Here is a 144,179-nt window from a genome sequence, read left to right on the forward strand (position 1 = left end):
CATAATATTTATAACGTACATACACCACCATTTTATTAAATTTACTATATTTAATACATATTACTTCATAACATACATTTATAAAATACATACACCACCAATCTTATTACCGATATTAATTCATAACATGTTAGACATGTATAAGGGACATACACTACCATTTTATCAAATTTATTAGGTTCATACATATTAATTCATAACAGGACATTTATAAGATACATACACCACCATCTTAATACATTTATAATGTGAATATACCTTCCATTCTCCCCCATCTTACTTATTCCACCTGTTAGTTCCACTTGTTAATTGGAATTCCTTTTCATGTCACTCCTTTGACCCTTTTATGATTATTATAATAATTTCTAATAATATAATTTTTGAATTAAATTTTAATTTAAAAAATCAGAAAACATATGATAAAATATTATTTATCTTTACTAAAAAATTTTATAAAAAAATTACACATGTCACTCCTTTGACCCTTTTATGATTATTATAATAATTTCTAATAATATGATTTTTGAATTAAATTTTAATTTAAAAAATCAGAAAACATATGATAAAATATTATTTATCTTTACTAAAAAATTTTATAAAAAAATTACATACACAAATAATTATGTAAGTACACATTATTCTTATTTGACTTATCCTTCATTTATACAAATTATATATATATATATATATGTGGGGGGCGGTATATCTTAGAAGATATATTATTTATATATTATAATTATAAAAGAGATTAATTTATATAAATTAAGATGTATATTTATAATTGTTTATAAAATTAATTTATTCTATTTTTTGTGTATATTAATTCACAATTTAGAATAAAATTTAAGACATGTAAGAAGAAATAACATATATTTTTTATTTTGGAAAACAATCTGCTAAAAACTCCTTGCATTAATCAAATGAATAGAGATGTATTACAATTGATTTATTCAACTAAGCAAACCCTGCAAGTGCATAATCTATCTCTCTGCTCACTGGAGCTTGTGACCCAGACTTAGTCAAAGTCTTGTGACCCAAACTTAGTCAAATTTTTCCTCTGCTTAGCTCATATTTCCTTGTGTTGTTCCTTGAGGAATTATGCCCATATTATTTAGGAAATTCCTCAAATTGAATTGTGCAATTCCTTAGGTTGATAACTCATTTATTTGGGTTGTTCCTTGAGGAATTATGCCCATATTATTTAGGAAATTCCTTAGGTTGATCATCTGAATGCATGCAACACCTATACACTCATGACTAGTCTACAATTGATGTTACATTACCTTGGAATCTCCATGTCAACTGGGTAACTCGAATTCTTTGCATGCACTAGCTATTTTGGGCTCATTGATCAGTTAACTGGATGATCACTGAGTTTGACTGAAGTTCCACTGCTGACCTTCCACTAGTTCGAACTAGTTTAATTGAAAACAACCTGACTGGATGATCACTGAGTTTGACTGAAGTTCCACTGCTGACCTTCCACTAGTTCGAACTTTCCACTAGTTCGAACTAGTTTAATTGAAAACAACCTGACTGGATGATCACTGAGTTTGACTGAAGTTCCACTGCTGACCTTCCACTAGTTCGAACTAGTTTAATTGAAAACAACCTGAGATAACTGACCTTGATTGTTACAAATTAACAATCAAACATGATGAATTGAACGCTAACTCCTCCAACTATAATTTACTCACTAGTTCGAACTAGTTTAATTGAAAGCAACGTTAACAATCACACATGATGAATTGAACTATAACTCTTCCAATTATAATTTACTAACTAGTTCAAACTAGTTTTAATTGAAAACAACTTGAGATAACTAACCTTGATTGTTACAAATTGACAATCACACATGATGAATTGAACTCTAACTCCTCCAACTATAATTTACTGAGTAAAGTGGGTGAGACAAGCCATGTCACATAAGTTAACATCAAATTGTTTGTTGATGTGGAAATTCATATTTTCTCAATTTAATCAAAGTAAAATCAAATTGAAAATTTATTGTTAATATATATATATATATATATATATTATATTAAATAATTACATATCATAAACTATATAAATTGTTCTCTATGTTAAAAGAAAATAGGTAATATATAGAGGGAGGTCATGGGTCAAATCTCTTTGACACCTTTGGGGTTAAGCCTTGTTTTTTTGGTCAAGAGATAGATCCCTTCGAGTTGATTGGCTGAATTTTCCCGTAGATATAGCGAGCACCCAATATCTGTGAGCCACCTTAAAAAATTAGATAATAAATACTAAATACTTGAAATAAATCAATAAACCATATTTTTAATATATTATTTTATTTAAAAATAATTCATATCAATCAAAAAAATATTAAAAAATTAATATACACTTCATTATAATTTTCTCACAATTTAAATTAACAAAAAAATATATTTAATAATTTTCTTTTATTTAAAAATAACTCATAATAATTACAAATAATTTAAAAAATAATATCACTTTATCACAATTTTCTCATAATTTATAATTTTTAAATTAATAATATAATTTTTGTAATTTTTTTTAAATATTTAAAATTCCCAACTTTTTAAATGAAAAAATTTCTAATTATAATTATAATTTAATAACTTTTTTATAATTTATAACCTAAAAAAATAATGTTATTTTATGTTATTTTTATATTTCTTTAAAATATTTAATTCACAACTTTGTCAATAGCACTTTTTCAAATCAAAAAATTATAATTTCACAAACTTTAAATAATCTTACCATTCTTACTAATCCTTTTATACTAATAACGTTGTAAATTACACTCTTCAATTTAATTTAAAAAAGAATACAAAAATAAAAAATATCTAATTATTATCTTATATAATTTAAAATATATATATATGTTTTTAATTAATAAATATTATTTTTATTTGATTAAAAATATAAATGTAAATGGAATTCTCATTTTTAAAATACTTATATGAATATTCACAATTCCATCACTTTATCATTTTCTGGTTTTAAATTTATATCTTCTAATTACAAAGTTTTAAATTTATATAGCTACTCAAATAATAACATAACAATTTAATAATATTGTTACCGTCATTTTATCATACAATCTAATAATATTGTCACGGTCATTTTATCATATTTTGCGTAAAGGTTTTAGAAAGAAAATATTTTAACGTATAAATGATATCATTTTTCTGGTTAATTTTAATCAAAATTTAACACATTTTAAAAAAATTAAATTTAAATTTTTTAATCTGTAAAATTGAAGTGTTTTAAGAAATTTTTCTACGGTACTAAATTTATCTACATATTCAAACACGTATTTTAAATAACTACGAACCACAATCTTACTTAAAATTATATCAACTGATATTTATAAAAAAATCTATTTAAAAATTATTTCAGTAACTACATATAACTAAATTACTTAAACTACACCTCACTGAATTACTGACCATCTAATTATTATCTCAATAATGCATGTGTCTGTCCTTCACGTTGATGTTTATATGCAAATAATCCTTCATTCAAACAAGGCAGGTAGATTTCAGTGTCAATCAAGAATATTAAAAAAAATAAACATAAAATTAAGGGTTTTTTTAACACATGGATCTGTGCCACTCTCTCGCCACTTAGTTGTCTGGATGCCACAAAACAGAGTCTGCATGTGAATTCTATAATAGGAAAATGAAACAAAACAGAGCCACTGTTGCACGTTAATTATTTAATTAGGAATTTGAGACCGAACATACTCACAGACTTGCATGAGAGTTATTATAATCTAAAACAGAGCCACTGTTGCATGTTAATTATTTAATTAGGAATTTGAGACCGAACGTACTCACACACTGGCATGAGAGTTATTATAATCCAAGGACCACACTCACATTTGCATGAGGGTTTTTGTAATTAAAGGACCATAGTTTTGTCTTGCCTATTAATGTCAGCCTATTAATAGTACATATAATTGTCTCAAACATTGGCCATTTCAATATTCAATTTATTTTATTTCTTAAATAGTCACAAATAATGGCAGAACTGCAAGTATTGCAGTAGTCTAAGTATTGGTTATTTAGTTGATTCCACTTTTCTTACTGTTATGGCTGGCTGTTTCGTTGATTCCAATTTTCGTTACAGTCAGTTTATTGCATGTCACTTTCATAATCGTCTGGCAATCGCTGAGCTGGTTATTAATCAGACACTGAATCTGAGTGAGTGAGATCTTCATAGCCAATACTAAACTAGATTTTCCTCGGATACTTTTGTGTTTACAGTGCTAAAAAATAAGCTGTTGTCATCCTTGTTTGAATGGTTTATAATGGAGAAACTGTGGGTATATCATTCTATAAATACATTTGGCCAAGCGGTCGGTCTGATATGCATTCTCTTTGACTGGCAGGTATGTCCTCCAGAAATTTCTATAAAAGTTTCCCACTCAATAGTCTTGAGTCCCTGAGTTTGCTGCAGAAATGTTGAGAAGAAACCAACTGGGCTAAGCAGCAGCTGCAGGGGGACTAGTAAAATGGCAGCCTGTGTTCAGAAAATGGAGAAATTCAAACCCCATCTTGCACAGGTTGCAGTTCAGATAGCATATGCAGGCATGAATGTAATCACTAAATTGGCTCTCGCCGATGGAATGAACCACTTTGTTTTTGTGACATACAGACAAATTATTGCTACATTGGCCATTGCTCCTCTGGCTTATGTTCTTGAACGGTATGTACCATTCAAATGCCCAAAACACAGCATTCAAATGTTCAAGCCTAAATGCTATTATACTTTTATAATCTGCAATCAGTAATTTTTTCATGTTGTAGAGTAGGCTTGTTTGTTAAACTGTTTGATTTTTTAGAGTAGGCTTGTTTGTTCAACTGTTTGTTTTCTTGTTCTACCTTTTCCTTCTCCTTTTTGGTTCTTCTTCTCCTTTTGGGTTGTTTTTTGTCTGGCTCTTTTAGATGAAATCAAGCACCATCTTACATATTACAAGTTTGCATTTTAGAATTTGTACTCTTTGTGCCATTTGCATAAATGGTTTAGAATTTGCACTCTTTGTGCCATTTACATAAATGGTTGTTGGTTTAATTCTGCTGTTTACAGAAATGGTGGTTGGATAGCTGTTTAGTGAAAATGTTTTTCTTTCTTTGGAGAAAAGAACAGTAGAATGATGCATTTGAAATAAATTGAGTGAGTTTAATGGTTAAAAGTATGTTTTTTTTTTTTTTAAATTATAGGTTCAGTTTCAAATCTAGAAAGATAGAGTATATTTACTTTTTTAAACTTTAATGGTCAAATCTATAACATTTTTTTGTCTCTGAAAAATGAACAAACTGTAAAATGATGCATCTAAAACAATTTAAATAAATTTTATGATTAGTAATATATGTCTTTTAATAAACTATAGAATGATGTATTGAAACAATTTGAATAAATTTAATAGTTAAAAATATATTCCTCTTTGCCAGAAATTACAGGTTAGAATCATATATAGTCAAATTAATGCCCCAAAGCAAATTGCTTGTTCTCACACACAAAAGAGATACCTACCCTAATTAGGTGTCTGGTGATATTTCATAACCTTAAACTAAATTACTATTATTATCATGATCTTATAATATATTATTGGACAAAAATATACCTATCTTATACATGGAATAGTGCTCTCCCCTCTCCTGAAGTTACATCGATTAATATGCTGCATATTGTTGTTGCAGAAAACAGAGGCCACCTATGACATTGTCCATTTTTTTCCAGATCTTCTTGCTCGCATTCGGCGGGTAAGTACAGATTTTAATCAGATTATTATTGTTATTAGTTTAGCGCTTTGCTTTTAGATTTACAGATCAAGAACGGTGCTGAACTCTTCCGATTTTTTTCCTTTTTTCCTGCCCTGCAGAATTGCAATAAATCAGAACTTTTACTTCGCGGGATTGAACTATACCAATTCCACTTTCGCTGCTGCAACAACAAATTTAATCCCAGTAGTCACGTTTGTGATGGCCACTGTTCTGAGGTGGAAGTCTGATCTCAAAAAAAGTCTGCTGAACAAAAATTCCTGCAGGAAAAACTAAGTTGGGTCTAATAATTTCCATCAGATCTGTAATCCCACGCTCATGCAGCTTGTTTAATTGTGGTTTTTTCAGATATGAAAACGTCAACATTAGGAGCCTGAGAGGGCTAGCAAAGGTTGTGGGCACTATTGTTTGTGTAGGTGGTGCAATGGTGATGACCTTATACAAGGGTTCTGTAATTAAAATGCTAAATGCGTACAATTCCACAGCTAGCAACAACATATTGGGCTCCATTCTGCTTTTTGCCAGCGTTTTTGCTTGGTCGTCCTGGATTATATTTCAGGTGATCATCATGACTTTTTATCATTTCATTTCTCTGTTTTTTTAAGAATTGAATTTAGATCAGGAAGATAACAATTATTGTAGCTAACTTCAATTGACATCTTGATCTGTTTTCTTACTGTAGTTTAATAAGATTGTTTTTTTCTTATGACAATTTTGGCGAGATGTTAATAAAATCTGGCAGGGATTTTTGTAAATATAGGTTATAGCTGTCAAACTTCAAGATTTTGTGTGTCTCAAAGATTTTTAATGATACTGAATCTATTTCCATCCTCAAAAACATAATTCAAACACTGCTACGAAATTTCTTGAATTATTTTTCCCAGATTCCATCTATTTTTAACCTTCAAAGCGACTCCTCGGCCAGCCACTTTTAACTCTCAAGGCAATTCCTCATGCTCCTTAAACTACGCCCATTCAAATTCAAATTGAAATTTAGGATCTGCACTGTGTTTAATATTGCAGGCTCCAGTTGTGAAGAAGTATCCAGCTCAATTGTCATTGACTGCAATGATGTGTATGTTCGGAGCATTGCAGTCCGGTGTAATTGCTTTGATTTTTGAGCATAACACATCAAGTGTCTGGACCATTGGCTGGAATCTTGAGCTTCTCAGCTACGTTTATACGGTGATTATCTGAGAGCAACACGTCAATACACTGATTTTTCTGATCTTTATATACATAGGCAGTACAGCGATGGTTGAATATTCATCTGTTTTTTTGTTTTTTTTTTTAAAGGGATTGATCTGTTCAGCATTCGCTTTCTTTGTGCAAACGTGGTGTGTACACTTGAAAGGACCAGTATTTGCAGCAGTTTTCAATCCACTGAATACCATAGTAGTGGCAATTTTGGAATGTTTCATTCTTCATGCAAATCTTCACGTTGGAAGGTTAGTATATTTCAACCATAATTTCTTCACATATTATGGTTTTTAACCATTTTTTTTTTTCATATAATGATTGGTTTATCTTCATTTTGAGAGCAAACCATGGAAAGTGATTTCAAGAAACACTTTCAAAGCTTATTAATTGACATTAATTGCCATATTTTTGTGTGCGCAGTGTGGTGGGAGCGGTTTTGATCGTGGGGGGCCTGTATTCTGTGCTGTGGGGCAAAGCAAAAGACCATAAGATTAATAATCAAGGCAATTCAACTGAAGTAAATCCTTCCAAAAATAATAATATGGCTGAAGATGCAGAAAACCAAGAAACTGCAATAGCCATTAGGCAACCACTATTACTGAATGGATCTAATTATTAAATTTATGTTATTTATAATTCAATTCAAATGGGACGATATTTAGCTACTTTTCTGTAGCTAAGAAATCAAATAAATGTGGAATTTTTTTTATTAAAAAAAAAGTTTTTGATGTTGGATTACCATGTATTGTTAAAATTCAATTATTATCTTAAAATTAGAATATAGCGTAATAATTTTATGAGTTAAATAAAAACATAAAATTAATATTATTATGAAAAAAGTTATTTTAATAAAAAATTTTAATAGCAGTGTGATCAAAGTTATTTTAGTTAAAATTTTGATTAAAAGAGGATTGAAATGATTGCATTTAGGATTAAAATCATGTTAATAATTGAAGTTATGTTATTTTAAATTAAAATCAGGTTAATAACTGCAGTTATAATATTTAAAATTAAAATCAAGCTAATATTTAAAATTAAAATCAAGCTAATAAAATTAGTATTAGTGTGATTAAAATTATTTTAGGCAATTATTGTTTCTCCTTTATGATTCTATTTCAAATATATAGTGTAATCACTTATTTATGACTCATTGGTAATCACTTATTCACATAACTCAATATTAAATTTCAAATAATAGGATTGGTGGTTGTTTTTCAAATTTCAAGTCATAGGATTGGTGGTTGTTTTTTTTGTTTTTTTAATGATTAAATTCAAATATCTATAAAAGTACCTACTTTGTCAAGGTTAAGATTTAGATTTGTTTTTATTATTTTTTATTAGATTTAATTAGAGTAAATGTGATAAGTATTTCAATTAAAGTATTAATTAATATAAAATTAAGTGATGTTATTAAGATTATTATTATTGATAATAATAATAAGATTAATATTATTATTATTGATAATGATAATAATATTAATATTATTATTATATGGATAATGATAATAAGATTAATATTATTATTATCTAAATTCTCTATTTAGAAAAAGTTAGTGTGTTTTTTAATGATTTTTTTTGTAAATCGAGGTTCTATTTATTCATAAAAAAAAGTACATAGATATCAAAATGCAAGTAGTCGCACCTCGACCAGGTTTGTTGACTAATGCTATCACCATATGACAAAGAAACAATAGCAAAACTAAAGGAACAGTCTAAAGCTTGACAGGCCAAAAGCACCAAAAGGCAAACAAAACCAGAAGAACACCTATGACCATGCTCAATCATCAGAAGTAATTGACGTTGGGTTGTCTGGCCCAGTCTCTGGAGGGGGAGGGGGACGATATGTACATTGAACATGTTGCTCGAAGTGAGCCATCCATGTTTCTAGCTTATCAACCTTTTCAGCTAGCAAATTTTGTCCGCGCCAAACCACTACAATCCTTTCTCTAACATGGCATTGAAAGTAATGCAACTGATTTAGTGTAGCGATGACAACCTCATGTTCTTCCTTTTTGGCCATATCATAAACTTCCAGGCGATCCAAAATAGTCTGGAGCAAGTCACAACAGGCATCAGGGTGAATTTGTCGGCCAACAACTCCTGCACATCACCGCCAACGATTATGACCCCGCACACCTGCTCCACCCCCACGCGGCACACTACCTTTCTTACCACCACCAATTGCACATCGAACCCACACTTCGCTCACACCACCTCTGCCACCACGAGCTCTCAGCGTCGCTTTGGTCACACCTCCAACAACATGACCACCTCGCTTTGGATGCTCAATAGCCCGACCCTCCAACGCCGCCTTCGACTCGTTGCTGCATACTCCCTGACTAGCTGAAGCTCCCCTCCGCTTGGGTTGGGAGCAAGAATTACACAACACAAGTCGCATGGTGAGTGCCGCAGGAGACATCTCCAAGACAGGACCAAGAATGATTTGTTGCACCTCCTAACAAACCTTGAACCATAGTGGGCCAAAAGCCAGCCCCAAATTATCCAGTAGACTCCTATTCCACAGAACTGGAAACCACCACATGCCAGCAAGGAGGGTTGCAAGAAAACCCACAAATAAGAAACGCACCAGCCAGACTGAGACCACTTCTTCTCCTTTGCCAGGGGAAGCAACTGGGAACAGAGACATAGACAGAAGGACTTGACACTAGAGCACAAACATGCAAGAAATGAACCCAAGCCACTTACCAGTCACAACAATCGCCTCCAGATCGTCCTTCCACCACTGAGCCCAATTGTTGCTCACCTGGTGGCGTGTTTTAGGATTCCAGGGTAAGACCACGAAAAGAGGAAGACCCAAACAATATCCAACAGACAATAGATTGAGACACCCTCCCAAACTTAGAGAGCACTCAGGGAGAAAGCTAGCACACAACGCAGGAATGGACACTATGGCCGACCAAATTACCATGAAAAATTCCCTTAAACCATGGATAAAAGCAAGGAACTAGGCAATGGGAGAAGAAATTAATGCTTTTTTTGATGATTCATGGTGGAGGAGGCAACACTGGCATTTTCTCCACCACTCCCATAGTACCTAAGGGCTAAAGAAACTGGGCAGACTAAAATTGCTCAGACCACAAGCTTTCAGACACCATACTACCAAAGAAATATAACATCCCAGAGCTCTGACGATCACAAAAGACCCGCTTACCTTACCCGCACACATTCCAGAGGAGAATGGATGAGGCTTCGCATGCAACACCATTAAACTCACCTTGCACGATACGTAATGGGAGGACATGCTATTTGTCCTCCTTCCCATCTGTCATATGTACCTATTCATTGGTCTCAATGTTCGTCACCCCATCAAAAATTAATGATTTAATTTAAATCTATAAAAGTATTTATTTTTTTAAAGGTGAGTAGTCACATAATTTTGTTAGAAATTTGTGTATTAAAAAAATTATATATCAAAAAAATTAATATGTGAATGTGATGTTTAATTAGAATATACTATTATAATTAAATAATCATATTTTTTTTATATATTTTTTCCAAATTGTCTGTGATACTTGAGACTTGATTTGTGGCTTGAGGAGCCCTTAACACAGGGTACAGCCACCCCGTGAGATTTGATCCAGAGTCACACTATGTTAATGAGACTTGACATTAAACAATCATATTAAAATCAAATTATTATTACCATTATAATAATAATTATATAAAATAAATTATAAAAAAGACATAAAATTATTATTATTGTAATGAAAATTATTTCAATTAAAATTTTGATTAACATGTTACTCAAGTCAATTTATTTAAAATTGAAATTATATTAATAAGATTAGTGTTATTTTCATGCAAGTTATTTTAACTAAAAGTTTGATTAACATGAAATTAAATTTATGATGGTGAAGATAAAAATTTTAAATTTAAAAATTAAAAAAATTTATATAATTTTTTATAATCAATTGATTAAAATATAATATTAAAATTAAATTATATATTATTATTAATATTATTTAAACTAAATTGAAAAAACAATTTATAAGATTGTTAGGGAGGTTATTTCAATTAAGATTTTAATTAACATTAGATTGAAGTCATGTTACTCAACATTAGAGTCATACTACTAAAAGTAGTGTTACTGGGATTGAAGTTATTTCAAATAATATTTTGATTAATATAAGACTAAAGTCTAATTACCATAAAATTAAAATCATATTACTTAATATTAAAATCATACTAATAAAAATAGTGTTATTGTGATTGAAGTTATTTTAATTGATATAAGATTAAAGTCTAATTAACCTATAAGATTGAAGCCTAACATTAAAGTTATACTAATAAAAAGTGTTACTATGATTAAAGTTATTTCAAGTAATATTATAATTAAGTTATGTAACTCAATATTAAAAGCATACTCGCATGGAAGTTATTTCAAATAATATTTTGATTAACATAACATTAAAATTTAATTAACATAAAATTGAAATGACATTATTCAAAATTAAAATCATATTAATAAAAGTAACATTATTGTAATAAAAATTATTTCAAGTAATATCTTAATTAATATGAGACTAAAATCTAACTGACATAAGATTAAAATCATTTTACTAACATTAAATTCATATTAATAAAAGTAACATTAAGTAGTGGGATAATATGAGACTAAAATCTAACTAACATAAGATTAAAATCATTTTACTAACATTAAATTCATATTAATAAAAGTAACATTAAGTAGTGTTGTTGTGATGGAAGTTATTTCAAATAATTTTTTTTATTAATATAAAACTAAAACCATATGAATAAAAATAATATTACTCTAATTAATATAAAACTAATACCACCCCATTAAAAATATTAATATAGTTAATATAATAAAAAATTTCATAAATATAACTTAAAAGAAATTAATACCGCTCTCTATAATATGAAATCTGTCTTCCAGACAGTCAAAACTAATGCCGCTCCATATCATAAGAAATTGGTCTGCGACCCAAAGGGAATTGATGTTGACATGTGCGAATTATATTGTTAAACAAATTAGATTCATGTGTATGTATTATATCATAAGAAATTGGTCTGCGACCCAATGGGAATTGATGTTGATATGTGCGAATTATTTTGCTAAACAAATTAGATTCATGTGTATGTATTATAGCTGCGAGGGGAATTGATGTTGATATGTGCGAGTTATATTGTTAAAAAAATTAGATTCATGTGCGTGGCTTTTAGCTGCTGGACCAGCAAAGTCCAAGGATAAGGAATCTTATGAAATGTCCATCTACCTTACATGTTGTTATTTTAATTTAAAATGTTTTCATTTTATTTTAAAATATCTGAATTATTAAATATATTATTATTATTATTTAATTTTAAGGTCATAGTCAAGTCAGACACTAATTTGGTGTATGAGACTTGTTTGTGGAATAAAAGATCCATTTTAGCCTAGCGATTGATTGCTAAGTTTATGAAGACATATATATTTTATCCCTCCAGTTTTGTAAGAGGAAACACATGCTCTTAACCATTAGACTCATTCAAGCTATACTTTGAAGCATCTTAACTATTAAATAAAATATTGAAAGAAAGCATACATGCTCTACCTCTCCAATATTATAAGAAGAAACATATGCTCTTAACCATTAAACTCATTTAAATTGTACTTTAAAATATCTTAACTATTAAATAAAATATTATTAAAAGCAATTTCTCCATTATAAAATACCTAATATACATATATATTTTACTTTTCATTTAGTTTATGAAAATGAATTTCATAACAAAATATAAATGTGTTTGTTTGATTTTTTTAATAAACATGATGAATAACAAAAACATTTTAAATTGAAATTGGGTGACAAAATAACAAATTATTTCTTAACCCTTCAAAATTAAATTGATATTTTTTTTGATATATATATTTTTAAACCATAGCTAATCATAACTCAACAATTCTAATTACTAAATACATCGCAGTTTTGAAAGCATCTTAATTATACATGTGATACCATTTTAATTTTCATGGAATACAATGTTGAAAAGTTTTGAAAACATCTTAATTATATATGGGATATCATTTTACTTTTCATTAAATATAGCATCGAAAGCAATTTTTTCACTATAAAATACATAGCATGCATAAATATTTTATAAAATGTTTTTTATATATAAATAAATTATGAGATTGGAAGCTTACTCTAAACATATTTTCTAAAATTTGAAACTAGATAAAAGAAATAACATTCCATTGTAATAGAATATTAAAACTTCATTACTATAATATAAGTGATTAATACTTATATTTGTAAGTGATTAAAACTTACAATAATACTATGACTTGTATTTCTATTAGAATAATACCTAACCTTACTCAATATGATGATTTGCCAGCGATTATATTAAACTAGAGTTTTTTTTCTTGTTAACAACAATATATGACTTGATTTGCGTTCAATTATATTAAACTAGAGCTTTTTTTCTTGTTAACAACCATATTTGTTGTATCTCTATTACAATAGTACCTAACCTTAGTCAATATGATTTGACTAACCTTAATATGATAATTTGCCAACAATTATATTAAACTAGAGTTTTTTTCTTGTTAGCAACCGTATATGATTTGATTTGCCGGCCATTATATTAAACTAGAGGTTTTTTTCTTGTTAACAACCATATTTGTTGTATTTCTATTAGAATAGTACCTCAACTTAGTCAATATGATTTGACTAACCTTAACATGATAATTTGCCAACAATTATATTAAACTAGAGTATTTTTTTCTTGTTAGCAACCGTATATGATTTGATTTGCCGGCCATTATATTAAACTAGAGTTTTTTTTCTTGTTAACAACCATATTTGTTGTATTTCTATTAAATAGTACCTCACCTTAGTCAATATGATTTGCCAGAGATTATATTAAACTAGAGTTTTGTTTCTGGTTGACAACAATGTTTGTATGTTCGGTTAACCATTTTTTATAGCTGAGAAGGAAGAATATATTGTATTAAAGCAGCTGCATTTTATATTTTATATGTTGTTAATGTTCGGTTAACCATTTTTTAAAACTGAGAAGGAAGAAGATATTTTATTAAAGCAGTTGTATTTTATATTTTTTTCCTCGTTAATCACAATATTTGTATTTTGTTAATCAAATGAAAAAATTTAAAAAAAATAATAAATAGAAATATTTTTTATTATTTTTTATATGAAAAATAAATATGGATGTGAGGTTTGAGGTTGTAATATATTTGGAGATTTATAGAAGAAGATATAGCTGATCCAAAAGAAATTTATATCCTACGGCCTCAATATCAAAGGAAATACTCTTTATCTTAATTGTTGATTGAAGCTAGCCTTCCCCACATTGAAAACATGACTATGTTTAGGTATCTGACGTACAAGAAGAAGCTTTACAACATGGAAGCCAAGATGTTCCCCAAAATTGCTTCCAACTCTAGCCAAAACCCCCATATCCTGCTTAAACGAGGCTGGCATATGGACGCCCAGTCTTGGCTTAACCATTGGGGGATAAATGAGGAGATCGTCTTAGAAAATAAAGATAATATTAAAAATATTATTATGGGGTGATAAGGAGCTAGAGGGAAAAATGAAGTTAAGGTATTAATTATAAGGAGGTGATCAACCCCACTCTTGCTAACTGGAATTATCTTTTTACCTTGACTAGTGCTAAGAAGAAATGAACATTGCAAAGATAAGAACTAATTCTCATGAGCTTCTAAGTGAAACTAGGGGTTTACATATTCTAAAATACCTTGGGACTAAAGAATGTGTCACCTTTGAGATACTAAGAGGGTTGAAGATGAAAAACACTTTCTCTTAAATTGTCTGACTTTTAATCACATCCGTTCACATTTCCAAAACATTTGCCCACTACCAACCTTGTTGACTTGTTAAGTCAAAAAAACTATAGTGATCTAGGAACATTTATGTCCCTTGGTTTTTATCATAAAGATAACATATTAAAGAGTCATAATTAATCTTTAACTGAGTGATCTAGGAACACTTCTTTCCCTTCTTTTTTATCATATAAATAATCTTTAACTTTCTTAAGGTCTAATAGACCACTTTATTCTTAGTGGAAATTAATCATCATCATCATAAAATATATTTGTATTTTTTACAATTTGTAAAAAATAAAAATATATTATATCATAAATTTATTAAATTAATTATAATATTTTTTTCTAAAATACTCAAATTTATAATATATATTAAATATTTAGATGATGTATGTTATATAATTGATTATGTTCTTAATAACATGGATAATAAGAAATAAGTGGAAATTAAATTCATATTTTAAGGTAGAAAAATAAAAAAATTGAAATTGGAGGCATAGTGTATATAATACACAAAAAAATATTTGTATATTATACTTCTGAAATCAAAATACATCACCAATATATAGTGCATATCAGATCTAAAGATTCTAAGAAAATATTGTTGAGAAAAACTGACTCCAACAACCAATAAACTAAATATGTCAATATACTATTGTAAGCATTAATCCCAAGTCCTTCCCTTAATGCTTATATTACAAGGATTAATATTACAAATATTAATACAAAAATCACAAATATAAGTCACATTTGTGTGAAATGGTCTTTATTGACACTTATGCTCCTTCTCCACCACAATCTTCGAGCTTCCTACTTGACTCCACAATCTTCGAGCTTCCCACTTGACTCTTTGATAAACTTGTAAGATCAACAATATTGGCACACTCGGCTTGTGGGGGCTTCCACCATAAAAGTTTTCAAGTAATGAACCACTCTATGGACCTACCACCATCTATTGGATATTTCGCTTTCGGCTATTGTAAGTTGCTAGGATGATGGTCTTGATATTGATGATCAAACAACTTGACTTGCGTAACTCACAAGGATCTCATCCTATAACTAGTAGCCATTGTTTAGGGGTTTCTAAGCATCAAGAACAACATACCGTGATAGTATGTAAACACAATTAAACCAATAATATGTTGGGTTTCCTAACACCAAAAATCATCAATTTAGATTATGTTATATTGTACAATGATTAGGGTTGCAACTTCATTTTACAAACCAAAATAATATAATTTTAATTTGAAAACCACCCATGGGGAAACCAATTTTTTTTCTTATTGAGTCGAGAGGCTCATTCTACAACCGAGTATGATGTGTAAGCCTGTCCATCTGTCATCAAAGTTGAAATTTTGCTCATGTCAGCCAAAATATTTATTTTTTAAAATTTTAAAAAATAAATAAATACTATACAAAACATTTAAATAATGTATGTTCATAAAAAAAAATTGAGAATGAAGAAATTGGATCCCTCTCGGCTCATGTTAGATCTATATTTAAAATAGATCTATGCTAGTTAAAGTAATATAACCACACTAACATACCCATCCTCTCACAAACCCAAAAGGAAAAATAATCTAATAATTGTGACACTCACTACGGTTTAGAATTTCTAACCATTTAACTTAAACATGCAGTCAAATAGGTCAGATATCCACTATTGGTTGGCATTTCAGCTAGAAAGCTAGAGATTTCAAGAAGAGCTTCTGAGATGTTGAGTCCACCATCATATTGACATTGTATCCCATATCACGAAAGTGATAGAAAATCTCATCAACTGAGCTTGCTTATTTCATTACTAAACATAGTTATTTATACATGCATAAACATGAGAATTAATAATGATCTCCACGGACTGAAAATGTTGTCTTACTAACTCATGTCGATTCACATTAAACTCTCCGATTGAAACTGATGGCGAACCTTATTTCCCCGACTATTGCTCCATTAATGCCCTGACAGTACCGATCCATTAATACCCTTACATAGCCTAGGCAAGTAATATTTCCCCGACTATTGCTCCCCGAGGCTATGTAAGGGTATTAATGGATTGGCATTGTAAGGGTATTAATGGAGCAATAGTCGGGGAAATATTGCTCGCCGAAATTAATATCTTACCAATTCCTGCCGACTCACATTAAACTCGCCAAAGAGGGAACAGTGGTCGCTGCGGTCGGCGCCGTCCTGATTAATGTTCTAATAGAAAGTACTCCGCTAAAGTAATACATGTATAACTAGATGCCTCTCTGGCTACCACTCATATGTTTTAGGTATCTACCACAAAAGTCGTACATTTCATAAAAAAAATTCATAGCAAAATGCACCAAGTATGGCATATGTTCCTTTGTGTAAAGAGGAAAATGGAGCACAAAAAACACACAGCTGAAAATAAATAACTTATTAATGAACATTAAATGAAAGAAGTTATATATGTCCATCATTAAATTTTGGCGGACTACTTATCCAACAGTGAACATATACAATCCCTTTCATTTAATGGCCATTAGCAAGCTATATATTTATTGCCTAAACACACTGTAATGTGAGCCGCAAGCTTGTACAGGCATCTGTGTAAACATTTAAAATTTATAATAAATAAGTTTCAATTAAAATTAATGTTGAGAAATTATTAATTTTTAAAACTTTAATTTTAATTGAGTTTGGAAGCTTGTTGGTGATTAAATAAAAGGGATTGTGATATGGTAGTAGTATTTTTTTCGACATGCAATATGGGCCATGCCGCGAATTTTACGTAGCATGCTGACTGCAGCGAATTTGTGATAGGGCTTCACTTTCTTGGTGATTTTTGTGTTTTCGAATCTGAGGATTGCAGGTTCTGGATTTCTTCTAACCCAACAACTAATTACATCAATGGTGGCTCAAAGTCACTGAAAATGATAGATGGCTGGAAAATAAAATATTTGGGTAACATTAATTATCAATGTATTGTAATTTCACAATTAATTTTACTTAATAAATCCAAATAAACTTATATAATTTATTTAATAAATCGAAATTAACTTATATAACTTAAATATTTTAATTTATTTAATAAAAAATATAAAAAATATTATAAAATCTTTAATTTAACCCCGATTAACTTCAATAATGAGTATTTGCTTTGTAATATTGAACAAGATCTTAGACAATGTATAACATTTTTTTCTTTAGCATGGATGGGATAGTAGGTTATACTCTGCAGCTAATATTGTTGAGTCGTTGTTGGATCTTAGACAATGTATAACATTTTTTTCTTTAGCATGGATGGGATAGTAGGTTATACTCTGCAGCTAATATTGTTGAGTCGTTGTTGGATGCTACATATGTACGGTATATTCTTATGTAATATTGTACCATGATGTATATATATCGCTTCTTTCGTAGGATATTCTTTTCTGAAGAAAAAACAAAAAACAATATACATTTTTTTTTCCTGGAAAAATTAAAAGTCTTTGTAATGTAAATATTGTGACTAGCTAAGAGGTACAGAAAATGGAGTTGTCTATAATGCGATTTTTTGGAGATTCCAGTGACGGAATCCGGCGGAAGAAATTCAGGTTAAATCTTGATTTGTTGCAGTTAAAATGGTTTTTTAACTGCATATTTGGATTCAGCACCCTGGAAAACCCTGGGACGCTTTCATTGTGCAGAAACTAACTATCAAACTTGCGATTCCAATAAATTCTTGCCGGATTTCGACCGAAAAAACCCGCTTGAAAAGCTTTCAAAAAATCGCATTATAAACAACTGCACAGAAAATTGACAAAATCCAATATGTTCAAAATAAATTATTACAAAATTTATATATATTTTCACAGAACTCAATGATCTTTGTTAGGGCATATCGAAGCATATCGGATTTTAAATTAAAAACAGAAACCCAAATCCATTTAAAATTTATATTTAAAAAAAATTATTTGTAATTTCACCGAACTCAGGTGTCTTTTATTATGGGCATCTCAGAGCATATAATTGTTTGGCATCCGTCTTTTATTATTGCATATCAGTGTATATAATTGTTTGGCATCATTTATTGAGGGGAAGAATTAAGATAGTTAAAAGTAATCAGAATTAGGACAATTTTTTTTTAATTTTGTGTTAATAATATTTAAATTATATTTTTTTATAATGAAATAAATTCAATATCATTAAACATCTAAAGTTTTATAATTTGATAACTATAATTTTGATTCACAAAAATCTATATCTAATTTTATCAAAATATCATCAAATTTGAATAAAAATCTATATCTAATTTTATCAAAATATCATCAAATTTTCATAATTTTCAAACCAAAAGCACTGTCGTGAGACTACCACTGCGGCTAATTGTTTTATTAAAAGAACAGAAACAAGCACGCATTTCATAATTAAAAATAAACTCCATATCATAAGAAATCTCTCCTCAGTCCAAAATTAAAGCGTATTATTACTTTCTGAAAACCAGTTGGCAGCAGGCACAGATTTCCCACAATAAATTTGTCTGCGACAGAAAGCCAAAACTAATGCCATGGGAATTGGTGCACAAATACTGCAATGGGAATCGATGTTGATTTGTGCCAATCATTCTGTTAAACAAATTAGATTCATGTGTATGTATTATAGCTGCCAGGGGAGGGGAATTGATGTTGGTATGTGCGAATTGTATTGTTAAAAAAATTAGATTCATGTGCGTGGCTTTTAGCTGAGCTGCTGGGGCTCATTTGATTATTAGCCATCACCATAGTCACCTAAAAGTCAAAGGATAGCGAATCTTATGAAATGTCCATCTACTTCACACGTTTTCATGTTATCAACTTAACGATTTTGATTTCATTAATAAATAAGGAGTTGTTTCATTGTAATGCCCCACTTGAATTTTATTTTGTAAATTTTATTAATGTTTACATTATTTGAAAGTATTTGTAAATTTTATTAATGTTTATATTATTTGAAAGTATTGAGAAATATTCATCTAATATAAAATTCATGATTTCTATTATTCAAATTCCTAACTTGTTTTTCAAATTGAATCTTAAGTAGGATATGGTCTTTTTTCATTATTTCAAATAATATATATATTTTCATTTCACATTCTTCAATGTACTCTCACATTTACTTGGGAGAAAACATGGTCTTCATCTCACATTTCCAAATGTACTCTCTCTTACATTCCCCAAGGTACTCTCACATTTACTTGGGAGAAGACATGGTCCTCTCCAACTAATTATCAATATGTATATTCATTTCATATTTTGCATTGTACTTTCACATCTACTTCGTCCTCATCTCACATTCCCATGTACTCTTCCATTAATTACCTAATTTTATATTCATATCACATTTCCAAATATATTCTCAGAGTTACTTGGGAGGAGAAAAGTCAACTGTAAGGATGAAGGGGAAATTAATGACATTAATGAGAGGTGGTTGAGGTGGAGAAGAGAGAAAGGGCATAAAAGGGGAAGGAGGAAGGTAGAAAAGGGGATGTTGGGTCTTGCTTATGATTTTGGGTTGGCTGTGGTTTTAGGATTTGTTGTGATTGTTGGAGACCTTAGGAACCTGTGGAGGTTTTTTGGGTTGTTGAGAGGAAGGAAATATTGTTCATCTTGGTCTGGATCATTCATCTGGGACACACACACTACATCTAGTTGAAGTTGGGCTCGGAGGGCTAGGGAACTCGTGGAAGTTTCCTGGGCTAGGGATTTATTTCCTAGTTGGCTAGGAGGTAAATCCAGTTGGGTCAGTCAAGAGGAGTGTTCAGTAGGAGCAGCGGATCAAAGACATCTCCACCAACCACCGGTACAGGTATTCCTCTATAGATTACTCATGTAAATTTATTAAAATGAAATGTTCACCATAAGTTATAAGAATTAGAATGTAAATGGTAAAATTTTATTTGTTTAAAAGTCTTGTAAGTAAGTAAATTATTGCCTCTTATTGCATTTAAATTCATCAGAAATAGATCTGTTAGCAGACTCTAGGATAGGGCTTTTACACATGGTATCAGAGCTTTGCTTCAAAATCTGGACCCAAAGCCCACTACACCCCAAATACTAATAGAAGGACTTTAACTTCCGACCTTGTGGTTGTTAAGCTATTGTGGTTATGTTCTACTGATGGAGCTATCATACACATGCGCTCTGCACCCATTGTCAATCGCAATGCATTCTGTTCTGGACGAAAGAGCACGATCCGTCCATCAGCTCTCTTATAGGCTTTTAAAGCCTTCAAATAAACTTGAAAGGTACTAGTGTCTACTTCTGGTTGCATAGGTAATGCTCCAAAAATTACACCATATTTCCTTCCAGACTTTAGCATTTGGGCCCTGAGATTGGCCCCTGCAAACTTAGACCTCAAAGGCTTGTTGGCACTTGTTGGCTCCATGAAGTACTTGATAAAATCCCTTTTTCCACCAAAAAGCAAGAAGATTTATGAACACCCACGCTACCAGTAGAACATGATTGTAAGTGAATGCTCATACTCTCCATCGCCCAACAAGCCAAAGCCCTTTAAACTCGTGGTTGTCGTGGGGCTAGGGTTGTTGTAAAAAGAAGCCTCGACTAATTTCATTCCAGTAGGAGTTCCTCATCATTCGTGGGTACGTGTTTAGGCCGAATTCGGTGGAATTGGCCAGGTTGGTTAGAGCGTGTGGTTGTTAACCAAAAACGGTGTTGGCCAATAAGTGCTGGATACCACCCCTTGGCAAAGGCTCTCTTTATATATGCTTGCTACTTCTTGGTAGTGGAGTTGTTATAGGACTTGCTCCAGCTCCAGAGGTTACTTTTCTTATATATGTTTCCCCTGTTGGAAACTATTTCAAGGAAGGGATGGCACCAATTCAGTTGCAGGTCGAAATGAAATACTATCATGCCACTCCAAGTGGCACTGGAAATGTCAAAAATGCATTCAAACCAGTCACCGGTGAGCATCGGACTCGACACCTTAATTCAAACAAACTGGTGCACTACCAATTGCACAATCCAATGCCATCCCTTTTGATATTGTTGTTTTTATTGATTATCATAGGTTCAGATTTTCAATAGTCACAATGGTTATTCATGCTTGAGATTTGTCCAAAATTTTCTGATACCTACAACAGAGACCCAGTCACACCACTCATGGTATATGATCAATGACCATGAATCAATCAATGCATTTGGTTTTTTTTCATGCACAAAGGAAAATTTCCACTCTGATAGTTGACAGCGAATTATTCTTACCGGTAAACAAGCAAGGATTTCATATACACAAACGGATAACAACTAACTCTCTTTAGTGGTGGAGGTTGCAAATTCTTGGAGACATACTTATATCAATAATCATTTTCAAAAGATGGCATTCCATAGGTGGTGTCGAAGTCTGGTAGACGGCCGCAGAGTTCTGGATCAAATTTCTGAACGTAACATTATGTCATGGACTGTGATAATTGTAGCTTATAGCAGGCATGATCATAATGAGGAGGTTTTTGATCTGTGTTATCAAATGAAACAGGTAGGTACCAAACCAAATGAGTTTACCTTTGTAGTACTTCAGTTGTCTCCTGTGACCATAATACTTTCAATATTCATCAATTTCAAAATGTACACCACCTCCTTTTCCTATGGCCTAACTGAATTTGATATTGTGATAATTGCAACCAACTCTCTGTCAATAGACACCAAAACCATCGTTCAAGCCATCCCTTCAGCCTCATTCAAAATGTCATAGGCATCTTCAAAAATAGAGATGTTGGAATCTGACATCAGCCTAATGTTGCCCACAAGAATATTCTTGTTGTGAATTTTAGCCCTAACACCATGGCCAGTTACCCACACAAAATCCTGCACTTCAGGCAGCCTTGTTGTTTCTGAATTTCCTTTGCCCAGTGTTTTGGCATACTCAACCAAAGCCTTGGCCACATGATGCTCACTCCTTGCCTCTGCTGCAGCAACAATTTTGTAGAAGTCACGAGGGACCTTGTTCTGTAGAAATTTAGTGCCAACAACAATAGGTTTTCCAACCGTGAGTGTCCCTGTCTTATCAATTATAATGCAGTTCACTTTATGTGCTCTCTCTAGTGCCTTGCCCCCTTTCATTGCACCTACTCTCAGTAGCCACCAAGACTGCTACAAACCATTCTAGCTAGGTAGAAAAGGAAAGCACAATAACATTGGGACTAAGAAATTTGCAATTTTGTCTGTAAACTTCTGCACCGGTGGGTTAACCATTTGGATTGTTTGAAGAGGCCGAACTTGTCTAGCTCTTATATGAAGTACTCCATTTTCATTTACTGTTCCACCAATGACTTGATCACCTATTCACTTAGTAACAGGCCTAGCTTTACCTCTTATCATACTTTCATTGACATGACTTCGTCCCCAAACAACCAAACCATCTACAGGGACTTTCTCACCTAGTAAAATCTTAATAATATCATTGCGTTGGATAAGCTGACTGCTAATTGTGCGTTCAGATAAAACATTCCCATGGTTGTCAAGAGTCAATAAAGTAGTCGTAGCTGGTGACAAATTCATCAACTTAGCAATAGCTTTAGAGGTTTTTTCCTTTGGCCCAAACTTCCAATTATTTTACTAGAAGAATAAAGGAGATACGAATGGAACTAGTCCCAAAATAATCAGTGCCCTTGAAGGTGTTATTAGTTGCAGCCCTGAGGACTGTGTAGACTGAATAAAAATAAGCTACATTTGTTCCCAAGGAAATTAAAACATCTGTGTTGATTGAGCCATGGCGTAAAGAATTATATTCATCGGTATAAAAGTGTTGTCCAATGATAAATTGCACAGGAGTTGACAAGATGAGCCTTAGAAGTTCTCCCACTGTTAACATATTCACCAACTTAAATTTCCTGGCTGCCGGAGTAAAGATAAAAATCATGTTCAGGAAGAATACTAGTATAGTGAAAGCCAAAATCCATAGAAAAGACTTATAGTACTGCTTAATATCTTCACTTATTTCAGGTCCTGCTAGTCCTCCAGGCCGATATAAAGTTGCCTTGCAATGTAGAGGGCATGTGCCCTCAATCACATCGATGAATCTTCTGGGTCCAGTCAAATCTGGATTAAATGACACAGTTATTTTTCTAGTTGTGCATCTACTTCTGCATCTTCTACTCCTGAAAATACTTGGAGTGAATCCTAAATCACTCTAATTTCCCCCTCAGAAGGGATTCTCTCCAGTTTGAGATGAACCTTATTCTTATCTTCGCTGGTACTAATCAACATAGCTTCATAACCAATGTCATCAACTGCATTAATCAATTTCTTGTAACTAATTCGGTTAGGATCAAATCTGATTTCTGCTTCTTCAGTGGCGGAAGATGGTGGGCTCCAGTATTGTAGCAATAATGCTACAACTCCTGGGGCTCCCTATCTCTAATTTTATCAACCCGGTGGTTCGTACAAACTTGGAAGCAACGGTGCTATATGCACAAGTACTAGCTCTTGTCGCAGCTGTCACTTGGTCAGCTGGCACAAGTCCGCTAGGGCTCAAGCCAACTTCTATAGGCTCTCAGAAGAAGCTTTCTAAATGATGGACGAAGGCTATCTCAAGGGAAATTGATCTACTTTGCAACAATGAACTGAAAGCCAACCAAAACATGGAAACCCTAGTAAACCCTAATCTGACTAGTTTAACCTCTATGATGCAATGGTGAAAGTGCAAATGTCTAAAAAGGATGCCATTACTTCTAGTGATGTGAAATGCATGAACTCAAACTACTTCCATTGAAAAGAACATTGTTTTTGTATTTTTGCTTAAGTGGATGGAGTGATTATGAATTTGTCTCTTATTAGGGTTTGGCTGTGCAGAGGTGGTGCGAAGGGAGAGAAAGCTTGGGAAAGGTCAGGATGGCTAGGAGAGGTCCCAGAGGGTCCCTAGCATTAGTCCACAGAGGTCTACAACATTCGGATGCTCGGCAACCAAGTTTGCAGGTTTCTACAGGATGTCTGCAGGGGATCCTACAGGAAACTAAGGAATTCTACAGGAAGTCTGCTAACTTCTACAGGATGTGCTGTAAGTGGAAGTTTTGGGTGATGGTGAAGGGATGGAATGGTTTGGGTGGATAGGTAAGGTGGAGATGGAACTTGTGATGACTCAGGGGCAGAGAAATAAGATGGAGAGAGAGTGTATGGAGTTGATTGGGGGATAGAAAGATGGCAGCAACGAAAGGTCAAGAAGATGAAGCTACGTGGAAATGGATGAGTTGGAGGGTAAACGAGCTGGACAGAGGCCGAGTAGGTGGCTTGAGGAGAGGTCAAGAAGAAGAAGAAGGAAGTGGAATGATATGGAGCAGTGTAAATGAAACAAATGACTTATGTCTTGCACCAAAAACGAGAATTCATTAACCTATGATACCTGTGCCATTAAACCTATGAACAACAATGTAAAACCGAGAAAAGAAGCCATGCATGGAATGAAAAATGTAGAAGTATGGTTCAATATCAAAAGTGCATGGATGGATCTTCAACGAAAATGACTATGTTGCAGCTTGCATGGAAGTAAAAGACTGCGTTTCTTTTTGGTGGTTGATATGGACTGCACCCCAATCCCTAAACAGAGATGGCAGTGATCTCTAACAACCTTTTTCTTGGAGCTCCCGTGTATTACAAACCTCCGATCGAATCTAAGCAGCTGAAAGCAAAGTAACCATAAGTTAATCCTACTCAATCACATAAAAACTAAATCAGCAGACTGTAAATTCGAATTGCATGTCAAAGTAAAGAAACAAAGTGCTGGAACGAAAGGCAAATAACACTACAAAACAGAGGAGGTCTATTGCTCTCAGGTTGGGCCCTAACCTGAGAGCTATAGCTCCCTTAAAAACTCAGAATTAGATCCAAATTTGCTTGCCTTTATTCATAATCAAAAGTCTAATGTCATGCCAAAACTGGTTTACAAAATAACAAAAACCGAGCTGTAACTCGTGCTCAGAGATTACAATAGTAATTCCAAAAGTCAAAAAGCTTCTAACAAAGGCTACGGCCTCCATATTTATACAAAATGAGGATCAAGCTGGCTGCCTTCATTCGTGGAGGTTGGCTGTCTAACTGAAAGTCAAACTGCTGTAAAACTGCTGATCCTGTAGAATGTGTTGGCTGCCTTTGAGCTCGGTGGGGAGAGCTGTTAGAGCTCGGAGTTAAGGTGAAAAGCACGAGGGAAGTCATTTAAAGCTGTAGACAACCTCCCTATAAACATGCAATGCCACCTTTGCTGTCTCCTTGTCTCCTTTTGCGTGGTCTTTTGCTCTCTTTAATGCCAAGAACCTGAAATCATCATGTATTAGTCACATAGATATAATGCCTGCCCTTCTTCCTACAAACAACACAAATATACTAAGAAATGAATGCATAAGTGGTAAAAGATGAATGGTTGAACAAGGTAAGTAGGCCAATATGAGCCCAAATTGTACCAAAAATTGGGGCTCATCATCACCCCCCAGCTAAACTATTTGCTCATCCTTGAGCAACTTAGTCCAAATCTTCATCCTTCATTGCTTTCACTGCTTCCCTTGCATCCCAAGGCTCTGTGGTAGTGTCCTCTTTGTGGATATGAAACCCTGCTTTCCTGTTCACCTCTTCCCATTGTTGACTGTCATCCTCCTCTGTATTGCCTTCAGTCAACCCTAGCAGTAGTGGTGGGCTGAGTTTAAGGCCAATCCAGCTGGCCTGGAGGCTTTGCATGGATTTCTTGTAAAGGTCAACTCTTGCCAAAGCTTCCCTCATCCGAATGGGGGTATGGTACTCTCGGATTTTCAAGCTGTGTGCCAAGGTATTCCATCTGCGTGTACATGCTTGGGCAGCACTTTCTCTTAACAACCTTTCCATGTCTTCAAAGTGAGCTATGGCTTGGGCCTGTTGGTCCATAAATCTCAAGGAAGCTGTGGGATCCGTAGCCAACTGTTGGTGGGCTGAGATGAGTGCCACCAGATCCTCTAGTTCTGCTCGAATGAATAGTGGCTCGCTCACTTCTCGGTTCATGACCGATTTTGCTTCAGCTGCTCTTTGGTCCTCATGGTTTAACCATGAGGCGAATGCCATCAATTGCATATCACCCAAGGCAATATTGGGATCCCAGGAGACTTCATTAGGCAAATCCAAATTGTGGAGGTAAAACTCTGCTAATTTGGCTTTGTCTTCTGACGAACTAGTACTGCACAATTCAGAAAATTGTTGTGGGTTTTGGATATGTGAAATACCTCTTTGTGCCAAGGTGTTTATTTGGAACTGCAGCCATTGATCTTTTAAGAACAATCCATAGGATTTTGCAGGTTGTCTGCACTGAATTGCCTCCATGGCCCAACTGGCCATGCAAGCCAATTGTGCTTCCTTTTGTTGCAGCTGTTCTTTTAGGGCTTGCACTTCAATTTTTGTTTGCTGTTCTGCTTCCTGTAGAAGTGTCGTTGGCTCTTCAAGACCGGTGGTCAGCTCCTTTTTGCTTTGTTGTTCTTTTGTGATGTCTTTGGAGGATGTTCCTGCCCCTGCCCTTAGTTCCTGTAGCTGCAATCTCAGCTTCTGATTTTCTTCCTGTAGAAGCACACGTTGGCAATTAGCCACATGTTTAGCCATGGTGAATTCACTCCTGACCTCCTTGAGTTGCTCTTGCAAAGGGCCTATGTCCGCCACACCCTTTGATTTGGCGATCTGCATCCATGTGTGGGAACGGACTCTTTCTTCCTCTAGTGCAAAAAATAGAGGCACGGTAAATTTCTGCGGTATGATTTTTCCCGCCTCTAAAAAGGTGTAGTATGAACTTAGATTAGGCGAAGGGCTAGGTTCTGGTATATGTTCTCTTTCTATCTCTTCAGGTGGTTCTACCTCACCCTCCCTTGGTGGTGATGAGGGTCCTTCTCCTTCCCTCTTTTCTGTTTCCTGTAGCCGGGCCAGAGTGTCCTGTAGAACATTTTCAGCTTCCTGTAGCCGAGTTTTTTCAATCAACAGGTCTAACCTTTCTTGCCACGTATTTTTCTTTGGACTCCCCTTCTCGTAGGTGACTGTGATCCTGGAGGGTGACTTTTCCTTGGGAGAAGCAGGTGTATCTTTGATGACAATCGGGCTGCTGGACTGAGGCTGTGGCTTGCCCGTCTTTATCCTAACACTTCTTCGAGCTTTAAAGTATAGAGGGGTCTCCCTCTTCCTCTTTTCTTTTGGCTTAGGTGGCGTGCTGAGGCCAGCTAATACAGCTGCTGCCTCCCATGCCAGAATATCCACCTTCTTCTCTTTGGGTTTCACCTTTTCGGGGCTTCCTGTAGAAGCCCCTGTTTTGGTAATTTTCGGGCTTCCTGTAGAAGACCCTTTCTCTGTCTTCGGGCTTCCTGTAGAAGCCTGTTTCTGCTTTCCTGTAGACACGGGTGTCACCACCTTTTCTTGCTTAACCGTATGGGTTTTGCTTTTTGCTTTGGTTGCAGGTGCTGATGAGGTACTTGGGCTGACGTGGACCACCTCAGCTTTGTCCATTCTGCTCTTCAACCTCTTTTCTCTTGCTGACAAGATGGGTGTGCCACCTTTTTCTTTGTCATCCTTTTCTTCATGCCTCTTCTTTTGTTCCTTCTTCTGCACTGTGGTCGGGGTCTTCTGGCCTTTTTCTCTCTTTCCCTCGGCCACTGCTTCTTGTTCCTCACTGCTGGAGGAACCCGTTTCTTCAATCAACATTTTAATGTCTCCATCTCTTGTCAAATTCCGGAAGGATTCCCATGAGAGGGGAACCTTATATGAATGCAGCGCATCCTTCACAAGAAGCTTGATCAACCCATGGTGGGCTATCTGATCTGGTATGCCCTCTTTTAGCTTTGTGGCACACTCAATTAGAGACTGCAACAGGAAATAAGGGATGCTCAGTTTTTGTTCTACAGGAAGATCAATCCGGTGCCTCAATTCAGTGAGCAACCGAAAGTGATATGCATACACGATGCTAAAACGGCCTTCACAAGTTATATATTTCATGATTTGCAAACTGACTTCATTCCATGGTGGCAACAGACTCGTTCTTCGCACCCCATTTTTGTCCTCCGAGAATTCCTCCTCAGGTGGAAAGAATTCTTTCTTGGCCTGCTGGCTCAACTTCTGTTCTTCCTTATCCCACGGCAGACCCATTGGAAGTTCAGTGATTTGACTAATATATTGCGGGGTGAGGTTGAGGCTTAGGCCCCTGAAATTCACTGTGGCCAGTGTCTTGGATTTCGGCCTCAGAGCCTGCAAGAATTCTTCGGCCACTTCATCATCGTAACCCTGCAGCTTATCACAAAAAGACATCCATTGTGCTCGTGTGAAGAGCTCTACCACTTCCTGGTTTTCCCTTAATTTGGCTGAATCAGTGGGTTCTCGTCTAATAAACCCACCTGGCATGATAACACAGTTTTGTTAACCAGAGGTGGTGATTGTGGAAGAGGTTTTGGTTTACTGAGACAGAGCGTAGGATATCATGCACATAACCCACAAACTTATCCCTGAGGAACTTTGACACAATTTAATTACTCGACATCCTGTAGAATGACAGTATAGGCACAGCAGACAACAATTTCACCGTTTTTCTATGACCCGACTGTGGACGACAATCTTGCCATCTTTAATAACCAGTTGCATGAAGAGTTCAGGGTTACCTCTTTAATTGGCCACCTTTTTACGTGAGGCACCCGCTTTCCTGTAGAAGACTGCGTTCCTGTAGGATGACAGCGTTCCTGTAGAATGCAGCGTTCCTATAGAATGACAGCGTTCCTGTAGAATGCAGCGCGCGGATTTCGGGAGAGATTGCAGTCGGTCTGCGCCTTGGGCGTGCTTCTCAATCGCTCTGATAGCCAAAGGCTCGGCGTATCACACTGCAGAAGGATCAGGATAGCCGCTCGAGTTCAAACCGGTGGGTGATAAATGCATGAATGCGATCGAGCCGATTAGATTTCAAATTCAGCGGAATCCGTGGCGCGGGGGGTGAGCTGTCCCCGCCGGACCGTTGGGTGACGTCACCCCATCATTCAACTGTGCGTTCACTTGCTGCCGCATCAATTCCCGCGGATCTGCCGCTGCCTCTCCTGTTGAACTCGTTTCCTCGACGGGATCGTTCTCACGTGCATGCTGCCCATTCTCTTTGTCATGGCCGCCACCCACACATCCAACTAGACCATTAACTGGCCGACGTGGCCGGCCAAATGGCCACACAGTCGCTCAACCAATTCACCTTTACACTTAGCAATCAATCAAAGTAACATTCATGCAGTCTGATGGAAGGAAGGGTCGAGACACTTACCTGCGTGGATGTACACGTTGTTTCGGCTCTTTGGACGCTGATGAGTCGATTTACCTGCTGCTGGCGAACTTACACAGGCCCAGAGGTCTATGTTCACGAGCTGCCGTCGATGGATGGGATGCTTCAGTTGCATGCGCCCACGTTTCCCTTCAGATGGCTTGCACGGTGAATGGTATCCACTCTAGCAGGTTTAACTGTTACAGGACTCCCGTGGGATGTCTTGGAACAGTTCTTCCTCCTTGGGTGCATGCTGCACGACTATGGATGGCCTCACGATCATGCTCTCGGAACCTCGGGCTGACTGTGATGAATATGGTGTGAGGTCTCTAGCGCTTTTTCCATTTACAGGTTGCTTTTTTTTTCTCGAGACTCATCGATCTGTTTTGCTGGTGCAGGTACTTGGTTGCATGTCGACAAGGATGGTGGAGCAAGATAACAACAGTGTGCATGGTTGACAACCGTGGCATGCATGCGTCCAAACCGATCCTTAGTCATTAGATCGCCTCATGAAATGAATTCTGGCCCGTTCTGAGCTTCTACAGGAAGCTTCCTGTAGAAATACAACGTTTCCTGTAGAAAGGATGCGTTCCTGTAGAAGATCTGCATCTTCCTGTAGAAACTCTGCATTTTCCTGTAGAAAATCTGCGTCTTCCTGTAGAAGACTCAAGCTGGAATAAAATTGCACATACCTTGGAGAAAATGAGGATTCTTGGAGGAGGTGCTGGTAAGGTGTCCTTGCTGCATGATGAGGACCCTTGGCTTTGAGTTGAGAGGCTTCCTCTCCTCCATAGAACACCTGCATGCAATTTTACATAATGAATCTGCTGACTTTGTTTTTCTTTTGTTTTTTTTCTTTTTTCTCTTTTTTTTTTGAAAGATAACAGGGGCGCCTCATTGAGGTTTTCACCCTTGCCATCTGCCTTGAGCGCCTCAAAGAGGTTTTCACTCAAAGATCTTTTTCCAATCTCCTCTTTTTTTTTTTTTTTTTTGAAAAGACAATAGGGGCGCCTCAATGAGGTTTTCACCCCTATTACCTGCCTTGGGCGCCTCAGAAAGGTTTTCACCCAAGGATCTTTATTATTATTATTTTTTTTTTTTTTTTTTAGATTCTTTAGGGTATGCCCAAAGCAGAGGCAGAACCCTTCTCTATGACCAACACTGCCTTCTCCATAGTTTTGATGAACTCTTGTCTTGAGGGAGGCTTCCTGTAGATCTTCAATCGATGCCCATTGACAAGCATGGGGATGGCTTCCTCATCAATGGTCCTAATAAGCACAGATCCATTGTCATGACATTTTTCCACTGAATATGGCCCTAGCCATCTGGTTCTCAGCTTCCCTTTGAAATCTTTGTATCTGGAGTCATACAACAAAGCCCAATCTCCCGGCTGAAATTGCTTGTCATGGAGATGTTGGTCATGCCACACCTTTCTCTGAAGTTGAACCACTTCTGAGTGAAGGAGGGCCTGCATTCGGTGCTCATCCAGGCCATTCAGCTGCAATAGCCTTTCTTGTTGTGCATGGCTGAGATCTAGGTCCAGCTGAGCTGCCATCCTCAAAGTGTTGTATTCAAACTCAATGGACAACAAAGCTTTCTTCCCATAGACCAGTTCATAAGGTGTGAAGCCAGTGGTGGTCTTCCAAGTGGTGTTGTAAGCCCATGTGGCTTCAACCAGGCGATCTGCCCAGTCCTTTCTGCTGCTGCTCACCACCTTAGTCAAGATCCCTTCTAATGCTATATTGGTGACTTCCACCTGCCCATTTGCTTGAGGGTGATAGGGGGTGGAAGTCATATGCTTGATCTTGTGATGAGCTAGTAGATCTTCAACCAGGTTGGATGTGAACTGGCTCCCTTGATCGGTGACCAGCTCTCTTGGATAGCCAAACTTATAGAAGATGTTTTCTCTTAGGAACTCGGCCACCTTTTCTTCTGTTGCTGCTTTGATTGCTTTCGTCTCTGCCCACTTTGTCAAATAGTCAGTACACACAATGATGTAAGACCTTTGCCTCGAAGAAGGGTTGATTGGGCCCACAAAGTCCATGCCCCACTTCTCAAATGGCTCAAGAGTCACTTGAGGTTGGAGAGGCATCTCATCCCTTTGGGTCGGTTTCCCCATTCTTTGGCATTGGTCGCACTGGCTGACATATCTTCTGACATCTTGATGAAGTGTGGGCCAATAGTAGCCTGCCTGCAGGATTTTGAAGGCAGTTCTCTTTGCTGCAAAATGTCCTCCACAAGGCCCATCATGACAAGTGAGGAGGATATCAAAGACTTCCTCCTCCCTTACACAACGCCTTAAGATCTGATCGGGGCCAAGCTTGAATAGATTGCCCCCGATCCAAGTAAATGAGGCACTTTTTCTGATGATTCTGCTCTTCTCTCTGGAAGATAGGTGCGGAGGGAACTGTGCTGAAACAAGGTAGTTTGCTATATCAACAAACCATGGAGAGAGTACTGAAATAGCAAACAGATGTTCATCGGGCATCTGGTCATCCACTGTTCCATCCTCATCTGCAGACAAATCCAATCTAGATAAAAAGTCAGCAACAACATTTTCTCTACCTGGTTTGTCAACAATGGTCAAATCAAACTGCTGCAATAAAAGTAACCATCTAATAATACGAGCATTCACATCTGGTTTATTCATTAAATATCTAATTGCAGCATGGTCTGTATGTACAAAGGTCTGGTAACCAGTAATATAATGTCGGAACTTGTTCAGTGCATGGACCACAGCCAAGAATTCTTTCTCGGTTACAGTGTAATTCAGCTCAGCTTTGGACAAGTTTTTGCTAACAAAGTAAATGGCATATGGAAGTTTTTGCTCAACCTGTCCTAAAGCTGCACCTATGGCTTTGTTCGAGGCATCAGTGTGGATGTGGAAAGGTAGGGCCCAGTTTGGACCTCTCAGGATTGGGACTGACACCAACTTGTCCTTCAATTCATTTAAAGCCCTCTGACAATCGTCAGTCCATTTAAACTCCACATCTTTTGCCAACAGGCCAAACAATGGCGAGGCTAGCTTGCTGAAATCTTTAATGAATCTCCGGTAATATCCTGCTAATCCCAAGAAACTCCGGACATCCCTTACCTTTTGAGGAGGTGGAACCTTCTTGATGAGAGCAATTTTGTTAGGATCCACTTGTAACCCTTGGCAAGAAATGGTATGGCCTAGCACGGTCCCTTCAGTCATTAGGAATTCACATTTTTCAGGACTAAGGGACAAGTTCATCTCGATGCATTTGGTTAGGACTTTTCCCAGATTAGACAATGCTTCCTGGAAGTTGGCCCCATAAGGAGTAAAGTCATCCATATAGATTTCCACTGCATCATGGACCAGCTCCGAGAAGATGCTCAAGACAGCTCTCTCGAAGGTAGCAGGAGCATTGCATAGCCCAAAGGGAAGAACTCGGTAGGCAAAGGTACCCCAAGGACAAGTGAAGGTGGTCTTATCTTGGTCTTCCGGGTTGATTTGGATTTGGTTGTACCCGCTAAACCCATCCAGGAAAGATAAGAACTTCTTTCCTGCCAGTCCATCCAACACTTGATCTATGAAAGGTAGAGGGAAATGGTCTTTCTTGGTAGCTTTGTTCAGTTCTCGGTAGTCCACACAGATTCTCCATTTCCCATTTTTCTTGGGAACCAACACCAGAGGGGACACCCATTCGATATCTGAGATGGGGTAGATGAATCCTGCATCCAACAGTTTTTGCAATTCTTCCTTGACAATGTCCTTAAGAGCTGGACTCATTCTCCTCTGGGGTTGCCTAACCGGTTTACAATCCTCTTTGATGTATATATGATGGGTACAGACCGAAGGATGGACTCCTTTCATTTCCTTATAGCTCCAAGCAAAAGCATCTAGGTGGTTGGCCAACAGACTACACAGCTCCTTTTCCTGGGAAGGAGATAGGGAGGAGCTGATCTTCAATGCTTTCTCAGGGCCAAACTCCACATTCTTGATTCTGGAAGTAACAGGGTTGGTTGTACAAAGATCCACTAAGGTGCTAGCTTGGGCATCCTCCACCAATTTCTCTAAGGGTAGTGCACTGGAAGGTGGATTCTGGATCAAGGTCTCGATCAAGTCATCCTCGGTTGGGGGGTCTCTTCTAGTGGTATCTACGGTGCACAGAGGTGTTGAGTACACCTCGTCTTCCTCTCCTTCTTCCAACCAGAGTGGTAAGTCATGCTCTAAGGAGGGTTGGGCAGGAGGGTATAGGACTAGCTGCTTGGACATGGGACCATTTTTGATGGTCATGTTTCCTGCACGACAACTTATGTAAGCATCTGCAGTAGCTAACCAAGGCCTTCCCAAAATGAGAGGATATCCAGTAAGCTTTGCCTTTGGTTGCAGAACCAGGAAGTCTGCAGGGTATTCCCAAGAGTCAATAGAGACCAAGACATCCTCCACAATCCCTTCGGGAGTCACGGTGGAGCGATCTGCTAATTGCAGTACTGTCGAGGTCTTCCTCAAGGAACCCTGAAGATTGAGTTTGAGCATGGTATCCCTGGTCATCACATTAATGGCAGCCCCTAGATCAATCAAGGTGTGAGGTATGATGGTGCCATTGATGTGGACATCTACTACAGGACTTCCAGGATCTAGGTACTTTGGGCAGATGACTTGTCCTAGCATCAGGTCAGACAGTTGTCCTATGACATTAATGGTTGAAGCATCTTTCTTCTGCCTGCCTGGGTGTTTGAAGCACTTTTCCTTAACCAGTTTGTTGTATATTGGCACATCCTTGATGGCTTGGAGAAGTGGTATTTTTACACACAACTGCTTGAGCTCACCCAGAAGCTCATCCTCCTCTGGGTTGGGTTGTGTGGTGGCTGTTAGTCTCTCAGGAAAGGGTGGAATAGCCTTTGGTTCGCTTTCCTGTTTATCTTCCTCATCCTCTGGGGGAGGAGGTTGGCGATCTGGTAGAGTCTTTCCAGATCGAAGATTGATCTCCTGGATCTCCACAGCATAGGTAGGGCATGAGGTTTCCCCAGTGTATACCTGCTGGGCCTGTCTATTGTTGGGGTTCGGGTTCGGTTGAGCAGGCATTTGAGGTTGCCTTGGAGGAGCAGGAGGTAGTGGCTGAGGTTGAACTGGTGGTGGAGGAAAGATGGCAGGAGGAGTGTTGTATTGGGGCCTCCACCCCGAATGAGGTGCATTCCATTGAGGCTGTGGCTGGGCATGTGAATGATATGAATGAGAAGTAGGTTGAGTGGGGTATTGAGGTGGATAAGACCATGGAGGAGGCATGGACCATGAAGGATGAGCAGGGGGACCCCAGGAAGGCATAGGAGTCGATTGGTTGGGGCTGTAATAAGCTTGAGGTGCCCCTTGCATCCCCTGCTGATAAGGTCTAGATCCTTGTGGCCTCCTTTGGTTGAGGTAATAGAGAGGTTCAGTGGGAGCTTCTGTCCCTTGGTACATGGCTTTAAACCCAGGTAAGGTTGGACACTGATTTGTGGGATGGTCCTCCTCACAAACGAAACATACTTCAACCGAATGCAATGGGCATTCGTTCTTAGGGTGTCTCCTTGTGCACCTAGGGCAGAAGACAGCCAAGGCTCTCTCAGCTTCTTCTTTCTTCTGCTGGATTCTGAATGTGTCCAGCTGCATGGCAATGGTCTATCTCACCTCACTCTTGAGATCTTCTAATTCATTTGCAAGCTCATGTTTGGAGAAAGGGACACTAGTTGAGAGGAGGTTTCCCCTACTTCGTTTCCTAGCTGCCCTGGAGTGGTTTCTAAACACAGTCTTGATGTCCTCATAAGGCAGTTGGTAAATGTCCCCCCCAGCTAACATGTGAAGGGTATCTAAGAGGTCTTCAGGGACTCCTCGGAGCAGGACCAACTTGAGGGATTCAGGGTCAAGTGTGCACCTGGCCCGCTTATAGCTTAGTTGGAACCTCTCCTCATAATCCTCTAAGGACTCATCATTTCCCATGGTCATCCTAAAGATTTCTCCCTTGGTTTCCTTAGACCTACAATAATCCCTGTACTTGGTATTGAAAGCTTGCTGCATCTGAGCCCAAGTGGTGATACTATTCCCAGGTAAGCCCATGAACCAGCGCAATGCTGCATCTTTAAGAGTTGAAGGGAAGAGTTTCAGCTTTTGCTCATCTTCAGTTTAGTCATAGGTTCTACAAAGGACAACAAACTCAAACAGGAAGGTATCAGGATCTTCAGTAGTCAGTCCATGGAAGTGAGGTAAGGCGGAGGGGCTAATGTTCTTCATTTTCATTTCTCCATTGGTCTCTCGGATGGGGAAGGCACCTTCTATTCTCTCATCTTCTCTTCTATTGTCAACCATAGCTTCAGATGGAGTGGTCTCTAACTCTTCTTCTACTATAGGATCTTTGTATATCTCTGGATGTTCACCTATAGGTTCTTCTGGGTCACTGTCACCAAAGAAGAGAGAAGGGTGACTCAGTGATGTGGTGGGGGTGTTTGGTAGGAATTTGCCTGATCTATCTCGGTTCCTACGAGGCATGAAAGGGAAAAGACTTTCTTTTTGATTGTTTTTGCTTTTTCTTTTGTACCTGCAAAACTGAAACAGATTGATCTACAGCTAACTATAAAGATGCAGAATTAAACTGAAAGCAGGAAAGAACTAATCTACTCTGCTCAAATGAAATTGTAGAAATGAAACACTAGTCTACGCTTGCAGAAATGAAAGGCTAATCTATGAAAGCAGGAAATGCTAATCTATGAAAGCAGGAAATGCTAATCTATGAAAGCAGGAAATGTCTATGCTACTTTTGCAGAATGGAAATGAAATAAACTACTTAGCAGAAGGCAAGAGTAAGAAAATAGAAGAAAAGCAACAATTACTAATACTCTGACGCTTCCCCGGCAACGGCGCCAAAAAGATGGTGGGCTCCAGTATTGTAGCAATAATGCTACAACTCCTGGGGCTCCCTATCTCTAATTTTATCAACCCGGTAGTTCGTACAAACTTGGAAGCGACGGTGCTGTATGCACAAGTACTAGCTCTTGTCGCAGCTGTCACTTGGTCAGCTAGCACAAGTCCGCTAGGGCTCAAGCCAACTTCTATATGCTCTCAGAAGAAGCTTTGTAGATGATGGACGAAGGCTATCTCAAGGGAAATTGATCTACTTTGCAACAATGAACTGAAAGCCAACCAAAACATGGAAACCCTAGTAAACCCTAATCTGACTAGTTTAACCTCTATGATGCAATGGTGAAAGTGCAAATGTCTAAAAAGGATGCCATTAATTCTAGTGATGTGAAATGCATGAACTCAAACTACTTCCATTGAAAAGAACATTGTTTTTGTATTTTTGCTTAAGTGGATGGAGTGATTATGAATTTGTCTCTTATTAGGGTTTGGCTGTGCAGAGGTGGTGCGAAGGGAGAGAAAGCTTGGGAAAGGTCAGGATGGCTAGGAGAGGTCCCAGAGGGTCCCTAGCATTAGTCCACAGAGGTCTACAACATTCAGATGCTCGGCAACCAAGTTTGCAGGTTTCTACAGGATGTCTGCAGGGGATCCTACAGGAAACTAAGGAATTCTACAGGAAGTCTGCTAACTTCTACAGGATGTGCTGTAAGTGGAAGTTTTGGGTGATGGTGAAGGGATGGAATGGTTTGGGTGGATAGGTAAGGTGGAGATGGAACTTGTGATGACTCAGGGGCAGAGAAATAAGATGGAGAGAGAGTGTATGGAGTTGATTGGGGGATAGAAGGATGGCAGCAACGAAAGGTCAAGAAGATGAAGCTACGTGGCAATGGATGAGTTGGAGGGTAAACGAGCTGGACAGAGGCCGAGTAGGTGGCTTGAGGAGAGGTCAAGAAGAAGAAGAAGGAAGTGGAATGATATGGAGCAGTGTAAATGAAACAAATGACTTATGTCTTGCACCAAAAACGAGAATTCATTAACCTATGATACCTGTGCCATTAAACCTATGAACAACAATGTAAAACCGAGAAAAGAAGCCGTGCATGGAATGAAAAATGTAGAAGTATGGTTCAATATCAAAAGTGCATGGATGGATCTTCAACGAAAATGACTATGTTGTAGCTTGCATGGAAGTAAAAGACTGCGTTTCTTTTTGGTGGTTGATATGGACTGCACCCCAATCCCTAAACAGAGATGGAAGTGATCTCTAACAACCTTTTTCTTGGAGCTCCCGTGTATTACAAACCTCCGATCGAATCTAAGCAGCTGAAAGCAAAGTAACCATAAGTTAATCCTACTCAATCACATAAAAACTAAATCAGCAGACTGTAAATTCGAATTGCATGTCAAAGTAAAGAAACAAAGTGCTGGAACGAAAGGCAAATAACACTACAAAACAGAGGAGGTCTATTGCTCTCAGGTTGGGCCCTAACCTGAGAGCTATAGCTCCCTTAAAAACTCAAAATTAGATCCAAATCTGCTTGCCTTTATTCATAATCAAAAGTCTAATGTCATGCCAAAACTGGCTTATAAAATAACAAAAACCGAGCTGTAACTCGTGCTCAGAGATTACAATAGTAATTCCAAAAGTCAAAAAGCTTCTAACAAAGGCTACGGCCTCCATATTTATACAAAATGAGGATCAAGCTGGCTGCCTTCATTCGTGTAGCTTGGCTGTCTAACTGAAAGTCAAACTGCTATAAAACTGCTGATCCTGTAGAACGTGTTGGCTGCCTTTGAGCTCGGTGGGGAGAGCTGTTAGAGCTCGGAGTTAAGGTGAAAAGCACGAGGGAAGTCATTTAAAGCTGTAGACAACCTCCCTATAAACATGCAATGCCACCTTTGCTGTCTCCTTGTCTCCTTTTGCGTGGTCTTTTGCTCTCTTTAATGCCAAGAACTTGAAATCATCATGTATTAGTCACATAGATATAATGCCTGCCCTTCTTCCTACAAACAACACGAATATACTAAGAAATGAATGCATAAGTGGTAAAAGATGAATGGTTGAACAAGGTAAGTAGGCCAATATGAGCCCAAATTGTACCAAAAATTGGGGCTCATCAGAAGAGACTGAAGTTTTATTAACTCCTTGAACCCTTTTTCAAGGCAGATTCCACTATGGTAGAGCAAGAATTACATGCCATTCCTTTTATGTGAATCCGACATACAATTCTTGCAGATGTACCATCCACATCTTCTTCCGTTACTGCATATTTACCATCCACATCTTCTTCTGTTATTGCAGATGTACCATCCACATCTTTTTTCGTTATGATGGCTTCTGAATCAGCAAAGTTTAAAACCTCATTGTAGATGGTTTGGACATTATTTTGACTAGCTTCAGGCTAAAAACAATCCATTTCTAATTTTCCACTTCCATGCATTTTTACAAATGATTAATATTAGAAATTTCACTATGGGTTTCATTTTCTTCTGACAAATTTCAGTTTACAATCCTTTTTCATATGGGACTTTGCTGCATGCAAGTAAATATATCTAAAATTGTTTATGGAAATAAATATATGTTAAGCTTTTCATATGGGCCAAAATAGAGTTTTTCCATTCTTCCGAATCAACTGAGTTGCAATCATAAAAGAATCATATGATGAAGTTGTCACTGGGAAGTTTTGGCCTTCCAAATATTGACGGTATTTAGTGTCTTGGATAATGTTGCCATGGTTCTTACCATGCTAAGAGATATTCTTCCAAAGTGTTGGGAATTGCCTTAATCTCTTGGTTGATGCACGTTCGAAGTGTTCTTCAGCCATCTTCACTAAACAAAATTGACATATATTTTATTCTCAAAGCATTACTTTCATATTGATCAAAATACAGTCTTGTATTGTTCCCAGTCAATAAGCTACAATCATGTATGAACCTTAAGATGAAATTGTTGAAGTCTAGAAAATATCTAAAATTATTTAGTGGACTTGCAAGCCATAGATGAATAATTACTGTTGTAGATTGATCAGCTGTATGTTCAGGGAGAAATTTAGTTATAGTAGTTTGCATAGCAAACACTAGCCCAGCAAACAAAAATGAGGTGTTGGTAGGCAGGTAAAAATGCACACAACACTTAAACAGAGCACCAAAAATGCTTTTAACCATTGATATAGCCTATGATAACATGTTCTAAAGTTTAAATTTGTGGCTAAGAAGTAACTGGGCATAACTTGAATTTGATCTATTGCTTGGGTCCTCTTTGGACTATCTAGAGTGTGGTAGAAAATGTTAGGAATAGTGCTAATAAGTCTTAGATATCATGGAGATTTTGAACAAATCAAAATGGTGAGGAGGAAGAAACCAAAGGCCTGGAGAGTCTTCATAAGGACCTCTTTCAAATAACCCATTACCTTCACTAGAATTGACTCTCATCCTGCGTTCCCCGAAAGTAATTAATGAAACCTTAAGAGGGCGCCAAACAAATGAAATGGAAGGGGAACACCCTCCATCAAGGTTAAGGAACCCCGAGGGATCTAAAGGCTATGATAGAAAACCTCCAGTTGAGGACATTACTATGGAGCTCCAGAAGATTAAGCTCCTAGAGTTTGCAGGGGGTCGTGCCAAAGAGCGCACAGAAGCTTAGTTAGAAGGGATGGAAAGTGTTTTGCACTAAGGGATTACAATTCCAATTCCAAAGCCAAAATAGCAATATTCCAACTTAGAGATAGCGCTTTGAATTGGTGGGGTAACTTGGAGCGTCAACTACACCTCACTCCAGACACAGTCACTTGGGAATTATTTGAGGAGAGGTTTAGGAAGAAGTACCTACCAATGTATTATGAAGAACAGGAGGTAGGAGCCTTCCATGCCCTGATACAGGGAGGTCGTACTATAGAATAATATGAAATTTGACTTATGGAATTGGTCAAGTATGTCTCGTACATGGATACTGACCAGCGCTAAGTGGATCGTTTTATGTATGGATTGAGACCTAAGATTAGGGCAATGTTGTTGATGTGGAAACCATCCTTAGTTGCAGAAGCTGTAGAACAGGCTCATTATGTCGAAGAACACTTAGACTTAAAGGGTGAAGGTAGGGACATCTTTCCACGTCAAATAGGGTTTATGGGGAAGGCCCCTTGTACCTTCCAAAGGGGAGGAAGTCTGAGGTCACCACCATATGGAAACAGCCTGGTTATGCCCTAGAACATCGATAGTAGGGATTTCAATGGTTTCTTGTGTAGCTTCACTGACAACTTCAAGGGCGCGTACAAATGAAAGGCATACGCAAAGAGCAGCAAGTGGGGGAAGGGGTTCTAGGGGAAGAAACTCTTTCCAAAAAAATCCACAACATTCGATTCAAGGTCCACCACGCATCACGTGTTGGGGATGCAGAGGACCTCATTACCAGTGGGACTGCCCTGAGTTTAAAACCGATAACAACAGAAGAGAGGGAAAAGAACCGATGGGGAGAGCAGGTAGCCACCACTGAATCTATGCAACAGTTGACAATCAGCGAGTTGAACACTAGTCCGTTGTGGTAGAAACCTCCGGCATGATAAACAAAGTAAAAGTTAAAATTTTGTTTGATTCTGGTGCTACGAATAGTTTAGTTTCACCAATTACATTAGAAAAATGTGGGTTGGTAGCCTATGAGCACAATGACTTTAAACAAGTTGAGATGGCTTCTGGAATAAAACAAGAAGTAGGGCCTAGTGTTGACCAATGTCAGGTAAACCTCGGGGTGTGTATGACTAAGTTGAAGGCATACGTCACAACATTGGGGACGTATGATGTAATTATTGGAATGGACTGGCTAGAAGCTCATTGAGCTTTGGTAGACTATTTCAAGAAGAAGGTGATCTGTTTAGATGATGAAGGTAGGCCAATTGAGATTTTTGGAATCAAGAGGGGAGTGTCCCTACGATTAATATCCATGATGAAGGTAAAACATTGTCTCAGAAAAGGTTGCAAACTATATTTGGTCGAGACTGTAAGTGACCAGAAATGACCTTCCCTAGATCAACATCTAGTTTTGTCACAATTCAAGGATGTTTTTCCAAAGGGATTTCCTGAATTACCTCCTGTAAGAGAGATTGATTTCACAATCGACCTAAAACCAAATGCAGAACCCATATCTAAGACACCCTATAGGATGAAAACTCCAGAACTTTATGAGTTGCAGATGCAATTAAAGGAGCTCTTAGACTTGGGATTTATCAGACCTAGTATTTCACCTTGGGGTGCACCAATGATTTTTGTCAAGAAGAAGGATGGTTCCTTGCGGCTATGCATAGATTATAGAGACTTAATCATAGCCACGATAAATAATAGGTACCCAATACCTTGAATAGATGACTTATTTGATCAAATGAAGGGAGCAACGGTATTCTCAAAAATCAATCTACGATCTGGGTACCACCAATTGAGGATAAAGGCAAAGGACATCTCAAAAGCTGCATTTTGAACTTGTTTTGGGCACTATGAGTTCGTAGTTTTTCCATTTGTTTTAACCAATGCACCAGCAGTATTCATGAGCCTCATGAATGGTGTGTTCAGGAAGTATTTGGACCAATTCGTGCAAGTCTTCCTTGATGACATTCTTATATATTCCAAGAATGAAAAGGAGCATGAAAATCACCTAAGGGTGGTATTGACTTGTTTAAGGGAAAATCAATTGTATGGGAAATTGTCAAAATGTTCCTTCTTTCAGAAGAAAGTCCATTACCTTGGGCACATCATTTCAGGAGAAGGGATTTTAGTTTACTCGGAAAAGGTGAAGGACATAATGGATTGAGAGTACCAAAAAATGCCCATGAGGTATGTAGTTTTATGGGGCTAGCTGGGTATTATCGCAGGTTTATGGAAGGGTTTTCAAAGATTGCAAAACCCATCACCACATTACAGTGAAAGGGGGTTAGGTATGAATGGAAAAATGAATGTGAAACTGCATTCACAGAGCTGAAGATGTTACTAACTAGTACACCGATCCTTCAAGTACCAGACATGAGAAAAGATTTCACTATCTACACCGATGCTTCGGCACAAGGATTGGGTGCGATATTGATGAAAGAAGGCAGAGTAATAGCTTACACTCCTAGAAAATTGAAGAAGCATGAAGAGTTATATGCTACCCATGACTTAGAATTGGCAACAGTGATGTCAGCCTTGAAGCTGTGGAGACATTGCCTCATTGGGAGAAGATTTGAGTTAAGAACGGATCATCAAAGCCTGAAGCATCTCTTTACTCAAAGAGATTTGAACGCCAGACAAAGGCAGTGGAGCAAATTCGTGAGTGAGTATGATTTTGAAATCTCATACATCAAGGGAAAGGAGAATGTAGTGGCAGACACACTAAGCAGGAGGCCACAAACCTTCTCCCTAGTAGCCTTAAAGGTAAATTTAAGGGAGTTGATATTGGAGAAAATCTTTGAAGATATTTGGTATCTAAAAGTCATCTCATCCATCCAGAATGGGAACCAGATAGAACCAAAGTTTTAGGGATATGTCCTTGAACCAGATGGGTTATTGAGATTCCAAGGGAGAATGTACGTACCTAAGGAACGAGGTATTAGAGAAACCATCCTCAGGGAGTCTTATAAAGCACTCTATTGTGCACATCCTGGGGTAAAGAAGATGTATGTAGACACAAGGAAACTCTTCTTTTGGGCAGGCATGAAGCATGACATAGTCCAGTTTGTCACCAAATATCTTGAATGTCAGTGAGTGAAGGCTGATCATCGCCATCCAACAGGACTCCTACAACCTCATGACATCCCTACATCTAAATGGGAAGTAATTTCCATGGATTTTTTGGTGGGTTTGCCACTCACTTCGTAGAGGCACAATGCTATATTGTTTATAGTTGATAAATTGACCAAAAATGCCCATTTCATCCCAGTAAGGGACACTTACGATGTTACGGATGTGGCACGATTGTTTGTAAATGAAGTTATTCGACTACATGGATTTCCCACAAAGATCATTTCTGATAGAGACTCCCAATTTACATCTAGGTTTTGGACAAGTTTGCAGTCCGCACTAGGGACTCAGTTGAACCTGAGCATTGCATATCATCCAGAAACAGATGGGCAGACTGAAAGAGTAAATCAGGTTTTGGAGGACATGCTTAGGACGTACGTCATGGATAATTAGACTCAGTGGGCAAGGTACTTACCATTGGTAGAGTTTGCCTATAATAACAGTTATCACAGTTCAACCAAGATGCCTCCTTATCAAGCTCTATATGGAAGGCCTTGCAGGATGTCGTTGAGTTGGGAAAAGTTGGAGGACCGAGTGATAGTTGGCCCAGAATTAGTTCAAGAAATGTAGGAACAGGTAAAGTAGGTTCGACAAAGGTTAAAGGAAGCACATGATAGATATAAGAGTTATGTTAATTCACATAGGATTGATCGCAATTATGAAGTAGGGGACCAAGTTTTTATTCGTATCCGGCCCAACAAAAGCACCATTCGGTTTGGGAAGGGGATGAAATTGTCACCTCGGTTCGTAGGACCTTTTAGGATCAAAGAGAAGATTGGACCAATTTCCTATCGTCTTGTACTTCACCCCATTTGCATAAAACTCATGATGTTTTTCATGTATCTATTTTATGGCATTATGTTTCTGATGAATCTCACAAACTGGATTGGCGGGACTTGCAGGTCTCGGACATGGGAACTATAATTGTAGAACCATTACACATATTGGACCGTAGGGTTTGACAGCTTAGACGTCGCACGATGTACCAAGTTAAGGTCCAGTGGGACAAGTATAGCCCATGATATGCTACCTGGGAGGATGAAAAGACTATGTGTCATGACTACCCCTCACTTTTTGAGCATTTGTGATGCCCATTTTGACTAGATAGCTACCTATGTTAAGGTTCTATTTTGCAGTTCCATGTTATTTATTTATGAACATTATGTAATATTGATGCATTTGGTTTGACACATAAAACTACTTATATGAATCAATTGATAGATTTGATATTGATGATAGAAATGGTTGATGTATGGCCTACATGTATGGCTCACTTAGTGATGGATTATCTAGTGTGTAACTTACTTGAATTATTTTGGTTCATATATAGCTCAAGTGGATATGATTTATTTAAATGAATGACTTAGTGAATTTATGATTTACTTCTAGTGAGAATTCCCGGATTGACACATGGACACTAGACTTAATAATGTGATGATTATATGTCTTGTTGTTATATAAATGCATGAATGAGAGCTAACCCGCAGGGGGAAAAGAACTATATGATAGTTGAGATCTACTCTTCCATTGAGGGAAGGACGAGACATCTCATGAGGAAGGTATAATTTACATTATTCTACTACATTTGATATCTACTTGATATGCACTCTTATGACACAAGTAAAATGCAAATGACAGGTGGCAAGACGACCTGACTGGATTATTCGATGACAAGTCCAACCAGCTCTATAGTGTGGTTTGTATTAGGGTGTTGACCCTAGTTCTGAAGGAGGGGTGGAGGCATTTCCCACTGTGTATCCTTCGAAACCTGGAATCGTCGGAGGGCAGTAGTGGACATGCTCCCTTAGACGTGTGATGACGATTCCCAGTTGCTTTCTATGGAAGTTAGGTCGACATAGTCGACGCTTCCACCATGTTAGTTTTATCAGTGGTTAGTATGGTCATTGCCACTGATAAAGCAGTAGAGGATGGATAGGGTGGGAATGGAAGTAGGTCATGATGGATAGGGGGATACAGATCAATTGGAGACTCTTGATGGGAAGTAATGACTTATCAAATTTTACTGCTATAACTCTCTCTAGTTTGCTATGCTTGCAAACTCCTTGTATCTTTTCATTCTAACTTCGGGATGAAGTTTTCTGAAGGAGGGGTGTATGTAATGCCCCACTTAAATCTTATCCTGCAAATTTTATTAATGTTTACATTATCTTACAATATTGAAAAATATTGGTCTAATATAAAATTCATGATTGCTATTATTCAAATTCCAAACTTGCCTTCTCAAATTGAATCTTAGGTAGGATATGGTCTCCTTCCATTATTTCAAATAATAAATATATTCATCTCACATTCCCCAATGTACTCTCACATTTACTTGGGAGAAGACATGGTCCTCTACAACTAATTATAAATATATATATATATATATATATATATATATATATATATATATATATATATATATATATATATATATATATATATATATATCTCACATTCCCCAATGTACTTGTTAGAGTCGGTCTGGTTATCCCTCCGTCAGAGATCAAAACTCTTTTTTACATTTCATATTTAGGTGTCTCATCAGTTTCGATCAGTTGCATTTCGTTAGAAGCATGCCATAAATCTGACGGAGAGGTTTGTGTCACTCATTCCCCTCGTGCTTGGCACTGCTGGCTCAGGTCTATTCTTAAAAATCAAGTCTTGAAAATTCATTTGCAGTCCTGTTTCAGTCTCTAGGTCATAATAGTTTTTTCGGTTATTAGGTCTAGGGTTAGATTGTTAAAGCCAGCAGGCCAGAGGGAGGTCCTTGTTAGATTGTTATCTCAGAGATTTTTATCATTATACGGATAGATTATGACTTCTCTTCAAAACTCTGTTTTGAAGATAAGTCGACATTTCATTTTTGTAATAAATTTTCAAAAATTTCAGTTCTTGAAATGTCCAGGCGCAGCCCTGGTCTCCTTTGCCAGATCATATCATAGCTATCCCTACAAAAAATTGTCAAAGAAAATCATTATTTCAACCAAATTTAAGGAGGAAACAAAAAGGTCAAAATTCTATTAATCCTGAAAAAGTGTCAATTGCAAAACATAACAAAGTGGGTTATGGAAGAGGCAAAAATCAAATTGGTGTCTATATAAAGGTTTTTCAATGAAGTTTCAAGTCATTGTGCATGCCAAAGGTGGAGAAAATCATTGCAAGTCGTGTTTGTGCGTTTTGGAGAGGATTGGTCCCCATTTCACCTGCGCGGCGCATATAACAGTCTGCGCGGCGCATATAACTTGCGCGGCGCACACAGGACTTCAGGCCAGTGCAAAATATAACCAGCGCGGCGCACTGGGTAAGGAGCACGACGCTTATAGTTTGGAGCCCGTAACTTGTTTGAAAACTCATCAAATCGCCTCCTCTTCACATCAATTTGTTAGGTAGGCTCACCTCCATTGCCTTTGCTTTGTTTTTAATGGTGAATGTGATGGGTTCATGGATGATTTCCATTGAGACCAGATTTTGAAAGCCTCCCTTTGTCAATATAAAAAGTGTTGTAGGGTTTGAAAACAGTTTTGTTACCAAGGTTGTGTCTTTTCCCCATTTCCCTTTGTTCCTCATTCCCAAATTCACTCATCAAACTTCCTCATTAATTCCTTCATTAATCCTACACTACAATCCCTGAAATCATAATGCACCACCTCTATAAAAAACTCCTTAATCCTATTTAATATCCCCCATATTTACATTTCCCCACCTATCCCTAATTACATTTTATTTCAAAATTCCCTAATTCCCTGATATTTTCCCTTTCCTAATATTCCCTTGTACATTGTTTCCCCTTGGTCACAACATTGTTTAGATCAAAAGAACAGTCCATATTCAGTTGCACACAGTAGTTTCACTTATCAGCATTCATTTGAGGCAGTTTGTATATCAGCAGTGATGTCATCTGGTCACTCATCGGAATATGAGGCAGAAACCCAAAGTGATTCTCCCATGGGTGAACAGGAACCCTGGAGGCCTCGTAAAAGTGGCAAACATGTCAGGGAAGAACCAATCAACCTTAGAGAATTGCATGCTTGTCCTCTTGCTATGCAGTGCTTTGAGCATCAGTCATGCTATGAGTTTTGTCAAAAGGTAGCTGAGGTCCAGTTTCATTATGAGTTGGCTCGTCTTTTTGTCTTGCATTTGCACGGAGACCAAGCTACCTTGGCTGGGGTCACCTTTACACTTACACCAGAAACTGTTTCGCTAGCAACAGGTATACCAAATATTGGTGAACTATGGCATAAAAAACAACAGATTGATAAGCAGCATTATGAGCCATATATCAAACCCAATTTCTTGAGGCAGCTCAAAAGAGTGTTCCCGTTCAGGTACCTGAAAGATGAGTATGATCCACTCATGAGATTTATCATGAAATATTTCAGCTGTGAGGGATGATTCTCTCGTCTTTATGCTTATCACATCAGGTTACTTATGCATTTCACCAGGGTGCGGATGATGAACATTCCATATTTCATCTGTCGGAATATAGAGAGGATGACAACCTTTATACAGCATAGAACCCCTCAGCAGCAACTCAACAGTGTATATCATTTTGTGCTTATAAAGATTTTGGTGGTTCATCAGCTTGGTTCGCAGGGCATCACTTGGGATGACTTTATCTCACATGATTTCTTCAGAGCTTCACGAGAAGTATCAGAGGTGAAACACGAGGGTGAACCTTCTCAGCAGTATGAGCGTCATGAGACCAGGCCTATTTTCATTACATATCAGAGAGGCTATCCGAAAGGTACCAGACCTTTGTTTGCAGTAGCAAAGCAAGTGTTATCTCCACTCGGCGTGGAAGGGGCCTCGCTTCCGACATCAACACCATAGGCACAGGTACAGGAAAAGGGAAAGAAACCCATGCATGAGAAAGGGTGTTCAGGTGAGCCATCAGGTTTCGTTATCATTCCTGATGTTGGGACAACTACGGATTTAGAGAAGTCTACATATAGAATGATGATTGAGGAGAAAGAAACAAACATTCAAGCCTTGGAAATCCAGTTGGAGATGGCCAAATGGAACATCAAGTATCTAGAATAGAGAAATAAGCAGCTTGAAGGTCAGCATGCGATCATGGAGCTACAGAACATCCTTGAGAATCGCCAAGCTGCCCGACATAGGAGGATTCAGTTCACTTCTCTAGAGCGACAGGTCAATGAGGATTGAGAGTCAAATCTCGAAAGGGTCAACATTTACTTGGAGAAGCGGCTGAGCAAGGCCAATAGAGATAATGAATTTTTGAGACATATGGCTGTTCACTACAGGGCATGAAACCAAGTTTGCAAGGCTCGGATAAGAAATCTAAAGGCAAAATTGAAGAAGGCAATCCGCAAGCAAAAGAAACAAAGGGAGCTCGATCGTCTTCAGATTTTGGCCGAGGCCTCTTTAGCTCATCATCACACTTGATAAGGGAACTCCAGCCCAAATTTCAAGAGATTTGGGGCATTTTTGGTCATTTTGAAATTTTTGCACTTAAAAAACAAGTTTTTTCCCTATATGCGCCGCGCACCTTGCGCGACGCATAGGATTGGGAGCTCCAAATCACAAATGGCTTGCAGTTTTGGATTTTTCATGGAAAATCATGAATTTTGGTACTTGGACAAGAAATTTGGGAAAGTTTTGGGTCCCCAAAAGGTCAAAAAACATGCAAAAAATGACCTCACTGCCCCTATTTTGACACACAGGAAGCAGTCTTGGGAGAATTCACTTTTGGAGCGGCAAATGGACACCAATTTTAGAAATTCCACTTGGGTTGGATAGTAGACAGGCAGGGATTTCCAACAAGCCAACCTGAGCTCAATTTGGACTCCTGTAGGTACCTCAAAAATAGAAGCAAAGTAGCACGGTGCATATAGAAATCAACGCGGCGCATATAGATTTTTTGCCCTATTTTTCATCTTTCAGCTCAGAAACTCGGCTAGTTTGACCAGTTTTGATTTGTGATCTAATTTTTGACTTTTTCTTGATGTAATTGATTGAAACATGACGTAATTTGACACTTAGTTACTTGGTCTAGAAGATTCATTCACCAAAGAGTGAAAATTTAATGAATGAATCAGTTTCCTACCTTATAGAGGCAAGTTGTTTTGACTGCCTAGATTGTAGTGCTTTGTTTAGAATTGGTTGAAACAGCTCCTAGAATGATGAGCTCGACCCCTAGAGGCAAGGGAATAGGTTGGCTTGCCTATATTATGTAATTTCTAAGTCATTTTCAGGGTTGGACTCTTGGGAAAAGCTTGACACTCTATTGTACATTCACATCTGCATTTTTGGCAAAGGAAAGACCAGGGTTTTGCATCACTGCTTGGGATCCTTGTGGCTTTATGTGTTGATGGTGTGCTTATTTCAGTATTTGTAAGTTTTTATGTGTATCATCTTCCTTATCTCATCTTCTTCAATTGAACAAATGAAGTGTTAAGGTAGAATCCATAGATTGTTATGCTCTGCCTTTAAATTTGTTTGATTTTTCATGTTTTCATCTGTTTAAGGAGAATCCTTGAAAGCTTCTTGCTCTCCTTAGCCTCTCACCAGTCAGATCTAGCCATTCATTTTCTTTAATAAGCATCAATACAATTGCCTACCTTTCCCAAAGTAGACCTCTGCAAAAACTGTGTCTCATCCCCGCACCCAAAATTGCCTTTTCCTTTGATTCAACAAAAACCTCAAAAATCAACTTCAAACTCCTTGTACTTCATACCTAGCCTGAGATAAATTGCTAATTTAGTCATCTCGAGCCTCATCGATTACCTTTTACCGAGATTGACCTAGAGAGAGCCCTCTCCTGTCCTCGTAGGGCTAGCTACGAGGCTGAGCGTGGTTTGATGTGGACCTAGAACCTTGTCTTTTCAGCCTGAGACAAATCTAGGCTCTAACATAGTGGCGACCATATTGGGGAAAAAATGGTTTGTTTGTTAATGTCATTTGTTTTATAAGCTACAAACGGAGCCTGAAGATTAGCCAGGTAGCCTTCGAAACGCTTTTTCTTTGCATTAGCGCAAGTAGATAAACGCTACTTCAGTCAATCTCCGGTCTAGCTTGTAATTATGACACTTGAAACACCCCAGTACATCTGCAAATTCTAAGCTCCTGGATGATAATTTTAGGGTTTGACAGGCTGAAAAAGTTGTTTATGTTCCTTTGATTTCTTGAAAATAACACGCTGGCTTCAAAGAGATATACCAGAGCTAATCCAGATCCTAATCCTCCTCCTGTTTACGAAAATCCCAATTTGATTCCAAGACTCCTTCGTCAAGAGAGCTCTGTGACTCCCGTGTTTAAATCCCACTCATGTCCTGCAATTTTTAAGTATCTTGAAGAACTTGATTTTGACGAAAAGTTTGAATTGTCGCTGTTTAAAACCAAATCTGAAAGTGCACTTGATTCTCTAGTTCCAAATCCTGACTTTGCTGCGGCCCTTGAAGTTGAAAGAAACAATAAGTTGATTGAAAATTTTATCTTGCGGCGCCTTCAGAGAGACATTCAGTTTTCAAGTCTTGCTGATTTCCTAGAAGCTGCATCTGCAAACATTGGATCTTCTATCACGGCTTCCGCCTCAAAAGTTCCCACCGAACCCCCTTTCATTCCCACTATTCCCCTGCAACCTATAATCACTTATCCAAAGTCTACAACAAATTCTCCTTCTTCATCCCACGTGGCTTCTCCTCCGCATACACCTCCTCACACTCCTCATACTTCAGCTACATCCACTCCTCCAACAACTCCCAGACCAAATCCTCCAAGAGCAATGGCTGCTCGGTTTGCACCTCTCACTCTTCCTCAAGTTTTAAATGACATGCCTGCAGATTATCAAAGTAAAATTCCTTTGTTCAATGGCACACCTCAGAATATCACAGCTCAACAGCATGTCGAAAAAATGGCGGATTTCTTTGATCTCCATGAGATTGATGAAGAAAATGTGACCATGAGGCTATTTGTGCAGACTTTTGGTGGAGAGGTAAGGAAATGGTTTAGAGCTTTGCTGGCCAGAAGTGTTCCTACATTATAAGATCTGAAGAGACAGTTTTTACAACGTTGGGAAGTAAAGAAAGATCCGTTGCAAATCAAATTTGAATATACTAAGATCAAACGAAATGCTGGAGAGTCCGTTCAAGACTATTGCATTAGATTCAATGCAGTATATAATGCAATTCCAGATGATTTAAAACCAACTAGAAAATAAACGTTGCTCAAGTTCCCAGATGGTTTTGATCCGGACATGGCTTATCAACTAAGGGAGAGAGATCCGACTACCTTAGAAGAAATGCAGAAAATTGCTGTTAGTGTTGAGGCAAATTTGAATGATAACCGAGCAAGAATGAAAGCCGAGAAGAAAGTCTCAATAAAATAAGAAGCCTCTACATCAGATCAAGTTCTCCGCAAGGTAGAAAAGATGATTAAAAGGCTAGCTCTGGATAAGCCTGAACCGCAGATTCAGAATCCTAATTTTCGTGGTCAACAACAGCCACATTTTAGGATCAAACAACGTGAGCAGTGAGCACAAGACACGGCATCACAACAGCAGTAGGTAAAGACACCTCTTCAGCAGAATTTTGTTGGTCCCGAGTCAGATGATGAAGATAATGTAGTTGGAGAAGAAAATCACTTCTTTACTCCCGATGATATGCCCACATTTATCACTGAAGATGATGAAAAGGCAACAAGTTCAACAGTACAATATGATGCAGATTTTATCTTGGCAAATGATATAGTTTTGGAGGAAGAGTCGGATGAGTATCAGAGAGGTTACATGCATGCTTTGTCCACCCAACAGCGTCAGTATTCACTTAGAAGCAGAAATGTTCCCATCAATCCAGTTCAGAAAAGAAAAGAAGTTCCAGCATCTAAAGATGAAACACCGGCTGCATCAAAGAAAGGAAAAGAGAGTGCTGACCCTATGACTAGCAAGCCTCCACCAGCAAATGAAAAGGTAAATCAACCCATTGTATCAAAGGATAAACCTGAAAAGAAAGATGTTCTGGCCAAAGAAGTGGACAAGACTTCTACTTTTAGTTTAGAAAATGAAATTTCTAAATTGAAGGTATCTATTCCTTTGACTGAGCTCATGAAGAACAGCAGCTATAGAGGTCAAGTCTCCAAAATTCTGAATTTTGACCCAATGTCTGATATGGTGAGTGTAGAAGATGATCAACCGGAATTAATATTTGGACCAACATTGAGTGGTGAGTCTGAAGTACCTCCTTTTTATATCAGTTTGAGAGTGCATGAGTTTGTGTTGCATAATGCTATGTTTGATACCGGCACCTCCCACAATCTTATGTCGAAGGCTATCATGGAGAAGTTGGGTTTGGACAAGAAATATCATGATGTTTATTCCTTTGATTCCAACAGGGTGAGATGTATTGGGCTAATTAAAGACTTGGTTGTAAGTTTGGATCAGATCCCTGCAAAGAATGTCTTGATGGATGTTGTCGTGGCTGACATTCCTCCCCGCTTTGGTATGCTCCTTTCCAGATCTTGGGGCGCAAAATTACAAGGAACAATACAACTTGATTTCTCCTATGCAACGATTCCCGTGTTTGGCCAAATGAGAAAGTTGTACCGGGAACAGAAAATGAAATACATGATCACCAGCAAGGAGAAACCAATTAATCATCCCATCAGTTATGTACATACAGATCTAGAGTCTTTTGTTTTGTATTCAGATAGTTTCAATGATATTGATAGTCAGTTAGTTGTAGTAGATGATATTCCAGAGATAGCAGAGAATTTCAGAGAAGTTTTGAAGAAAGAACGACAAGAACAACAAAACGTCATTGAGCAATCAGCTGGAGGTAATGGACAGCAAGCAGAAAACTCACAGCAAACAACTTTTCAGCACTTGGTAGAAGAGGAAGATGGTTTGTGGACCATGGATTTTGATGGAGCAGTGGGCAATGATGGTGCTGGGATTGGTATTTGGGTACGTAGTCCTTTTTCTGCTTCAGACAAAGTGCCTAGTAATGTGCGGGTATGTTCTTACAAGCTTGCTTTTGATTGTTCGAACAATGAAGCTGAATATGAAGCTTTGATCGCTGGTCTGAAAATTCTAAGAAAGCTAAATGCTAAGAGGATTGCAGTATATGGTGATTCTGAATTAGTGATCAAGCAAGTTAAGGGTGAATATCAAACAAAACACCCACGGATGCGGGCATACCGGAATGCTGTTTTGGATATCTTGAAAGTGTTTTCAGATTATACATTGACATGTGTGCCTCGTATTCAAAATAGCATTGCAGATGCACTTGCTAAGGCAGCCAGCAATTTGAAGATTCCTATGAACTCCAGCAATAAATTTGAAATCCATGTGAAGCATCGTCCGACCGTTCCGGACAATCAAAGACATTGGCAAGTTTTCCAAGATGATGAGGAGATCAATGATTTTCTACAAAGCAAAGGTAAGTTCAAGGATACTTCAATGGATGTAGAACATGATGATGGTAGCAATGATGTACGAATAAATCAAATGGAAGTGTTGCAGCTCAAGGATAATGTGATTCCTAAAGGCTTGATACCTTTAGAGGAGCTCTTTGATCATGATGACGTAGCCCGCAAACCAACATTGCAGCCAACAGAAAAGGGTGTTGAGGACGTGAATCTTGGAACAGCTGAGCATCTGAAGATGGTAAAGATCTCCAAAACATTGCCACCGGAGGTAAAACCCAAATATATCAACTTGTTGTCATCTTTTGTCAATTTGTTTGCTTGGGACTATTCTGATTTGAAGACATATGATACAAATATAATTCAACATACCATTCCTATTAAGCCTAATCAAAAACCTTTCAGACAGAAGTTAAGAAGGCTTAATCCAAAATTGCTGCCATCAATTGAGAAAGAGATAAATAGGTTGTACAAATCAGGAATCATTGTTCCCATCCACTTTTCTGATTGGATATCAAATTTGGTGCCTGTGCGTAAGAAAACTAGTGAGATTCGTTTGTGCATTGATTTCCGAAACCTCAACAAAGTTTCATTGAAGGATAATTATCCGCTGCCCAAAATGGATCACATACTACAGCGAGTAGTTGGAGCATCCCGCATGTCCCTACTCGATGGTTATTTCGGATATAACCAAATTTTAGTCCATGAATATGACAGCGAAAAAGCAGCCTTCACCACTCTGTGGGGAACCTTTCATTATGCGAAAATGCCTTTCGGTTTGAAGAATGCAGGAGCTAGCTACTTTCTAGTGGGCAATGGACTTGGTTTTTGCTAATGAGAAATATGTATTCTTAGTGGTGTACCTTGATGATTTGACCGTGTTTTCCAAATCAGATGATGAACACTTGCATCATTTGAAAACTGTCTTTGAAAAGTGCAGAAAATATGGTGTGTCACTGAATCCCAAGAAGAGTTTATTTTCCATGGATGAAGGTAAACTCCTTGGGCACATTATCTCAAAGGATGGCATTCGTATTGATCCAGCAGGTGTGGAAGTGATTCAACAAATTGACTTGCCCAGGAACAAAAAGGAGATCCAATCGTTCAATGGTAAGATGAATTTTTTGCGCCGTTTTGTTCCTAATCTTGCAGAGCACCTTAGAGAAATTACAAACATGCTTAAGAAGGACAACCAAGTATCATGGACGGAAGAGGCGGTGAAATCTTTCAATTTAGTTAAATTGATTCTTTTTGCAGCTCCGGTTTTAATTAGCCCAGATTATACTCAGGATTTTATATTGTTTTCTTTTGCTTCAGAGCATATTATGGCAGTTGTGTTAATGCAGAAAAAAGAAGAGCATGAAAGACCCATTGCTTTCTTTAGCCGAACCATAAGAGATGCTACTTTGAAATACAACATTATCGAGAAACAAGCCCTTGCACTTGTAAAAGCACTGAAAGATTTCCGTGTGTATATTCTGCATTCTCATATTTTAGCTTATGTTCCTAATGCTGCTGTCAAAGATGTTTTGGTTCAGACCGACCCGGAAGGAAGACGTGGCAAATGGATAGCGGCCTTGCTGGAGTATGATGTGGAGATAAGGCCTACCAAGCTTGTTAAAGGTCAGGGATTGGCAAAATTGATGGCTGAATCAAATCTGCGCCTCTTAGACATCAATTTGATCGCTGCCTTGTCCGATGAAAATGATGAAAGCTCTTCACTTCAGGTATCAGAAATGTTTGTTCTTTCTCCATGGTATTCGGATATCATATATGTTCTTCAAAATTTGTCTGCACCGCCTGGGATGGCTAGAAACAAAGCAAGAACTCTTAAGTTGAAGGCTGCTAAGTTTTGTGTTTTAGATTCTGCACTTTATTGGAAAGATCCCGGTGGCGTTTTGTTAAATTGTTTGGTGGAAGAAGAAGCAAAACAGGTCATAGAAGATTTCCATAAAGGCGATTGTGGCGGTCACCTTTTTTGGAAAACAACGACAAATAAAATTTTGAGGGCTGGATACTATTGGCCGACATTATTTGCTGATGTGTTTAAGGCTGTCAAGAGCTGTCATAATTGCCAGATTTTTGAAGGGAAACAAAGATTACAGTCGTTGCCGCTTAAGCCCATTGAGGTGAGTGCCCCTTTTCAGCAGTGGGGGCTGGATTTTATTGGTGAAATTCATCCTTCTTCTTCAGGTCAACATAGATGGATCCTCACGGGTACGGATTACTTCACAAAATGGATCGAAGCAATTCCCACCAGGCAAGCTACGGATGCGGTAATAGTTTCATTTCTTGAGAATAATATTTTGTCTTGTTTTGGTTGCCCGAGTAAGTTAATCACTGATAATGCAGCAGCTTTCAAGTCAAAAAAGATGGTTGAGTTTTGTAATAAATATCATATTACTTTGGGACACTCAACCGCCTATCATCCGCAAGGAAATGGATTGGCGGAGTCTTCAAATAAATATTTGGTTAATATCATTAAGAAAATGCTGGAAATGAACAAGAAAAGTTGGCATAAGAAGCTGGTCCATGCACTCTGGGCAGATCGAGTGAGTCAAAAGAAATCCATTGGCATGTCCCCCTTTGAATTAGTTTATGGAGTCGATACAGTGTTCCCTACCTCTCTTGCAGCTCTGGTAGTGAAACTTCTTCAAGAGGCTGGTAGTGAAGAGGATCCAATGCAGCGAAGGCTAAATCAAATGATCCACTTGCAACAGACACGAGAAGATGTTTTTCAGAACACCTGTAAGTTGCAGGAGCAAATTAAAAGGATTTTTGACAAAAAAGCAAAGGTGGATACATTTCAGTTGGATGATGTGGTGTTAAAGTGGGATGCAAGAAATGAAGAAAAGGGCAAGCACGAAAAGTTTGAAAATCTATGGAAAGGTCCTTTTAAGATTGTAGCATTTCGAGGTCAGAATGCTTTTCTTCTTAAGGAAATGAATGGGGAAGATTGTCCAGGAGGGCCGGTCAATGGTCGGCTGCTCAAGCGGTACATTTTCTGAGTTTTTCTGCTGTCCTATTAGCATTGTAAATACCATTTCATTTCAGTTTCGATGCAAGTGTGTGCTGTGATCATTTCTTCAGTCTGGGGCCCGAAGTGAAGGCTATAATTCTGAGGAAAGATTTCAGTTTGAGTTCAGTTTGTCGAGTCAGTTTGTTAGTCATATTCTTGAGTCATTTTCAAGTTAATTTTCAGTCAAATAAATTGGGTCAACATCTTGAATTGTTTGTCGAAGTAATGACTCCATAGCCCAATGGATGAAGGCACTGTCTAGCTCTTACAGAGATCTGTTGTTCTTGGCACCTCCGAGGAGCTACCATCCCCATTGGAGCCAATGTTAGAGTCGGTCTGGTTATCCCTCCGTCAGAGATCAAAACTCTTTTTTTGCATTTCATGTTTAGGTGTCTCATCAGTTTCGATCAATTGCATTTCGTTAGAAGCATGCCATAAATCGGACGGAGTGGTTTGTGTCACTCATTCCCCTCGTGCTTGGCACTGTTGGCTCAGGTCTATTCTTAAAAATCAAGTCTTGAAAAGTCATTTGCAGTCCTGTTTCAGTCTCTAGGTCATAATAGTTTTTTCGGTCATTAGGTCTAGGGTTAAGTCGATGGGTCTTTGACAAAGTTTAATAAAGCCAGCAGGCCAGAGGGAGGTCCTTGTTAGATTGTTATCTCAGAGATTTTTATCATTATACGGATAGATTATGACTTCTCTTCAAAACTCTGTTTTGAAGATAAGTTGACATTTCATTTTTGTAATAAATTTTCAAAAATTTCAGTTCTTGAAATGTCCAGGTGCAGCCCTGGTCTCCTTTTCCAGATCATATCATATCTATCCCTGCAAAAAATTGTCAAAGAAAATCATTATTTCAACCAAATTTAAGGAGGAAACAAAAAGGTCAAAATTCTATTAATCTTGAAAAAGTGTCAATTGCAAAACATAACAAAGTGGGTTATGGAAGAGGAAAAAATCAAATTGGTGTCTATATAAAGGTTTTTCAATGAGGTTTCAAGTCATTGTGCATGCCAAAGGTGGAGAAAATCATTGCAAGTCGTGTTTGGGCGTTTTGGAGAGGATTGGTCCCCATTTAACCTGCGCGGTGCATATAACAGTCTGCGCGGCGCATATAACTTGCGCGGCGCACACAAGACTTCAGGCCAGTGCAAAATATAACCAGCGCGGCGCATATAACTTGCACGGCACACTGGGTAAGGAGCGCGGCGCTTACAGTTTGGAGCCCGTAACTTGTTTGAAAACTCATCAAATCGCCTCCTCTTCACATCAATTTGTCAGGTAGGCTCGCCTCCATTGCCTTTGCTTTGTTTTTAATGGTGAATGTGATGGGTTCATGGATGATTGCCGTTGAGACCAGATTTTGAAAGCCTCCCTTTGTCAATATAAAAAGTGTTGTAGGGTTTGAAAACAGTTTTGTTACCAAGGTTGTGTCTTTTCCCCATTTCCCTTTGTTCCTCATTCCCAAATTCACTCATCAAACTTCCTCATTAATTCCCTCATTAATCCTACACTACAATCCCTGAAATCCTAATCCCCCACCTCTATAAAAACTCCTTAATCCTATTTAATATCCCCCATATTTACATTTCCCCACCTATCCTTAATTACATTTTATTTCAAAATTCCCTAATTCCCTGATATTTTCCCTTTCCTAATATTCCTTTGTACATTGTTTCCCCTTGGTCACAACATTGTTTAGATCAAAAGAACAATCCATATTCAGTTGCACACAACAGTTTCACTTATCAGCATTTATTTGAGGCAGTTTGTATATCAGCAGTGATGTCATCTGGTCACTCATCGGAATATGAGGTAGAAACCCAAAGTGATTCTCCCATGGGTGAACAGGAACCCCAGAGGCCTCGTAAAAGTGGCAAACATGTCAGGGAAGAACCAATCAACCTTAGAGAATTGCATGCTTGTCCTCTTGCTATGCAGTGCTTTGAGCATCAGTCATGCTATGAGTTTTGTCAAAAGGTAGCTGAGGTCCAGTTTCATTATGAGTTGGCTCGTCTTTTTGTCTTGCATTTTCACGGAGACCAAGCTACCTTGGCTGGGGTCACCTTTACACTTACACCAAAAACTATTTCGCTAGCAACAGGTATACCAAATATTGGTGAACTATGGCATAAAAAACAACAGATTGATAAGCAACATTATGAGCCATATATCAAACCCAATTGCTTGAGGCAGCTCAAAAGAGTGTTCCCGTTCAGGTACCTGAAAGATGAGTATGCTCCACTCATGAGATTGATCATGAAATATTTCAGCTGTGAGGGACGATTCTCTCGTCTTTATGCTTATCACATCAGGTTACTTATGCATTTCACCAGGGTGCGGATGATGAACATTCCGTATTTCATCTGTCGGAATATAGAGAGGATGACAACCTTTATACAACATAGAACCCCTCAACAGCAACTCAACAGTGTATATCATTTTGTGCTTATAAATATTTTGGTGGTTCATCAGCTTGGTTCGCAGGGCATCACTTGGGATGACTTTATCTCACGTGATTTCTTCAGAGCTTCACGAGAAGTATCAGAGGTGAAACACGAGGGTGAACCTTCTCAGCAGTATGAGCGTCATGAGACTAGGCCTATTTTCATTATATATCAGAGAGGCTATCCGAAAGGTACCAGACCTTTGTTTGCAACAGCAAAGTGAGTGTTATCTCCACTCTGCGTGGAAGGGGCCTCGCTTCTGACATCAGCACCACAGGCACAAGTACAGGACAAGGGCAAGAATCCCATGCATGAGAAAGGGCCTTCAGGTGAGCCATCAGGTTTCGTTATCATTCCTGATGTTGAGACAGCTACGGATTTAGAGAAGTCTAGATATAGAATGATGATTGAGGAGCAAGAAACAGACATTCAAGCCTTGGAAATCCAGTTGGAGATGGCCAAATGGAACATCAGGTATCTAGAACAGAGAAATAAGTAGCTTGAAGATCATCATGCGATCATGGAGCTACATAACATCCGTGAGAATCGCCAAGCTGCCCGACATAGGAGGATTCAGTTCACTTCTCTAGAGCGACAGGTCAATGAGGATCGAGAGTCTAATCTCGAAAGGGTCAACATTTACTTGGAGAAGTGGCTGAGCAAGGCCAATAGAGATAATGCATTGTTGAGACATATGGCTGTTCACTACAGGGCACGGAACCAAGTTTGCAAGGCTCGGATAAGAAATCTAAAGGCAAAATTGAAGAAGGCAATCCGCAAGCAAAAGAAACAAAGGGAGCTCGATCGTCTTCAGATTTTGGCCGAGGCCTCTTTAGCTCATCATCACACTTGATAAGGGAACTCCAGCCCAAATTTCAAGAGATTTGGGGCATTTTTGGTCATTTTGAAATTTTTGCACTTAAAAAACAGGTTTTTTCCCTATATGCGCCGCACACCTTGCGCGATGCATAGGATTGGGAGCTCCAAATCACAAATGTCTTGCAGTTTTGGATTTTTCATGGAAAATCATGAATTTTGGTACTTGGACAAGAAATTTGGGAAAGTTTTGGGTCCCCAAAAGGTCAAAAAACATGAAAAAAAATGACCTCACTGCCCCTATTTTGACACACAGGAAACAGTCTTGGGAGAATGCACTTTTGGAGCGGCAAATGGACACCAATTTTGAAAATTCCACTTGGGTTGGATAGTAGACAGGCAGGCTTTCCAATAAGCCAACCTGAGCTCAATTTGGACTCCTGCAGGTACCTCAAAAATAGCAGCAAAGTAGCGCGGCGCATATAGATTTTTTGCCCTATTTTTCATCTTTCAGCTCAGAAACTCGGCTAGTTTGACCAGTTTTGATTTGTGATGTAATTTTTGACTTTTTCTTGATGTAATTGATTGAAACATGATGTAATTTGACACTTAGTTACTTGGTCTAGAAGATTCATTCACCAAAGAGTGAAAATTTAATGAATGAATCAGTTTCCTACCTTATAGAGGCAAGTTGTTTTGACTGCCTAGATTGTAGTGCTTTGTTTAGAATTGGTTGAAACAGCTCCTAGAATGATGAGCTCGACCCCTAGAGGCAAGGGGAGAGGTTGGCTTGCCTATATTATGTAATTTCTAAGTCATTTTCAGGGTTGGACTCTTAGGAAAAGCTTTACACTCTATTGTACATTCACTTTTGCATTTTTGGCAAAGGAAAGACTAGGGTTTTGCAGCACTGTTTGTGATCCTTGTGGCTTTATGTGTTGATGGTGTGCTTCTTTCAATATTTGTAAGTTGTTATGTGTATCATCTTCCTTATCTCATCTTCTGCAATTGAACAAATGAAGTTTTAAGGTAGAATCCATAGATTGTTATGCTCTGCCTTTAAATTTGTTTGATTTTTCATGTTTTCATCTGTTTAAGGAGAATCCTTGAAAGCTTCTTGCTCTCATTAGCCTCTCACCAGTCAGATCTAGCCATTCATTTTCTTTAAAAATCATCAAGACAATCGCCTACCTTGCCCCAAGTAGACCTCTGCAAAAACTGTGTCTCATCCCCGCACCCAAAATTGCCTTTTCCTTTGATTCAACAAAAACCTCAAAAATCAACTTCAAAATCCTTGTACTTCATACCTAGCCTAAGATCAATTGCCAATTTAGTCATCTCGAGCCTCATCGATTACCTTTTACTGAGATTGACCTGGAGAGAGCCCTCTCCTGTCCTCGTAGGGCTAGCTACGAGGCTGAGCGTGGTTTGATGTGGACCTAGAACCTTGTGTTTTCAGCCTGAGACAAATCTAGGCTCTAACAGTACTCTCACATTTACTTGGGATAAGACATGGTCCTCATCTCACATTCCCAAATATACTCTCCCATTAATTACTTAATTTTATATTGATATCACATTTCCAAATGTACTCTCAGATTTACTTGGGAGGAAAGAAGTCAACTGTAAGGATGAAGGTGAAATTAATGACATTAATGAGAGGTGGTTGAGGTGGAGAAGAGAGGAAGGGCATAAAAGGGGAAGGAGGAAGGGAGAAAAGGGGATGTTGGGTCTTGCTTATGATTTTGGGTTGGCTGTGGTTTTAGGATTTGTTGTGATTGTTGGAGACCTTAGGAACCTTTGGAGGTTTCTTGGATTGTTGAGAGGAGGGAGATATTGTTCATCTTGGTCTGGATCATTCATCTGAGACACACATTGTTGTGGGGAAAAATGCCTATGCAGGACGATCCTATCCACCTAAGGTGTGACAGTGCCTTAGCAACAAACAGAAACAACTATTCTAGTATTCTTCCTTTATGAATTAAGAATGAAGAGAGATGGATGGACTAACCGGTGTCTTCCGTTTGTCCCTCGATCCGGTTTCTCTTCTCTTTGAGAGTTCCCAGCTACTTGCCTTCTCGCTCGCCCAGCTTCAACAGGTCCCTGCAAGATCACAAGAAGAGAACACTACACAAAGACATAGATTCATATTCATAACTAGTTCAGGATTAGAAATAAACTAAACATACTAATGCAATCATACATCAAAGATACATTAGTATATAGGAGAAACTAAGATAGCTTTATTGATGAATAAAAAGGTTCAGGAGGAGATACAACCAAGAGGGCTCCAATCCAGCATCTCCTTCCCAGCAAATGAAATTCCTATCTTCACCTCCATTCAAAGCATTAAGCACCCAATGATTCCAATCTCAAACCAACAACAATTCTTTGCAATAACAAAATTCCAGCCTCCTGGATCTCATGGAGGAGAGATCCATATATAGATGTTTGGAGAGAGGATGAGTCAGCTTGAGATCTGACTAGTGTCCTCTCCCTCTGTCAGTTCTTGCTTCCACTTGGAGACTAAGAGCCTCTTACTCATCACTTAGTCGAACTAATCAAGGCAAGTGTCATGGAGGAAGATTCTGGAAGCTTCCACAGTCTTTACACCTCGCACAAAGGACCCTGCCATTTGTCATTTCCCGCTCAGCGCACCCTGGTAGTGCTTCCACCTGCGTTGCAATGCAACCAGCCAGTGTAGCCTCTGCATTTCAACAGAGGCAGCTAGTGGAGCCTCTGAATTGATCCTGAATTGACTTGTTTTTGAGCAGTTTCTGGTGGAGAACTTCTGTGAATTGCTGTGGTTTGTTAGCCTTGTTCCTCTAGGGGTAGGAACAACATGTTTAGGGACTTTGGATCCCTTGGATTATGGAAATTTCATGCTTATAGCTGTAAGGCACAAAAATGTCTATAACAGTTGCCCCCTAAAGTATGAGGCTGTTTATCGGGTGAAATGCTTTATTAGGAGGATCCGAAGTTCTTTCAATGCTGGGAGGAGACCTGTAATACAATACAATACAATACATTATTTTCATACTTTTTCACGATCTAGCTGAGGCTGGCATTCCCATGCTCAGCTTTATAAATTCATTTTCATGTACATATAACAGACAATCGTCTGATGATAGACTGATGATTCTGATGGAGCCATCATCGTTCTGGTAGGATGATTATCTGTGCTGTAAAGCTGTACATTTCTATGTCTTTATCTTCTAAATATATATCGCAGCCCAGATGGATGAAACTAGATCCGGGGTCTTCAATCTCGTCCGATCTTCACTCTAAGTACAAGTCGATCCATGTGAGAATTGCTCTGAAGTCGAACATGGAAAGACATCGCTTGATTACCAGTCAATGATGTAAACTGTTAACAAGCGCGAGAGGAATCACTGATAATGAAGATGACCCTCAAGGTACTGCAGTACAATTCACGTGGTGTGAATAGAGGACTTGGCGTCGAACATCACACAAAATCTTTCGGTCGAAGGTCATTGATGTGTACCTGTCGCCGGAAGTGAGAAACTTGCCATTGAGGCATGCAAGCTTCAAAGTACTGAAGGGGGTGTTCCTAGATCAACTTCTTGGATAATGAGCTGATGTCGACAAGAAGTGATCCGTCAAAGGAGGGCCTTAATGAATCCCACATCAATGACACGGAACAGAGCTAATAATTTTGATGGAGGTGAAAAGGATCTGATGACATATGATTCAGGGTGGCGGTCATTAAAGAGTATAATGTATGGTAGTGGATGGGACACAGGTGACTTCTCTGAACGACTTCTCTTGAACATATGGCGACACTTATGCAATGAATCGGTAGCATTACCCCAAATATGGATGGTATGGCGAGACCATGGTGATGTGACCGGTGAATGAAACAACCCAACCCGACTGTGGTACGGAGGAAAAGTGTCATGTTCAAGAGCGACTTGCTACCATCAAAGTTTTCTTGAGTTTCTCCCAATTTTCCCCAGTCATTGCTGACCAGTACCTCTTTATTTTTGTCAAGCTTGAGGAGGATAACATATGCTTGTTCTATAACTTGCCCTTCGGGCAAGCCCATCGCTATGTTTTAACGAGCCTAGCGATAGTGAAACTCGTTCTCGTCTAAAGACAAGTTTGTCGCTATTTCATGCATTTAACGAGTCTAACAACAAGGATAACTCGGTCCTTTTCATCTTTAGAGAGTCTAAAAAGGTACATAAAGTTAACTCCAAAAGTCCTTTTTCGTCATCTAATCCCTTAAGTGTTGTTGGGAAAAGTATCCAATACGGAAAGACCCTATCCCACTCTAAGGGTGATAGTACCTCAGCAACAACTGAATGCAAAGCTATTCGAGATTACTTCTTTATGAGATGTAAGAGAGAGGAGAAAGAGATCCACTAACCGTTATCTTCCGCTAATGATTGATCCAATCTTCCCTCTTTGCTGCTTGCTCCCAGCTCCTTGCTCTTTCACTGGCCCAGCTACACGAAGATCCTGCAAAAGCACAAGAAAGGGAAACTACAAGAAGCATACATTCATAATTGATTCAAGGATTAGAATAAATCAAATATACAAGTATCAATACGCCACAGAGACACATGCATATAGAAGAACCTCAAATGCTTTATTAATGGAAGAAGTAAAGTTCTGAGAGTGTTACAACCATAAGAGGCCCAATCCAGCAACAACTCCGAGCAGAAAGAAATCTCCTCTTCACCTCCTTCAAGCAAATCACCCAATAGTTCTATACTCAAACCAACAGCACTTCCTTACATTCACAAGATTCCAGCCTCCCTAGACCTCATGAGAGAGCTCTATATATAGGAGATTTGAAGAAAGGATGAGTCAGCTTGAGGCTGGCATGAAGCTGACTAGTGTCCTCTCCCACTTCAGTTATTCTTCAGTTCTTGAGTCCACTTGGAGGTTCTTGCTTCCACTTGGAGATCTAGACCCTCTTACTCATCACAAGGCGAATTCCCTGATCCAAGTGTCATTTTGGAAGCTTCCTGGGCATTTGACACCTTGTGGGATGACTATGCCACTTGGCCAATCTCGCCCAGTGCAGGTAGCCTTCATTAGAGTTGACATTCAGCGCAGGTATAGAGTGGAGCAGTTGACATTCAGCGCAGATGCTCAGTGGAGTAGTTGACATGATCCAGAATTAGCTTGTTTTTGAGTGTTTTCAGGTGGAGAACTGATATTTAGTGCTGTGGTTTGCTGACCTTGTTCCTCTAGGGGTAGGAACAACATGTTTAGGGACTTTGGATCCCTTAGATTATTGACATTTCATGCTTCATGTTGTAAGGCACAAAAATGTCTATAACAGTTGCCCCCTAAAGTATGAGGTCGTTTATCGGGTGAAATGCTTTATCAGGAGGATCCGAAGTTCATTCAATCGCTGAGAGGTGACCTGTAATAAAATACAATACAATACATTATTTTTCATTCTGCTTTCATGATCTAGCTGAGGCGGGCATTCCCATGCTCAGCTTTATAAATTCATTTTTGGTACATAGAACAGACGATCGTCTGACTGTAGACTGATAATTCTTTGCTGAAATTATCATCCTTTGAGTAGGATGATCATCTGCTGCAATGATGTACATATCAAATGTCTTTATATTTCCTGAATATATATCGCAGCCCGAATGGATGAAACTAGATCCGGGGTCTTCAAACTCGTTCGATCTTCACTCTAAGTACAAGTCGATCCATGTGAGAATTGCGCTGAAGTCGAACATGGAAAGACATCGCTTGATTACCGATCAATAATGTAAACCGTTAACAAGCGCGAGAGGAATCATCGATAATGATAATGACCCTCAAGGTACTGCAGTACAATTCACGTGGTGTGAATAAAGGACTTGGCGTCGAACACCACGCAAAATCTTCTGGTTGAAGGTCATTAATGTATACCTGTCGCCGGAAGTGAGAAACTTGCCATTGAGGCATGCAAGCTTCAAAGTACTGAGGGGGGTGTTCCTAGATCAACTTCTTGGATAATGAGCTGAAGTCGACAAGAAGCGATCCGTCAAAGGAGGGCCTTAATGAATCCCACATCATTGACACGGAACGAAGCTAATGATTTTAGTGGAGGTGAAAACAATCTGTGAAATATGATTCAGGGTGGCGATCATGGGTGGATGAAGGATAATGTATGGCAGTGGATGGGACACGGTTGACTCTTTCTGAACAACATCTCTTGAACATATAACGACACTGATGTGATGGATCGGTAGCATTACCCCAAATGTGGATGGTTTGGCGAGGACCATGGTGATGAGACCGGTGAATGAAACAACCCAACCCGATGTGATACGGAGGACAAAGTGTCATGTTCAAGAGCGACTTGCTACCATTAAAGCTTTGAGGTTCTCCCAATTTTTCCCCAGTCATTTCTGACCAGTACCTCTTTATTTTTGTCAAGCTTGAGGAGGAGAACATATGCTTGTTCTATAACCTGCCCTTCGGGCAAGCCCATCGCTATGTTTTAACGAGCCTAGCGATAGGGAAACTCGTTCTCGTCTAAAGACAAGTTTGTCGCTATTTAATCATTTTAACGAGTCTAACGACAAGGAAAACTCGGTCCTTTTCATTTTTAGAGAGTCTGAAAAGGTACAGAAAGTTAACTCCAAAATTCCTTTTTCGTCATCTAATCCCTTAAGTCCGAAAAAGTATAAAACAATACAGAAGGGATGAGTTTTCGATAACTTTAACGAGCCGAATAAAACAAGCGCTCGACCTTTTTGTGTAATAATCCCTCAGGTCCAAAAAGATTAAAATCTAGAGGAGGGATAACTCTTCCGGTCACTTTAACGAGCTAGAAGGCCAAAACTCGGCAAACTTTTCATATTTTACGAGTCAGGAGAAAAGAGCTCAAAGAAGACTCGTCTTTTGAGGAACGAGTGATAAACAGGGATAGCAGCAGATTCCAGGTACAGGTTGGAATTTTCCAATCACGGCAGTGTCACAAGGATGGCTAAGTGAAATCACTCTTCGTAGCTGTTCCTCAAAATGGGTAAACAATCATATGGGGGTGAACGATTGGCCAAATGGAATGGAGGTGGCAGGTGCAAACACGACCAAGGCTTTTTATGGCTAATAAATTTATGATCACAATGGTTATTTACCGGAATAGGTTCATTTTTTAATGAGCTTAAACTCTGGGGGAAACTCTTGCTCATGCTTTTCTATTTTTTAACGAGCATAAATTCCACGGTAAAACTGCTCGAACTTAAGTTTATTTTTTAACGAGCATGAACTATGTGCTAAAACTGCTCGGATCTCGCTTTTCTATTTTTTAACTAGCATAAATTCCGCGGTAAAACTGCTCGATATACCAGTCATAAGATAAGAATGTCTCCTGCAAGATTCCATTTTTTATAGAGCTCGCACCTCACATAAGCTATGCTCCCTCTCATCCTTTCTTTATGCAAGTTCGGAAACGGCTAATCTAAAAAACAGATAAATAACCGCTCTTGGCTTGCACTCCAAAAGGTTTGCATGCCCCCAGGTATAAAATACAATTTCAAGGCTTCCCCTCCTCTCCCCCACTTCTGCTTTTCTTTGGGTGTTCACAGCTACTTGTCGTCTTGCCAGTCTAATGTTAACGATACTTGTCTTCTCGTTATTTTTAACGGGTCTTACGCGGTACTTGTCTTCCCGTCGGCCCAACTTTTGACAGCTCTTTTGCAAGATCGCAAGAGAACAGCTACTTGCGATAAGAGAGCAGCTACTTGCGACAAGAGAAGAACACTACTCAAAGACAGAACATTAATGTTATTGAGGGAGGCTTGCCTCTTTCTGGTTACCCAAAGATTGTTTTGTTAACACCATCAAACGAAAACATTTCTTCGGCACTGTCTACTGAAGTAGACAATGATGAATGACCTTTGTCAAACAAGTAACCTTATCAAAAGAATCCTGTTCTAGAACAACCCCTCTTCCTTCCACGGACGGGGTACGGACTAGTCATATTCCTTCGCGGAAATTCTACCTTATACCCAAGGTTTCCTCTGCCCGAAGCAGACCAGGATGCATGCCCCCTGGGTTCCAGTCCCATCTTTCCGAATCACTCGCACTCATCGGGAAGGAGGACTGGGGGGGGAGACATTTCTTGGGTGAATAGACCATTCAGGGTTGGTATTTGACTATTTGCGATGCGTGATCCCGGAAATGAAAGTTGGTCTACGAGCTTGACCATTCTTCCTTCGTGTGGAAAACACATTACTCTAAAGAGTGAGGAGACTATAGCTCCCATGCAATATATATAGTCTCGTCCAAGGAGTAGGTTATAATCCAAGGGTCCTTGAACGACCATCACGTTTATTTGAACGGTCTTCCCTTTCAATGTAACAGGTACATTGGGGAGGATCCCTAATGGTCGACTGGTTCCTTTATCAAAACCCGAGAGATTTCTTATCTCAGGCAAAAGCTCCGGGGAACCCAGTGCTTTCCAAGCAATAGAGGAAAGGATACTCACAGATGCCCCTTCATCAATGATAGTTCCAGCCATTACCATTCTGTAGATTTGGACTATGATTCTGAATGGTATACTGGCTGGTAACCGAGGTCTGCCTAGTTGGTTCCAATCAAAGGATACAACCAGGTTGCTTGGTGGTGGGACCGAATACACGGCCGGGTATGACCCTGACGATGTTCCTTCCTGCGATAAAGGAATGGGCGCATTGCCCTGATGCTCATCAGAATCGGTGCTGATGAAAAGAATCTGGATGGTGTCATCCTTACTCTCTTCAGTGAGGGTGTCATTTGAAGATGAATCTTCAGTGACGGTGTCATTTGAGGATGAAACCTCTGAAGGAAGAACCGGCTCAACTGCTGTATCGACCTTTAGACTTTCGTCTGGTCTGGATTCAGTAGGTTCATTTTCAATGACTGACGCTTCAGCTGACCACTTGAGCGGGCCAGCTGTATTTTTAACCAACGAAGGACTTGGCACGAGTTTTTTGTATCCAGGAGGAAGTCTCAACGGTGAAACCGGACGATCTTCCAAAACTCTCTTCGCTTCGTCTAAGAAGGGACAACGGTGGATGGCGTGATCGCCTTTACACAGTTTGCAGGGGGATCTTGCTCCCCCTCTTTGTCTTGAACCTTCACTTTCGCTGGTTGATGGTAAGCAATCAACCTGGCTATCAGAGGTTGATGCTCCCGAATTGTGCAAACGAGGTGACCAGTCCCTTAGTATCCGGGGAATACAGGGACAATCTCTATGGAAGTGGTCTCCTCTACATATGACGCATGGCGATTTAGGCCCGGTCCGTGCTGTGTGTGGATTTTTGTCAGATGCCTTTTGATTGCCCCCAGTCGCCTTAGGCTCCTTCTTCTTCTTCTCTCTCTCCTTCTTCTCCTTCTTCTCCTTCTTCTTCATGGGAGCTTGGCTTTTGCCGGCGCTACCTTGCGAAGATGAAGGATCGGAGGAAGAGTTATAGGAAGTAGAAGGCTGGTGGGCAGCTCTAGACTGATCTAACTGTTGACTCGACTGTTCAGGAACCATGGTGTTCTGAACTACATTGGTTGAGAATAGCCAAATAGGCAGGCCGATTGTCAGTCCTGGAAGCGACAATGTGGCCATGTGGGGCGTACCAACTTCTCCCCAAGAGGAGAAAGGACTAGGATTTCCATCATGTGGAATTCCTTGGTTGGGGCATTCCATGTTCTCAACCTATAGATCAACGCAAGAATAGGAGGTGATTATGTTCCGTTTAAAATAAATTTTATAACGACGCTTTAGACACAACTTGCTTTTTCACTTTTTAAGAGTCGAGAAAAAGCTAAAGATGACTCTAGTCTCCTTCGATGTTTTAACGAGCCCGAAGTGACAAATGCTCAGATGGACTTTTTCAGTTATAGAGTTTGAAAAAGGCCAAAAGAAACTGCTCTGGAGTTCTAGGCAGAGGGTGTGCCAAACTTCTCGCAAAACCACAGAATACGTTTTACGGTACGAGTGGTCGATCTTCGTGAATGCTGTGTTCACTGCATTGCGATCAGTAGGGCGGACGACACGGTTTCCTATGGATAAAGGCTTTGTTCCTATAGGGGTCTCCCAATATATACGCGACGGTACGTGGGAGCACAAGTCCGTATTGATACTTATCGCTTCACCGTGGAGGAATCACCCAACCACTCAACGCTAAGATATCACGTTTAATGACGCCGGAACACGTCTCTAGCTTAGACCTCTATGTGTTTGCATTATGTTTCAATGCATTGTTATGTAAATTCAATTTATTTTAAGGTTGATCTTGTTTAGCAGTTTGCCTTTATGGATCACCACGAGATGTATAGTAACACTCCTAAATGCAGTCTAAGATGATAAGCAAGCTTTTCAATCTTTCAACTTTGAAAATCTTAACTACTGAGGGAAAAGAAAGATAACATCTTTTCACACAGATCATAGAGCACACACTAATGCATTTTCCCTAAATCAACATGCAAACTGTCATAATGCACATGCACAATGCAGGTATTTCTTTTCTCTTTCTTAATGTTTGTGCGATACAAAAAGAAAGCTGTTGTATAACTTTGAATTCAATTTCAAGTGAAAGAAAACAAGCTTGTCCAAAATCAAAAGATACCTTAAGATTTACTTGTCTCGACACTAGAAATATATAAACTCAAACCATATGACGAAAGCAAAAGCTCAATCAGCTATGAACAGCAAATAAACTAACTCTTAAGATCAAAACGACACTTTATCTCAGGTCTAGATCTAAGAGGCCACAACAAGACTAGTTCACTTTCGTTATGGGAAACTGCAAATGATACAAGAAATACACAAAGAACAAACACAGTTTCTTTATACAACCGAGGCGGAATAGTGGCAAGGAAAGTTGGTTTCAGATAGGCACATTGACTGGTAACAGGCAGCAAAAACAAGGGTGAAAACAGGGCAAGAAACAGCAGGAAACCCCAGTAGCACAAGGCAAGACTGGTTCAGCGCAGGTGGGACACAGGCAGTTAGACCTTCAGTGCAGGTAGCCCCTTCGGGAACTGCGCTGAAATGCAGACAACCTTCACACAGCCTGCACTGAAGAACAAAGCTTTCGTTTCTCTTGGTTTCCGGGTCACAGATTGCTCAAAAATTCACAGTTTTTGGCCAAATCAGAAGCTATCAGTCAAGGACACACTAAGGGATGAAAAGGAGGATGAAAAGATATCACTAAGAGCTTATTAGAGTCCTTGTGGATCAGCTCTTCAAATCATAAACTTGCCCAGAAACTGAGCTAGAGTAGCTGCCCTCTACTTTGCATTTGAAAGATCCAAATGCAGTTCGATTCGGTACTCCCTGTGTTTATGAAATGAATAGCAAAAAACACAAACAACCAACAAGATACGATCCCCAGCGGAGTCGCCAATTTGTTGTTGGGAAAAGTATCCAATATAGAATGACCCTATCCCACTCTAAGGGTGATAGTACCTCAGCAACAACTGAATGCAAAGCTATTCGAGATTACTTCTTTATGAGATGTAAGAGAGAGGAGAAAGAGATCCACTAACCGTTATCTTCCGCTAATGATTGATCCAATCTTCCCTCTTTGCTGCTTGCTCCCAGCTCCTTGCTCTTTCACTGGCCCAGCTACACGAAGATCCTGCAAAAGCACAAGAAAGGGAAACTACAAGAAGCATACATTCATAATTGATTCAAGGATTAGAATAAATCAAATATACAAGTATCAATACGCCACAGAGACACATGCATATAGAAGAACCTCAAATCCTTTATTAATGGAAGAAGTAAAGTTCTGAGAGTGTTACAACCATAAGAGGCCCAATCCAGCAACACCTCCCAGCAGAAAGAAATCTCCTCTTCACCTCCTTCAAGCAAATCACCCAATAGTTCTATACTCAAACCAACAACACTTCCTTACATTCACAAGATTCCAGCCTCCCTAGACCTCATGAGAGAGCTCTATATATAGGAGATTTGGAGAAAGGATGAGTCAGCTTGAGGCTGGCATGAAGCTGACTAGTGTCCTCTCCCACTTCAGTTATTCTTCAGTTCTTGAGTCCACTTGGAGGTTCTTGCTTCCACTTGGAGATCTAGACCCTCTTACTCATCACAAGGTGAATTCCCTGATCCAAGTGTCATTTTGGAAGCTTTCTGGGCATTTGACACCTTGTGGGATGACTGTGCCACTTGGCCAATCTCGCCCAGCGCAGGTAGCCTTCATTAGAGTTGACATTCAGCGCAGGTACAGAGTGGAGCAGTTGACATTCAGCGCAGATGCTCAGTGGAGCAGTTGACATGATCCAGAATTAGCTTGTTTTTGAGTGTTTTCAGGTGGAGAACTGATATTTAGTGCTGTGGTTTGCTGACCTTGTTCCTCTAGGGGTAGGAACAACATGTTTAGGGACTTTGGATCCCTTAGATTATTGACATTTCATGCTTCATGCTGTAAGGCACAAAAATGTCTATAACATTAAGTCCGAAAAAGTATAAAACAATACAGAAGGGATGGATTTTCGATATCTTTAATGAGCCGAATAAAACAAGCGCTCGATCTTTTTGTGCAATAATCCCTCAGGTCCAAAAAGAGTAAAATCTAGAGGAGGGATAGCTCTTTCGGTCACTTTATCGAGCTGGAAGGCCAAAACTCGGCAATATTTTCATATTTCACGAGTCAGATGAAAAGAGCTTAAAGAAGACTCGTCTTTTGAGGAATGAGTGATAAAAAAGGTTAGCAGCTGATTCCAGGGAAGGATTGGAATTTCCAAATCACGGCAGTGTCACAAGGATGGCTAGTGAAATCACTCTTCGCAGCTGTTCCTCAAAATGGGTAAACAATCATATGGAGGTGAATGATCGGCCAATGGAAAAGTGGAGGTGATGGGCAAACACGACCAAGGCTTTAATGGCTGATGATATTACATTCACGGTGGTTATTTACCGGAATAGTTCATTTTTTAACGAGCTTAAACACGGGTGGAAACATTTGCTCGATCTTATGTTTATTTTTTAACGAGCATGAACTATGCGCTAAAACTGCTCGGATCTTGCGTTTATTTTTTAACGAGCATGAACTGTGTGCTAAAACTGCTCGATATAAGTTTGCATGCCCCCAGCATAATAATGCAAATCGAGGTGCATGCCCCCCAAGCTTCATTGCATTCAACTTGGTGGTTGGAATGAAGGTTTACCTTTGAGATTTGGAAAGGGGATTGTTTTCATTTTTTAATGAGGTTGACACAATAAAAGAACTATCCTCATGACTCCTTGTTTCATTTTTTAACGAGGTTGACACGAGATAAGAACCGTCCTCGGAGCCCACTGTATTTACAGTATTTCTATTAGGGCGATGATCCACGCTGAAAAAATGTTTAGGAATCTTCTGAATCCATTAGATATAGAAGATTTCATATTGTAGGTCTCCATCGTGGCCACTTCCGCCAGATTACTTGGAGGCGGTAGGGCAAAAGTACCCATTAAGGCAGGGTCTTTTAGGAGGCCTATTCCAATATTTTGAAGTGGATGATCGCTTCCATGGATCATTGGAATGCTTCCCGTAACTTGTGAACTGTTGGGGAGAAATGTTTGTTGGTCGATGATTGTAATTCTTCCTTGAAAGGGAAATGCAATCTTCCTGAAGTAGGTCGACACAACTGCGGCCATGGCATATATCCAGGGCCTTCCCAATAGGAAGTTGTAATCGAGGTTTCCATCAATTACTTCAACATCAATTCCTACTGTTTTTCCCCCTAGTTCAACTTCCAAGTTACTTAAAATCCCGTATGGAGTGTATGATCGTCCATCAAATGATTTTAACGTCGTTGACGATCTCGACAAGGGTGGTGAGCCTAAATTCTTCCTGCAACTCATCGACATAATACACGTAGATGCCCCCTCATCAATAATTGTTCGATGAACAGTTTTGTTGAGGGCTTTCACTTGAATAAGGAAAGCTAGTTGAGCTAGTAACTGAGGGTCATATCCTTTATGATCAAAGGCCACAAGATTGGAATCCCTTGGGCCAATCCCACCTATTGCTGATAATAAAGCTTGCTCTTGGGAGGGGCAAATTTGCGGTACCTCAAGTGTCGACATAGCGGACAACGATTGGGCCAGGTCCTCTATTATATTATAATTCCGTGCTATTTTCGCACGAGGATTAAATGTCGATTTGTGTACTACTCCCTTTGGCGACTTTATCATCGGTTCAGGAATGATGGGTGGCACAACTTCAGTCAAAGTTGTTGTCGAACTACCAGGTTGTTCATTAGCCTTGTTATTCGACAGCTGTGGATTCCCGTAATTTTTATTCCTTGCCAAAGCATCATTTTGCTGCTTTGAGATAGACAACATAAGTACTTGGGATCGGGAGGCATTTTGATTAGCAACCAGTTTGGTTCCCAGGTTTGGAAACGGATCAGTTAATACTGCTGAGGTTTTTGAACTCTTAAAGAATCTTTTAAGCTCAGCTTTGTATGGACATTCGTTCGTCCGATGATCCTCATCACATATATGACACCCCGCAGGGGGTTTCCTTTTCCCAGAAGGGTTTGTAGAAGCTTTATCGTGCTTCTTTTTTCTCCCTTTCTTTCTCTTCTTGCCCCTTGGTTGCTTCAGTTGTTTGCCCTTGTCGGCATTTACTTCCGAGGCCAGAAGTTCGTCTTTTGCATTTTGATATGAAATCTTACGGGCTTTCTTGGGCGTAGCCTTTGTCGATTTCACGTTTGTCGTGCCAACCACGCCATCGCTGGCGTGAGAGTCATTGTTTGATTTAGGAGGAGGAGGAATTGAGAATTCCGGTCTAGGGGCGTCAGGTATTTTGTCGTAGAGCGTGCCAGACTGAGTATAGACCAAGTGCAGATATTGTGCACGAGCGATGACTTGCTCTTCCGTTACGACTCCCCCCTTCGCCACATCTTCCGTTATGGCAGGAAGTAACGACTTGATAAACCATTCAGCTAATAGCTGATCGGGAACGTACATTTTTACCATCCTATGACGACATCGCCACTCATGTATATGATCAGATATATGAGTGGCCGTTGTCTGTTTGAAATTGGTTAGGAGTTCTGTTCCCGTTTCATACCTTATCGGTAATTGAAAATGGGTTAAGAAAGTCGTGGCTAAGGTACTGAAATTGTCGAACAAAGCTCTAGGCAATTCAATATACCATTTTGCCGCTGGACCCGTTAACGTCCTCTGAAAAAGGCGAAGTCTTATCGAATCATCATTCAGGGTGTTTGATGAACACCACAGATGAAATGTCATCACATGATTCGACGGATCTTCACCCGGATTTCCATTAAATTTAGGAATATCTGACGGAAGTTTATGCAGAATCGCTGGCCACCAAGGGGCATAAGCAATTGGATCATTCGTCAGTCGGTTTAGATCTGGTAGTTCTAGAGTTGCTACAAAGGGCAACTGTTGATTCAGGTTAGGCGAAACATACCCAGGATAAGATGGAATCGCCTGAGCAGTGGGTCTTTGCATACCAGCATAATGTATTTGATGCTGGCAACTTTGACAAGGTTGATGGGCATAACCATTATAGTATGGTTGTTGATAACCGCTTTGGAAATGCAGTTGCCCATTACTTACAAAGACTTGTTGCTCAGGTCCTTGATATGATTGCTGGAATTGCGGTTGTTGAGATTGAACCAGCCCTGGTTGTTGGACCATTTGCTGTTGTCCAATACTGGATGATTGACCAAGATGAGGAGTCATAGTACTTGTTTGAGCCTGAGCCGCTCCAGATAAGGAGGCACTAACCTGAGGTTGTGATTGAGTTGTCGAGACAAGAGGTTGTTGTATTGCAACATGAGAAACTTGGGGTTGACATACAACAGGTAGCGCTTGTACTTGCGACGCAATCACCATACCAGGTATAGTGGGAATATTCGACACAGGGTGGACCGGTTGCATTGAATATGCAACCCTTGGTTGCTGAGGCAGTATTGGTACCCAACCGCTGGATGTAATTCCAGTTGACCTGAACTTTGTTGTAAACTCCCATATGGTTGTTCTCCGGGAGGGAACAATGAAAAGGCATACTGCCCTCCATATGGTGGCAATCCAGTACTTAAAGCGCAGATTGGCCTTTGAAGACACATTGGATCAATTTGTTGAGTTTCAACATAAGAAATACCAGATGATAATCCGGATGAGGAAATAGGAACTAACCATGTCGTCGAAGCAGTCCCTGATGGTACTCCGGCTTGTTGTTGAGAACTTGCTGGGACAGATGGTATACCATCGAACATCGTTGGGGTAGCAGCAGGAGGCTCTGCCGCTACTGTGTCGGATGACACAGTCCTGGATGTCGACGGTTGTTCAGACATATCTGGTCTACCCAAAAGATTTTCTAGCGATTCTACAAGAACTTACGATGAAAAGAGACTAACTTCGAAGATCAACGAGGGAATGGTGATGATTATTCCGTTTAAAATAAATTTTAACGCCGCTTAGACACAACCTGCTTTTTCAATTTTAAAGAGTCGAGAAAAAACAAAAGATGACTCTAGTCGCCTTCGATGTTTTAACGAGCCCGAAGTGACAAATGCTCGGCTGGAATTTTTCGGTTATAGAGTCTGAAATAGGCCAAAAGGAACTGCTCTGGAGTTCTAGGTAGAGGGTGTGCCAAATTTTTCGCAAAACCGCAGAATACTTTTTAAGGTACGGGTGGTCAATCTTCCCGAATGCTGTGTTCAGTGCATTGCGATCAGTAGGGCGGCCGACACGGCTTCCTATGGATAAAGGTTTTATGCCTATAGGGGTCTCCAAATATATACTCGACGGTACGTGGGAGCACAATCCGTACTGGCGCTATCGTCCCTCAGAAGGAATCACCCACCATCAGCGAGATCGACAGTCACCAGGCTTTACGACGCCGGAACACGTCTCTAGCCTAGACCTCTATGTTGTGCGTTAAGATACAAAGCGTTGTTAAGTTCATTCAATTTATTTTAGGTTGATCTTTCTTAGAAGTTTGCCTTTTGAGGTTCACCACGAGATGTAGATACAACTCCTAAATGCAATCTAAAAGATGATAAGCAAATTTTATCTCTTTTTCAACAACGAAAATCCTAGCTACAAAGGGAAAAGAAAGACACCATCTTTTCTCAAAGAGCAATCAGCACACTCTAAATGCACTTTTCTTAAATCAAGCATGCAAACTATCAAGATGCAAATGCACAATGCAGGTGTTTGTTTTCCGCTCTCTTAATATTGATGCCTAAAAAGAAAGCTTTTTGTACAACTTTGAATTTGCTTTTAAATGACAAATACAAACAAGTTTACTTTTTCGAAATCAGAAAGGGTAGAAGAGAATACAACACTTTACGACTTTCGAAATGAACACTTGTTTCGACACTTAAAAGAGAAACTCAAACCAAAAGCAAAAGTAAACGTATAATCAACTGTCAATCAGCCAATGAACTCTCTCCTAAGATCAAAATCAACAGATCTGAATCAAGGGCTACAGGTTGACTATTTCACTCTTGCAAAGGAAAATTGTAAATGACGCCACAAACACATAAAAACACTCACAGTCTTTTTGTACAAAAGGAGGCGGAATTAAAGCAGAGAAAAGGAGTTTCAGATAGGTATACTGATTGATAACAGGCTGCAAAAAACAGAGATAAAACTGAGCTAAAAGAAACAGAGAACCACAACTGCACAAGGCAAAGACTGATCAGCGCACTCCCAACACAGAGGTTTTGACATTCAGCACAGGTAGCCTTCACGGGACCTGCGTTGAAATGCAGAACCTCTTCACAGAGTTTGCGCTGAAGCAGAAACGGGAGTTCTTCTCTGGGTTCTGGGTCACGGTTTGCTGATTAATCTACGGTTTCAGCCAAATAAAAGCAACAAGCAAGGTACAATCAAAGGGATGATTTGAAGGAGGGCTAAGATCTATCACAAAGGATCATCAAATCATTTGTGAGTCCATTGCTCAGATCATAGATGAATCCAGTGATTGGATCAAGGCAGCAGCTGTCTACTTTGCATCTGAAAATAGCAGATGCAGTTCGATTGCTGCTCTTGAGTCTATGAAACAAACAATGATAGAGACACAAATAAAATGACTAAACAGATCTCCCCAGTGGAGTCGCCAATTTTTTGTGGGGAAAAATGCCTATGCAGGACGATCCTATCCACCTAAGGTGTGACAGTGCCTTAGCAACAAACAGAAACAACTATTCTAGTATTCTTCCTTTATGAATTAAGAATGAAGAGAGATGGATGGACTAATCGGTGTCTTCCGTTTGTCCCTCGATCCGGTTTCTCTTCTCTTTGAGAGTTCCCAGCTACTTGCCTTCTCGCTCGCCCAGCTTCAACAGGTCCCTGCAAGATCACAAGAAGAGAACACTACACAAAGACATAGATTCATATTCATAACTAGTTCAGGATTAGAAATAAACTAAACATACTAATGCAATCATACATCAAAGATACATCAGTATATAGGAGAAACTAAGATAGCTTTATTGATGAATAACAAGGTTCAGGAGGAGATACAACCAAGAGGGCTCCAATCCAGCATCTCCTTCCCAGCAAATGAAATTCCTATCTTCACCTCCATTCAAAGCATTAAGCACCCAATGATTCCAATCTCAAACCAACAACAATTCTTTGCAATAACAAAATTCTAGCCTCCTGGATCTCATGGAGGAGAGATCCATATATAGATGTTTGGAGAGAGGATGAGTCAGCTTGAGATCTGACTAGTGTCCTCTCCCTTTGTCAGTTCTTTCTTCCACTTGGAGACTAAGAGCCTCTTACTCATCACTTAGTCGAACTCATCAAGGCAAGTGTCATGGAGGAAGATTCTGGAAGCTTCCACAGTCTTTACACCTCGCACAAAGGACCCTGCCATTTGTCATTTCCCGCTCAACGCACCCTGGTAGTGCTTCCACCTGCGTTGCAATGCAACCAGCCAGTGTAGCCTCTGCATTTCAATGCAGGCAGCTAGTGGAGCCTCTGAATTGATCCTGAATTGACTTGTTTTTGAGCAGTTTCTGGTGGAGAACTTCTTTGAATTGTTGTGGTTTGTTAGCCTTGTTCCTCTAGGGGTAGGAACAACATGTTTAGGGACTTTGGATCCCTTGGATTATGGACATTTCATGCTTATAGCTGTAAGGCACAAAAATGTCTATAACGCACATACTACATCTGGTTGGATTTGGACTCGGAGGGCTAAGGAACCAGTGGAGGTTTCCTGGGCTATGGATTTATTTCCTAGTTGGCAGGGAGGTAAATCCAGTTGGGTCAATCAAGAGGAGCGTTCAACAAGAGTCGCAGGTCAAAGGCATCTCCACCAGTGACCAATACAGGTATTCTTCTATAGATTACTCATGTAAATTTATTAAAATGAAATGTTCACCATAAGTTATAAAGATTAGAATGTAAATGGTAAAATTTTATTTGTTTAAAAGTCTTGTAAGTAAGTAAACTATTGCCTCTTATTACATTTAAATTCATAAAAAATAGATATGTTAGTAGACCCTAGGATAGGGCTCTTACATTTACTATTGTTTTTTTGGACTTTTCTGTGTTGGAATTTAGCAAAAAAAAAATTGAGGTGAAATTTTGATTTGTTATTTAAATTAATTTTTTTACTGTATATGAATTTAGCACTCTAAAAAATTCTTAGAGCACTTCGATTAAGGGTTATCCATAAAACTTGTGATTTCAATAATTTTTTGCCAGATTAAAATAAAACCGGAAAAATCTATCTGATAAACTTCCAAACAATCTTACAAAAAACAACCAAAACAAATACATCACAATCTTAGAAACATCTTCACCATTAAATGAAATATTGGAAGCAACTTCTCCATAGATATTTTACTTTTCATTAAACATGGTATTGAAAGCAGCACCTCCATTAGAAGATATATAGCATGCATAAATATTTTACTTTTCATTTGGTATAGCAAATACTTTTCATTTGGTATAGAAAAAGACTTTTATAATGAAGTATAAATATTTTATTTTTCAATTTTAACATTGTGAATAGCAAAACCAATTTTACTAGAATTGTCTAATTTCAAATTTGGGGAAGAAAACAAATTAAGGGAGTGAAGAATTTCATAATTGTTTATCACATGGAATTTTTCTAAATAACTTGTCTAATGGATCAAGGAAGGATAATAATCTCAAACTATGTTGAGGGGGCTTTATTCAAAGTATTCCTTAAAGATTTAATAATAAATTGATTAATTAAAAGATGAAAAGGTTTTAAGTAGAAAATAATTCAAAGTAATCATTAAGCACTTAATAATAAATAAATTAAAAGATAAGGTCAAAAGATTTCATTGTTAAAGCTTAAATATTAAATTAATCAAGATAGTTAATGAAGGATTAAAATAATAATTGAAAAATAAATAATAAAGAAACAAGTCAAAAGATTGAAAAAAAAATAAAGAAAATTAAATAAAAAAAGAAGAAGAAGGAATTAAATAGTTAAAAGGGACCAAGAGGAAAGGAGAAAGGTGGTAACAAGGCTAGGGGACCTAGAGAATTTAAGGTACTTGATTATATATAAATAAAAAGTGGGGAAATCAATAAGGGGTATGGACAATTATTGCAGATGGAAAATGAACAAGTTAGGAGAGAGAGCAAAAATAGATGTATATGAAGGATCTGAAATAATAACAAAGGAAAGAGCTAAAAAAAGCAATGAAAGAAAATGAAGAATAATAAAAAGAGTAGGGGAAAGAGGTGATGGGGAAGGAAAATTCTATTAAGGAGCAAGTTGATGGATTACAAGTTTTCAAGATTGGCTTAGCTTATAGTTGTTAGGTATGTGTTATATTCTTTGCATGACTAGTGTCAAGTGTTGTTACGATGCATTGGGTGCAGTAGGGGGAAGGGGGGAGGTGCATCGTAGGTGGGCGGTGCTGAAAATTGTAACTAGGTTCAATCTTCATAATTATTTTTGTACTTGTATCAATGTACATTTCATGAAAAAGCAAAAGGAAGAAAAATAAAAATTATTAATTTATTTTCTTCTAGTCAAGCATGTTCGTCATGCTTCTAGGGTTTATTTGAGTCAAAGAAAAATTTCATGTGTCAAAGTCCAATTTGGACATTTTGTAACAAGAGAAAAATATTATTTTTGAGTCTAGAAAAGTCTTTTTGACCCCCAAGGCCAAGTCGGCCCTGCAAAGAAGAAGTTGGCCTAAGAGAGGCCTAATTTGACCACATGGATGGCCACATAAAGTAAGAGACTTCGTCCTCATTTTCACACTTGACAAACAAGTTCGATCTCTGAGCAAGAGAAGAAGAAAATAAGTGTGAAGGCCGAGGGAGAGAGATAAATTCAAGGAAGGAAGGAAAATTTTGATTTTTTACTTGTTTCTTCCCACACGTGCAAGTTCCTTGGGTAACTATACGAACTGCAGGACCAAAAATTGCATGGTCAAATTTTAGATCTGATTTGTAAGGCCAAAATTTTGATTTGGACCAAATTTGGTGAAGTTTGACTACCATTGACTTTGTGGACTTTAACTTTCTTGAGGAAGGTTTTGTTGAAGAGTTTACTTGGTGCCTAAGGAGGTCTTGGTCTTGGTCCTTGGGTCTTGGATGTCTCACTTTGATTTGATTATATAAGAAGAGAATAATTTTTATTGGGTTTTCCCCTTGGAGGGTTTTTTCCTTAGATTGGGGCCTATATCTTTTGTTCTTTGTATTCTTGTGATCTTCATGCATTTTTGGGTAATTGCGTGCTGAAAAAGATATAATAAATTAATAAAAGGCTAGAAAAATCTCACAAGTAATTATCAAGTAAAAGAACCAACACTAATCTACAACTAAATTGATTTCTCAACATGGAATCAAAGCTAAGGTGAAGGAAGGAAGTCATAAGATCACATCTTTGTTAGAATTCTTGTTGGGAACTCTTGTTGGAAGACATTCTTAAAGCAATTATCTATTCTCTCTCTCCCTCTTCAATGGCATTCTATATGAAGAAAAGTCTCAAGACTCTTAGGAGTCTCTTTGAAACTATCAAAGGTTGCATCATCAAGTGCATCTCCAATCTATCTAAAGAAGTCATTGATGAAAGTCTATTTTTTGCTCTCGGGTACTTTTGAAGATGATATTATATGGGTAATCGACAGTGGAGCCTCAAGATATATTACAGGGGAATGTGGACAACTCCAAACTCTATCAAAAGAAATCTCTTCTCATTCAATTGAATTTGGAGACAAGATGAGCTACTTAGTCAAAATAATTGGATGTACTTCTTTCGAGCTAGAAAACAATGGAAGCATTCATCTCAAAAATATACTTTATGTTCCAGGTTTGAAGAAAAACTTGCTTTCTATTTCTTGTCTAAAAGATAAGGGTTATAGGGTTGATTTTGGTGATGGAAAAGTTATTGTATGGGGTAACGGATCTAGTATTGAAAATGATAAGACTATTTAGGTTCATGAGGGGAGGTTGTATAGACTTCTAACACCTCTTCCTCAAGCTCTAGTACATCTAGATATTAGCCCTTGTGAACTATGGCATAGAAGGTATGGCCACCTTCAATATAAAATATTGCCATCATTGAATCATATGATTATTTGTATTATCGAACTAAAGGAAGAGAATGGAGGAGTTTGTAAGGGGTGTGCTCTAGGATAGAATGTGAAGACACCTTTTCAAATTAGCGATACAAGATCCAAGGAGATATTGGCTCTCATACATTTAGATGTTTGTGGACCCATGGTAGAAAAACCTCTTGGAGGTCATCCATATTATGTGACATTCATTGATGATCACTCTACAAAGACATGGATATATCTTCTCAAGTCTAAAAGATGAAGTATTTGAGAAATTTGAATATTTTAAGGCTAAGGTGGAAAATCTAATAGAGGAAGCTCGAAAAATCCTAAGATTTGATAATGGTGGAGAATATGCCTCTAAGGAACTTCTAGGTTTTTGCAAAGAAGCATGAATTAAGAGGGAGCTAATTGTTCCCTAAAATTCTCAATAGAATGGTGTGGTTGAAAAGAAGAACCAATCAATTGAATAATGTGTACATCCATGCTACATGACTAAGACCTACCTAGTTTTTATGGGGAGAAGCATATGTTATAGTAGTTTATATACAAAATTGAAGCCTTCATAGAATTCTTAACGATATGACTCTAGAAGAAGCATTTACAAGAAAAAAGTAAAGTGTTGATCATCTCCAAATATTTGGATGTCCCATATACATTTACATTACCAAGGACAAAAATAAGAAATTGGATCCTACAAGCACAAAGGGAATCTTTGTTGGATATAGTAATTCATCAAAAGCAGATAAAGCCTACATCAAGGAAGATCATCATATTGAAGTAATTAGAGATGTCATCTTCGATGAGAATATTTCATACAAGAAGTCTTAAGACATTCCTATTGACTTTGATGAAGAAGAAGTACTCATCTTTGAAGAAATATCAGGGCATGCCAATAATTAAGAACCTACAACCAATCATGAAGATGTTGAAGGACCATTTGTGATCTAGGTGGATACTGGTGGCCACTCACTTATTCCACTTGGACCACCACCATTGTTTCTTTCGGTTTCCTTAATTGTAGCAAAATTTACTATTTTTGGCAGTGTTTCAGGTCTTGAACTTCTGGAGCTGTTTTGAGGCCCTAAATGACGTTTTTTAAGAAAACGGGAAAACCCACATCCTGCAACATAGGTTTCTAGTTGTAAGTTATATTCCTCGGATAGATATTTCTAATGAAGTATCACATGTGTCAAACATATATTGTATGCCAAAATTATGACACCACGAAGTTGATGTACCAATTTACCCCAACAGGGCCCACATACTTTTGGTGCTTCATATCCTAGGGTTAGATTTTTGGATGTTTAGGGTTTTCCATTGTTTCTCAATAATAAATAGGTCTTTGAGCCTCATCATAGCATAATTCATAAGGCGTGTATCCACTACATATCTTCTTAAAGATAAGCTACCATTGTCTGAGCTAGTTTATTTCCTTTATGCATGTAAACAATTTTTAGTACTTTGTTAGTAATGAATTGAAGCTCTCTTTTCACTATATCTCAATGTTTTTGTTCATATATGTATTTCATTTCATTCTTGGATAAATATCGATCAGTGGTATCAGAGCGGTCTTCTCTTTCTTTGTTTTTTTGTGCATGTCCGCAACGAGGTCAGAGTATAAGGAGTTGGGACTTGAATTGGTTGAACCCTTGAAAGATTGTTCTTGATGACACTGACAGTCACCCATGGGGAAAGTAAAGAAATATGAGGGAGTAGGAGATCCTATCAAATTGTTACTCAAATAATCCCTCTAGTGACAAAGAAACGAGATGATGGATAACTTTTCCCAGATCCTTCAACGAAGGCCAACAGGTGATGCATCTTCATCCAACAGTCACTTCGAAGGCGTTTCCCCCTTCAAGGTACAAGTTAACTTTGACATCTCTATATTTGAAGGTCAAATAGACATAAATGTTGTAGATAAATTGTTAAATCTACTGGAAGGATATTTTTCGGTTCATGATTTTTTTGATAGGGAAAATATTAATTTTCCTCTCATCAAATTCGCCCCCCATGTCAAGGACTGGTGGGAAACCTACTATGAGTAGAATGATCAAAGTGAACCCTTGTTGTTTTCAACCATACCCACTTGGAATTTCTTCTGAGACACTGCCAAGGAACAATATTACCCATCAGGAGCTATGAAGATAAGTACATAAAATGGACTATGTTGTGGCAGGGAAGGGACCAAGACATGCCAGAGTTCACAAAATTTTTCATGCCCTTCTCACAATGTTGGGTATCAAGGATTATGAGCAGAATTTGGTACTCAAGTACCATGATTTTCTACACAAATGCATCTAACACAAGATGGAGTTCTTGGACATCTCCTCACTCGACACTGCATATTGATCCATTGTCAAGATTGAGTAGAAATTCAAAAAGAACGAGCAAGACTTTGGATCTATGAATCTGAAACAAGGAAAAGGCACCCCTGATCACAAAACAAAGGGAAAATCCAAGGTGGAGTGACCCAGAACAACCCATCAAAGTCACAAGCAAAGAATAAAAACACAAAGACGAAGAATGAAACAGGCAAGGGCTGTGAGTTCCACAAGAGCCCCACTCATAACACAAGTGAGTGTCATGCAAAACTATCACTAATGGTTGATCTGAATGCTTTAAAGTTAGATGCATGTTCCGACTTTGATTCAGAACCCAACAAGGGGAATGACAAAGGGAAGAAGATTATTGAAGCAGAGCCTAGTGCCACTTTTGCCACCACTAAGGTCCAAAAGATTGAGCTCGAAGATCCAGAGGAGGGGGAGCGTCTCTTCCACTCACAAATGTGGGTGAAAGGTTCTCCCTTGTAGTTCATTTTTGATAGCAGGACCCAAAAGAACCTCATTTTAGTAGAGGTCGTGAATCAGTTGGGCCTACCAACCACACCACACCCACAGTCGTACACTGTCAAGTGGCTTCACCAAGGGCGAGATCTTCGCATCAGCTGATAGTGTTGCCTTCCCTATAGCATCAAGACGTTCAAGGATGAGGTACTGTGTTATTGAGAAATGGAAACAAGAAATTCCAGTTTAATTTTTCCTTGAATTAAATTGTGAATTAAAATAGAATTGTTTTCTCATAGCAATTTCAAAATAATTAATTACATTTAATTAACTTAATTAATTTAGGAAATTCGAATTGGAAGTCTTTTAGAAGACATGTATAAGTTCTCCCTAACTTATAGGAGTTCAAGATGAGTTATGAATGAGTTGTAATTAGTTAACTCAGTTTATTGAGTTAATTCTAGTTAAATTAGTTCCAATCAGTTTTAGGAACTAATAGTGAGAAAACAGTCAGTTGGGACACTAGTGACCTAATTAGTCTATTCTAGTTAACTAAAGATTCCACCATCAAAAACTCATGCATGTTGATTATGAGAAAGACCCAATTGAGACTAGAGTGTAGGGATAGTGTACTATTTTTTTTATATTTTTCTGATTTGCACTGATAGTGCATGCAATCAGGAACTGATCCTTGAGGGATTGCACTATTTTAAAGGCTTTATTTCCCATTAAATACGATCTATTCTCCATAGGAATTACACATTGGAATAGATACTTGGAGAGCTTGTGAATTGGCTAAGATTTGGCCTTGAGTTTGCTTATGAGTTGGAGATTGAATTCGTTGAGTGTTGGGATTGTTCTAGAGTGAACAAGAATTGTAATTTCATCTTGATTTTTCGGATTAATACGAAATAGATAGTGGGGTTTTGAGCTGTGGCTTTCCCCGAATATTTATTGTGTTATGTTCCTTTGATTCTCTTCCTCTATTGATTATTGTTTGCTTGATGTTTATGGGCTTCCGTTGTAAATAGTAGAATTAGATTCTTGTCTCTTTCTTTAGCAAATTGCATTAGCTTGTGAATCTACAAGATTGTCTACATGGTATCAGAGCAAGATTGTTTTTTGGGCTAAGAGTTTTAGAAACTTTATGAGAATTAATGTGCAAAATTTTCAGAAACAAATAGCAGATTTGAATTCCTTGGGAAAAGATACCCAAATTCAGAAAAAACATCGGCCGAATTGGATTTTGGATGAGGGAGATATCGCTTATTTAAAATCAGATCTCTAGAGGAGATTTCAAAGTTTTGAGTTTTTGGGTTACAGGTGAAAGTCGAATTTGCATACATACTTCAGGATCAATAGATGACATTCCATGGATTAAGGCTTGAGTATGTTTTGGAAGGCTCAAATTTTATAGTCTGGAGGGATAGGATGGAGGCTGTACTAGAAGATAATGGCTTGAAGGAATTCATTGATTAAGAAGTCCCCAAGACAACAACTGCAGATGCACAGAACTTGGCTAAATGGAAGAAGTGTGTGGCGAAGGAAAGGCAGATAATACTTGAGGGAATTCGACACCACATTGTCTCGAGTCTCCATGGCAAGGAAACTCTGCATGCTATATGGAAAACATTGATGGATTTGTATCAGAATAATAGTGATCAAAGGAAGTTGGCACTGAAGGATAAACTTCGTAAAATCAATATGGAGAAAGGCGAGACGATTCCAAAGTACTTGACCAAGTTGACTCAATGTTAGGATGAACTTGGAAGTGCTGGAATCACAGATGTCGAGGAGGATATGGTGAGCCTTGCTCTTCTTGGACTCCCAAAGAGTTGGCATAGTTATCAGGATTCTGTCAATGGTCGGGAGAAGTTGCCCGTTTGGGAACAACTATGGTCACATTTGATGCAGGATGAGATCAGAAGGAACACCAGGGATGGCTCTTCATCAAAGACTGATGATGAAGAGAATTGTGCCTTAGCATTTAAGGAAACGAAGGGGAAAGGTAAAATTTCTCGTTCCAAATTCGATTCTTATCATGGAGGTAAGAAGAAGGACATGACGAAAGTTAAATGCTTTCATTGTCACAAGATGGGTCACTTTGCTACAAATTGTCCATTGAAGAAGTCCAAGGAGAATTCCTCAGGAGGAGCGTGAGTGAGGCTTTTGCCTCCCAATTCGAATTGGACTTTTCCCTCATTACATGCATGGTGTCTTTAATGATGGGGAGTGTCTGGTACTTAGACAGTGGAGCTTCTTTCCACATGACTGGCAACAAAGAGCTATTCAATGAACTGGAGGAGAAAGGTCTCAAGATGCATATCAAGATGGGTGATGATGGTAAGTATAGTGTTACTGGTGTTGGCACTATTAATTTTCAAAGGTAGCATGCGGCTCCACTCACCTTAAAGAATGTTATGCATGGATTGACGAAGAACTTGGTGTCTATTTCCATGCTTGAGGATAGAGGCTATGATGTGATCTTTTCGAAAGGAAATGGGTTCCTTCGACACATAGTGTTGGCTTGTTGGGGCCTAACCCAGGTTCAGATTTAATTAGCCAAATAAATCTCGGTACTATTGGCCCTTTCGGCAATATTCTGCAAAGCGCGGACTGAGGTCTCACCCAAAGTAGTATGGGACGGTTCTAGAACCAGGTTTTCACACCCTGGAGATGTCTGATGAGTTCGACTGGTCCGCGGTTTGTCCCTGCGCGCAGGTTGCTTTACACACTTTCTCGTTCCTCATGGCCTGGTATACTATCTTCGCGTAGCCCTACCCAGGGGTTGTGTCGCACTCTACGTTATTTACCTGAGATCTTATTTATCCTTCAATGTTAGTTAAGCACCTTCGCCTACTTACTGTCTTAAGTTATATTTTAACAATACAAAACATTCATACAGGTGCGCGTAGTAAATAAATACTATATTTGTGAATTATATCAATCATGCATTAACCCAAGAACATATACATATAATTATAACCAAACTTCTCTTTATTGATTTTCCTTTGGTTATAGACTCGACCTGCCCTGTGCACTTAGCTGGAGGGGTCCGCGCACTCAGCTGTGGACTACTAGGCCTCTGCGCACTCAGCTAGAGAGCCTTCTCCTACTCTACGACCCACAGACACACTCTACACTTTGACTCAACCACTTAAACTTCTCATGCTCAACTATCTCTTTTTTCCACTTAGAGCCTCGCTCTATTTATACAATCCCATGGTCTGCAGACCATGGCTAGGTATATCCAGTCAACATTACATTACAAAATTAGGGTGGACAACCCTGTGACTCTATCATACTTTCATGCCCTGTGCCCGCAATTCGCAGAGATTTTACAACAAGATTTGGTCAAAACTTGGGCTATAAATCCCAAAACATGTCTTGGGGGGATTCCATGCCCAAAAGGCCCCTAACACAAACATCGTGACTCACCCTCGAGTCACTCTGTCGGTGCGACAATCTTTGCATGGAGTCCCTCCGACTATTCTCGAACTACAGCAAGGTCAGCAACGCACTGAGCTGTTGCTTACTGGATCTACTGCATATGCTGTTCCGAGACCTCTTTGTCGGGAGTTCTTCTCTGCATCACTACGTGCATCCCTTTCATGCGTGCGAGCTTGCCTTCGATTTCTGCTGTGATGGTGAAGACCTCGTGGATCCAAGGCTGAACGTGCGCCTTCAGGACTGCTTCCTTATGTCGTGTTGCATCCACCTACTCCTTCAGCGCTTTAGCCTGCTGCATTCGCGCAAGCCTCTGAGTGACGACTACCATCTGCGTAGTTCCTCAGACACTGTCATACTGTTGTTGGAGTTCTCGTGCGCCTCTATCTCTAAGCACTAGATGTTGGGGTCTTGTTGCAGATTTGAGAGGACCTCAAGTGATTCTTCCAACATACAGGTGCAGTCTTTCACTGCACCTCCAGTCTCATCCAGTCCTGCTGTGATAGCACTACCACGTTGTTCTCTGACTTCCCGAGGGGTGGATGGCTATGCCTTCAACTGTAGCTCAACGATATGAAGGTTCAGCTCCAACTGAACCTTTTTCATTTCTTCCCTTGCCTCACGAACCCTTGCTGCTAACCTGTGGATTTTCACCTCTACTGGCATGTCTGCTGGGATGGCTAGCTCTGGGACACTTTGGCAAGCATTGTCTATCGTCTATACCAAGTGTTGATTCTATGACACCACTTTGTCACACTGCAAGCTTAGTTGTTCCATATTTATTTTCTACTCACTAAGGACTTGTAGTGCACGGCTCTCCCTAGCTCGCAGCTCTGCAGTTATGCCATCCTGCAACACATATAGGGTCTCTTGCGGGAGTGCAGCTAGATTGATACCGAGACCTTTCAGTGCACTAACTGAAGGCCTGTCAGCCCTGTTTGATGTCACTAGTGCCCCTTCTGGTAGCACTATGTTGTTCATCATCTACATGTGTAACATCTATTCCACTGCTGTTGAGTCGACTGCGAGGCTAGTCGAAAAGGTACCAACCTAAGGAGGGCGCGCCTGTAATTCTTGCAATTGTGCTCTGAGGGCCCCCAACACAATCTAGTTCTCTTGCATGAAATCTTGGAGAGCCTCATTGGTGACATCGTGCACTGCCTCGCCGATGTCGAGCAAATCACCCTCGGTTAGGGTGATCGTGTCAAGAGACAATCTCGATGCCTTGACCTTCTTACGTGACCCTGCCCACTCTACTGGGTGCTAGTGCTTCAGCTACGTTGACGCGATTTGTGGGTCCTTGCCTCCTTCTTCTATCTCTGCTTCCTCTAGTTCCTACCCTTGTGTCATGTGGCCCTCGCTTACCTTCGCAACTGCCTCCTATGCTACTGCGGCCTTCTCCTGCTCAACTACTTTTTGTGCCACGTCCCTTGCCGCTCGCACCTCTACTTCTGCTACTTCCTTCCTTCGCTTTTCGATCAACTGTGCGATGCGCATCTTGGCCTCATCTTTCTTTCTTTTTTGCCGCCTACTGCTCGATCTCTGCGATGTATAGGGCACGCCACTCTAGTGGCCATGCCTCTAGTACATTAAAAATGACATCATCTGTGGCTACGAAGGGTAGCTTTATCCACTGCTTGATCAAGTCCTTGCGCCCCCTGATGTAAATGTTATGCATGTCCGCTTTGAATTCTAAAAAACTCTGCAGACTGTTGTAGACAGTGGGCGATAACCGTGGCTTGCGATTAATCCCCATTCTGAGGTTCATTTCCATGAACACCCAAAAGATTTTATTGTCACGGATCCTCTTAGCATCCTTTGTTGCCCAAAGCGAAGCGTACTTCACGGCCTTCGATAAATCCCTATCAATTATGGGGAATTGACTATCCTCCGGCAATTCCCCAACCACGAGCACTATGGACAGCAGAAGCCATGCATAGTGGAACGTTTTGCCCTGTTCTTGAGCTTCGCAACAATTTTCTAAAAACTCCTTGCAGAGGAACTCAGACCAATTAAACTGGACCCCCTCCATACACTACTCAGCTAGTGCTACCACTGGCGTAGGTACTTCGTCCACACGACACTTGCGCATGACATTTCTTTCCAGGGTTTGGGTCACCACATGCACTGCTTTCTCCTTGATGTTGGAGATGGCGTAGCCCCTTTTCTTCTTTTCCAACTTGTACTTTTTCTTCATGGCCTCCGTGATGGCCAAGTCACTGCCCTTCCTTTCTGATATGTCCGCGGGGTCCTCTGCTTTACATGGAAGCCAGGAGATGCAGTGAATCAAGTCTGTCATGATGGGGATGGGCTCCTCCAGCCACAAACATTGATCATGCACTAGGAAGAGAAGCTGCCTGATGATGAAAATGGTTATTGGGGCACGGTGGAAGTGCGATCAAGTTCAGTAGCCCAACCTTTTCCACTCTGCGCAACCACTTCCGCAGCTCTAATTCTGTCACCCCCACCGTGATGTTCTGCTTGGGCTTCATGAGGTTCCTTGTCTCAAGGTGAGGGAACTTCTCTTGGTTAGTGAGGTCCCAATCTTTGAATTTTAGGCTCGGCACACGTCCCAAGTGCGTGCTCTCAAACATAATGTTGTCTGGGAGGAGCGGGGCCTGGAGCAAGCTCTTGGTCTCATCTAGGTCCTTGGGCACTTTCGTCTTCCCTTTTCGCGGGGGGACATATGCAGGCAATTTTGTTGCGGGGTGCGCTGGCTGAGCATCCTCCTTTATGCCTTCATCCTCATCCTCTGCAATGATAAGATCCTCCAGATCTTCTTCTTCTTCATCCGTTTCTATGGTGACAACTTTCCCCTTCTCCTCCATTAATATCTTGGTGCGCATCGAGTTTTGGGAGGACATACGTATGGGAACCATTTCTTGTTTGTCCTTCTTGGGTCTTAGCTTGCGTGGTGATTTTGGGATTTCTGCCACAATCCTGGCACCTTCTGGAGCATCTCCCACAGCCAGGGCCTGCATGGCCTCTCCAACAATCATTTTAGTTAGCTCCATAACATCCTCAGCTATTGCCATCGTATTCATTTGGAAATCTAGCACTCACGAACTCAGAGGCTCAATCAATGCTCGGCTCACAATAATCAGGGCTCTACTCAATCACTCAATTCACAAATGACCAAGTGTTGTTAGCTGGGTAGCCCTTTGTATTTTATAGCACTTTTTGCATTTGAATTCGATCGTTCCCCCCAAATCCAGTTCATTAATGCTCCCTTGGCGACAGATCTTTCCAAATCTTGCCCATAAATCGCATCTTAAATTCATGTCGCCCACTCCATTTGGCCTCAAGTCAAGCATCCCATCGTGGATAGTGACTTCAATGGTCACTTTCTGGCCAACCTATGTGGTAGCGCAGCCCCTAGTGCGTAGTCGCGGACCTTGTGACTCTTTGCTTTGGAGCGCAGCTCCAACATTGCGCAACTCCCGGGAAGAATAGTTTATAATCCGCACTCCCTTTCAACTTCCTGGAGTGCTAAGACTGTCCCTCCCTTAGCTAGTCAGGTGGCCACACCACCTATGTATGTTTTCCTCCGGTCATCCAACATTCTTCCTAAGAAATACCTACCTTTTACTGTTACTGGCAGTGTTGCCCACCTTATCCTCTACAACACATCACCCTGGTTAATTCTCTTAGTAATGTGTGGTCCAAGCTAAGGCATCAAACTGATCAATTTGTAGTGATAGTCCTCAAACTTGTCAGCATGATCGTGTGCACCCTATTTCATCACCGTGGTCTTCTTATCGAGAAACTCGTCCCTTATCTTGTCTTCCAGCTTCTTGACTTCTACTTCTACCAAGGCACTTTTCCTCCTTAATCGCACCCTTTCTTTTTCAATTTCTTGGAGCCTAAAATTTCCCTGTTGGATTTCTTCCTCAAGTCCCATGCGTTCTACTTCTTACGGCTAGGTGATCCATTCTTCCTAGGCTCCATGAGCAATTGTATCTACTGATGCTACTATGCACGGACTAGGATTTTCATGCTCCATGGGGATTACAGCATTTGCTTCATACTTCAGCTTCGTAGGTGCCTGCGCAGTCAGGGTTTTGCACACGATCCTATATGCCCAGAGAACCATTGGTACGTGCAGGTCCCAGTCAGCCCGCTTCACATGGTGGACTCTATTCAGTGCTTCGCATACTTTGTCAAAAGTTTCTATGCGAATATGCTTCTATGTGCTTGGTCTTACCATACTTTTTGGTCCCAAATGGAGGGGTCTTTCGCGTCGTTGTCTTGCCTGCACCTGCGTCTCGATCATGTCTCCTACCACGAGTACTGTGTGTATTCCTACAAGTTTCATCCATATGATTGTACCAACCTGGAAAGGTGGGTGCACAGGTTGTTTCGTCCGTCATACTTGTCTTTTAACCACATCTGAGGCTTCCCAAATCATAGGGGCATCATCCTTTGGCAGTCGTGGTAGTCCCCAAAACTCTTTTGGTGCGTACCCCACCACCTTGCGGGCGTAGCACACAGTACCCATTTCAGAGCACCTAAACGTTGTTGTTCCGGTACTTCTCCTTCAAATTTGTTCAGGAACTCCTCCACTTCACCTAACCCATCGTACATAGGCAGATCTCTTACCTCTATTGCTACATACTGCAAGGACCTTATCATCGTGCTATAGTTGAGCATGGTTAACTCGTGTAACTGGTTCTTCCATCATTCTATCTCTTTGTTAGAATCTAATGTACAGGAGATTTCGCGCTCCCACGAGATTCAACCATCTGCGATTGGATTTACCCAGTCTTGCTCATGCACAATTATCTTGTAGATACAGTCTAGATCATCGTCGTTTTTGTAGTCGTGCACTGGCTCTATGTATCGCGATCCTTCCGCAGGGTCTAAAGGTACCACTACACGCAATTACTTTTTCTCAAAAATCATCTTGCACTTCTTTATATTTATCACTCCATTCATGTCAGTGGCCCAATCTATTCCTAGTAGCGCAGGATAGGGATTACTACCATCAACAATATCTATCATTTTGAAATCTTCTATCACGCTCGCTCCTTCGATATCTACTATGATTCCCTGCAATCTCCCCATAGGTAGGATATTTTTTTGGTTTTCCATTCGTAGTTGGATAAGAGACCATTGTAGTGTAGGCTTGCCCATGCGCTCCCATGTCTGCTTTGGAAGGACGTTCACATTCGATCCTAGATCTATAATCACTTGATCCATCTCATATTCCCCGATCTGCGCAGTCAATCTCATCTCCCTTCTTGTTCACGTTGTGTGCTTCCCGAGCTTCCAGACTACACGCGACTCTCCTACCGTGGTCCTAGCACATCTAGTTATGAGTTCTTGCAGCCCCTTCACAGCCTTGCTGTCGCGCAACAACTTCATGCATGTCTCCAAGAATGTAGTGAGCATCGATGGGTCCATTTCCGGCTCCAGTCTGTCTTTACTTCCTGAAGTGGAGGCATCTGCGAAGCTCTTCTTAGCTTCCATGAATGTCTCCTTAGCGCACTCCAAATCAAATTTTGGTTCCCTCGTTGGGGATTTGCAAACCAAGGTACTTTCTTCGGGCTACTTGCCTTTGTCATTCCCTATCGTAATACCACTCCAGAGCACAATATCTACATTACGGTCTTCCTTGCACGGCTCAGACCTCATCATTTGTTGGTTTTGAGTCGCGGGACGTTGGAGTGCTCCTTTGTCATGCAACCTTGCTATTAGTGTGGGACAGTCCTCCGTATCATGATCAAACTGCATACAATATAAGCATGATGGTCTCGTTGGATTTTGTTGAAGCCCCAAAAATCGGGTCTACAACAAGGGGGATACCCACCCGGTCCGGACCTTGGTTAGAAGCTCCTTTTCTGTTTGGTGTAGTGGGTCCGACTGGGGATATGGGAACAACTTCCCAATTTATGTGTGTGTGTGTGTGAAGAATAGATATTTCCCTTCTAAAAGTTCCTAAGTGAGATGCTCTAATTCTAACTCTAATCTAATAACATGCAAATTTTATTCTAATAAACAGAAACATCTAATTCTACACTAACCTGGGGTGTAATCCTTCTATTATGCGATCTAAAATGATTTCAAATAAAAATTGGTAATAAATATCATTCAACTTCTATGAGAAAAGAGTTCAATAAAGATGAACTACTTCGTATAAAAAGTTAGACGAAACAGTTGTGAAAAACATATCGCATAATAAGCTATTCATACATTAATCATAAATAAATAGCTATCACCGTACAAAAGTGCTAAATGATAACTCAAGCATTCACGCATCAATATATAAACAACTGAACTTGAATATCACTTTTAACACAAAGGCAGAAATAGTTAAGAGATAGATGTACCATTTATAACTAGTCCTACTCATGAGCTTCAAGTGATAATGATTTATCTCTTCGTAACCCAACATCCACTAAGAGTACATAAATGCAACATCAGTAGCAGATATTAAATACAGATATCAATAAATCATGTTCCATTCATTCATCAAAACCTCCACAGAGGGTACAAAAGTGCATGTTCTGGGGATGAGTTTTTGACAAATTTCAGGACCCTTCTCTAAATGCATGAGAAGGGTTTAAATACTACTAACTAAATCTAAAAATAACTTATTACAAAAATGTAGGATGTAGTTTAAATGACCGTCCTTATCTTTAGACAAAAATAAAACAAAATTAAAATTAAAAATACTAAAATTACTAACTAATTGTGTATCTGATCCTTGAAATCACACGCGTTCAGCATCTGTTTGAGAAGAGTTGGCTGGCCGACTTCCGATTTTAGCTATGCTGAGAAAATAGAATTAGTGAGAGTTGGCACCATCTTCTCGGCAGAATTGATGATGCACTTGAGAGTCATCCACTGGCTGTGTGGTTTTACCAAGTACATCCAGTAAGAATCCCAATTCAACTTGGTTAACCTTTGGATTGATTCTGCCTTTTCTTGAGCCTTCTACCTCCAGTCTGTCTGTAGTTGTTGTGCCTATGTTTATACCATTTTGAAGATATTTCTAACAAATACCAGTGGTCTAGGATTCAAGTTTTACTTTTTACCTCTATTGTTGCTTTCTTGCAAATTCTTGGGCTTGCAGGTGACTGAGCAATTAGAAGCTTTCCTTTTCAAGAATTTTTGCTCAGCGATGCGTGATTAGCGCTAATTGCGCATCGAAAACTGCCTCTGTTTCTTGATCCGGGCTTCCTTGGTGCGTTTTTTGCCTTTTGCGCTTTTTCTTTCAGCGGATATAAAGCTCAAAATTTGTAAAAATAATGATTCCGTAAGCTCTTGACCCTGAGTCTTAAACTGTCTGTTTCTGATATCCACGCTGTCCAGTATCCATTTAACCATGTTTGTGTATGGAAGAATTTTGGGCCTTGCCGCTATTCGGTGTAAGAACGAACAAGCTAGCTCTATAAGGGATGCTTCAGAGGAACTATGTGAGCTTGCAGTAGCCTCGACCTCCATTACTCTGGGATTCTCTTCCTCAAGTAGATTGTACATGCCTTCCTAGGTAGCAATACCAGCATCTCGGTTGCAGGCGGTGTCTGTATACAAGGGCGCCATTTCCTTCTCTTCAGAGCTTGGGGCTTTGCCTTTCTTTCCCATAGTATCCTGCGTACTGCTTTGTATCGTTCTCTGTTCTTCGTTCCTGTAATTTACAAGTGAAGTGAGAATAATGATAAGGAAAGGTGACGGGAAAGCTTTAAATGCCGAAGACATATAAAATACACCACCTTACGTGAAATGATTTTTTGATAAGCACGAAACCCTATTCCATTAATTACTGGCAACTAACTCATTAATTGGAATTAAAGTGCATAACCAGGTCTCGGTTAATGGAAACTACTTTTTTGAACAATAAGCCCACAAGATCTGCGATGAAGTGATTTTGCAATTTTCTTGGCAATATCGCAGATCGCAACATCGCGGACTCACGACATTGCTTGCTTGCTATATTGCAAACTTACAATATCGCATTATCGCGTAATTATGCTATCACATTGCCACTTTTATTGCAATATCACATAATTTCTCTATCGCAATATTGCAATATCGCGATATCGCGGGAGCATGGCATATGAAAATTTTCATTAATCTGTTTCCTGCGATTTGCAATATGCGCCGTCGCATATCGGTAGTTTAAATTTTTTCAATGTAAGCGGTGTTTGATGCATGCGATGCGATACATGTCCGTAGTCCCGTATCGCAATTTCACAATTTTAGAATTCAACTTGCAAGGGGGTATTCATGATCCTTTTGCAATGTGATATTTCCCAAGGAATAATGCTACTTTATCATAAAACTTAGGCTTTTTTGATTTTTTAAGGGTTTTCTCCTAAGTTTAAGATGGTAAGTTTTATTGAAAAAGGAAATATAAGCACTAGTTGATTTTTTTAAATTTTTGACTAAGGGTCCCCACTTATTTGTTATTAGTAATAACACCAAATAAGAAGGGGGGTTGTTGCTGGCCACAACAATTGGCGATTCACTTGGAAGAACCAGTTATCTCTGTTTTTCTTTTGAATTTTCTAAACTTCCAAAACAGAAAATTTTCCAGGAAATTAAACTTTATTATAGAAAGACAAAGTGCAAAATGCTTTTACCTATCAATGATATTTTGTTTCTTCTATTTTCAACTTTGATTATTTACTCCCTCAAGCTAGTCCTTGTATCTACATCAGTTATTACTTAGTTTATAAAGATAAAAACAAAGCCTTCTCTGTAAATCAGTTTTGAATATGCTCATTTGTCGTAGGTAGAGCCTCTGCTACCAGCAGGCGTTTATAGCCTTGACAGGGTTACCTGTTACCCAACAATGATCTTGTATCCTACTTAGAGAAATTTACAATTTTCAAAGAGAAATCCATATCCACACTTATCACTTTCATTTTCTTTTTTATCCTTAAAGAACAATGTCTTGGTTTGGTAGCCAATTTATGACACAGTCATTCACTGATTTATAACTTTGCTGAACAAGCTGGCTCATGATGAAACCCCTTGTCTTTTGATTGCAACAATCTTGAGTCATTGCCCTGTTGTGGTATGCAATATTGGCAAAGTTAGCAAGCTATAATATCTATGATCATGATAAGTCGGCTCGTGATGAGACCTCTTATTCTTTAAGTTAAAGTGTATCATTGGATCATTCCCTAAACGTTGTAGCTTCCTAGGTGGGGAGGAAGTCATTGTTTCCTAAGATGGCTCTGGAAGACAATAATAGAGTTTTTTGGAAAGAGATTTTCTATAGAGAATCTTCGTTTTATTATTGATACCTTTCATTGGACTGATGCAAAACAATTTCTTTACTAAAAGTCGTTTTTTTATCAAAATTTATACAGTTAAAACTAGTATCATTTCTAGGCCTAGAAATTTTAAATGTATCTTTCAATAATAATGATCAATTTTCTAAAATGAATTCTATTTATACAAGTGAAAAACAAAATCTAAAAGAGAATTTATGTCTTTTTCATGAATCCCGAATGTAACCATTTACAACCGGTTTTATTATGAAACTAAAACAACTATTCTACAAAATAGAAGAATGATCTCCTATGGAATTTTTTTTTTGAGAATCTGACCGTTAATAGGTAAAGAATCTCTTTTTCTTGTTAAATCCTGTAACATAAATGTAGACGGACCTATGACTTCTATGATTTGAAAAGTCCCAAGCCACATTCGTTGAAATTTTGTATGTTTCCCTTTTTCCTCATGAGCCTTGTCCCATTTTAAAACTAGATCTCCCATCTGAAAATCTTTTCTGGATATCATGTTGGAATCAAAAGAGGCTTTTACTAAGGCTTGATGATGAGCGTGAGTTATCTTGGCCTGTTCTCGTTGTTCTTCTAACTTGATTATTTCTTGTTGCCTTAGTTGTAAGAAAGAAGTTGGTGCTTCATCAATATATTGAACCAAGGCTAAAGAGGGAATTTCCAAATGAGTTGGAAGAACCACTTCTTTCCCATAAACTAAATTAAAGGGAGAAGTGCCGATGGAGGCTTTCTGCGTTATTCAATCTGTCCATAAAGCGTATATCAAAGACTTATGCCAATTTTTTTGATTTTGGTCAATGGTTCACTTAATGATTCTGATTAAATTCTTATTTGTAGATTCAACTAACCCATTCTCTTGTGGATAATAATTGGAAGAGTATTTGAGTTTGAAACCTCTTTTGAGTGCAAATTCGGTCATTACCAGAAAAATATGATGCATTATCAAACATTAAAGCAGAAGGAAACCCAAACCTGGTGATTATGAACTGATCTATGAACTCAATGATATTTTCAGCATTAGCCGTCTTGAGTGGAACTGCTTCTACCCATTTAGTAAAAAAATATGTTGCTGTAAGAATATATCTATGCTGCTTAGAAGAGTGAGGAACGATCTCACCTATTATGTCCAATCCCCACTGATCGAAAGGTTTCTTAATGTTAACTGGTTGCAATGGCAAGGATGGTTTCTTTTGTCTCCCAGCAGCGGTTTGATAGACTTGACATTTCCTTATGTAGTTATGTGAATCTTTGAATAGTGTGGGCCAGTAGTAACCTGCACATAAGATTTTATAAGCAGTAGCATCTCCATCGTAGTGTCCACCTGTTGGCCCATCGTGGAGTTCCTGCAAGACTTTTTCAGCTTCAAATTTCTCAAGACATCTAAGGAGAACAGAATCATAATTTATTCTAAAAAGAACATCATTCACGAGCTAATATTGTTTGGCTTTCAACCTTAGAGCTCTTTTCTTGGTACTATCAAGGTTTGAAGTAGCGTATCCATTCTTTAGATAATAAATGATATCAGCATATAATGACTCAACATAGATTAGGCTTACCTCGTACATTTATATCTCTGCAAATGGAATTTCGAACATCAGTGATGCTCCGACCAGCATTTTGCAAAAGCCTTGACCTTTTACAATACTTGCTGGTTTGATTTCTACGTCATATTCCTGTAAGGTAGTAACCCAATTGGCTCGTTTCTCTCCCACATCCTTATGTATTAGAAGATTTCTTACTGTTGGAAACGGTACTATGATTTTGTATGTGTTTTGAGTAGAAAAGGTCTGAAATATTTAATTGCTTTGAAAACAACATAAGCTTGTTTCTCCACATCTGAATAATTCAACTCAGCCCCTTGTAAATTGGAACTGAAAAAAGAAATTGGGGCTTCTGCCTTTTCTTGATTTACTTGAGTGAGTATCGCAGCATATGACCTATCAGAGGCAAATGTATATAAAATAAAAGGATCAAAAAAATTTGTAGTTGCTAAATATGGAGCATTAATGATTGCTTGTTTGATCAGATTGAATACCTCATGTTCATCTTGGCCCCATTTAAAGTTTGAGTTCTTTTTAATCATTGCTTGTAAAGGAGACATGATTCTTGAAAAATCTGGAACAAATCTCTTTACAAAATTAATTTGGCCAAGAAAAGAATGCATGGCTTTCTTGTTGTAAGGTAGGGGTACTGCAGAAATCTCTTTGATTTTGTCAAGATCAATGTGAATTCCAGATTTTGACACTATGAATCCGAGAAGTTTTCCTTCACTTAATTTGAAAAAAGATTTTTTCGGGTTAAGTGAAATTCCATACCTTTGACAACATTGGAAGATTTGTTTTAAATCTCTAAGATGATTGTTTCATTTCTTGGAATATATAGTTATATCATCCAAATAGATTACCACTGATTTATTAACTAACCCTTTGAATGTGATGTCCATGGCTCTCTGAAATGTGGCACTAGCATTAATCAGACCAAATGGCATCTTTTGATATGCATATGTGCCCCATTTAGTTTTGAATGTGGTTTTTAATTGATCATCGGGATGTACCAACACTTGATTGTATCCTGAGAATCCATCCAAGAAGGACATCAATTCTGAGCCTGCGACTGCCTGTAGTATTTGTTCCATGGGAGGCAAAGGAAAATTGTCCTTTTGGCAGGCTTTGTTAAGATTTCGAAAGTCAATGCAAATTCTAATGTCTCCATTTTTCTTTCTAATAGGGACCATATTGGAAACCCATTTGGAATGTCGAATGGGAAAAATTATCTTGGCTTTCAATAACTTATTGAGTTCAGATTTGATCTGGTTTTCTAGATTGGGATGGATTTTTCTCAACTTTTGTTGAACAGGTTTTTCATTGTCTATCATTGGAATAGTATGTTGGATGATAGATGTGTCATACGTTTTGAGTTCATAGATGTGTCATACGTTTTGAGTTCATCATAATTCCAAGCAAATACACTTTTGTATTGTCTCAAGAGATGAATATACACTAATTTTTCTTCAGGAGCTAGACCAAGGCCTAGATTGATATTCTGTGGTTTGGTATTAGTTCCTAGATTTACTAATTCATAATTCAAGGTTGAACTTTGGAGTTTTGAATTGGTAGATATTTTAAACTGATCTTTCAAATCATAAAGATCTTCTAACTTGACTACTGACTTTGGTATAGCATTGTTAGTGCTATCTTGTTGCAATTGTCGGTCATGTTGGTCTTCGTCAATTATTTGATTGGTGTAGGATCCTTCAGATGTGAGGAAACTCACAATATCAGGATCGTCGTTGAAAATCCTCCAATTGGTAATGTTATCGGGAATAGATGGTCTAAAAATTAATTCAATTGAAAATCGATCAGGGCTAAAATCTTCTGAAGGAATGAGCTTAGAAGCTACATTAGCTAGGAGGTTTGCACTAGCATTCTGGAGTCTAGGAATTGATGAAATATTAAATGCTATAAAGTGTTTAGTCAGATCTTGAACTAAAGATTGGTAATCTTTTAAATGACCTGATAAACAATGTATAGTATTACGTACCTGTCTAATTACAATTTTAGAATCTCCGAAAACTTGAAGATATTTGACGTCTAATCCGATTGCTTTGTACAACCCTTGAACTAAAGCCTTGTATTCTGTTGTGTTGTTCATGCAATCAAATTCGAGTCTGCAAGTCAGCATAGTCTTATCTCCCTCTGGACTTATTAACACGCATCCTGTTCCTGCTCCTTCGTTAGACTTAGAACCATCAAAAAATAATTTCCAAAATAAAGATTTATTTACAGGATTATCTAAAAAATTAATACATTTAGAACTATCTATTTGAGAGAAATTTTCTATTTGAGATAAAACAGAATGTTCTAAGTAAGGTGAAGTATGAGTATTAAAAATTCCTAGGAAAGAATCTACTGAGTAGTTGCCAATGATGTTAGAATTATATGCTACTGGTTCATTTTCTCCCTTAAGTTCTGTTACTATGTATTTCTGATGTCTTTCTCGCTCAACTTTTATCTGATTTGGTTTACCATTGTAAGGGAGCCACATGTGCGACCAGTCAGTTGCAAAGTATCCATGAAGTTTTTCTGACCAATCTCTGCTAAGAATTAAGCCATAAAATTCCAGAATATCAGCAACTAAAATATCGATTACTTGACATACCTTTGGGTTGGATGACAGCCTTATGGTGACCTGATTTAATTCGCCAATCACTTCGACTTGCAATCGATCTAATTGAACTATGCGTACAACAGATTTCTGTGGTTGAACATTCAATTTTGCACATATTGATCTTGGTAAAATATTCGATGAAGCTCCAGAATCCACTAAGCAATTATGCACATTTTTATTGAAAATTTCATAAGTAAGAAGAAATGGGGGAGTATGATATCATTTGGATCAACTTTATTCATCGCATTAGTTGGAGGTCTTCCCATGTCATGGGAAGCTTGAGAGATTACAACGGCTGGTAAAGGTGCAACTGGTACTGCATGTCATTCTTTCAAAAGTACCTTTTTCTGGTGTTTTAACTTGCTCAATTCATAAAAAGTGATATTGGCCCTAGTATTTTTCATATCTTCTATGATATTATACTCCATTTCATACGAAACGATCAGCGTTTTAGATGGGGTTGATGGGTCTGTTTGGACCGTGCCGGTTTGAGTCGCTTTAAGTGACGTTTTCTTGGCTACGACTTTATCCTTAGTCATTGAGCTTGCGCTCTTTGGCTTAGGTGTAGGTTGAGGAGGATCAAGCTGATTTTTGCTGTGAGTACTAACCAGGAATCCCACATACCTTGCAATTCTACAACTTCTTCTTCATCCGTATGTTCTTCAGTATCGATTTCCTCTTCTTCTTCTTCGGATTCAGCACTCGTAAGAGCATTAGGGGGTTTGGAATTTGCCGAAGGGTTTCTTTTAAAAGGTCTGTATGGCTTTTTTGAAGAAGTTTCTGCCACTTGTTTCTTAATATCAACCATCTCGTTAGACATGGTCTTCAAAGCTTTTTGCAATCCTTCTAAATCGAATGGATCTTTCGATTTTTTTCCTTGGGATCTTCCTTGAAAGACACTTTCTTGAATTTTCATTCTTCTATTGCATTTTTATTTTCTAAGGCCATAATATGTTTCTCTACTGCTATTGCTTCTTTCATATTTTCAACTAAAGTTGTTTTATTAGCTCTATCAACAAAGATTGCTATGTTTGATGCTAAAGCAGTAATGTACCATTCACTTCACACTTCTTCGCTAGGCTGGGAAGCAACAGAAATTTTATTTAAGATTTTATTGAAACGTAAACTGAAATCTTTGATAGGTTATTTTGACTCGGCCCTAAGGTTAGACAGGTCGTTGATCAGTTTCACCGTAGACCTATCATCACCAAATTTAATCAAGAATTGTTCTTGGAAAATCTCCCAACTAGTAATAGATCCAGATGGTAACGAAAAATACCATGATTCGGCTGTTCCTTGCAGAGTATAAGGAAAAAGTCGAACAACAACGTCTTCATTGGTAACTCCATTAAGATTTATGGATAGCATAAAGTTATTTATATGTTCTTCTGCTAGCATGCCTACCTCAGGGTTAAACTTAGGCAGCCATTTTTCAGGATGGGCCAGTAACTGACTCAAGGGTGCAAGCATTAAGACTGCCCCTGGGTTATTCCACGGAGATTGGGCCATCGCTGAACTAATAATAGAGGAAAGTGCAGAAGATGATCCCTGCGGTTGAGAAGATGAGGGTATTATAACTCCAGAAGATTGAGAAGAAGATGTGGTAGTGCTGGTGGGCTGATGGACAATGATCTGAAGTGGAGGGGTGGATGGTTGACTTCATGGTGAAGAGGTTGAGATGGATGATGATGATGAAAGAGTCTTGCTATCAGACCCTTTAGGAGATTTCCTTGCTCTCTTCCTTGTAGGTAGAGGTAACTCGGTTGGCTGAACACCAAACTTTTCACTTTTTAATCTGGTAAGAGGATGAGCAGGGTTATATTGTGAAGTCACGCTGCCTTGAGATTTATCAGATTTCTGAGGAGATATAGAAAATCGCTAAATTTTGTGAATCAAAGATTCAACTTCAGGAGGTTCAATAGTAGATTGTTCTAAAATGTCAGGGTTTGTAGCAGCGGTTGTTGCTCCAGTGACTTCTGGCTATGGATTTACAGATTCTAAATGCAATGGAGAAGTCGAGGGAGAAGGTGAGGGCGATTTACTCTCAGAATGGTATTTAGATTTGGATTTACCTTCCATTCACAGTTCGTGGCCCTCCTTCTATCACCAAATATGTTGAAACCCCAAAAATCGGGTCTACAACAATGGGGATACCCACCCGGTCTGGACCTTGGTTAGCAGCTCCTTTTCTGTTTGGTGTAGTGGGTTCGACTGGGGATATGGGACCAATTTCCCAATTTATGTGTGTGTGTGTGTGAAGAATAGATATTTCCCTTCTAAAAGTTCCTAAGTGAGATGCTCTAATTCTAACTCTAATCTAATAACATGCAAATTTTATTCTAACAAACAGAAACATCTAATTCTACACTAACCCGGGGTGTAATCCTTATGTTATGCGATCTAAAATGATTTCATATAAAAATTGGTAATAAATATCATTCAACTTCTATGAGAAAAGAGTTCAATAAAGATGAACTACTTCGTATAAAAAGTTAGACGAAACAATTGTGAAAAACATATCGCATAATAAGCTATTCATACATTAATCATAAATAAATAGCTATCACCGTACAAAAGTGCTAAATGATAACTCAAGCATTCACGCATCAATATATAAACAACTGAACTTGAATATCGCTTTTAACACAAAGGCATAAATAGTTAAGAGATAGATGTACCATTTATAACTAGTCCTACTCATGAGATTCAAGTGATAATGATTTATCTCTTCGTAACCCAACATCCACTAAGAGTACATAAATGCAACATCAGTAGCAGATATTAAATACAGATATCAATAAATCATGTTCCATTCATTCATCAAAACCTCCACAGAGGGTACAAAAGTGCATGTTCTGGGGATGAGTTTTTGACAAATTCCAGGACCCTTCTCTAAATGCATGAGAAGGGTTTAAATACTACTAACTAAATATAAAAATAACTTATTACAAAAATGTAGGATGTGGTTTAAATGACTGTCCTTATATTTAGACAAGAATAAAACAAAATTAAAACTAAAAATACTAAAATTACTAAATAACTGTGTATCTGATCCTTGAAATCGCACGCGTTCAACATTTGTTTGAGAAGAGTCGGCTGGCCGACTTCCAATTTTAGCTGTGCTGAGAAAACAAAATCGGTGAGAGCTGGCACCATCTTCTCGGCAGAATTGATGATGCACTTGAGAGTCATCCATTAGCTGTGTGGTTTTACCAAGTACATCCAGTAAGAATCCCAATTCAACTTGGTTAACCTTTGGATTGATTCTACCTTTTCTTGAGCCTTCTGCCTCCAGTCTATCTGTAGTTGTTGTGCCTATGTTTATACCATTTTGAAGATATTTCTAACAAATACCAGTGGTCTAGGATTCAAGTTTTACTTTTTACCTCTATCGTTGCTTTCTTGCAAATTCTTGGGCTTATAGGTGACTGAGCAATTAGAAGCTTTCCTTTTCAAGAAGTTTTGCTCAGTGATGCGCGACTAGCGCTAGGCGCTAATTGCGCATCAGAAAATGCCTCTGTTTCTTGATCCGAGCTTCCTTGGTGCGTTTTTCGCCTTTTGCGCTTTTTCTTTCAGCGGATATAAAGCTCAAAATTTGTAAAAATAATGATTCCTTAAGCTCTTGACCCTGAGGCTTAAACTGTCTATTTCTAATATCCACGCTGTCCAGTATCCATTTAACCATGTCTGTGTATGGAAGAATTTTGTGCCTTTCCATTATTCGGTGTAAGAACGAACAAGCTAGCTCTGTAAGGGATGCCTCGGAGGAACTATGTGAGCCTGCAGTAGCTCAACCTCCATTACTCTGGGATATTCTTCCTCAAGTAGACTGTAAATGCCTTCCTAGGTAGCAATACCAGTATCTCGGTGGTAGGCAGTGTCTGTATACAAGGGCTCCATTTCCTTCTCTTCAGAGCTCAGGGCTGGGGCTTTGCCTTTCTTTCCCATAGTATCCTGCATACCGCTTTGTATCATTCTCTGTTCTTCGTTCCTGTAATTTACAAGTGAAGTGAGAATAATGATAGGGAAAGGTGACGGGAAAGCTTTAAATGCCGAAGACATGTAAAATAAACCACCTTACGTGAAATGATTTTTTGATAAGCACGAAACCCTATTCCATTAATTACTGGCAACTAACTCATTAATTGGCATTAAAGCGCATAACCAGGTCTCGATTTATGGAAACTACTTTTTTGAACAACGAGCCCACAAGATCTGCGATGAAGCGATTTTGCGATTTGCTTCGCAATATCGCAGATCGCAACATCGCAGAATCACGACATCGCTTGCTTGCTATATCACAAACTTACAATATCGCATTATCGCATAATCGTGCTATCGCATTGCCGCTTTTATCGCAATATCGCAGAATTGCTCTATCGCAATATCGCGATATCGTGGGAGCGTGGCATATGACAATTTTCGTTAATTTGTTTCCTGCGATTTGCGATATGCGCCGTCGCATATCGGTAGTTTAAAGTTTTTCAATGTAAGTGGTGTTTGATGCATGCGATGCGATATATGTCCGTAGTCTTGTATCGCGATTTCGCAATTTTAGAATTCGGCTTGCAAGGGGGTATTCATGATCCTTTTGCGATGCGATATTTCCCAAGGAATAATGCTACTTTATCATAAAACTTAGGCTTTTTTTATTTTTTAAGGGTTTTCTCCTAAGTTTAAGATGGTAAGTTTTATTGAAAAAGGAAATATAAGCACTAGTTGATTTTTTTAAATTTTTTACTAAGGGTCCCCACTTATTTGTTATTAGTAATAACACCAAATAAGAAGGGGGGTTGTTGCTGGCCACAACAGATTTGTACAATCATAGGCATAATTCCCTGGCCCTCCGCAATTGTAACATATCAGCTGTCTGCAACTTCTTCCTGGTCCCATTCCATATTGGCCTCATCTGCGCCCCTGAAATCTAGTGTGCGCCATTCCTACATTTTGATCAAGGGGCCGTGTTTCGGCCTGAACTCTATAGGTAGAAGTCTGATCCATCATCAGTTCGTAACCTCTATAGGTGAATCATCATGGCCAACTAACCTACAGAAATTACATAACAACTGTTGGGAATTCTACATATACTTCTGTAGTAGATGGTAGTTATCTGTAGCATTTTTTCCTCCTATCTGACAAATCGCGCACCATAATGTAGGTGTCGCGCTTGGTCCTACTTGTGCTTCCAGTCTCAATGGCATTGGTCCTCCTCCCACGAGGTAATTCACGAACACCGGGCAGTGGTCCTTGTCATGCCCTTGGCCCTATTGGAAACAATACTGAGAGGGGGGGGGGGTGAATCAATATTAGCAAGTCAATAATATTTCATTTCCATATTCTGATTCATAAATGCTACTTTAGTTAATGAAACTTGCGTGTATAGTCAACTGTATATAAGGCAACTAGCTTATAACCTGTAAACTTATAATTTAGTTAATTCTTCATATGTTGATCTTAAATCTGAGCATCAGAACCATATAAATAGTAACTAGGAGCAGTAAAAACAAAACAGACAGTCACACACATGAACACAAGATATAAGGTGGAAACCCATTGTGGGTGAAAACCACCTGCTGCAATCATCTCTATCTTCCTTTTAATAAGAAACTTCTTTTTACAATATTTTGTACTGGTGCAGTCTTATACTAGTACGCAGGCTTCTACCTGTAGAAGGCTACAACCTTCTCTCATTCTCCAGCTTCTCATGGAAGGGAGCTATAACCCTCTAGCTCTTGTAATAGCTGATGTGTTTACTAGTACGTAGGTGCTGACCTAGAGAAGGCTACAACCTTCTCTTTTCTTCCAGGGACCACGTTTCATAAATTTTTAGACTAGATCCATCAATAACATCAATCAAACATCAAATATATCTGCATCAACCAATCTCCTTTGTACCAACCAAAATTGAATCAAACAATCACTTCTCTGAATGCTATAACCAAAATACAGTAACAGTAACCAGAACCCAAGCCAAAACCCAGAACACTGCAACAACAATTAGAAGTAGCTAAAGCATATTTTATGAGGTGTACGCTACTTCAATGTGATGAACCTACGTGCATACACACTTGTATCAAGGCAAACCTGTGTATACGCACTTTTGAAATGTCGAACCATCATGTATACGTGCATTTGCTATAATGAAGCTACGTACATATCTATAAATGATGATTTTAACCTTTACAATTATTCAAACATCAGTTATACCCAAATCATCATATTTACAGATTACGACATGCGCCAATTATTTAGATAAAATATTAAAACCATACAAAGATACTTCTCTTCAAGCCTTAAGATCTTGACCCATCAATAGAACTTATCCTTCATCAAGTTCTCAGGTTCATCCTTGATTCAAATCCAGCTGTGCACCATAACCCAATCACTTGTATTCTAGATCTTGCTCTTCATTAGATATTCAATTCATGAGTGCCTTTGTCTAATGATCTTCTCCTCCTTTTATAGTCTTAGGCCTTACTCAATACCATGGTCCAAAACCACTTAGAGTCAATACCTTGGACCAAATACCTGGGGTCAATACATCGAACAAGATTCCTTGGACCAATACCATGGATCACAATACCATGGACCAAATACCATGGACCAAAACCAAGTTTTCCAACATGTACGTGCCTTTCCTTTCGTGAAAGTGTGTGCGTACACTATACGCGCCTTTTGGTCTACGAACTCACGTGTACACGTGGCTTGGTCAATGGGAACCTGCGTATACCTATCTTTCTTCATTCTGTGAGATTAAACTATGATCTGTCATTTGTGTGAGTTGCCATCAAGGACAACACCTGTGTCATAACGTCAAATCTGTGTGGTAATGTTATGAAACCAGCTCACAAAAAGATAGAAAAGATAGATCAACGCCTTAGAATTCAGCCTCTTCGACGGGGCAACCTCCTTTATATTACACAAATGAATGATTCTTTGATGATTCAAATGACAAAACCTCCTTTCTATATATAGGATTCTAAGGAGTCACAATATAACCCAACCGACCTAACAATAATAATATAAAGGCACAAAAATAACAATAGAGGGATTCTATGGGGCACAGTAATAACAATATGGGGACAATAGGGGCACAACAATATTAATAAGGGATACAACTGCAATAGTAATGGGGTAATCACTAGTATTATAGGGACCTAACACATAAATCCAACAATCTCCCCCTTTGGACTTGATGGCAACCCCAAGTCACTCTCCCCCTTTTTCATCAAGGGCAAAGGGTTATGCCCCCCCTGAGTACATGTTGCATTCTCTAACATGCTGAAGTGTGTTGTCCATGCTCCCCCTGACTGTAGGCAAGGTCTGCAAAAAGATGTTCTATAAGAAGAACTTGACTCTATACATCATACATGACTTTCCTATCACCACAAACTCATACATACACCCATCTCCCAACCAAGTGGGGATATACCAAGCTTGACTCATCGACCCAACCAAGTGGGGATATATCAAGCTTGACTCATCCACCCAACCAAGTGGGGATATACCAAATGTTTATACATGACAGAATAAGAACATTACATCATCCATCTCATGCATACTGGGGAAACAAAATAGGTCGTTACATGACCTTGATAATAAAGATATACATGACATAGAGACAAAATATATAAAACAAGACTATGATAGTTACCAACAACTATCATCATCAACATCTATCAATCACCATCCAGATCAGCAACCATGATCTCCCTCTGCACCTGTTCCACCTGAATCTATGAATTTCTACGAAGATCTTCTAAGATAATTCCAACAATGCATTATTAGAAGTATATGCTTCCCCTGAACCTGTGCTAGATGATCACTGTCAAAACCATTTCAGACTCTTTTCTTCCTGAGTCTGGCCCACTGTTTTTTCTTCAAACCAACATATACATGACTATATCCACAGAAACCGGTGTATGTACGCGGATATGCTTCATGAAACTTGCGTACAACCACTTTTCTCTAAAACAAATAAGTTTCAACAGCAAGATGATGCATCAACTACTCCAAACTTCTGTTTGAGATATTCAAATGTCTCTATGGATAGTTGTTTGGTGAATGTATCAGCAACCTGTTCTTTGGAGGGAACGTACTCCAATTTGACCTTTTGTTCAAGCACTTGTTCATGGAGAAAATGATATTTGATAGGTATGTGCTTGATCTTGGAATGCATGACTGGATTCTTTGAAATACTAATTACACTTGTATTATCACATAGAATGGAGATGGGTGGAGTACATGTAATCTGAATGTATTGCAATGTTTGCATCATCCAAAGGAGTTATTTGCAACAAGATGCAGTAGCCACATATTCTGCTTCAGCTCTAGATAATGCAATTGAACTTTGTTTCTTGCTGAACCAAGACACTAATCTGGAACCCATTTAGAATGCACCACCACTAGTGTTTTTTCTGTCATCCACGCTTCCTGCCCAATTTGCATCTGTATATGCATGAAGTGTAAGATCTGTATCTCGAGGATACCATAAACCAATGTTTTGTGTTCCTTGAAGATATTTGAAAATCCTTTTGACTGCCTGAAGGTGTGATTCCTTTGGATTTGCTTGGAATCTTCCAACTATTCCCACTGCATGCATGATGTTTGTTCAGGTACCTGTTAGATAAAATACACTGCCAATCATGGATCTGTAGGTTGGTTGATGTACTGCTGCTAATTCATCATTTGAATTGAGACTGCATCATGTTACCATAGGTGTACATACTGGTTTAGACTCTTCCATGCCATATTTTTTCAAGATATGCTTGAGATACTTGGTTTGTGATAGAAAAATACCATCTTTATTTTTTTGAACTTGTAAACCAAGAAAATATGTGAGTTCACCAAGCAGGGACATTTCAAATTCTTTCTGCATTACCAAAGCAAAGTTTTGACTCATGGCTTCTTCATTGCTACCAAAAATGATATCATCAACATACACAACAAGTATTAACAATTTATCACTATCAATCTTTGTATATAGATTACTATCAGTTGATCCTTTTGAAAAACCTTGTTGATGAAGGTATTTGTCAAGATGGTAGTACCAAGCCCTTGGAGCTTGTTTTAGACCATAGAGAGCCTTTTTGAGTCTACATACAAGTTTTGGATCATTTCCAAGGATGAATCCATCTGGTTTCTCAATATATACTTCTTCTTCTAAATCTCCATTAAGAAAGTCAAATTCTACATCCATTTGGTATACTTTGAAGTTCTGAAAGCTAGAAAGAGCAAGGAACATTCTTATGGCTTCAAGTCTAGCAACAGGTGCAAAATTTTCTTCAAAATCTATACCTTCTTGTTGAGAATATCCTTTACAAACAAGTCTAGCCTTGTTTCTAATAACTTCTCCATTTTCATTCAACTTGTTTTTGAATATGCATTTGGTTCCTATGATATTCTTATCATGAGGTCTAGGAACTAATTCCCAAGTATTATTCTTTTCAATTTTTTCAAGCTATTCATTCATGGCCTTGACCTAACATTCATCTTTGCATGCTTCATGTATATTTTGAGATTCGATGGCGGAAAACAATGCTAAATAGCTTGAAGCTTCTGTAATAGTTCTTCTTGTTTGCACACCTGACTTTTTCTGTCCCAAAATTTGAGTCTCTGGATGATTTTTTGAACATACCTAGATGGAGTATTTTCTCCTATCATTATCTATTCTTCTAGTGCTTCATTGGTTTCTTCTTCAGAATTAGTCTAATTTTATGTGGAAGGATAATCCTCATCTTCTTCATAATCTTCGGTTTTTACCTGCTTTGGATTTTTGCTTGCTTCATCAACCACAACATCAATACTTTCAACAATTTTCCATAGTCTTTTATTATAACACTTATATCCTTTACTTCAGGAAGATTAACCAAGGAGAATGCCTTCATCTGCTCTACGTTCAAACTTGCCAATTTTTTCATCAGTCCTTTTGATGTAACATTTGCTTCCAAAAACTTTGAAGTATCTTATAGTAGGAGTCTTACCATACCAAATTTCATGTGGAGTTTGAGTGTTGTTTACCCGAAAGTTTGTTTTGTTGATAATAGTGATAGTAGCAAATGCAGCTTCACCTCAGAAAGTTGCAGGAGTTCCAAACTCATCTAGCATGGCACAAGCCATTTGTTGAATAGTTTTGTTCATCCTTTCTACCACTCCATTTTCCTGAGGAGTCCTTGTGGTAGAGAATTCCCTTTTTATTCCATGTTCTTCACAAAAGTCGAATAATTCATCTGAGGTAAATTCCCCTCCTTGATCAGACCTAAGGCATTTAATTTTTCGATCTGATTCATTTTCAAGAAATGCTTTTAAGGCTTTGAAATTTTCAAATGCTTCATCTTTATGCTTTAGAAGTCCTATCCAACACATTCTGGAAAAGTCGTCAATGAACAATATAAAGTATTCTTCTCCACGAGGTGACTTTTTCCTTGATGGACCACATAAATCAGTATGAACAAGTTCAAGAGGCTTACTAGCTGATCCTTCTTTCTCAGGGAAATGAGCTCTGGTTTTCTTACCAAATTAACATTTTTTGCATATTGTGTTTTCTGGAATGATAATATCAAGAAGATCACGAATAGCCTGGAATCTGCATGCTTTTCTTATTTGAGAGAATCTTAGATGCCCCAATCTTCTGTGTCATAGCCAGTGTTCATCATTTTTTCTTAGGTAGCACTGTTATTGTCCTCCCTTGAGTATGTATAGGTTATTTGGAGTTCTTATTCCTTTGATCATTGTTTCTCCTGTATCAAGCTCATGAACAACACATCCATTTGATCAAAATACTTCATTTCCTTGATCGCAAATTTGACTGGCACTTAATAGATTATGCTTTAGACCATCAACATACATAACATTCCCAGCTTTAACCTTTTCTTTTAAGAGAACAGAACTTTTACCCTTTATGACAGAAGGAGTATCATTTCCAAATGAGACCTTCTTTCCCTTTTCTAAGGCATTATACGATTAAAGTTTTTCTTTATCACATGTCATGTGTTTCGAGCATCCACTGTCACTGTACCACTTATTTTCTTGTCCTTCTGCATATAAAGCTATACCACATCTTTTTGGCTGCGGTTCTTTCTTTCTCCAAGTTTTGGGACCCAATGAAGTTTGCTCCTTCTGAGATGTTTGCCAAGATTTACTCCTGCATTCAGAATCTTCATGACTGAAATTGTTATAGATAGAGCACTCTATTTCATTTCCAAGAAGCGAAAATTTATTGTAGGTCCTTTTCATGATACCTGTCACATTCTTTTGATTTCGTGCTTCTCTAGTCATGATGGTCTTCTAAGCAACACATTGAGCAACTTTGTGTCCAAAGTTATGACATGAAAAACATTGGCCATTAAAGAAATTCCTGCGATTATCAAACCTACTGACCTGGTGATTGTAGTTTCCATTGACATTCATTCTTGAAGCAAACTGAGTATGATTTACCTGAGGTTGGTTGTAGCTTTTGTTCATCCTTGAAGTAGATTGACCCTGATTTACTTGGTGATCTGCTTTATGCCTTTGCTGACGATTGTCAAACTGTTCACTGCTCTTTACTGCATCAAGATAGCTTTTAGTGGAGGTGGACGGTTTCTGTGCTTCTTCACTATATCCTAGACCTGTCTTTATCATAGGAGAACACTGCATTTTGATAATTTCATTTAGGATCCTTTAACAAATCTAAGATTGAGAGCTTTTGTTTTCTCAATATCCTTTCTTAGACCCACAATTTCACATTCTAATTTTTCATTGTGTTTTTCCCTTTTAGCAAGTTGGAATGTCAGAGTATCTATAATCATATTCTTTTCTTCTAAAAAAATTTTAAGTTTAGAGATTTCTTCATAAAGACCATCTTCATCTAAAGCATCCAAGAAATATTCATCTTCAAAAGCCATTAGAAGTCTATAATCATTACTATTTTCATCTTCATCACTATTTGATAAACCATCGCTATCTTCATGCGTATAGTAGCTCTTCTTACTTACACTTTGTTTTCTATTCCATTTTGCTGATTCCTTACCTTTCTCAAGCTTATCCTTGTGAGGAAATTTGGCAGCATAATGACCGACTTTTCCACAAGCAAAACATTTGAAAGGTAGTTTACCTCTAGATATTCCAGAACCCCGTTGAAGGTTCTTAACAAAGTTTGCACCTTCCTCTCCTTCTGAAATATGTCCTGATTCATTGAGTTCTTCTCTTCCTAAAGCTTTGAATGTGGCTTCTCTCATATCTGATGGACCTCCTTTTCTCATTTCGAAAGTTGTTAAGATTCCATGCAGTGATGTCATAGTAAGACTCTAAAGATCCTGCTTTTCTTCTATAACAGAAACTTTTGATTCAAACTTAGTAGATAAGGATCTTAAAACCTTTTCAACTAAAGTAACTTATTTTATCTCTTCACCCAAGTTTTTCAAGTGATTAACAATCTCATCTATATGTAGGAAGTAATTAGCTATACTTTCATCATTGTGCATTTTGAGAGTTTCATATTGAATTCTGAGAGATTGTAGTTTTGCACGTTTTACTTGATTGTCTTCTTCATAGCTTAGAACAATCTTGTCCCATATTTCTTTGGCGGTTTTGAGCTGCATAACCTTGACAAATTTTGATTGTGACAGACTCCCCAATAATGTATTGACGGCCTTGGCATTGGTTTCATATTGCTTTTTACCTGCCGTATCTGTAGGAATCGCTGATGGAAATGTATATCCTCCTTCCACAATTTCCCAAACATCTATTCCAAGAGATTGAAGATAGGCTGTGGTTCTTACCTTCCAATAAACGAAGTTGCTCCCATAAAAGATTGGTGGTCTAATGGATGCCTCTCTTTCATAGTTACTCATGATAATAGATATTCCTTCAAGCGATAAAGCGTCTTCTGAAGGACCTGCTCTGGTTTCAATTGTTGGAAATAATACTAAGAGAGGGGGGGTGAATCAGTGTTAGCAAGTCAATAATATTTCATTTCCATATTTTAATTCATATACGCTACTTTAGTTAATGAAACTTGTGTGTATACGTAGTTGTATATAAGGCAACCAACATATAACCTGTAAACTTATAATTTAGTTAATTCTTCATATGTTGTTCTTAAATCTGAGCATCAGAACCATATAAACAGTAACCAGGAGCAGTAAAAACAGAACATACAGTCACACACATGAACATAAGAGATAAGGTGGAAACCCAATGTGGGTGAAAGCTACCTACTACAATTGTCTCTATCTTCCTTTTAGTAAGAAACTTCTTTTTACAATATTTTGCACTAGTGCAGTCTTATACTAGTATGCAGGATTCTACCTACAGAAGGCTATAACCTTCTCTCATTCTCCAGCTTCTCCTGGAAGGGAGCTACAACTCCCTAGCTCTTCTACTAGTTGATGTGTTTACTAGTACATAGGTGCTGACCTACAGAAGGCTACAACCTTCTCTTTTCTTCCAGGGACCACGTTTCATAAATTTTTAGATTGGATCCATCAATAACATCAATCAAACATCAAATATATTTGCATCAACGAATCTCCTTTGCACCAACCAAAACTGAATCAAACGATCACTTCTCTGAATGCTATAACCAAAATACAGTAACAGTAACCAGAACCCAAGCCAGAACCCATAACACTGCAACAACAATTAGAAGTAGCTAAAGCATATTTTATGAGGTGTACGCTACTTCAATGTGACAAACCTGCGTGCATACACACTTGTATCAAGGAAAACCTACGTATACGCACTTTTGAAATGCCAAACCAGCATGTATACGCGCCTTTTCTATAATGAACCTGCGTATAGATCTGTAAATGATGATTTTAACCTTTACAATTATTCAGACATCAGTTATACCCAGATCATCATATTTACAGATTATGACATGCGCCAATTATTCAGATAAAAGATCAAAACCACACAAAGATAATTCTCTTCAAGCCTTAACATCTTGACCCATCAATAGAACTTATCCTTCATCAAGCGCTCAGGTTCATCCCTGATTCAGATCCAGCTATGCACCATAACCCAATCACCTGTATTCTAGATCTTTCTCTTCATTAGATATTCAATTCATGAGTGCCTTTGCCTAATGATCTTCTCCTCCTTTTATAGTCTTAGGCCTTACTCAATACCATTGTCCAAAACCACTTAGAATCAATACCTTGGACCAAATACTTGGGGTCAACACGTTGGACAAGATACCTTGGACCAATACCATGGATCATAATACCATGGATCAAATACCACGGACAAAAACCAAGTTTTCCAACATGTACGTGTCTTTCCTTTTGTGAAAGTGCGTGTGTACGCTATACGCACCTTTTGGTCTGCGAAACCGCGTGTACAGGCGGTTTGGTCAATGGGAACTTGTGTATACCTCTCTTTCTTCATTCTGTGAGCCTGAACTGTGATCTGTCATCTGTGTGAGTTTCGATCAAGGACAACACCTGTGTCATAGCACTAAATCTATGTCATAATGCCAACAGGCCCTTGCATTTTACACACCATACCTTGTTGTGCACTTCTGGATGAGCCGTCCTGTCTTGTTTCAAACTCTGCATCTCCAGGCACAAGTTTTTCAACTGCGTGTGAATTTGATGGACTCCCAGGTTAGGATCTTGTATCGAAGTCTCATGCAATCTCATTGCGACCTCCAAAGCCTCAACCTAAGTGGTTAGCCTTTGTTGTGATAGCGCGTTCCGTAGATGCGGCGTTAACGAGGCTACAAACCATTCGCGATGCTACCCATCTTTTAAGGTCATGTTTTCTTTACGAATTGTGCACTTCAGTCTTTGATCCAACTCCCACGGGGTTTTGCGTGGTAGCATGGTGATTTCCTTGAATCTAATGATCGACTGTGCCTCCAATTTTGGCCTACTAAATTCCTTGTTTAGCACAGCTTGGATATCTTCTATCCCTGCATTCGGATTGTCATTGGAATGCTTAATGTACCAGATCATCGCACGATCCTACAGAGCGCTGACTAATGTTGCCTTCTTTATATTGTCGTATGTGACACCTTGAGCTTCCCATACAGCTTTTACCATGAACCAAAATTGGTTCAGATCTTCATTCCCTACTCCCTTGAACACTGGTAGCTTTATCGCACTGGCCATACTGCTTCACGGTGGTGGCGGAGGTGGTATGGGTGAAGTCGAGGGTGAAGATGGTGAAACTGGTGGTGGTGTGGGTAGGGGTGGTATGCACTGAATTCTCTGCTTTATTAGATTGATTACACTTCTTGGTGAAACCTTTGTAAGCTCCTCTTCACCTCCTCACAGAGGTGAAATCAAGGGGCTAGTTTCTAGTTCTGTGCTACCTTCATTTCTGTAGATCCTCCCACTCTGCGTAGCCCCAAACATCAATTTATTCACATAACCTGCTTTTCACATAGTAGCATTTTAATCCAAGTGTTCAAATATTTAACGTACTTACATCGTGGTCCCTTAAGGAAGCATGGTTCTGCCTCGCTATAGCTGATCGAAGTATCTACCGCGAATTCAATGATGAACCCTCCTATGATTCGATCTAGCCAGTGATCGACAACATGCATGATCTTATCTTCCGATGCTTCCAGTCTGCACACCAATTTTAGAGTCCACACAATAGGTTTGTTGAGTTTATACCTTCCTTAGCTATCTTCTAGCCTCGCGATCCACTTGTACAACTCAGTAGGGAAGGATGCAAAGAAAATCTCATGGATTTCTGTATATAAGTAGCAATCTAACCACTCTTCCTTTGATAATCATGGATTCTTGTTTTCTTGCACTGCAAACTCGTGAATCTTTCTATCCAACCACTCTTCAATTCCTTTCTTTGTCGGATTCCAGTGATACGACATCAAACATCTCTATGTAGATCCCAATCCTGACAATAGAACCATTTCTTGGCTTGTTGGGGCCTAGCCTGGGTTCATAGTTAATTAGCCAATGAAATCCCGATACTACTGGCCCTCTCGGTAATAGTCTGTGTAGCGCGGACCGAGGTCTCACTCGAAGTAGTATGGGAGGGTGCTAGAACTAGGTTTCTGCACCTTGGAGATGTCTAATGAGTTTGACTGGTACACGGTTTGTTCTTGCACGCAGGTTGCTTCGCGGAATTTCCCGTTCCTCGCAGCCTGATATACTGTCTTCGCGCATCCATATCCAGGGGTTGTGTCGCACTTTGCTTTATTAACCTGAGATCTTATTTATCCTTCAGTGTTAGTTAAGCACCTTCACCTACTTACTATCTTAAGTTATATTTTAACAATACAAAACATTCATACAGGTGCGCGCAGTAAATAAATAGTATATTTGTGAATTATATAAATCGTGCATTAACCCAAGAACAGATACACAGGATTATAACAAAAATTCTCTTTATTGATTTTCCTCTAGTTACAGACTCGACCTGCCTTGCACACTCAGCTGTAGGGGTCTGCACACTTAGTTGCAGACTACTAGGCCTTTGTGCACTTAGCTACAGAGCCTTCTCCTACTCTACGACCCACAGACACACTCTACACTTTGACTCAACCACTTAGACTTCTCATGCTCATCTATCTCCTTTTTCCACTTAGAGCCTCACTCTATTTATACAATCACATGGTCTATGGACCATGTGTAGGTCTATCTAGCTGACATTACATTACAAAACTAGGGCGGGCAACCTTGTGACTCTATCATACTTTCGCACCCCGCACCCACAATTCGCGAAGCTTTTACAACAAGATTTGGTCAAAACTTGGGTTGTAAGCCCCAAAAAATGTCTTGGGGGGATTCCATGCCCAACACATAGCCACGAGTCAAGTAAAGAAGATAGGGATTCGAGTTCAAAATCTCTATAAGATAGAGGTAGAGGAGTGTGCTGCTTTGAGTTGAAAAGTAGAAAAGATGTTGAGACGAGATGTCAATGAGTTGTGGCACAGGCGATTGGGCCACTTGCATCATGGGGCTTTGAAGATATTGCAGCAAATCTCTACCAATTTTCCCAAAAGTACACTTGAGCAATTTGATACATGCAAGGGTTGTACTTTGGGAAAATACACCAAGCCTTCCTTTGGAGATAGAGAGAGTCGAGCAGAGTCTATTCTGGAGAGATTCCATTCAGATGTGTGTGGACCATTCTCGAAAGTATCCACCACAAAACATAGGTATTATGTTATATTTGTAGATTACTATTATCGTAAATGCTAGATATTTTTCATGAAGAGAAAGGATTAGACATTCACAAAGTTTTGTGAATTCAAAGAATTGGTTGAGAAAGAGTCAGGCAAGAAGGTTAAAGCTCTACGGAGTGATAATGTTGGAGAATATGTCTGCAATGAGTTTAATAACTTCTATGCAGTGGAAGAGATTAGAGGAAAGTTGATGGAACCTCATAACCCTCAATAGAATGGGGTTACCAATAGGAAGAACAGGAGCACATTAGGGGCAACAAGGGTGATAATTCATGATCAGGGCCTACCACTACACTTGTGGGCTGAGGCATGCAACATAGTGGTTTATGTTCAAAACTATAGCCCACATTAGATACTTGAGAGTAAAACACCAGAGGAAGCTTATTCTGGTAAGAGGCCAGATGTTGGTCACTTTAGGATTTTTGGGTCATCGGTTTATTTCCATGTGACCAAAGATCCACAGAAGAAGCGTGAGCCAATATTAGAGTTGGGGATCTTTGTGGGGTTCACTGATACTCCCCACAACTATCGGGTGTACATGTTGTTGGGAACGGGATCCACCAAAGAGCATTTTTGGGGCTAAAAGCCCATGTTTGAGTCAAATTTTGTAATAAACTTATAAAGACTCCGCATTTTGTGGTTGCGGAACGCATAGGTGTAATAAGTCATAAAGGGTTGTTCACCCTTAGTTTTGTAAAGTAAAGTCGACTCTAAAGAGATCTACCCATGGTCTGTGGACCATGGGATTGTATAAAAAGAGCTAAGATCTAAGTAGTTTTAGAGACACACAAGATAAGAGAGTGATAGCTCTGAAGTAATAAATATAAGTTTCAGGTTGTAGCGTAGGTAGAGGCTCTGCAGCTGAGTGGACGGACCCCTATAGCTATGTGCACAGGGTGAATAGAGTCTGTAATCACTTGGAAGATATCAATAAAGAGAAGTATTCTGCAATTTCTGTGTCTTAGTTCCGATTAATGCATCTTAGCATTTTATGTATGAATTTCCTGTATAATGCTTATATGGTGCGCGAATGTGTATAATTATGTTGGATAATTGAACGCATATAAGAATATCTGTTTATACGGTGCTAACTGTGAGTATATAATAAGATAAGTAAGACACTAGACTAGTTAAGGAATCTACACGGTATGCTACCTTAGCAGCGCAAAAGTGCCTAGATCGAGGGTTAGGGTTGCATGAAGGTCAATCGTACCCTTTCGCGGAGGTATTGAAGGAAGGAATAGAGGGCTCGTCTGGAAAGCCCTAGAGCAGAGTGACCTGCACGAAGGCAGGAATAAAAGGGAATTAACTGACATCACAACCATCTCAGGGTGCAGAAACTTGGTTCCAACATCCACCCATACTGCTTCAGGTGAGACTTTGGTATGTGCTCCACAGGCTGATGCTGAAAGGGCTAGTAGTGTAGGGATTTGTTTGCCTAATTAACGTTGAACCTAGGTCAAGCCCCCTCAAGCCAAAAAATGGTTTCATTGCCAGGACCAGATTCTGCATAAGAGATGTGTGATGTCGTATCACTGGAATCTGACTAAGACAGAGATTAGAGACGATTGGATAGGAAGATCCACAAATTCGTGACGCAGGAGAACAAAAACCGGTGATTGACAAAAGAATATTGGTTGGATAGATACCTATATACAGAGATCCATGAGATCTTTTTTTGTTCCTTTCCGGTTGAGCTATATGAGTGGATCGCAAAGCTAGAAGATAGCCAAGGAAGGTGGAAACCTGATGGTCCTATTGTGTGGACCTCGGATCTAGTGCGAAGGTTGGAAGCATCGGAGGATAAGATCACTTGCACTATCGATCATTGGCTCGATCTCGTCATAGGAGGATTTGTAACTGAATTTGCGGTCGACACCTCAGTCATCTACAATGAGGCAAAGTGACGATTTTTCAAAGGACCATGAGGTAAGTACGTGAAATATTTGAATACTTGGATTAAAATGTTATTGTGCGAAACATGGGTTGTGCAGCTACCTTGATGTTTGGGGCTACGCGAAGCGGAAAAACTTACAGAAACGAAGGAAGAAAGGGTCCTGAATATAGTCTGTTGATTTCACCTTCGCGACTTGACGATGAGGAAATAACGCAAGTTTCTCTGCAAAGTGCTATTTAGTTAATAAGGTAAGGATTCCCATGAATACCACCTTCAACTTCACCACCATCACCTGTGACTTCACCCATACCACCTCCACCTCCACCGCAGTTCAGTATGGAAAATTCAGTGAAGTTGCCTTTGTTCAAAGGCTTGGGGAATGAGGACTCAGACCAATTCTGGTTCATTGTATGGGAAGCTCAAGGCGTTAAAGATGAAAACATGAAGAGGGAAACATTAGTTGGTGCTCTGCAGGATCACGTGCTAACTTGGTATATCAAGTACGCTAATGATAACCCGAATGTTGGAGTGGTAGACATCCAGACGCCACTGAATAGAGAATTTAGTAGGCCTAAATCTGAAGCATAGTTAATTGTAGGGTTCAAAGAAATCGTGATGAAACCCAGCGAGACACCTTGGAACTCGATCAGAGGTTGAAGTGTACACTTCGCGAAGCTAACATGAACCTAACAGACGGACAACATTGTGAATGGTTTGTGGCTTCGCTTCTGCCACACTTAAGGATTGCACTGTCGCAGTAGAAGATAACAACTCAAGCAAAGGCCTTGGAGATTGCAATGAGGCTACATGAAACACCGATGCAGCATCTAAATCTGAGGGTTCAATAAATCCATGCCTAGTTGAAAATTCTTTTCCTTGAGATGCAAAGCTTGAAACAAGACAGAACAATCTGACCAGAGGTGCGCGAAGAGGTATGGTGTCTGAAATGAAAGAGTCAGGGGCATGAAAAAGGCCATTGTCCGATATTTACAAACTACCTTATAGGAGGAGGATCAATGCCTTTGAGGTCGGAAGCTCAAGCAGGACCGAGTGCAGGGCCTGCATTGTGGTGCGCTATATGTCAGGTAATAGGAAAACATGCTACGGATAACTGTCATTTGTTGCATAAGTTTGTACAAACACCGCAACAACTGTTCTACAATTTTTGTAGATCGGTAGGGCATGATGAGCGCAACTGCAGAAGCTATGAGTTGATGATGGATAAAATCCTGCCTAGAGGGTTCAAGCTAAAACATGGCCCCTTGACCAGAGCGCGGGGATGGTGTGGACAAGATCTCAGGGGCGTGGACGAGGCCGAGGTGGAGGAGGACCTAGAAGAGGTCAGGGACAGTTGATCTGCTACAATTACGGAGGACCAGGGCACTATGCCCATGATTTCACTAACCCTACACGTCCATCGTGTAAGTATTGCACTTTGTTTGATCATGAAACGGAAGACTGTCCTACGCTGATAGCAAGGATACAAGACAAAGGGATGCTACCACCATAGCCTACTCAAAACCTATAGATGATGAGGTCTGAGCTGCCCAAAGAGGACCCAAATGCTAATATAGTGCTCAGAAGTGGAATTGCAAAAGGAGATGACAAGGGGAAACAAACTGAAGACAGTACATGGATGCACAAAGCTTCGGCGAAGGAGGCCGAGTTCGATTTGGAGTGCACACGTGAAGCCTTCATGGAAGCGAAGAAGAGCTTCACTGAGGCCTCCACCTCCGAAAGCAAGGATAAGCTTGATCAGGAGATGGGCCATTCTATGCTTACAGCTTTCCTAGAGACCTGCATGAAGCTACTGCGTGATAGCAAGGATGTGAAGGGACTACAGGAGCTCATAAATAGATGCACTGGAAACACTCCTGTTGATCCGCGTGTAGTATGAAAGCTTGGTAAGCATAAAACAAGGACGAGATGGGAGATGAGACTGATCGCGTAGATAGGAGAGTATGAAATGGATCAGGTTATCTTGGACCTGGGGTCAAATGTGAACGTCCTACCTAAACAAAATTAGGAATGGATGGGGAGACTCGCGTTACAATGGTCCTTGATTCAGCTAAGGATGGTGAATCAGCAGAAGATCATCCCCATGGGGTGGCTGCAGGGGGTGACTGTGGATATTGAAGGTGTGAGCATGCTAGCTAACTTTGAAGTAATAGAGATAGTGGATAACAACAACCCCTATCCTACGCTCTTGAGAATTTATTGGGCTACTGATATGAACGGGGTAATCAATCTAACGAAGCGAAAAATGATATTTGAGAAGAAATGGCTACGCATAATAGTACCCCTAGATCCTGCTGAAGGATCGCGCTATACTGAACCAGTCCACGATTATGAGAGAAATGATGATCTGGACTGTATATATAAGATAACAACACGAAACCAAGATTGGGTGAATCCAACAGCAGATGGATGAATCACATGGGATCGCGAGAGTTCATGCACCTCAGACTCTGATGAAGAACTAGAGCATTGGCAGAATCTGTTACACGAAGTAACCACATTGATCTGTAACATGATGACCCGGTCGTTGCGCTATGTGTCATGAGAGGAAATAAATCTGCCTACTTATGATGGCCTGAATGATATAGATATTTTTCTGGATGCATTTGAGAGGGAGGTACCAGAAAAGCAACACTTGCAGGCGTTGGACTGGGCACTGCACGCTACGCCCACAAAGTGGTGGCATACGCACAAAGGAAGCTTTGATGATTGGCGCAAATGTAGGAGAATGATGAGAATTCACTTTGGGAAGCCGAAGATGTGAATAATACACAAGTATGATGGGCAGGATGATCCACACGCACACTTGGCTAAATGGGCCCAGGCTTATGAAGAGAAGAACTATTCCACCACCAAGCGCGAAGGGTTTGCCATGGTTTATGCGCTCCAGAAGTTTAGACATTACTTGTTGGGAGGCCATTTTAAGATGTACACAGATCATTCTGCGTTGAAGTGCCTGGTCAATAATCCTATGTTGGGGGGGAGAATCTGTAGATGGTTGTTATTGTTCTAGGAGTATGATTTTGAAGTTATTGTGAAGCGTGGACCACTGAACACGAGACCAAACCATCTATTGTGCATCGAAATAGGGGAAGAGCCCACTAATTTGGAGGAAGGATTTCTTAACATGCAGCTATTTGTAGTGCACATCGTGGATGGTCATTTTGAGGATATAATAAACTTCCTAATGACAGGAACTACCCCGAAGGATACACTATACCTAAGTTTGAAAGAAGTAGCATCCTCGTGGATGCTCATGGGGGCATCGTGAGATGACATTATGCATGGAGAGCAACCGCGCAGGGTTGTGGTGGCCAACCCTCCATCAAGGCTCAAAAGTGTATTGCAAGGCATGCGATGTATGTCAAAGGACTGGAAGGCCATCCCAGAGGGATGAGATGCCTTTGAATCCACAGATGACATTGAAACCATTTGAGAAATGGGCAATAGATTTTGTGGGAGCCATTCAGCCCCAAGGAAAGACAGAAGCAAGGTACATTATCACGCGACGGGGTATTTGACTCGTTGGGCAGAGGCACAGTCTGTGAAGGATTGCACAGGCGTGACTGCTGCAAAGTTTCTCTTTGAGCATGTACTGATGTGATTTGGCTATCCAAATATCTTGATGATTGATCGAGGTATGCACTTGTTGAATGAGACGATCAATGTGCTAACGAAGGAATTTTAGGTATATGAACAGAAGAGCACACCTTATCACCTGTAGGCTAATGAGACATTGGAAGCATTTAATAAAGTGTTGGAAAACACACTGACCAAGGTTTGCAATGCTCAACAAAGTGATTGGGACCTACGCATACTTGCAATACTATGGACTTATCGAATGACATGCAAGAAGTTGAATGGACAAACCCCCTTTAGGCTTTTCTATGGTGTTGAAGTGGTAATGCTTATGGAGTATATTATGCCTAGTCTGTGCATAACAGTTCTCACAGGTATGACAGATCATGGAGCCTTGAAAGAGAGGCTCGCACAGTTGGATGAGCTTGAGTAAGAGAGATTTCTAGTTGGATTTCACCAACAGGTCTAGAAGCAGTGCGAAAAGGCATGGCATGATCAACATATTAAGCTACACAATTTTAAGGTAAACGAATTGGTTTTGTTATATGATAGTAAGTTTTATAAATTTCTAGGGAAGTTCAGGATGCACTGGTTAGGGCCTTATTTCATCAAGGAGATTACCGACGGAGGAGCGGTACAATTGGTCAAGCTGAATGGAGATCCCTTCCCAAGAAAGTTGAATGGCAGTCGGTTGAAGCCATACACCGGAGGTCCGACCATGTGACTAGATGATGGTAGCACAGTCTCAGCACTCTAGGTAGCTAAAAGGAAGCACGAGACTATAAACTACACTGCCTGGGTTGGGGAGCTGCGCAATTGGAGGATTTTGCGAAGCAAAGAAGTGTCACAGGGTCCGCGACAGTGCGAAGCAAGCTGTGCTACCTGGGGAGAAATAGCGCAGGTAAGCTGGAAAGTGACTGTTAAAGTCACTATTCATGATTTGATGGTTGAAATGCGGCTAAATGGAGTGGGTGACCGGAATTTAAGACGAAATTTATGGCTTAGATCCTTTAAAATGTGCCACCAATCCAGCATTAATGAACCGAATTTGGGGGGAATGGTCAGATTTGAATTCAAAATGCCCTATAAATTACAAGTGGCTGTCCAGCGAAAAACACTTGGCATTTTAATAATTGAGTTGTTGAGCTCTTAGACACCCATGGACAAAGAATTCTTCGAGGCTTTCAAATAGACTCCCTCATTTGCAAACTTACTAGAGACGTCGCGAGCACTATTAGAAAGTGTTATGTTAGAACCCACAAAAATTATAAATACCAAACAAGTAGTAGAGGAGTCAACACAAGAAATGGAAAGAGAGGCAAAAGTAGCTGCTCCGGAAGTAGTTGAAGTACTAGTAGAGGTCCCTAAATCATCGAGGACACCGAGAGCAAAGCTAACCCCAAACAAGGAAACCGTGAAGGATAAGAAGGGAAAGCAGCTTGCCATACTGGTGTACGCATCGCAAAGGAGAAACCCACCAAAACCCACTGCACAAGAGAAAGGTAAGGCCATAAACTTAGAACCAGAGGAGGAAGACATTGAAGACATCCTGATGGATGATGAGGATGTGGGAGTCGAAGTAGAGGTTGAAGCTGAGGGCGCAGACCCTATCACTCGGTTGCTGGAGTATTTCCCTCCACACAAGCCTAAGTCCAAGGTAACAAAGGACATTGATGAGAGTAAGACTCCCCTGCAAACCCCTACTATCGGATGAAATTATTTTCGATGGACCACGCTTGGCACAAGTGCCGCTACTTAAACTGGAAGATTGGAACTTGGCAGACCACGAGAAGTTCCCACACCTAGCGACTGAGTAGCTAATGTTCCGCATCATTGATATGAATTCAGGAATGATCACTCAAGGGAGTAGAAAAGGTAGGGTTTCTCAACCTGCTCTGGGTGTTGCACTACAACCGCACCCTGGTAATAGTTTTGGTCATCAAGCAGCTATTGTGCATGGTGCATGATGGGTGTCTATGGCTGGAGGAGCCGATACCCATCACGAATGGGTTGATTCACTAGATAACGTGATTTCCATATATAGGAGAGGATCCGGCCATGATATTTGGTGGAAAAGGTGGCGAACAGGCTCTCGCAGAATCAATGAAAGAAAAATTTAAACTGGTGAAGAAGCCACACAGATATGCTATATCTAGTATATGCGACCCCATTGTGAAGGTAGCCACGTAGATCTTAGTGGGGAAGGTGATGAGGAAGTGTCACATCGATGAGGTGTCAGCGCCTGTCATCGTGCTCACAACACAGTGCGCTGAAGGAGTCCAGTTCAACTGGTCAGACTACCTTCGCGGTGAGTTCCTAGAAAACTACCGCGAGGAACAAGAGCTCAGCAAGATGTTGCATTATGTGTGGCTCTTGATGTCAATTTTGCTGATAGCATGGGAGCTTCAAGAGGACAGCCAATTCCCTTCATTCACACCAGAGCTCCCAGAAGTAGTGAAGTATGCTTTGTTGTGGGCGACCAAGGATGAGCAGTGAGTCAGGGACAACAAGATTTTTTGGATCTTGATGGAAATGAACATTCAGATGACCATCAATCAGAAGCTACGATTTTCGCCTACTGTATATGCCAAACTGCAGGGCTACGTCGAATTCAAAGAAGACTTCCATCAAGTATCCATCAAGGTGCAGAAGGACCTTGCGCAAAAATGGTACGCCATGCTGTATTTGGCAACAGATGACACCATTGATGCAGTGCTCGATCAATGGCCAACGAAGTGGTGCTCTACAATAGATTTGGTGGTGGACGGAAGCAAGTCCCCTGCGTAGAAGAAAAAAGGAGGAGGCCAAGCTTAAGATGACATAGTTGGCCAAAAAGAGGAAGAAGGAAGTTGTTGATAAGTCTCAGGCAGAGCACGAGGCCACCCAACAGACAAGGAAACAGATAGGTGGGATAGAGTAGGGCTTTGACAAACGCGCAAGGTCACCTTCACCTGGGACTGAGGAGGAAACAGATGAATAGCACGATGTGAATCCTCAGGAGATGTCTACCTACATCAAGCGCCCAAGAGAGCAGGAGAAGGGAGGGCCCAGGAAGAAATCAAAGGCAACAAAGATCTCGCTGGACCCCATCACATTAACAGAGGGATATCTACATGATATCGGTGACACAGTGAGAGATGTCACCATGGAGGCCCTGAAATAGTTTTAAGAACAATAGAAGATCATCTTAGGGGCCATCCAGACAGGGTTGCAGGAGTTGCAGACCCGTGCGTCGCAGGCTAGTACGGTGACTACCAGCCTGGCTAACGACACTTTAGAGGCTACCGATATGCTACCCATGAAGACTTCTAGTGAGGTAGTGTTGTCGAATGGAGCACTAACCACAGAGAATGAGGTTGACAGGCCGGTTATCAGTGCCTTAAAGGGAGTTGTATTGAACCTGGCAGCGCTCCCATGTGAAGCACTCCACCTCTTGTAGGATGGAGTAATTGCAGAACTGAGGGCCCGAGAGCACCACTCCCTCTAGGTGATCAGTGAACATCAGATCAATAACGAGCATATGGCCCTATAGAGAAATGCTTCCATCGCCATTGAGACTGAGGCGACCAATCAAAGGAAGTACATTTTACAGGTCATTGAGGAGGCATGCAGAATGGTCTCAGAGTTGGCCATTATAGAGGAGGATCCAGTCGAGGTACGCATCCACAAGTTAGCCACAGGGGTGTGTGACACTCGAATTGAGATGACGCAGGTTCAGTTGGAGTTGAATCTACAAATTACAAAGTTATAGTTGAGGGCCTAGCCTTCAACTCCGCCAGAAGTGAAGGAACAATGGGCGACTGCTGTCATAGAAGCAGTAGCGATGGTGGATAGTGCAGTAGCTGACTGCACCCAGTTGTTTGAGAAATCATTTGAGGTCCTAAAAATATTGCAGGAGGACCCTAATATACAGAGGTTAGAGCCCGAAGCGCATGAGATACAACAGTGCTACGATGAGGTCAAGGGCACAACGTGAACCATCGCGCTGACACAGAGACTAGCCAAGCTGTAGGATGCCAAGCAGCTGAAGGAACAAGTGGACACAATGCTGCACAAGGAAGAAGTTCTCAAGGTGAGACTAAAGCCCGAGCTAGATGAGGCTTATGCAATGAAAGGAAATATCAAAGGAAAGATTGCAACTCTACAGGCAATGCAACAAAAGCTTCAAGCTAATAGCGCAGGAGCAGTGATGAGCAGACAGCAGAAGATGTGAAGCAAGCGACTACACAATGCACGACTGAGGTTGCGGTCATACGAGTCGAGCTGGAAGGGCTTCACGTAAAGATATCTGCGCCTATTGAGTGACTCGAGGGTGAGTCACGATGTTTGCGTTGGGGGCCTATTGGGAACGAGATCCCCCAAAGGGCAGTTTTGGGGCTAAAAGCCCATGTTTGAGTCAAATTTTGTAATAAACTTGTAAAGACTCCGCATTTTGTGGTCACGGAGCACGTAGGTGTCATAAGTCATAAAGGGTTGTCCGCCCTTAGTTTTGTAAAGTAAAGTCGGCTATAAAGAGATCTACCCATGGTCTGCAGACCATGGGATTGTATAAAAGGAGCTAAGCTCTAAGTAGTTTTAGAGACACACGAGATAAGAGAGTGATAGCTTTGAAGTAAGAAGTCTAAGTTTCAGGTCATAGCATAGGTAGAGGCTCTGCAACTGAGTGCACAGAGGCCTAGGGTGGAAGTCTGCAGCTAAGTGCGTGAATCCCTATAGTTGTGTGCGCAGGGTGAATAGAGTCTGTAATCACTTGGAAAATATCAATAAAGAGAATTATTCTACAATTTCTATGTCTTTGTTCCGATTAATGCATCTTATCATTTTATGTATGAATTTCCTTATAATGCTTATATGGTGTGCAAATGTGTATAATTATGTTGGATAATTGAACACATATAAGGATATCTATTTATGCAGTGCTAATTGTGAGTATATAATAAGATAAGTAAGACACTAGACTAGTTAAGGAATCTACATGGTACGATACCTTAGCAGCGCGAAAGTGTCTAGATCGAGGGCTAGGGCTGCGCGAAGGTCAACTGTACCCTTTCGTGGAGGTGTTGAAGGATGGAATAGAGGGCTCGTCTGGCCAGCCCTAGAGCGAAATGACCTGCATGAAGGCAAGAATAAAAGGAATAAAATGACATCACGACCATCTCAAGGTGTAGAAACTTGGTTCTAGCATCCCCCCATATTGCTTTGGATGAGACTTCAGTCCGTGTTCCATGGGCTAATGCTAAAAGGGCCAGTAGTGTAGGGATTTGTTTGGCTAATTAACGTTGAAACTGGGTCAGCACCCCTCAAGCTGACACATGCAAACCAGTCAAATGACAGTGGTTCACAGGGATGTCAAGTTTGATGAGGAGAAGGCCATGTGAGTATCCCTTGAGAGGGAGCTTGAGCTACATGTGGTGGAGGCACTTTTAGTTCCTAAGGTTGAGGAGCCTTAGATTGATGTGGAGCAACCACATGCAGAGGTTCAGGGAGTGGAAACATCCACTTAGGCAGAGTCTTCCAGAGAAAGAAGAAAGAGCACTAGAGAGGCTGAGATATTGTTGGATGATGCACGAGAGAATGTGACAACACCCTCTTCTCAGTGTAGACAGAGGAGGTCACTAGAGAGGTACACTGGATACATGGCACTTATGGGTGCATGTGTTGTGACAGAGCCATCTTCCTTTCAAGAAGCAGTGTAGTAGCCAGTTTGGGTTGATGCGATGGTGGAGGAGTATGACTCCATAGTTCGAAACAATGTTTTGGATGTGGTCTCGAGACCAGAGGACAAGTCAGTTGTGAGATCTTGTTGGCTTTACAAGGTAAAATAAGCTACAGATGGTAGTGTTGAGAAGCATAAGGAAAGATTTGTGGCCCGTTGCTTTTCAAAGGTAGAGGGGATTGACTATGATGGGACCTTTTCTCCTATTGCAAGGTACTCATCTGTAAGATATATTTTGGCACTAGGTGCATAGATGGGATGGAGTGTCCATCAGATCAATGTGAAGACTGCCTTCCTCAATGGTATGGTTTAGGAAGAGGTGTACATAGAGGTGACACAGATCAGCCCAAAGGTTTTGAAACCTTGGACTATGAGTCACATGTGTGCTGACTCAAGAGAGTATTGTATGGGTTGAAAGCAACCCGTGCTTGGTACACCAAGATAAATAGCTACTTCACTAGGTTGGGTTTCACCAAGAGTGAAGCAGATGCGAAACTAAATTACATAATGGTGGAAGGTAAGATTTTGATAATTGTAATTTATGTAGACGATCTCGTACTAACAGGTGATGAGAAGCTCATCAAATCTTGCAAGGAGGACCTTGCAAGAGAGTTTGAGATGAAGGACATAGGGATCATGCATTACTTTCTTGGCATGGAGGTATGGTAGGGAGATGGGGAGTTGTTTGTTTCTCAAGAAAAGTATGCCAATGAGATACTCAGGAGATTTTGCATGGAGAGCAGTAAACCAATGGAGACTCCTCTAGCTGGTAACTTGAGGAAGGAGAATGTTACTTCAGGAGAAGTAATGGAACTACTGTTTACAAGAATCTTGGTGCTTCACTCATGTATTTGGTGAACACACGACCATCTATGTCTTATGCAGTTAACCAACTTAGTCAAGAGATGTTTAGGCCTACCAAGATGTATTGGAAGGCAACAAAGAATGTATTGAGATACCTAAGAGGCACTACTCAGTTTGGGTTTTGGTACAGACGGATAGAGGGAGTGAAGCTTCAAGGATTCACCAATGTAGATTGGGCGGGGATTCCATCTAAGAGGAAGAGAACATCAGGAGGGATCTTTAGTATTGGGTCAGCTGGATTTTCTTGGTATAGTAGGAAACAGAGATCGATTGCACTCAATTCGGCAGAGGCATAGTACATGGCTACAAGTCAAGCAACATGTGAGGCTATCTGGGTGAGGAAGATCTTGGTTGGTTTTTTTGGTCAGCAGATGGATCCGATAGTGAATTATTGTGACAACCAAAGTTGTATCAAACTCTTTGAAAATCTAGTTTTTCATGATCGGTCCAAGCATATAGATATCCAGTATCATCATATCAGAGATTTTGTATTGAGACAGATCATGTTTTTAGATTACATTCCCACGAAGGAGCAAGATGCTGACATCTTGACAAAGGAATTACCAAGATGTAAATTCGACTTTCACAGAGGCAAGACCAGGGTAGTGGATAATCCCTTTCTTTTTTAGAGGGAGTGTTGAGAAATGGCAATAAGAAATTCTAGTTTAATTTGTCCTTGAATTAAACTATGAATTAAAATAGAATTGTTTTCTCATAGCAATTTGAAAATAATTAATTAAGTTTAATTAACTTAATTAATCTAGGAAATTCTAATTAGAAGTCTTTTAGAAGACATGTATATGTTCTCCCTAACTTATAAGCGTTCAGGATCAGTTATGAATGAGTTGTAGTTAACTTAGTTTATTGAGTTAAGTCCAGTTAAATTAGTTCCAATTAGTTTCAGGAACTAATAATGAGTAAACATTCAGTTGGGACACTAGTGACCTAATTAGTGCTACTCTAGTTAACTGAAGATTCCACCATCAGAAACTCATGCATGTTGATTATGAGAAAGACCTAGTTGAGACTAGAGTGTAGGGATAGTGTACTATTTGTTTTATATTTTTTTGAGTTGCATTGATAGTGCATGCAATCAGGGACTGATCCTTGAGGGATCACACTATTTTTATAGGCTTTATTTCCCTTTAGATACAAGCTATTCTCCATAGGAATTACACATTGGAATAGAGACTTGGAGGGCTTGTGAATTGGCTAAGCTTTGGCCTTGAGCTTGCTTATGAGTTGGAGATTGAATTTGCTAAGTGTTGGGATTGTTCTAGAGATAAAAAGCATTGTAATTTCATCTTGATTTTCTGAATTAATACAAAACAAATAGTGGGGTTTTGAGTTGTGGCTTTCCCCAGATATTTATTGTGTTATGTGCCTTTGATTCTCTTCCTCTATTGATTATTGTTTGCTCGATGTTTATGGGCTTCTACTGTAAAGAGTAGTAGTAGATTCTTGTCTTTTTCTTTAGAAAATTGCATTAGCTTGTGAATCTACAAGATTTTCTACATGTGTGATGTTGCTCCTCTTGAAGATTGTGATTTGTTATTAGGCAAACCATACTTGTGGAAGTGTCATGTTGTGTATGAGTCTAGGCCTCACACTATTATTATTACTTCGGGAAATCAATTATAGAGGATACCAGAGGTATCCCCTCCTACCGCCATCTCTTTGATCAATGCTAAGAAATTTAGTAAGATCATCTTCTAGACTGGGAAATTTGTGTTTCTTTTTATTCTCTCTCAAAGTAAGGGTAAGTTCGTGGCCACATCCATGAACCTCGTGAAAGGTTCCTCCGCGCAGCATAAGTATGTGGATAAGGTCATGGAAGAATACATGGACATATTCTCCTCACTCATAAGGGGTTCCCTTACTCTGTCAGGTCAAGCATTCGATCAATCTGTCCCTCAGAACACGTCGCTTTAATATGGAAAATGAAGAGATCAAGTAGAAAATATAGGAGCTCTTGCAAAAAGGGCACATATGACCAAGTTCCTCATCTTTTGGGAGCCCAATTGTACTTGTACAAAAGAAGGATGAGACCTGAAGGCTTTGCATTGATTATCAGGCACTGAACAAAATCAATGTCAGGAACAAGTATCAAATCCTATAGATTGATGACCTTCCTGACCAACTCAAGGGGTCCAAGTATGTCAGAAAGATCAATATGAAGTGTTATCACCAAGTTCCAATAGAGCCCACAAATGTATGGAAGGCTGCCTTCAAATCCAATATGGGCCTTTTCGAATGGTTGGTCATGCCCTTCAAGTTGACAAATGCCCCTGCCATTTTTATGAGGTTGATGGATGACATCTTGCAGCCCTTCACCAACTCGTTCGTGGTTGTATATTTGTACGACATTCTTATCTTCAACAAGAATTCAGAAGAGCACTTGCAACACATTTGATGGGTCCTTCAAACCCCGCGGAAACACAAACTATGTGCCAACCTAGAGAAATGAATGTCCAGTATCTAGGTTACATCATAGATGAGAAAGGAATGTGTAAAATCCCCTGGTAATCTGGCATGAAAATTCATGGAGTTAGAAAAATTTACACAATTTACCCACAGGTAACTATCCAAATTACTATTCTTGATTCCTCAATTCCTCATTAACCATTAGATAGAATATCCATCATTACATAGAGTAACTTTAGAAAAGAAATAGTGAGTTACATAACCATTAACAACCATTGTTGAAGCATATTAACGTAAACTTTCTAATGTATTCCTGCATCATTTTAATGATTCCTTTAACTAGATTAGTAAATCACATACTTGATATTATAAACATCACATCACGCAAGGAATGAACATCATCAAATTTACACAATAAGCAATCACATCATTGAACACCGATATACCCTAGAAACCTTGTAGTGTGAAAACCAACAATTATTTAATTTTATTATTAAACGTTTGTGAGGGTATTCATCCCTCACTCAATGGTTATAAGGGATTTCTTCCCTTGATCATTGTTATAAAATATTACAAAGAATATCATCTCAAAAACAACATAACTTTTTATAAGCTATTACAATCATCGTGATATAATTTACCCACAAACCCTTGAACATTGTGCCTTTAGGGCATGGTCCTTCCTATCAATGGATTATCCTGCAGCTCACATTCCTTCAATCTACATAGAGCACTAACTTATTGCCTTCCAGAATGGTAAACATAGTCCATCTTTGCATATGTCACAACCTTTTCCTACAATTGCTATTGTCAACAACCTTTGATATCATGATTAAATCAAGTATTAATCAAATCGGTTCATAAATCTATATTAGTGATGATTCACCATAAATCTATGTACATTCATGAAATGCAGACAAAATATCGTGACATGCTTCATTTAACAACACTGCATATGCATTAATTATAAGCATATAACCACCAAAGCATGTCTATATATAAATACCACATACACTAGTATCCCCCTCACATAAACACACATTCTTGCAAGACAAATCACTACTATGGTCTAGACATTCCTTTAAAGGAAACTAACACATCGATTATGATCTTCATGCATGTGAATTACATAATATTTATTAAAATAACTATCCCTTTAGCTATTAATTTTGGTGCATGCAAATACGTAAAGAAAACTAACACAACGAATGTTGTTCCTATGCATGCAAACGCATATACTTTCCAGAAGAATCTTCCCAAAAAAAACACTTAACACAATAGGACATGCAAATACATGTTTCCTTTTCGAGGAAATCTAGCACAACAGGGCATGCAAAAACATGTTTTCTTTTCCATAAAAATAATGCAATAAAGCTTACAAATACATGTCTTCTTTTCCAAAAGATTATACCAACATTACCCATATATATATTCCAAGGAAACCCATACATTACTATGATTTTTGGGCATGTAAATTCATCTTCTTTCCCAAATAATCTTTTCCAATGTAGGCTAATAGAATATGTTATCATTTCCTGCATGCAAATGTATATTATTTCTAAAATAAAGCTAATACAAATCTTGCATGCATATACATGATCGAATTCCAAAAGAAACTAACATAATAGTTATGATAGCATAAAAATAATCAATATAATTTTTTCTCTAAAGAAATATAACTCAATAGTTCTTATATCCATGCAAAGAACATATTTCTATAACATAATGACTATTCTTTGGGCATGCAATAGATTATCGTAATATCTCTTTTTTAATATATGCAACACATATTTCTTTATCTAGAATTTTACCATCATTATCTATTCTTTTCATGTAAACAAATACATACTTATTTTTCAAAAGGAAGTTAATATATCAATTAATGTCTCTATGCATAAAGATTCTTATTCTTTTTCACAATATCTATAGTTTTTTGTGCATAAAGAGATTTACCACAATCAACTAATCTTTGAGTATGTAAATACATGTTTATTTTCCCAGAGATCTAGGACAATAATTATTCTTTGGTTGTGCAAGGTTCACATGTAACCATTTTTCAAGGAAAAAATAATTTCTTTGAAAATTCATAAAGGCTTTCCAAGAATTTCCCGACAAATATTTTTAAGAGAATAGATATATTTAACCTAGGCCCATGCACACAAGAACCATAATATTTTTCCAAGTAATTTTAACACACATAGAACATGCAAATATATATATTTTCTTTTCAAGAAATTATTCTTTCGCTGAATCAAAATATATGTATTTTCATTCCAAAAGATTAATATAATAAGCATATATTGTTTTCCGCATGCTAATATACATATATTTAATTTCAATAAATTATTCATATATATATATATATATATATATATATATATATATATATATATATATATATATATATTATTTTCAACAAGTCCAACTTAATAGCTATTTCTTTCCATGCATACAACTTCATTTTCAGGAAAATCTATTACATTTAGTTACTGTTTTTATACATGGAAATGCATATTTCCTTCCACTAATTTATTTATTCTCATGCATGCAATTTCACATATTCATTTCCAAAAATCAAATATAATAGATATTATTCTTATGCACATAAACATATGCTCTTTAAGAGTCTACTATTTCTATTAATTAGAAATCTAATACATAGGCATCGTGCAAATATCTTCTCCAATATTTTAATCAAATAATTTATTTTTGTCAAGCCAGGAGGTAACTCCTCAAATGAGATTATGTCTATTCATTTGGGTTGTTCATAGTTATATACATGTGGGAGTGACAAAAAGATATACAACTATTTTGCCAACTTTCTTGACAAACAAAGTTGCATCATCAAGATCATAATGTTTGAAATTGAGTTTCAGAAGATGCTCAGTTAGTTTTTCATACCAGGCTTGCGGTTCTTGTTTGAGGCCATACAAGGATTTCACAAGTTTGCATACTTTATGTTCATGTCCTTTCATAGCAAATCCTTCAGATTGAGACATAAAAACATTTTCTTTTACGTCTCCATTCAAGAAATCAATTTTTACATCCATTTGATGGACTTTCCAACCATTCTGAGCTGCTAGGGCAAAGAGTGTCTGGATGGTAGCCCATTTTGTTGTGGGGGAAAAAGTCTCTGCATAATCGACCCCTTCCTTCTGCAAAACCTTTTGCCATAAGCCTGGCTTTGTGTTTTTCAAGTGAACCATCAACTTTATACTTGTTCTTTTAGACCCACTTGCAGCCAAATGGTTTGGTTCCCAATGGAGGATCAACCAGCTTCCAAGTTTCATTCTTTATCAAGGCATCATACTCCTTTTGCATCACTTCTTTCCATTCATCATGAGAAGCGGCTTCTTTGAAGGAAGTTGGTTCAAAATCTGTAGACAAGTTCAATTCACAATCATAAGAAGCATCCATATCAACAGGTGAATCAGAGTCATGTACATCACCTCCATTTTTCTGAGTTGAATTTCTAGTTCCTGTCTTTCCAACCTCATTAGGATGAACACTTTCAAGTGTCTTTGTCAACCACTTTGGGGGACCTTTCTAAGATGGTCCAGGCTACTCAGTTGATTGAGTTTAGAGTGAATCAAGATTGAGTCTCCCAATTCTGTCAATCACTCATTGAAAGTATCATCAGTGGTTGGAGTTTCATGCGGGGGAGAGAGTGCATCAGAAGAAGATTCCACAGGTTGATCCAGTATAGGATTTTTTGCACTAAATATTGTCACCATGACATTCTACAATCGGTGTGAGTCTATCACCACTCATACTTTCCTCCTTTGCAAGTCTTAAACCTCAATTCTTCATGTCAAGCCTTGAAAATAAGAGAAAGCCCTTAAAAGTCTTTAAAACTCTGGTTCCGCACTTTCTCTTAGCATTACTTGTGGTCCCACACCTAATGGTCATGTCCTCTACGTACCTGACTACTATGTCTTTGTGTAATAGGTGTGAACCCTTGTAAAAGTAAAAAAGGCGCAAGTACATTCTTAAAAAATCACTTTGAGTCATTTCTAGAAGCTTCTAGAAGGAATCTTGAGGTGGAAAGTTCGCTCCTTTAAGGTTCATGCATCCCATACCTTATGGAGCTAACCCCTTGACGTGAGGAGCTTATCCATTTGAAGGAGGACTCTATCCCTTCATAGGTGGACCTATAACCTCCTTCCTTTTCACTATAAAATGAAGCATTGGTTTGGTTACTTGGGAGGTTGAAAGCTGAAGATTTTTGAGGTGAAATGTTGCTGGAACTTAGTCTTCCTAATTGAGCTTTTGTGAGGAAAGATTACATACCTTGTTGATCTCATTTGGAAGAGTGTGAGGCTTGTCAAAGTAGAGGAGATTCCTGTTCCGGACCCTGGGAGGAGCTTGTACAAGATCAAGTCACCAAAGGTTGTAAAGTTCTTCTATTTTCAAAGTTAATACAATCAAGCTTATTTTTCTCATTAAGCTATGTTTTATGGTTTATTTCATGGATTCATTGATCACCATGATGAATATGATTTATTATATTAGCTATGCAGGTGTTATTTGATGTGTGCTTGTTTGTGATTGCAGGTTCTCAAAAGGAAACTCTTTCGGACGATCGAAGCATGGATGCCACAAACTAGCGTTGGACTTAAGGTAGGGTCTAAAACACCTCTTTAGTTTTTATTAATGAATCACAATATATTTAGAGAAAGGTAGATTTGCTTGTCCTGCTTGTTTCTAGATATCTTTTGATACTAGGGAGATCGATCTTGTCTGCAAGAATGATTTATCCAGCCAACAAATTGGCAACTCCACTGGGGACTTGAATTTGGTTTTTGGTTTTCCTTTTTCCTTTGACTTGAGAAACTTGTTCTTGTTTCTAGTTTTTGCTTGATGTGTGTGGGATGGGGTAGTTTTTAGGATCTGTATTTTTTTTTTCCGAAGTTTACAGGGGACCACTCTTTCTTTTTATAGACAGTGTGGACCTTTCCGCACTTTTCCGTTAGTACACAGAGCGGTACCACATCTGGTTCTTTTGGAATCCTACGAACTCTGTCAAAATTTTTGAAAAAATTAAAATGTTTTCTTCCAGTTAAGTTTAGGTTTTATTTACGACTTTTAGTATCTACCCAGATCTGCATGTGTTCTGTCAAAAATCTCTTGCAAGTAAGTTCCATTGGCATTTTTGTTTTAGATGATTTTCTAGAAGTTTTGCATGCCTGGATTGATTTTTGCTTGGTCTTTGTAGTGACTCAGAGATTAGAAGCCTAAGAAACATTAGATTACCCTGGTCTTTTTGGTCTTCTTGATGAGTCTGATTGATTTGTGAAATCTGCCCTTGGTGAGAAATAGATTTCGTTTTTCTCTTTGTAAAGCTTTGAACGAACTTGCTTATAAGTTTTGAATTTCATTTTTATAAAAGAAAACACGTTTGGATGTTTTTAAATTGATTTGTTTTTTCTGAATGAATTAATCCTTAGTTTATTGAATAACTAAGTAAAATGTCCTCAAAAATATTTGAAGCTTTTATACATTAGGTTTTTCAAGTTTTTAGATCTCAAAATTAGTTTTTTAGTTTTGAATGTTTTCTAGAAATTGTAGAATCTCTTTTGAAAGAAAATTGTTTTTGTAGTTTTTGAGTGTTGAAAAAGAAAATGAATTTTTTGTGAGCTTTAATTAGTAGTCTCGTTTTGAGTTTATTGAAAAAGACAAAAGATTTTCTTTTATTTCTTTTTTAAAAGAAGGATTTGTTTCTAAAAGGATTGCATTCTCAACTCTTTCTTTTAGATAGAAATTCATTGAAGGAAAAACGAATTGTTTATCATTTTAGGTGCATTTTTAGTGTTTTTGGAGTCAAGTCTTCACACAATCAAAGTTTCATTTCCATACCTATTGAATTAAGAAACAACCCATAAAAGTAATGCTTAAATATAATTGATCTAGCAATATTTTTATTTCTAGGGCTCTTATCACCAATATAGCTTAGGCTAGTATCTTGGAGTAGGGAGTAATTAACTCTCCAAGATAGTTAAAACAAACAAGTAGCTATATCTTGCGGTAGGAAATAAATCCAATTGTAATTGATATAATCTGGGAAGCTCCTCTTAAAGGAGTCAATCACGAGATCATGTCTGAACTTTTGAGACAATCAAGTCTGTCTCATTGGGAAAGATAGAAGATTTGTGCGTATTAAAAATGGTAAACCTCGTATTAACCATTGTCGAGGAGCCTGGGGCCACTTGTTGGTAAACCTCGGATTGATCATGTCAAGGAGCCTTCAAGGGGATTGAGCTTTGTTACTCTGCCCTTGCGCGTAGATCAGATCGTAGACTGTTCCCCCAGTTGTATTTGTTACTGTTGGTGACCTTAGTGTCCATAAACTTAAGATTATTTCCTAAGGTGACAGTGAAGGACGGGTCTCACTATACCTAGAGCAGATGTCGACTAGAATCACATGGACTTTCTGGGGGGTTCTCTTCACTCGAGATGGTTTTGTGAAGAAACTTGTGCCAGTCTGTTTCATTAAGCAGGTTTTTGGGGTAACTGTTCCAACAACCCTTTTTGTATTGAATTCTGCGATGTTGGATTTCATCACCAACTAGTGTTTTGAGTACGGAAAGTTACTGTTTGTGTGTGGTTTGAACTCTTAGATTTTTTAGGCGTGTGATTCACTTGTTTGTTTCTTTAGAGACTTTAGGTGCTTTTATTGAAATTTTCTTTGTTTGCGTGTGATTATTTTCATCCTACACCCAGAGATTATTATCCTTGATCAATCATGTCAAGACAGTCATCCATGTTTTCCCAATCACCGGAAACATTTTTATATGGCGGTCCTACTGTTCCTTTGGGGTACCAGTCACTTTCTGGTACTTTTTCAGGAGCAACTCCTCGACCAACTGAACATCAGTTATCACCTGGTAATAATGGAACTAAAATGTTGAACATAGAACATATTTTTATGATGTATGGTAGTGTTCCAAACCCTCAACCTCAAGGTAGTCAGTTACCGCCTGGGGGGCAACCTCAAGGTAGTCAGTTATTGCCTAGGGGGAAAACCCAAGGTAGTCAGTTCCCGTTTGGAGGGCTACCTCAAGGTTTTCAACCTTTAGGATAGTACATACCCCAAGGTCAACCCCATATTCCTCAAGATGCTTATCAACCCCAGAATCAGTACCTGCCTCAGGGTTATCAACCTCAAGGTCAATACCCAACTCAAGGTTTCCAACCACCTTTTGGTCAGTCATTTTTACAAGGAGCTGGAAATGTACCTCCTAATTATCAGCCCTACGTTCAACCAGGTTATGGTCCTCCATATGTACAACCTTTTATGGGTCCCAGAATGAATATGGTGTGGGATCCATCTCAAACTCAACAGACTTTGCAACCTAATGTGCAGTTACCTTATCAAGCTAGACAACCTTTGGTTTCTGGTCCAATCCAACAACCTGTCCAACCTACATTTCAAAACTCTGCATCTGGTTTAGTTTAGTCGCCTGGGCCTAGCACACCTCAAACTCTGCCTCGAACTGTTGTTGCAACTTTTTCATTTTATGTTCAATCTACCACACCTGTTTCTGGAGTATTTGTAGCTCCGGTTTCTACTATCCCTGCATCAGTGTCAACTCCTCAAGTCTTTTTGCCCCAGTCAGGAGCTATAGTTCAGACTTTGGTCCAAATGCCTGCAGGACAAGCTGGTCCAAGTACAATTTCCATGAGTCAATCGTACCAAGGGCAGTATCAATTCGGTCCTACTGTACAAAATCCAGTTTATCAGTATCAACCATACCTTGGCTATACTTATCAACGACCTCAACAACCCCAGTTTGGTCTGGTTAATCCTGGTTTTCCGGGCAGATATAATATTCCAAATGCAATTCCAATTCCAATTTATCCTGGATATACTCCTCCTGGGGCTAGTCATATGACCCAAGGTTTTCGTGACCCTAACCGTCAGTTACCGTTTATTGCAAATTTGGACTTGCCTGATTTTTCGCGCCTTACGAACGATCCGATTAATTATCTTTCGTTTTGGCCACCAATGCCAAATAAGTTGCCCAGTGATATCCCAAAGTTTGAAGGTAAATCAGGGGAGGATCCGTTAAACCATGTGATGACTTATCACCTTTGGTGTGCATCTAATTCCATTATCGATGATTCAATTCATTTATGTCTTTTTCAACACACTCTGATTGGTCTTGCTGCCAAGTGGTACATTGAGTTACCACGAGCTTCTTTTTGTAATTTTAGTCAGTTAGCCACTTCTTTCTTAACTCATTTTCAGTTGCCTGTCAGATATGAAAATGGCACGGAATTATTAACTTCATTAAAACAGTCAACGTCCACATATATTTCAGACCATATTCATGAATGGCGATGTAGACGACATTTAGTGAAAGTTTTTATTCTGGATCAATTTCTAGCAGAATGGTTCGTTAAATAATTATTACCTAAAATCACTGTGGATGTAGCTAAGGTAGGAGTTGTTACTGAAGAGCAAGTAATTGCTCAGGCTCAGTACCTTGACCTCGTTTATACGCAGTTGGGTACTTTACACGAAAAAATTCCTGACCTTCCGAAACAAAATTAAATAACTGCAGCTCCTTCAGTGTCTCATTCCGCTGATGGTATGATTGGTTCAGTTAGTACCAAAAGCAAGAAGAAATCTTCAAAGAATTCTTCTCCTATTATAACTTTACCAGATTCCCCGACAGGAGACTCTTCCACTAAAATTCCTGTCGATATTCATGTCGTAGAATCATCTGTGGCCAAATCAAAATCTGGTGGTAAAAAGAAGGGGAAGAAGAAAAATAAACAAAACTCAAAAGAGAAATCAGATAAAACTGAATCTATTGAAGAGAAACGTAAACCTTTCTATCCTTGTCTCATTTGTGACGAGAAGCATTTTACAAGAGACTGCCCACATCGAGCTGAGGTTGCGAAAATCGTCAAAGGTTCCCAAACTCCTGCTGTCTTGAAGGATCCTTTTCCTAGTCAAGATAGTAAGATGATTGGTTCTTCCTCAAATGCCTCAGAACAACCCATAATGATGATGTTTCATGTCAAGATTGTGACATGATCGTAAGATTATGGTAGTAAAAATCCTGTTGGTGGTAAGGAAGCAGAATCTTATAATTCAAACCCATCAACTGCAACTCCTTCTGGTTCTGATCCGCTACAGATCAAGAAACCTAACCTAGACTTAGTAAGCAAACTGCCTGCTAAAGGTATACTTCGGAAGTTAGCTTTCAATCCACATGCAAGAGCTACTCAAAATTATAACATTGTTGAAGACTTAGCTATTTCCCCTTCAGCAATGTCGGCTTTGGAGGTGCTGCAATCATGCCCAGCACAATGTAAATTAATATTTCGGCTATAGGAGCTGTTGATATTTAGGATTCGAACCTTATAATCTTCGATTTAGAGAATAATACACCTCTCCTACCTCATCAAATGGCTTTCCAGATTCCAGTGTTAGTAAAAAACAAACCTTGCTTTAGGACTGTAATTGATGAGGGAGCTTATACGTGTATTATGTTGATCCAGTGTTGGAGATCGCTTGGTTCTCCTACACTCAATCAATCCCCGACGATTCTAAAGGCTTTTGATGGCTGTGGGTTCCACCCTTTTGGAATTCTATAGGATTTACCTATAGGGGTTGAAGGCAAAACTGTAAATCTAGATGTGGAAGTGGTTGATGCCCCTCTAGATTACAACCTTCTTCTAGGTCGCAGTTGGTCTTATTCTATGACTGCTATTGTTTCATCAGTCTTTTGGCTTGTTAAGTTTCCTCATAACGGAAAGATCGTTACGATAGACCAACTGATTTATTTGTCATCTGACCCAGCCTCTACTGATAGTGTTCAGCACGTCAGTAAAACGACTATCCCTTACAAGGATGTTGGGGTAGGATTGATTATAGATTCTAGTTTACTAGGAACTTTTTCCTTCCCTCCTCCTAACGTATCGCCTTCTATTGCATCTATTCATATGATTTCATCAAACACAATTGCTTTGGATGATCCTTGGATCGTACCTTCCGATTCCGAGGTGGATTCATTTGATGGCACGATGCCTTTGAATCCCTTTGAAATTACATAT

At 39.0% G+C, this 144,179-nt stretch overlaps 1 protein-coding gene and 1 pseudogene across 1 annotated transcript; one reads left to right on the forward strand and one right to left on the reverse strand.

The window, feature by feature from the left end:
- Positions 1-4,373: 4,373 nt before the first annotated feature.
- LOC149201890 (WAT1-related protein At5g07050-like) lies at positions 4,374-7,618 on the forward strand. The gene is made up of 7 exons (XM_089399850.1): positions 4,374-4,701; positions 5,697-5,759; positions 5,879-5,995; positions 6,126-6,336; positions 6,801-6,962; positions 7,074-7,225; positions 7,398-7,618. Exons 1-7 carry the CDS (start codon positions 4,508-4,510, stop codon positions 7,594-7,596), a joined length of 1,098 nt encoding a protein of 365 aa, XP_089255976.1. The 5' UTR covers positions 4,374-4,507; the 3' UTR covers positions 7,597-7,618.
- A 14,707-nt stretch (positions 7,619-22,325) lies between these two features.
- LOC149201891 (putative copper-transporting ATPase HMA5 pseudogene) lies at positions 22,326-92,093 on the reverse strand (annotated as a pseudogene).
- Between the last annotated feature and the right edge of the window lie 52,086 nt (positions 92,094-144,179).

Source organism: Pinus tabuliformis, chromosome 2_1 (genome assembly GCF_031772625.1).
Source record: "Pinus tabuliformis cultivar Carrire ecotype Pingquan chromosome 2_1, CPIR1, whole genome shotgun sequence".
In the NCBI taxonomy this organism is placed as follows: Eukaryota; Viridiplantae; Streptophyta; class Pinopsida; order Pinales; family Pinaceae; genus Pinus; species Pinus tabuliformis.

Coding starts and splice junctions, on each gene's coding strand:
- LOC149201890 (XM_089399850.1), top strand. CDS start 4,508: ATGGCAGCCTGTGTTCAGAAAATGGAGAAATTCAAACCCCATCTTGCA. Junction 5,996..6,125: donor GTGATGGCCACTGTTCTGAG/GTGGAAGTCTGA, acceptor TGGTTTTTTCAG/ATATGAAAACGTCAACATTA. Junction 7,226..7,397: donor GCAAATCTTCACGTTGGAAG/GTTAGTATATTT, acceptor TTGTGTGCGCAG/TGTGGTGGGAGCGGTTTTGA.